The 144179-nt window shown below is 47.0% G+C and overlaps 2 protein-coding genes across 2 annotated transcripts; both read left to right on the forward strand.

Annotated features, from left to right (window-relative positions):
* The first annotated feature begins 60231 nt into the window (after positions 1-60231).
* Positions 60232-83547, forward strand: LOC148508521 (uncharacterized). Its single transcript, XM_088444421.1, has 4 exons — positions 60232-60520; positions 72339-72440; positions 78216-78296; positions 81641-83547. The coding sequence occupies exons 1-4, from the start codon at positions 60329-60331 to the stop codon at positions 81836-81838; spliced, it is 573 nt and encodes a 190-aa protein (XP_088300547.1). The 5' UTR covers positions 60232-60328; the 3' UTR covers positions 81839-83547.
* A 5870-nt stretch (positions 83548-89417) lies between these two features.
* On the forward strand, positions 89418-117259 carry SPP2 (secreted phosphoprotein 2). The gene is made up of 4 exons (XM_088444414.1): positions 89418-89600; positions 110373-110477; positions 114058-114153; positions 117140-117259. The coding sequence occupies exons 1-4, from the start codon at positions 89418-89420 to the stop codon at positions 117257-117259; spliced, it is 504 nt and encodes a 167-aa protein (XP_088300540.1).
* The last annotated feature ends 26920 nt before the right edge of the window (positions 117260-144179 follow it).

The following is a 144179-nucleotide window of genomic DNA, read 5'->3' on the forward strand; positions in this document are numbered from 1 at the left end:
CCGCCCCGCCCGCAAAAACTTCTCATCTTGCCGGCCCCACCCCCGTCTGCTGACCACACACCCCCCAGTAATGCCGATCTGGCTGCTCCCTCCAGGAAGGGGCAGCCAGATAGTCGGCATGTATGGTTTAAGCTGTTCTCTGTTAGGTGGGTGACGTCTGTGGGTTCTAGAGGGCAGAGGCGCAACCCAGCTGTTTGTCTCATCTTTGACTAATTCATTCTCCATTACGGTATTTCCAAGAATAGTTTGTTCTTGATGGATATTTCCACCTGGTCATCCCTCTTAGGAAGACCGTGTACCCCAAATGATCTAGAGAGTTGTCACAGACGTGGTTGTCGCTAAGGGAGAATATGACAGGACAGTGCGGCACTTTCTTTATGAGGAAGTGATTGTGACATGATTGGAGAAGAGAAGGGCGTTCATTTTCTAAAAGTATGGGTAAGTGTGCTGCTCCCGCTGGTTTATGTACATCTCTTAGACTGCGTACACAACTATAGATATATCTGTCCAATACTCTCTGGTAGGAAGGAAAATCTGCTCCGTTTTCCAGTGCTTGGGAGCAAATTTCTATTTTTATTTGCTTCCATACATTACCAGATTTTTTTTCCCACCAGACAGGTATATTTACAGGTGTGTACGGGGTGTGGTCAAAATGCCGACAGCTGGGAAGCCACCTAACTAAATCACGGCGTCTAAATACCGACACGGGACCAAAGATAGGCGTCATAATTCCGACCCCAGAATCTGGACAGACAGCTTCTCCAATGAAGGTAAGACGGGCAGTGTTAGCACTTAGCCACAGGGGGGGTTAAGTTAGGGAACCCCTGGGGGGACTTAGGGCTAGGCACCACCCCGGGAGGGTTAGGTTTAGGGTGCAGGGAGGGGGGGTTAGGTTTCGGCATCACCGGGGAGAGGTTAGGGTTAGACACCACCAGGGGAGGTTACGGTTAGGGGGGGAGAGGGGAGAGTTTGGGTACTTGCCAGAACCAATCGGGATCTTGACGGTTCCCTAATCCCGATGGTCACAATGCCGGCCCCGGAATCCCGATGGTCACAATGCCGGCTCCAGAATCCCGATGGTCACAATGCCGGCTCCAGAATCCAATGGCCACAATGCCAGCTCCGGCATCCCAATGGTCACAATGCTGGTTCCGGAATCCCGATGGTCACAATGCCGGCTCTGGAATTCCAAAGGACTTCTCACTATATAAGGGGAGGATGAGGTTTTTCAATGAGAAGGACACTGCTGGCAGGTCCTCTGGTCTCTTGGCAGATAGAGCTGGCAGACCTGTGGGAGTTAAGGGCTCCACCTACCTTCTAGCCTACGCACCAGAGAACCAGACCTATCAATCCCGGGACAAGTGCAGCTACTTGCGGGGGAGCCGTCCACCGCAAACATCCGAGGGTGCTCGGACGGATGGCCTGCCAGCGCCTGGTCATTGTGCCCCTCACACAGAAAAACAGTGAGTGATCGGCATATTGCCACAATACATAATTATCGGAGCTACGACCCTCTCCCCACGGCTAAGGGAGTTAATAAAATCTCTGCCCGATACTGGACTTTCCATTCACATTAATATCTGGCCGTCATTTCATATCCTATTATAAGGAGGAATCTGGATCCTGGGTGTACCCAGCATATGATTATAGGGATACCCCTGTTTTAGACATCCTTTATACTCTCAGTGGAACACTGACATTATCAAATTCCTTTAACGGAGTACTACTACAAAGACTGTCACCAGACACTCGCTGCATTAACGGGATTAGAGTGTTTGTGAATTTACAATAGAAATGTGCAATACTCCGATGCCTGCTTAGAACAATTAGATACATTTTATCATATACTGTATGTGTCACTGGTTATATTTAAGATGTAGTTTTGATATAAATCTTTTAAGTTATTTGGTATTTATTAAACCTATTTGTGTGGAACCATCGGTACTTGTGATGACAATTGCGCAGATCTTTTTCTTTTTTCTTTAGACCTGTGGGAGGAATACACATAAATCTTGTGAACTGTGGGTCCGATTCAGACCCGCTCGCTAGATGCCTATGCAAATTCGGCTAACTAACAGCAAAGCAGGCGATCGCACGGCAAGGCATAAGCACGCCCACTATGTCTTGGCGTGCGATTACTTTGTGTATGCAGTTGCCCACCAGCCAGTCTTAAGACGCTCACTTATAAACGTCATCTTCAGGAAGTGTATGCACCTTCGGAAGCGAATTCAGCGCTTGTGGTTGACCATACCCTACCACAAGCACTGCGAGCACTTCAGTGTAAAATCCAGCCAGGTGACGTGTACTATGACGCTGCATCTTATTTACGCATGCCTCTGAAATGGCGCTGAGACGCTCAGGCACACCTGCGTTCACACCTCCACTCCCCCGTTTTCAAAGACCAACTCCTGTCACCACCCACAGACGACTTCTCACTCACTCAGCCGGGCAGTCTATGCACATCGAGCGAATGCTTCCCGATTGCTCGGACTGGTTCGCGCACTGCAATGCGTACGCATGTGCAGAATGCAACGATCGGCTGCCTGAATGCAAACGCTTCCTAGCGAGCGTGTCTGAATCGGGCCGTCTGTCTGACATTTGGGGCTTAGGTAGCATAAGAGTCGCACTTAATAGGGAAAAGGCAAACTTAGGATGGTTCATGGTCTTAGGTTCTATAAGTACAAAGGGCCTGATTCAGAGCCGGACGCAAGTGGCTGCTCGTTCGCTCCGAGCGATGTTTGCCCAACTGCACATGCGTACGGATTGTAATACGCATGCGCGAACCACTCAGTGCGGCCAAAAATCGTGTGCTCGCAAAATAGCGAATGCCTGCTATTTTGAGTGACAGAATGAGGCGTATGTGGGTGGTAACAGGGGAAGGTGCTTGAAAACGGGGAGTGGAGATCCGATCGCAGGCGTGCTTAAAGGTCAAAACGGGCGTTTTATGGGTGTGCATAATTAAAACTTCAGCGTCATTGACTACGTCACGGGTTTTTTTTTTGCCAGAACTGCTCGCAAAATTGTGGAAGCAAAAACCAACCACAAGAATAGCGAGCAGTTCATACGCTGGTCGATGTACTCGATTAATCTAATAAATAGCGGACATGATGTAGGATGCGAGCGGCCAGGGGGCGTAGTTTCCCAAAAAACGACCGCAAGTTTTGTACGCTCGTTCAGACCTAGAGGCGTGAACAGACCACAAACAGCGAACGGTTCATTTGAATAGCCACCCCTATTTTCTTGACGAGCGAGCGCAAATAGCGTCCGGCTCTGAATCAGGCCCAAAGTACATACAGAGAGTGAGGGAAACGGCCCTTTGTGCTGCTGTTTGTAGTTGGGACGATGGGTGACCGACTGTTCCTGCAGATAGTAAGGTAGCTTGTGTACTATAAGGTTAATGCCTCTGGCCGTGTCAGGGAAAGCAGGTCCCAGCAAGTCTCTTTGGCTACGTGAAGCTCCATTAATAAGTCACTTACCGCTTTAGCAGTGGACAGAATAGCAGAGTGGCATGCAAGCAGCTTTGTAATTCCACCCTTGCAATTATGGTAATGTAGCAGGAGGTTTTGTACCTCCTGCACAGGGCCGGAATAAGGCTTGTGAGGGTTTTGGGACAACTAAGTTGTGGGGACCCCCACCAAGCCACATAAAACAAGAAAAAATATCTGGCACCCAAAAAAAATTAATCTAAAAGAACCCCGTTGCCCTCCGTAACTGGTGTAAAAAAATACACCGCACATACCATTCCAACCATCAGTGGCACTCAGGGATTTTAAAGAAGCGACAACACAGCCATAATTATGGTCGACGTTTCAACGCAAGCGCATTTTCCTCAGGACAAACTCTCCCGAAGCATCAGTGAGATATGTGCAGTCTGCTTGGCTTGTGTGATTATACTTGAAATAAATAAAGAGAGGGCTCTGTATTTCAAACTGTGTTCCTAAAACGCAAAACGCAAACATGCGATAACGTAGATGCGGTCTCAGCCTTACACACTATGGCTACGTCCCTTGGACTGTGTCTGAGAGTGGTTTCTGTCTGTGAGAGAGCTTTCTGTGTTCAAAGCTGACTGTGCGTTTGAAGCGCAAAATAGCGTTGCATCGCAAACTTGTGACAATGGTGATGCTGTTCCAACCTTGCACACTATAGTGATTTCTCATGTCCAGTAAGTATGGTAGTAGTGGGATCTGTATGAGAGAGAGCTCTCTGTATTACACGGTTGGCGCTATGGTGGCTGTCAGCCATCTGCGATGGATTAGAAATGGAGGGGGTACAATGGGATCTGTGGCGCCAAGCCATACGTCATGTAGCACTATGCCATGGCGTATGGAAGATCATCACGGAGCATGCGCATTTGGCTGTATTACTGCAGTCGGTATGCTGTTGAATTTCCATCTAAGGCAGGTGCATGCCCAGTAGGAGGGTTAGTGTCGTCTTGCGCCATGCGCCATACGTTATGCATTGTGCAATGTACGACGTGCGTCACTGGCTATTGAAAATGGCTGCTAATAGGGTGAGAAGATTTTCGTCCGGCAAGCTCTTTGTCTTGGTGAAGTGGCGGGACGCAGCCTTCACCATAAACCAAGACAAAGAGCTCGCCTATCGAAGCGCGAGCACAGAAATATACAGGCGCTGTGGCCTGCATCACAAGGTGAGGTCACTGCAGCGCAGGTGGTCGGACCTGCTGAGGAGGGACAGGCCTCGCCTAGAGCGCATCAGGAGGTGTATAAGGCGCAGTAAGTACAGTATTGCTGTATAATCACATGAATTACAGTATACTGTACAATAACAAATACAGTACAATGCACGACTCTGACATACTCTACATTACTGTACACTGCACTGCAGGGTGTTGGATAGTACAGTATCTGACGGTGACTGACAGTTGTTACCACACACTGACATGACTGGCAGACATTTGATTGACAGGCTGATTAAATCTACAGTACTGTACATGGACTAAAGGGTGACACACTATTGGTCGACATGGCTTGTTTGATTAATAAACCTACAGTAACAAAAGGCAAGTTGATTGATCCACCATTCTAATGCCTGTCTACCAAATCTATGTTACCCTACAGTACTGTACTCACTATTTATCTGTGCTGGCCCTGCCCCCTTTAAGTCTGACATTATTACTGTACGTCACGGACAGATTCAGGGGTCTCCAATCAGCTCCCAACTGTCATCTCACAGGCTGTGTTTGAAAAATGAAATTTGGGAGCTGATTGGCTGGTACCTTATCACTTCTCACATCTCACATCGAAGGCTTCGTTGAAGCTGGAAAAGCACTGCCGGGTCTCCATTGCCGGCAATGGGGCCCACATCGCTCTCGCCATCTTTTGTGCCATCTTGTACAGCTCATGGGGTGGCGACAGTGCCACCCACAGAGCCTCTGTGTGACGTTGCACCACTTGGTCATACAGTACCATACTGTTTTATGTTGGGCCCAATGCCAGCTTCACAGACTACAGTAGTTTTTGTACTACAGTATACTGTATTGGTTTGTATTTTAATCAATAGCTAATTCCCTAAGGCCATCTACAGTACTGTACCGTAATCCCTCTCCAATTTGGAATAGAAGTCTGAACTCTTGTTTTCAAATGCTCCTTAATGATGACATGTATTTTTCCCCACAGGGCGAGAAGCCCCCCCTGCCCCGACAGCGCCACCACCACTGCCGCCGCCATCACCACCACCACCAGCAGCCGGGCCCAGTTGGCTGAATTGTAGGAGTAAGTACAGTACACACTACTCTGCACTGTTCTCTCTCTCTCTCATTTGTGTGTTTGTTTTTGGTGTTATGGAGACTCTGGTCAAGATTTGTACAGTTTATTTGTTTCAAAATGGTTTTGAGGGAAACTGACAGTACAGTGTTCTTTTTCCACAGTCCTACCTCCACGACCACCAGCACCACCACCTTCTGCAGCCTCCTCAAATGACAGTGGTAATGATTACAACAGTTACAGTATGGAGGACACAATAGTGTCATGCTACTGCCTTTTTTATTTTTTGTATAATATTTCTTTTCTTATACTGTACACACAGACAGACTCGTCATTGATGAGGAGGCGCAATCTTACGGTCTAAGGGCCTGATTCAGACCCACTCGCGAGCGGCTGTCCGCTCGCAAGTGGGTCGATGTTCTGCACTGAGCATGCGCACGACGGTGGGAGCTCCATCGTGCGCATGCGCCAGACGCAATGAGCGAAGGACTTTCCTTCGCTCGTTGTGTCTGATCAAAGGGGGCGTGCTGTCGATGTTGATTGACAGCACGCCCCCTTTGGTGGGTGTGCCGGGGGCATGCCTCCCTGATGGGGGCGTTCCTAAGGGAACGCCTACCGTCAGAAGCCGGCCCACTGACATCACTAGTGATGTCAGTGTGAGTGATTTTGGCTCTGATAGAGCAAAAATCACTCCAGGCCTTGCGGTTGAAAACCTCAACCGCAGGCTCCGGCTCGCAGTTTCGATGGTCGCGATGGTCAAGACCATCGCGGCCATCAAACTGCACGCTCGTATAGGCTGTGGGTGGTGACCCACAGCTATACGAGCATCCAGGAGGACGCTCCATAGTTATGGAGGACGGCCCTCATTCAGAGCGTGCGCTCTGCTCAGAGCGTACAGCTCTGAATGAGGGCCTAAGTCCCATGCCCTGTAAGTACAGTACACCACATTGTTTTCTACAGCACTGTATATCTCTCCTTTTCTTCCCTTGTCAGTCTCTCTCGACCTACGGTATCTCTTTCTCTCTCTCTCTTTATCTCACCCTCTCTTTCTCAGTGTCTCTCTTTTCTGTACTTGTGTAATAGTAACATTATTTTTTTTTCAACAGTCTCACCAACGGAAGCCTACATCCCTGGCTCCAGTGGCCTCACCTGGCCGCGTAAGTACACTACACCACATTTTTTTCTACAGTACTGTATCTCTCTCTCTTTCTCTCTCTCTCTCTCTCTTTCTCTCTCTCTCTTTCTCTCTCCCTCTGTTTTTCTCTCTCTCTCTTTCTCTCTCTTTCTCTCTCTCTTTCTCTCTCTTTATCTCTCTCTCTCTTTATTTTTCCTCTCTCTCTTTTTCGCTCTCTTTCTGTTTTTCTCCCTTTCTTTCTCTCTCTCTCTCTCCCTCTGTTTTTCTCTTTCTCTCTTTCTCTCTCAAAACATCTCCAACGTCTTCTCCTTACACAATAATTGTTTCTGTCCTTGTGTATTTTAGTTGAAGACATTGAAGGGCCTCAGCCCTCCCCAGGGCAAGAGGAGGACCCAGACTCCCCTCCCCAGCCAAGTAAGTACTGTATACAGTTTTATACTGTAGGACATTTTGTATTAATACTGTAATACAGTACAGTATATACTGTAGTAATGTTATAGTTGAGTATGTTTACCCTCTACTTTCCCACTGAGTACTGTACAATACTGTATTATTATTTTCTTTACGCAGAAAACCTCCATATAGTGATAGTGGAGCTGGAGAGCAGCGAATCCAGTAAACCTTAAACTATTTTTTTCTCTCTCTCTCTTTCTTTCTTTTTTTCTCTCTCTCTCTTTTCTGTAACATACTGTCATTTTTTTCAACAGCATCACCAACCAGTGGCCTCCCCATGCCACGTAAGTACAGTACTGTATCTCTCTGCTTTATTTCCCTAGTCTCTCTCTCTTTCTCTTTTTCTCTTTCTCTTTGTTTCTCTCTCTCTCTCCCCCTCTATCTTTCTCTCTCTCCGTCCCTCTCCCCCCCTCTCTCTCTCTTTTTCTCTCTCTTTTTCTCTCTCTTTCTCTCTCTCTCTCTCTCTCTCCCCCTTTCTTTCTCTCCCTTTCTCTCTCTTTCTCTATCCCCCTCTATCTTTCTTTCTCTCCCTCCCTCTCCCCTATCTCTCTTTCTCTCCCTCCCTCTCCCCCCTCTCCCCCCTCTCTCTCTCTCTTTTTCTCTCTCTCCCTCTGTCTTTCTCTCTCTCCCTCTCCCCCTCTCTCTCTTTCTTTTTCTCCCTCTGTCTGTGTTTGTTTTTGTTGTTATGGAGGCTCTATTCAAGATTTATACAGTTTATTTGTTTCCAAATGGTTTTGATGGAAACTGTTCTTTTTCCACAGTCCTACCACCACCACCACCACCACCATCATCCAGTCCACCACCTAGCCCCAGTGGTGTCTCCATGCTGCGGAAGTACAGTACACCACATTATTTTCTACAGCACTGTATCTCTCTCCTTTTTTTCCCTTGTCAGTCTCTCTCTCTCTTTCTCTCTCCCTCTGTCTTTCTCTCCCTCCCTCTCCCCCTCTCTCTCTCTCTCTTTCTCTCTCCCTCTCTCCCCCTCCCTCTCCCCCTCTCTCTCTCTTTCTTTCTCTCCCTCCCTCTCCCCCCTCTCTCTTTCTCTTTTTCTCTCTCTCCCTCTGTCTTTCTCTCTCTCCCTCTCCTCCTCTCTCTCTCTTTCTTTTTCTCCCTCTGTCTGTGTTTGTTTTTGTTGTTATGGAGGCTCTGTTCAAGATTTATACAGTTTATTTGTTTCCAAATTGTTTTGATGAAAACTGTTCTTTTTCCACAGTCCTACCACCACCACCATCATCCAGTACACCACCACCCAGTCCACCACCTGGCCCCAGTGGCGTCTCCATGCCGCATAAGTACAGTACACCACATTGTTTTCTACAGCACTGTACCGTATCTCTATCCTTTTTTTCACTTGTCAGTCTCTCTCTTTTTCTCTCTCTTACTTGTATAACAGTAAGTAACATAATTTTTTTTCAATAGCATCACCAACTGAAGGGCCCCAGCCCTTTCAAACCTTTAAAAGGCGGCTTGCCGCCCTGAGTAAGTACCATGCACTACTGTACTGTACATTGTGTTCTACTGTATTGCTCTCCTTTTTACAGTGTCTCTCTCTTCCTCCTCTACTCCAAAGACCCATCTCCAACCTTTTCTCCTTACACACTAATTCTTTCTGTACTTGTGTAACAGGAATATTGTTTTTTTTTTTCCCCCACAGTGCGGGAACATGGAAGGCCCCGGTCACGGCTCACCACCACCCAGGAGCCTGATCCCGGGCCAAGCAGGCCTCACAGGCTGTGTAAGTACTGTACCCTCCACAACTGTACATTGTTTTCTACTGTACTGTACCGTATATCTCTCTTCTTTTTTTTCATTTTCACAGTGTCTCTTTCTCTTCTGTACTACAAAGACGCATCTCCAACCTCTTCTCCTTACACACTTTGTGTTTTTATTTTTTAGAAAGGACATCACTGTAAAGGTGCCCATCCACTTAAAGATATGAAAACCACTGCACGATTACGACATTGTAATCATGCAGTCGTTTGTCAGTATGTGATGAGCCTACTGTGAACAAGCAGTTGTTCAGTGCAGGGTCATCAATAATCTGCAAACATGCTTTGCAAATACAGTAATAGTCATTAAATTGTGGGAGGTTACTGTACTGTATCTACTCCCCACCTAAAGTATCCCTCTGTCTGCCAGCCTGAAGCTTCAGTCAGTGTAATGTAGCAATGTTTAGACTGTACAGTACTTTTCCTGCATTGTACTGTATTTTAGTGTACAGTATTGTAGCCATTGTTTTGTTTGTTTATGTACTGTACAGTATTTTGTTAGGAGCTAGCCAAACCATGTACAGTAGCACTATACCATATAAAGGTAAATACAGCACTGTTAATGTGAATATATATTTTTTTCCCAATACAGTCTTCCATCAGGGAGACTCTGAAGGGAGCCAGGGACCATGCCTGACTCGAGGTACAGTAGAGTACAGTATTTACAGTAGTGTCAAGATTGCACAATATAGTAGATTAGTTTTGTAATGTAATACTGTACCCTTTTTTTTCTCCCCACAGAACAAATACTATTTTTTATGGGTCTGTATAGGCAGATGGGCCACTTTCTGTTGGATTTATTTTTTCATTTCTTGGTGACATTATTTTTGTTTATTTATTATTTTTATTAAAATTATTTTTACAGTACAACGTTTTCTGCCTTTTCTTGGTTCTGTGAATAAAATACAGTATACTGTATTTTAATTTGATACTGTAGCATCAATACGGTAAGAAAATAAAGTAGTAAGTCACCCATACAGTACTTTTATTAATTGCACAACACTCTTAAGGGGTGATTTCATAAAGCTTGGAGAGAGATAAAATTGGAGAAACAGTCAATACAGTAGCACCAAACAATTAGCTACTACAGTAACTCATTTTTAAAACACAGCTTGTAAAATGACAGTTAGGATCTGATTGGTTGGTGCTATTTATCTACAATTTTATCTCTGTCTAAGCTTTATTAAATAACCCCCTTAAGCTTTACCTAAATAAATACACGACAACAGTAAAAATAGGAAAAGAGGCCACAGGCAAATTTATTAATAAAGATTTATACTGTGCAGTAAATTATACATTACTGCAGGATTTCCCAACCACAGTCCTCAAGGCACACTAACAGTCCATGTTTTAAGAAAAGCCATACTTGAGCCCAGGTGACTTAATTAGTTCCTCACTGACTTTGATTGAATCATCTGTGCTTAAGCATGGATATCACTAATAAGAGGACTGTTGGTGTGCCTTGAGGACCGCGGTTGGGAATCAGTGCAGTATTGTACTTACTATAATACAGACAACTGGGCATGCGCAGTGCTATGAGACTCAATACGCCACAGTATAGCGCGCAGCTAGCAATGCGGTATACAGTATGGCGTACCGTATGGAGCAACAAACTACAGTACTGTAGCTGGGCACATCTACAGTACATACAGTATAATATATTGAGTTTTGTAAGGGTTGGATAACAATACTGAACTACAGTACTATAGTGAACATTTAAAAAAAAAAAAATTATCAAGGTCTCGAACAGGAGGGAAGTGTAAGCAAGACGGATCACCTAACCCCTTGCTCACAAGTCTCTCCTAGTAAGAATTGCATCTGTCCTCTACAGTACTTTATGTGACATCTACAGTACCCTACGATGAAGTACTCAGGCGTCTGTAACGTAGAGGTAAGAAATCGAACTTCTACATTGCAGACATCTGTACCACCCGGTTCCGGGTTCGAAACCTGGAAGGTTAAACTTTTTTAAAAAATTTTTTTTATTATTATTAGACAGTCAAGGTTACACTTTTTATTTTTAATATTATTATTACACAGGCAGTGTGTAATACAGAGATCCCACTTTCACTGTGTGTGAATCATGACCCGCTACTGTATGATCTTCCATACTGTACGCCATGGCATAGCGCTACAAGAGTATGGCTATGGCACAGCACCACTGGCAATGCATTGCAACCCCACCACTGGCCATGCACCAGAGATCCTATTTGTACCGTAACCCCTCAGAACTGGCTATAAGTCACCACAGCGCCAACTGTGAAGACATTGACGCAATTTTGCGGTTTAAACGCAGAGTCAGTTTGTAATGCAGAGACCTCACTCTCAAACAGAGTCAACTAACAGTTACTGAACTCATTAAATCACTAAAGTTTCCAAGTCTGGGATAGCATCGACATTGACGCAAGTTTGCGCTCTAGAGCACAGTCTGTTTGTAATACAGAGACTTCCCTCCCAAACAAAGCCCAATACTGTAGCACTTTCTGAAGTAAATGAAATGAGTATTGTGTATACTGTAAGTCTTGGACAGTGCAGAATGGCACAAGTGTGAAAATTCAACAGTACTGTTAGCAATACAGACAACTGGGCATGCGCCATGGCATAGCGCTACTTGGTTTATGGCTTGGCTCCACTGGGCATGCGGCATACATTCCATTGTCATTGTAACCCCTCCACTGAGTATGCACTGACATTGACACAATTTTGCGGTTTAAACACAGAGTCAGTTTGTAATACAGAGCTCACTCTCTTTAACAGAGACCACTACCAGTTGATGGTCATAAAAAATCACTATAATGTCCAAGTCTGGGTCAGCGCTGGCATTGATGCAAGTTTGCGTTCTAAGGTACAGTACTGTATGTACAGTAATAAAAATCCAAATTTTGCTGTTTGACTCCCGAAGCACTGGGCATGCGCTCCACATGTACTGTATTGAATACTGAATATTTTAAGTGAAGATTTTAAAAATAATAAAAAAAAACATATTTTCAAGGTCTCAAACCCACGGAACAAGAAGAGGGGAGAAGCAGTGAGACTAGGCATTAGACCGCTAGGCCACATGCTTCACCCATTACTAGAGTTCTGTAGTTTGTAAAGTAATGAAACCACTACAATGTCTAAGTCTGGGACAGTGCCGACAGTATTTACATTTGCGCAAGTACTGTATGATTTCAACCGCACAGTCAGTGGGTAATACAGAGCTTAATGATATCAAACTTTATTAGACATTCTTCTACTGCTTTATTATACCGTACATTCCTGATTCCATGTGGAAAACGCTGTAATACTGTATAGTGTACCGAATCACCGCTTCTGTCAACCAATCATCGGGCGGTGATACAGAACATACCGTACGGTGCATTGGAAATCACACACATGCGCTATGTAGTTTAGGAAAAGTGACACCAGGTGGGCAAAATGTTGTATTACACGTAATGAAATCAGACGCATGTGTTATGTAGTTTATGAAAAGTGACATCTGGTGGGCAAAAAGTTGTATTACACGTAATGACTTTTTTCATTACTAAACTTTCTTTGTGGCGTGACTCATGGCGTAGTGTGTGGCACGCCATGCGTGGCATGAGAGATAACGCTGTGATGCCACATGATAGCTGGGCACATCTGTAAGTAAAAAATACATTTATCCGCAAAAAAATGACAGACAGAAACATACACAGATCACACTGATGTCTCTGCCAAACTCACAGCTCAGGGGGGGTCTACTTGAAACTTCTATTTAGGTCTGAGTTTGATACAATTACACCAGTGATTCTAATCACGATTCTTGGAAAATTTCCGAGTTGTATGAAATACAAGGTTAAAGAACTTTTGAGTTTGGCCGATGGTGCATTTAATCGTGTTTGCAATCTCACCCGAGTTGTTCAGTGTAAATAGAGAAATCTCTCCCGAGTTTGTCTTTAGTAAATTTGTGAGTTGAAAAAAATGGCAAAACACACCCGAGATTGCTATCTCCACCAAACACAATTCTTACTAAATGTACCCCTTTGAGAGCAGAGCAGATGCACATATCACTGAGGAGAAGAGATGTATACTGGATCCCATGTCAGTTGAGTGTATCATGCTTGGATACTGCCTTGAAAGTAAAGAAGAGACAGTAGGTGGCAGTATCACTATAGGGCAGGATGAGAAATGCATAGCAGTAACATACAGTGGGGAATTACAGACATAAGATAAGGAACAGGTGAGATGGAGTCTATGATGCAGCACTAAGAAGAGACAGTAGGTGGCAGTATCACAGTAGGGCAGGATGAGCAATGCATAGCAGTAATATACAGTGGGGAATTACAGACATAAGATAAGGAACAGGTGATGTGAAGTTTATGATGCAGTACTAAGAAGAGACAGTAGGTGGCAGTATCACTATAGGGCAGGATGAGCAATGCATAGCAGTAACATAAAGTGGGGAATTACAGACAGAAGATAAGGAACAGGTGATGTGGAGTTTATGATGCAGTAGTAAGAAGAGACAGTAGAGAAAAGATAAAGAACAGTTGATGTGGCAGTAAAGAGAGACAGTAGGTGGCAGTATCACTGTAGAGCAGGATGAGCAATGCATAGCAGTAACATACAATGGGGAATTACGGAGAAAAGTTAAAGAACAGTTGATGTGGCAGTAGGAAGAGACAGTAGGTGGCAGTAAGGAGAGACAGTAGGTGGCAGTATCACTATAGGGCAGGATGAGCAATGCATAGCAGTAACATACATTGGGGAAATACAGAGACAAGATAAAGAACAGGTTAGATGAGGTCTATGATGTGACAGTAAGGAGAGACAGTAGGTGGCAGTATCACTATAGTCCATGAGGTGGCAGTAAGGAGAGACAGTAGGTGACAGTATCACTATAGTCTATGAAGTGTCAGTAAGGAGAGACAGGGGGTGGCAGTATCACTAAAGTCTATGAAGTGGCAGTAAGGAGAGACAGTAGGTGGCAGTATCACTATAGTCTATGAAGTGACAGTAAAGAGAGACAGTAGGTGGCAGTATCACTATAGTCTATGAAGTGGCAGTAAGGAGAGACAGTAGGTGGCAGTATCACTATAGTCTATGAAGTGGCAGTAAGAAGAGATAGTAGGTGGCAGTATCACTATAGTCTATGAAGTGGCAGTAAGGAGAGACAGTAGGTGACAGTATCACTATAGTCTATGAAGTGGCAGTAGGAAGAGATAGTAGGTGGCAGTATCACTATAGTCTATGAAGTGGCAGTAAGGAGAGACAGTAGGTGGCAGTATCACTATAGTCTATGAAGTGGCAGTAAAGAGAGACAGTAGGTGGCAGTATCACTATAGTCTATGAAGTGGCAGTAAGGAGAGATAGTAGGTGGCAGTATCACTATAGTCTATGAAGTGGCAGTAAGGAGAGACAGTAGGTGGCAGTATCACTATAGTCTATGAAGTGGCAGTAAGGAGAGACAGTAGGTGGCAGTATCACTATAGTCTATGAAGTGGCAGTAAGGAGAGACAGTAGGTGGCAGTATCACTATAGTCTATGAAGTGGCAGTAAGGAGAGACAGTAGGTGGCAGTATCACTATAGTGTATGAAGTGGCAGTAAGGAGAGACAGCAGATGGCAGTATCACTATAGTCTATGAAGTGGCAGTAAGGAAAGGCAGTAGGTGACAGTATCACTATAGGACAGGATGAGCAATGCATAGCAGTAACATGCAGTGTGGAAATACAGAGAAAAGATAAAGAACAGGTTAGATGAGGTCTATGATACGGCAGTAAGGAGAGACAGTAGATGGCAGTATCACTATAGTCTATGAAGTGGCAGTAAGGAGAGACAGTAGGTGGCAGTATCACTATAGTCTGTGAAGTGGCAGTAAGGAGAGACAGTAGGTGGCAGTATCACTATAGTCTATGAAGTGGCATGAAAAATAGACAGTAGGTGTCAGTATCACAATAGTCTATGAAGTGGCAGTAAGGAGAGACAGTAGGTGGCAATATCACTATAGTCTATGAAGTGGCAGTAAGGAGAGACAGTAGATGGCAGTATCACTATAGTCCATGAGGTGGCAGTAAGGAGAGACAGTAGGTGGCAGTATCACTATAGGACAGGATGAGCAATGCATAGCAGTAACATGCAGTGTGGAAATACAGAGAAAAGCTAAAGAGCAGGTTAGATGATGTCTATGATACGGCAGTAAGGAGAGACAGTAGATGGCAGTATCATTATAGTCTATGAGGTGGCAGTAAGGAGAGACAGTAGGTGGCAGTATCACTATAGTCTGTGAAGTGGCAGTAAGGAGAGACAGGAGGTGGCAGTATCACTATAGTCAATGAAGTGGCAGTAAGGAGAGACAGTAGGTGGCAGTATCACTATAGTCTATGAAGTGGCAGTAAGGAGAGACAGTAGGTGGCAGTATCACTATAGTCTGTGAAGTGGCAGTAAGGAGAGACAGTAGGTGGCAGTATCACTATAGTCTATGAAGTGGCATGAAAAATAGACAGTAGGTGTCAGTATCACTATAGTCTATGAAGTGGCAGTAAGGAGAGACAGTAGGTGGCAATATCACTATAGTCTATGAAGTGGCAGTAAGGAGAGACAGTAGGTGGCAGTATCACTATAGTCCATGAGGTGGCAGTAAGGAGAGACAGTAGGTGGCAGTATCACTATAGGACAGGATGAGCAATGCATAGCAGTAACATGCAGTGTGGAAATACAGAGAAAAGATAAAGAGCAGGTTAGATGATGTCTATGATACGGCAGTAAGGAGAGACAGTAGATGGCAGTATCATTATAGTCTATGAGGTGGCAGTAAGGAGAGACAGTAGGTGGCAGTATCACTATAGTCTGTGAAGTGGCAGTAAGGAGAGACAGGAGGTGGCAGTATCACTATAGTCAATGAAGTGGCAGTAAGGAGAGACAGTAGGTGGCAGTATCACTATAGTCTATGAAGTGGCAGTAAGGAGAGACAGTAGGTGGCAGTATCACTATAGTCTATGAAGTGGCAGTAAGGAGAGACAGTAGGTGGCAGTATCACTATAGTCTGTGAAGTGGCAGTAAGGAGAGACAGTAGGTGGCAGTATCACTATAGTCTATGAAGTGGCAGTAAGGTGAGACAGTAGGTGGCAGTATCACTATAGTCTATGAAGTGGCAGTAAGGAGAGACAGTAGGTGGCAGTATCACTGTAGTCAATGAAGTGGCAGTAAGGAGAGATAGTAGGTGGCAGTATCACTGTAGTCTATGAAGTGGCAATAAGGAAAGACAGTAGGTGGCAGTTTCAGCACAGAGCAGGCAAAATACAACGTAATATGAAGAGAGAGAAATGATAGTTGTAGCTTAATATATAGCAAATGGCAGATTGTGTAAATGGCAAAATAATGTATACAACCCCAGTGGGCAGCATAGAGGTGAGTCCAGCAATATGATAGTTTGTAGAAGTAGCGTCCAAATGAGACAGAGGGAGCCGATACGGGGTATAAGGGGTTAGTAGGGGGTTAAAACATGTTAAAAGTAAAATAAAATAAAAAGCCTTCTTCTGCCCCATGGGAGAAGCCGTCAGTCTATTGTGCTGTTTGTTTCCATTTTCTGTGTTCTCCAAATCTAGCGTGCGCTGTTCTGGTGGTCCCGTCCACATACTGTACTTTACCTGGACAATATATAAACGCTGTATGTGGAATCACAAGTGATACATTGTTTGATCCTATGTACACTATTGTTTCTAAATTACAGTATGTTATACTTGATATGCTGTATTTTTATATGTTCACATATGATACAAATATATTTGTTACATCTATAACATTTGTTACATCTATAACAGCCATTCGGTTTTCGTTTGTCTTCTATTTTAAAATATAAAAATATTTACTAACAATTATGTTGATGGCTACTGAATGTAACATAAATAGAATAAAAGAATCTTCTCTAATCGTGTTGTTATTTTGATTTTTACCTTTGTTTAGATCAGATGTCTCCCTATTAGTTATTCTAGAATTGGTAATCAATTCTTCTCTGGTTAATTTCTTAGCATATTTAGCTTGGTGTAATATATAATCTGGTAACCTCTTTCTGTGAAACCATCATCCTATTTACTTGAGAGTGAAAATCCTCATCAGTCACGCAATTGTGTCTAAGGGCCGAATTCAATTACAGGCGTAAAGCCCGGTTTGGCAAAATGTTTTTGCCGATTTGGTCTTTTCGTCTTCTTTCAAAGTTTCGCCCTATTCAATTCCCGGAGTTTTCACCTAAGTGGAAAATAACCAGGTGAAAAGTTTTCTCCATGTATAGGCAGGAGTATTGGAAGTGCAAAATCTTTATTTTGGGGTGCAAACAGGGCCGGATTGTCCCTGGGCCCCCACACCTGAAGGGCCCCCACACCCAGCCATCAGGGTTAAAGTGAACTGGAGGAGACGGAACCAGTTCCATCTCCTCCGGCCAACCTAACCCCGGCACTCCTGGGAGCACTACTACTGGGGGCACTGCATAAAGGTTATCACTACTGTGGGCTCTGCATACGGGGCACTACCACTGTGGGCACTGACCCTACTGGGGTCCCCATTGTGCATACCCCCAGTTCGTCAATAGGGGCCCCACAGACCTTACTCCGGCCCTGGGTGCAAATGTGGGTATTCGGTCTAGAACCCTTTGGTCACCCCTCCCCCCCCCCTAATGACATGTCCTTTTTGGGCAAAAATGTAAAATGAGTTTGGGGGGCTATATGTATGGAACAGGTGTTTCGGGGATTGCACGAAGCGGCAGCAGGTGTATTTTTGAGATTTTTTAAATCTTCACTTTAGCGACTTCAAAATATGCTAGTGCCCATTTTCATGTGCCCCAAATTTAACCTCTGTACTTATTCTTCACAAAACAAATTGTTTTCTATCATTTTCAGCACTTATGTATATTAGCATATAACAGCCAATTCTGACACTTTAAGAACACAAAATACTTTTATTAGGGCTATTAGTATTCTTGTATAATGATTTCTAGTGTTACTGCAGCTTTTTCTGGGGTACAGACTGATTTCCCCAAAATCTTAGGTACTTGTCGCTATTAGCTGATTTTGCGAGATTCCATTTTCGTGTCTTTTGGAATTGAATTCGGAGATAAGCGGGAGTGCGCAGGGAAATAGTATCGCCTGAAACCAGGCAAAGGCGGCGAAAGCATCGCCGTTTGACTTTTCACCGCTAATTGAATACAGGCCTATGGCGCAAAATTCGTTTTTTTAGGACATTTTTTATCCATGGTTTATAATGTCCACTATTGAAATGAAAATAGTTTGCATTCCCCTCTGGTTTCACAAAATTAGAGGAAATAATTTTATTATCTATGACGGAGAAGGCTGTATCCAAGAAATGAATAGACTCTGTGCTAGAAGTGGTGGGTGAACTGTAAATTAAATGATTTGGTGTTAAGAAAAAATACCAAATATACTGTAGGTGCTAAATAATGTCCCATTTTCCACGTAATGAGTAAATCATCTATATACCAGCCACCGAGGACCAGGTAATCTCTATATAGACTGACTGCTCCAGACGTACTCTTCTTTAAAGCAGCCCATATAGAGATTTGCGAAGCTAAGCACAAACCTGGTCCCCATGGCCGTCCCAAGTGCCTGTAAATAATAAGTGGAATAAAAGAGAAAATAATTGTGAATGACAAATGTGTAGAATACAGCGCCCGCGCCTGCCTCGTTAGCCAGCATTGCGTCTGCAGCTGTATTCTAATGCCGTTACACGCCTTTCGCTGGTGTACAAATGTCCATCTGAATGTGCAAGGACTGAGACGCCCACTTTGAGCATCTTTATACGCTCACAGTCTCCTTGTTGTGTCTTTAGATGCCGCCATCGTCCGCACCATGGAATATTACACTTGCCGCATGCTCGGTGCAGATTTCCTATCAGAGTACGGCCTCTAATGTGACAGATTATACATCTGAGTTCACAACCACTTTAACGACACGCGTGCAACACTCCCATAACACGCCCACAAAATGGGACATTCCCGTGCGTCCGCTTAGCCACCTCCCTGTCACCTGCCAGGAATGCCCAATACATTTCCAAGTAATTTCTGCATCTCCATACTGCGACTTCGTGCGCAGGGGGTCTGGGTGCAAGCGTACTGCGGCTTAGAGTTATGCGCTGTGGAAACTATCACTCAACTATATCTGTCACCCACATTACGTACAACTCAGAGTCAGGCATTTGTGTGTAACAGGGAAGAATAAGGGTAATAAAATAGCATAAAGTGAAGGTGGATCGCACGTGTTGCGCCTCGTTCTAAACTGTAACTTGTTTCTCAACTACAGGAAGTTTCTTTATGGAAGTAGTAAATCACTTTGTAATGTTTAGGCTGAGTGTTTCATGTGTACTGACAGGGGCGTATTTATAATGGGTGCAGGGTGTGTGGTGCACATGGGCCCCTGGGTCCAAGGGGCCCACACCCTGCACCCATAGTTAGTTATACTTACCTTCTTCTTCATATTCCAGTGTGGCGCTGCAGAGCAGCAAAAAATCACAGGGAAAATGGCAGCAAACATTTTCCCGGTGACCCGTGTATGCACAGAAAATGTCCCCGGGAAAAAGGTGCAGGCGCCATTTTCCTGGAGTCCCACTTATGCGCAGTAGATTCTGGCATGAAGCCAGAATCTACTGCGCTGATAGAGAGGAGGGGGCCCAAACGGAGGCTGCACAGGGGCACCTTTCTCTCTTAAAACGCCCCTGTGTACTTATCTGTTCCCGTTATCATTGGCCTGTCCCCCAAATCCTTGTGTTGTTCCTAACGCACACTCCCCTCCCCTGGGACGCCTGCGCTGTCTCCGCTGTTACTTTATGAAGTTTGTTGGTTTCTCACTAAGATCTTCTGTTTGGCACATTTACCAGGGAGACCCATGTGACTGAGACATCCCTAAGCTGGGTTCTTTGTTCAGTAATAACACCTGGTCTCGGTCAGGTAGCTGAGATCACAACCTTCTCCTGTCTGTGCCAGTGGCGTTGAGGTGCCAGCTCAGAGCAGTAGCAGTGCAGTCTTTTCCCATCTGCCAACCTGCCAAACTGGTCTCACCGGGGTCAGCAGTGACTGTAAGATGCAGCGTTACTTCGGGGCGCTTGTGACTCTGACATTGGGCGCAGTTGCCAATTCAGCAGCATTACCACAAGCCCTGATTGATGCCAACCCCTCCCAGCTTATATCTGAGGCCATTGGGGTCTACAACCGAGAATCGGATTCTGCGTTTGTTTCTAAGCTCTTTAAGGATGAATATGAGTACAAGCTGGTAAGTACAGCGACACGGATATCTGTACAATGGTAAGGGGAGGGGGCATACAGCGCATGTAGCAGTTTAGTGCCCCCATGGTAGATCTATTTATTTATTAATGGTTATTTATATCATGCACACATATCCCCCAGAGCTTTCCCAGAGAATATTTCACTATCTTTAATTTCTGAGGAGAGGCGACCAAGACGCTGATTATATTTCGTTGTATTGCAACACATTCTCCTAACGCTTTACTCCTTGCCTGCTGTTTTGCACATAGCACAGAACGACAGTAATTGGAAGCACACCCTAAATATACATTGCTCCAGTGTGGAGACAGTTCATCCAAAGATCAGCTGCCCCCACAATCCCTGTCACTGCTACTTCCGTGGCAGTGAGACTTAGCACTGCCCTGTCTGATTCGGCACTGCTAGGGCACATGAGTAAGTTGGGGTTCACGCATGCACATGATGCTCCTAATGGCCAGCAGAGGGAGCCAAACAGGAGCGGATGGATCTGAAAGGATCCCTTTCCGCAATCGAGTGGGGGTCCGGAAACAAATACATGCATCATTACATGGGGCACCTGGTGTGTATAATGTACATACATGGACAGTTACATGGGGCACCTGGTGTGTATAATGTACATACATGGATAGTTACATGGGGCACCTGGTGTGTATAATGTACATACATGGATAGTTACATGGGGCACCTGGTGTGGATAAAGTACAAACATGGATAGTTACATGGGGCACCTGGTGTGGATAATGTACACACATGGAGAGTTACATGGGGCACCTGGTGTGGATAATGTACATACATGGATAGTTACATGGGGCACCTGGTGTGTATAATGTACATACATGGATAGTTACATGGGGCACCTGGTGTGGATAATGTACAAACATGGATAGTTACATGGGGCACCTGGTGTGGATAATGTACATACATAGTCACATGGGGCACCTGGTGTGGATAATGTACAAATATGGATAATTACATGGGGCACCTGGTGTGGATAATGTACATACATGGATAGTTACATGGGGCACCTGGTGTGGATAATGTACAAACATGGATAGTTACATGGGGCACCGGGTGTGGATAATGTACATACATGGATAGTTACATGGGGCACCTGGTGTGGATAATGTACATATGTTCATGGATAGTTACATAGGGGCACCTGGTGTGGATAATGTACACACATGGTTAGTTACATGGGGCACCTGGTGTGGATAATGTACATACATAGATAGTTACATGGGGCACCTAGTGTGGATAATGTACATACATGGTTAGTTACATGGGGCACCTGGTGTGGACAATGTACATACATGGTTAGTTACATAGTGCACCTGGTGTTTATAATGTACATACATGCATCATTACATGGGGCACCTGGTGTGGATAATGTACATACATGGATAGTTACATGGGGAACCTGGTGTGGATAATGTACAAACATGGTTAGTTACATGGGGCACCTGGTGTGGATTAGGGGTGTGCACCGGCCACTTTTCGTGTTTTGTGTTTTGGTTTTGGATCTGGATCTTTCTTCGTGTTTTGGATCTGGATTGGTTTTGCCAAAACCACCCTTCCGTGTTTTGGGTTCTGGGTTTTGTGTTTTGGATCTGTATTTTTTTTTTAAAAAGCATAAAAACAGCTAAAATCACAGAATTTGTAGGTTTTTCTGCTCCTATGCTATTATTAACCTCAATAACCTTAATTTCCACTCATTTCCAGTCTATTCTGAACACCTCACATCTCACAATAGTGTTTTTATGTCCAAAAGGTTGCACCGAGGTAGCTGGATGACTATGCTAAGCGACACGAGTGGACGGCACAAACACGTGACCCATCTAGGCGTGAAACTGCAGTGGCAGACAGGATGGCAGTTTGAAAAACTAGGCCCCAAACTGTACATAATGCAAAGAAAAAAAAGAGGTGCAAGATGGAATTGTCCTTGGGCCCTCCCACCCACACTTATGTTGTATAAACAGGACATGCACACTTTAACAAACCAATCATTTCAGCGCCAGGGTCTGCCACACAACTGTGGCTGAAATGATTGGTTCGTTTGGGCCCCCACAAAACAAGCTGGCAATTAATCTGTCCCTGCACAAACTGGCTCTACGGAGGCAAGATGTCATCCTCATCCTCCTCATCCACCGATTCCTCACCCTCTTCAGTGTGTACATCCTCATCCTCACAGAGTATTAATTCGTCCCCGCTGGAATCCACAACCACAGGTCCCTCTGTACGTTCTGGAGGCTGGTCTCCCTGGAAGAGTTGATAATTCATTTTATGAACATCATCTTCTCCACATTTTGTGGAAGCAACCTCCTACGCCATTCGCTGACAAGGTCCCCGGCTGCACTAAACACTCTTTCGGAGTACACACTGGAGGGGGGGCAACTCAGGTAAAATAGAGCCAGTTTGTACAGGGACCTCCAAATTGCTTCTTTTTCCTGCCAGTACAGGTACGGACTGTCTGACATGCCTACTTGGATGCTGTCACCGATGTAATCCTTTAACAGACAGACGCACGCTTGTCGCTGCTGCTTTGAGGATGCAAGTGCGGCTACAGCCCACACAATTCACAAAGACAGAAAAAAAAGAACAATATTTTTATTGTTTGTGTAGCACACTTTGAGAGTGTCACCACCCTTTAACAGACAGACGCACGCTTGTCGCTACTGCTTTGAGGACAGTATCATATGCAGTGACAGTAGACTTGTCAGAAATTGTTGGCACGTCCTTCAGTCCGGACCAGATGTCCAAACCAGCCCTTGACTTATGACACAGGCGCACGCTTGGCGCTGCTACTATGTTGATGCACGTGCAGCTACATCGCACACAAGTCACAAACACATTAAAAAAATAGTTTTTTATTTTTTGGAGCACTTTGAGAGTTACACCACCCTTTAACAGACAGACACACGCTTGTCGCTGCTGCTTTGAGGATGCAAGTGCGGCTACAGCCCACACAATTCACAAAGAGAGAAAAAAATGAACAATATTTTTATTGTTTGTGTAGCACACTTTGAGGGTGTCACCACCCTTTAACAGACAGACGCATGCTTGTCGCTGCTGCTTTAAGGATGCAGGTGCGGCTACAGCCCACACATTTCACAAAGACAGAAAAAAAAAGAACAATATTTTTATTGTTTGTGTAGCACACTTTGAGGGTGTCACCACCCTTTAACAGACAGACGCACGCTTGTCGCTGCTGCTTTAAGGATGCAGGTGCAGCTACAGCCCACACATTTCACAAAGACCGAAAAAAAAAGAACAATATTTTTATTGTTTGTGTAGCACACTTTGAGGGTGTCACCACCCTTTAACAGACATACGCATGCTTGTCGCTGCTGCTTTGAGGATGCAAGTGCGGCTACAGCCCACACAATTCACAAAGACAGAAAAAAAAAGAACAATATTTTTATTGTTTGTGTAGCACACTTTGAGGGTGTTACCACCCTTTAACAGACAGACGCACGCTTGTCGCTGCTGCTTTAAGGATGCAGGTGCGGCTACAGCCCACACATTTCACAAAGACAGAAAAAAGAAGAATATTTTTATTGTTTGTGTAGCACACTTTGAGGGTGTCACCACCCTTTAACAGACAGACGCACGCTTGTCGCTGCTGCTTTGAGGATGCAGGTGCGGCTACAGCCCACACAATTCACAAAGACAGAAAAAAAAAGAACAATATTTTTATTGTTTGTGTAGCACACTTTGAGGGTGTCACCACCCTTTAACAGATAGACGCACGCTTGTCGCTGCTGCTTTAAGGATGCAGGTGCGGCTACAGCCCACACATTTCACAAAGACAGAAAAAAAAAGAACAATATTTTTATTGTTTGTGTAGCACACTTTGAGGGTGTCACCACCCTTTAACAGACAGACGCACGCTTGGCGCTGCTGCTTTAAGGATGCAGGTGCGGCTACAGCCCACACATTTCACAAAGACCGAAAAAAAAAGAACAATATTTTTATTGTTTGTGTAGCACACTTTGAGGGTGTCACCACCCTTTAACAGACAGACGCACACTTGTCGCTGCTGCTTTGAGGATGCAGGTGGAATCTAGACGGGATTTGGAACCGGGGACACACTACCTCCATCAATTGTCTAAATCCCACTGCACTAATGGCAGATACCGGACGCACGTCTAACACCAACATAGCAGTCAAGGCCACAGTTATATGTTTTGCTTCAGGATGACTGCTGTCGTACTTCATCCTCATCGCTAGGGACTGTTGGAGGGTCAATTGTTTAGTAAAAGTAGTGATGTTCCTACTTTCTCTCTGGGATGATGAACAACTCCCAGCAGCAGCAACAGCACTAGGAGGAAGTGGTTCTTGATCTTTCCCTATTTTATTTTTATTGGAGAAAGTTTGGTCCTCCATTTATGTTATATTGATATATACGTGCGGCTAAAGCGCACACAAACTAGGGGTGAGCGGGTTCGGATTTCTGAAATCCGAACCCCACCAAGCCCCCCCGATCCGAGTCGGATCCGAGTCAGGCTCGACTTTTCCCGCCTGACTCGGATCTGCAATCGAGGCAAAATGTCATCATCCCGCCTTCCGAGTCTCGCGGGTTTTGGATCCTATATAAGGTACCCGCGTCGGCGCCATTTTCTCACTTGGCTGTGGACAGTGAAGAGGGAGGGTGGGAGTTAGGGCTGTGTAGTGTAGTGTAGTGTAGTGTAGTGTAGTGTAGTGTAGTGATGCTGTTGTCCACTACTTCAAAGTCAATAGGGGCTGGCTGTGTTGTGCTGTGCTGCTGCTGTTGTTAATAGGGGCTGTGTCCACTACTTCAAAGTCCATAGGGGCTGGCTGGACTGTGTTGTGCAGTCAGTTCTCCATAGGGGCTGTGTCCACTCCAAAGTCCTGTGCAGTGTCCCAGTCCTAAAGGGGTGCTGTAGTGTTGTCCAGGGGGTGCTCTGTCCATCAGGGGTGCTCCCCCCAAGTGCTAAAAAAATAATATATTTTCTGTGTTTGTGAATTGTGTGCGCAGTAGCCGCACGTGCATCAACAAAGTAGTGCCAAGCGTGCGCCTGTGTCATAAGTAAAGGGCCGGCTGGCTTGACCGTTAAAGGGTGCTGTAACCCCCAAAGTACACTCCAGTCCAAACCCAAAAAAAAATTAACTTCTGTGTTTGTGAATTGTGTGCGCAGTAGCCGCACGTGCATCAACAAAGTAGTGCCAAGCGTGCGCCTGTGTCATAAGTAAAGGGCCGGCTGGCTTGACCGTTAAAGGGTGCTGTAACCCCTGAAAGTACACTCCAGTCCAAACCAAAAAAAAAATTATTTTCTGTGTTTGTGAATTGTGTGCGCAGTAGCCGCACGTGCATCAACAAAGTAGTGCCAAGCGTGCGCCTGTGTCATAAGTAAAGGGCCGGCTGGCTTGACCGTTAAAGGGTGCTGTAACCCCCAAAGTACACTCCAGTCCAAACCAAAAAAAAAATTATTTTCTGTGTTTGTGAATTGTGTGCGCAGTAGCCGCACGTGCATCAACAAAGTAGTGCCAAGCGTGCGCCTGTGTCATAAGTAAAGGGCCGGCTGGCTTGACCGTTAAGGGTGCTGTAACCCCCGAAAGTACACTCCAGTCCAAACCAAAAAAAAAATTATTTTCTGTGTTTGTGAATTGTGTGCGCAGTAGCCGCACGTGCATCAACAAAGTAGTGCCAAGCGTGCACCTGTGTCATAAGTAAAGGGCCGGCTGGCTTGACCGTTAAAGGGTGCTGTAACCCCTGAAAGTACACTCCAGTCCAAACCAAAAAAAAAATTATTTTCTGTGTTTGTGAATTGTGTGCGCAGTAGCCGCACGTGCATCAACAAAGTAGTGCCAAGCGTGCGCCTGTGTCATAAGTAAAGGGCCGGCTGGCTTGACCGTTAAAGGGTGCTGTAACCCCCAAAGTACACTCCAGTCCAAACCAAAAAAAAAATTATTTTCTGTGTTTGTGAATTGTGTGCGCAGTAGCCGCACGTGCATCAACAAAGTAGTGCCAAGCGTGCGCCTGTGTCATAAGTAAAGGGCCGGCTGGCTTGACCGTTAAGGGTGCTGTAACCCCCGAAAGTACACTCCAGTCCAAACCAAAAAAAAAATTATTTTCTGTGTTTGTGAATTGTGTGCGCAGTAGCCGCACGTGCATCAACAAAGTAGTGCCAAGCGTGCACCTGTGTCATAAGTAAAGGGCCGGCTGGCTTGACCGTTAAAGGGTGCTGTAACCCCCGAAAGTACACTCCAGTCCAAACCAAAAAAAAAATTATTTTCTGTGTTTGTGAATTGTGTGCGCAGTAGCCGCACGTGCATCAACAAAGTAGTGCCAAGCGTGCGCCTGTGTCATAAGTAAAGGGCCGGCTGGCTTGACCGTTAAGGGTGCTGTAACCCCCGAAAGTACACTCCAGTCCAAACCAAAAAAAAAATTATTTTCTGTGTTTGTGAATTGTGTGCGCAGTAGCTGCACGTGCATCAACAAAGTAGTGCCAAGCGTGCGCCTGTGTCATAAGTAAAGGGCCGGCTGGCTTGACCATTAAGGGTGCTGTAACCCCCGAAAGTACACTCCAGTCCAAACCAAAAAAAAAATTATTTTCTGTGTTTGTGAATTGTGTGCGCAGTAGCCGCACGTGCATCAACAAAGTAGTGCCAAGCGTGCGCCTGTGTCATAAGTAAAGGGCCGGCTGGCTTGACCGTTAAGGGTGCTGTAACCCCCGAAAGTACACTCCAGTCCAAACCAAAAAAAAAATTATTTTCTGTGTTTAGCCGCACGTATATATCAAATCGATATAACATAAATGGAGGACCAAACTTTCTCCGATAAAAATAAAATAGAGAAAGATCAAGAACCACTTCCTCCTAGTGCTGAAGCTGCTGCCACTAGTCATGACATAGACGATAACATGCCATCAACGTCGTCTGCCAAGGCCGATGCCCAATGTCATAGTAGAGGGCACATACAATCCCAAATGGCAAAGTTCAGGAAAATGACCTTGAAAAAGACATTTAAATCAGCTGAAGAGAAACGTAAACTTGCCAATATGCCATTTACGACACGGAGTGGCAAGGAACGGCTAAGGTCGATCCCTAGTATGTTCATGACTAGTGGTTCAGCTTCACATGACGATGGAAGCCCTCCTCCCACTAAAAAAATCAAAAGAGTTAAGCTGGCAAAAGCACAGCGAAGAAATCCCCAAGGAGAGTCCACTTGCTGATATGCAAATTGAAGATGTCACTGTTGAAGTACAACAGGATGAGGATACTGGTGTAGCTGGCGCTGAGGAGGAAGTTGGCGAGGAGGATTCTGATGGTGATGTGGTTTGTTTAAATCAGGCTCCGGGGGAGACAGTTGTTGTCCGTGGGATGAGAAAGCCCATCACGGTCATGCCTGGGCAGAAGACCAAACATTCCACCTCTTTGGTCTGGCAATATTTCTATCCAAATCCGGACAACAACTGTTTTGCCATATGTACCATATGTAAAGGTGAAATAAGTAGGGGTAGGGACGTCAACCACCTAGGAACATCCTCCCTTATACGGCACCTGCAGCGCGTTCATAAAAAGTTACTGTCAAGTTCAGAAACTTTGGCTAAGACCGTAAGCAGTCCAGGGACACCTAAATCCCATTGTCCTGTTGTATCCAAGCGCCTGCAAACCACACCGTCAACTCCCTCCTCGTCAATTTCCTCCTTAGTCAGGATCGGAAGTAGTCCTGCAGGCCATGTCACTGGCATGACTGACTCTCCTATCCGGGATTCCTCCGGAGGATCCTGCACTGCTACGCCTACTGCTGCCGCTGCTGCTGTTGCTGCTGCTGGGAGTCGTTCATCATCCCAGAGAGGAAGTAGGAACACCACTACTTTTACTAAACAATTCACCCTCCAACAGTCCTTAGCGAGGAGGATGAAGTACGACAGCAGTTGCCCCCCCTCCAGTGTGTACTCCGAAAGAGTGTTTAGTGCAGCCGGGAACCTTGTCAGCGAAAGGCGTAGGAGGTTGCTTCCACAGAATGTGGAGAAGATGATGTTCATCAAAATGAATTATCAGCTCTTCCAGGGAGACCAGCCTCCAGAAGGTACAGAGGGACCTGTGGTGGTGGATTCAAGTGGGGACGAGTTAATACTTTGTGAGGATGAGGATGTACACACTGAAGAGGGTGAGGAATCGGTGGATGAGGAGGATGAGGATGACATCTTGCCTCCATAGAGCCAGTTTGTGCAGGGACACATTAATTGCCAGCTTGTTTTGTGGGGGCCCAAACGAACCAATCATTTCAGCCACAGTTGTGTGGCAGACCCTGGCGCTGAAATTATTGATTTGTTAAAGTGTGCATGTCCTGTTTATACAACATAAGGGTGGGTGGGAGGGCCCAAGGACAATTCCATCTTGCACTTCTTTTTTTTCTTTGTATTATGTACAGTTTGGGGCCTAGTTTTTCTAACTGCCATCCTGTCTGCCACTGCAGTGTCACTCCTAGATGGGTCACGTGTTTGTGCCGCCCACTCGTGTCGCTTAGCATAGTCATCCAGCTACCTCGGTGCAACCTTTTGGACATAAAAACACTATTGTGAGGTGTGAGGTGTTCAGAATAGACTGGAAATGAGTGGAAATTAAGGTTATTGAGATTAATAATAGCATAGGAGCAGAAAAACCTACAAATTCTGTGATTTTAGCTGTTTTTATGCTTTTTTTCAAAAAAATACAGATCCAAAACACAAAACCCAGAACCCAAAACACGGAAGGCTGGTTTTGGCAAAACCAATCCAGATCCAAAACACGAAGAAAGATCCAGATCCAAAACCAAAACACAAAATACGAAAAGTGGCCGGTGCACACCCCTAACACAAACACAGAAAATATTTTTTTATTTTTGCTGGAGAGTAGTGCACTTTGTGGGTTACACTACCCTTTAAGAAATGACCCAGAAGGCTCTTTACTTATGGGACACAGGCGCACGCTTCGCGCTGCTCCTTTGTTGATGCACGTGCAGCCACAGTGCACACAAGTCACAAACACAGAAAATATATATTTTTTTGGTTTGGACTGGAGTGTACTTTTGGGTTACAGCACCCTTTAACGGTCAAGCCAGCCGGCCCTTTACTTATGACACAGGCGCACGCTTGGCACTACCTTGTTGATGCACGTGCGGCTACTGCGCACACAATTCACAAACACAGAAAATAATTTTTTTTTTGGTTTGGACTGGAGTGTACTTTGGGGGTTACAGCACCCTTTAACGGTCAAGCCAGCCGGCCCTTTACTTATGACACAGGCGCACGCTTGGCACTACTTTGTTGATGCACGTGCGGCTACTGCGCACACAATTCACAAACACAGAAAATAATTTTTTTTTTGGTTTGGACTGGAGTGTACTTTAGGGGTTACAGCACCCTTTAACAGTCAAGCCAGCCGGCCCTTTACTTATGACACAGGCGCACGCTTGGCACTACTTTGTTGATGCACGTGCGGCTACTGCGCACACAATTCACAAACACAGAAAATCATTTTTTTTTTTGTTTGGACTGGAGTGTACTTTGGGGGTTACAGCACCCTTTAATGGTCAAGCCAGCCGGCCCTTTACTTATGACACAGGCGCAAGCTTGGCACTACTTTGTTGATGCACGTACGGCTACTGCACACACAATTCACAAACACAGAAAATATATATTTTTTTGGTTTGGACTGGAGTGTACTTTGGGGGTTACAGCACCTTTTAACGGTCAAGCCAGCCGGCCCTTTACTTAAGACACAGGCGCACGCTTGGCACTACTTTGTTGATGCACGTGCGGCTACTGCGCACACAATTCACAAACACAGAAAATATTTTTTTTTTTGGTTTGGACTGGAGTGTACTTTGGGGGTTACAGCACCCTTTAACGGTCAAGCCAGCCGGCCCTTTACTTATGACACAGGCGCACGCTTGGCACTACTTTGTTGATGCACGTGCGGCTACTGCGCACACAATTCACAAACACAGAAAATAATTTTTTTTTTGGTTTGGACTGGAGTGTACTTTGGGGGTTACAGCACCCTTTAACGGTCAAGCCAGCCGGCCCTTTACTTATGACACAGGCGCACGCTTGGCACTACTTTGTTGATGCACGTGCGGCTACTGCGCACACAATTCACAAACACAGAAAATAATTTTTTTTTTGGTTTGGACTGGAGTGTACTTTGGGGGTTACAGCACCCTTTAACGGTCAAGCCAGCCGGCCCTTTACTTATGACACAGGCGCACGCTTGGCACTACTTTGTTGATGCACGTGCGGCTACTGCGCACACAATTCACAAACACAGAAAATAATTATTTTTTTGGTTTGGACTGGAGTGTACTTTGGGGGTTACAGCACCCTTTAACGGTCAAGCCAGCCGGCCCTTTACTTATGACACAGGCGCACGCTTGGCACTACTTTGTTGATGCACGTGCGGCTACTGCGCACACAATTCACAAACACAGAAAATATATTATTTTTTTAGCACTTGGAGGGAGCACCCCTGATGGACAGAGCACCCCCTGGACAACACTACAGCACCCCTTTAGGACTGGGACACTGCACACGACTTTGGAGTGGACACAGCCCCTATGGAGAACTGACTGCACAACACAGTCCAGCCAGCCCCTATGGACTTTGAAGTAGTGGACACAGCCCCTATTAACAACAGCAGCACAGCACAACACAGCCAGCCCCTATGGACTTTGAAGTAGTGGACAACAGCAGCACTACACTACACTACACTACACAGCCCAGCCAGCCCTAACTCCCACCCTCCCTCTTCACTGTCCACAGCCGAGTGAGAAAATGGCGCCGACGCGGGTACCTTATATAGGATCCAAAACCAGCGAGACTCGGAAGGCGGGATGATGAGGTTTTGCCTCGATTTCAGATCCGAGTCAGGCGGGAAAAGTCGAGCCTGACTCGGATCGGACTCGGAACGGGGGGGCTCGGGGGGGTTCGGATTTCAGAAATCCGAACCCGCTCACCCCTAGTGTGGATAATGTACAAACATGGTTAGTTACATGGGGCACCTGGTGTGGATAATTTACAAACATGGATAGTTACATGGGGCACCTGGTGTGTATAATGTACATACATGGATAGTTACATGGGGCACCTGGTGTGGATAATGTACATACATAGTTACATGGTGCACCTGGTGTGGATAATGTACATACATAGTTACATGGGGCACCTGGTGTGTATAATGTACATACATGGATAGTCACATGGGCCACCTGGTGTGGATAATGTACATACATGGATAGTTACATGGGGCACCTGGTGTGGATAATGTACAAACATGGATAGTTACATGGGGCACCTGGTGTGGATAATGTACATACATGGATAGTTACATGGGGCACCTGGTGTGGATAATGTACATACATGGATAGCTACATGGGGCACCTGGTGTGGATAATGTACAAACATGGATAGTTACATGGGGCACCTGGTGTGGATAATGTACATACATGGATAATTACATGGGGCACCTGGTGTGGATGATGTACATACATGGATAGTTACATGGGGCACCTGGTGTGGATGATGTACATACATGGAGAGTTACATGGGGCACCTAGTGTGGATAATGTACATACATGGATAGTTACATGGGGCACCTGGTGCGGATGATGTACATACATGAATAGTTACATGGGTCACCTGGTGTGGATAATTATGTGTCTGTGACAGGCCAATACAGAACCAGGAAGCGGAGACATGGACACATCTAACCATCTAGAAGAAGATCCTGGTCAGCGAGATGATGAATCACTATCTCAGGAACCCTCTGTGATCGTTACACAGAGTTATATGGAGACATTTGTGGAGCCGGAAGATGACGATGAGAAAAGGATTATTGCTGAGTTCCTCCGACTGGAGACGGGAACGCAAAAAAGCGACGACACCGCAAAAAAGAAGTTTCCTCCAGGGCAGCTCCGGGGAAGATTCCTCTGTCTTGAGTGTATGTTTGATTTATTACCTGGAAAATAAACTGAAAAGCCGATTCCACAATCATTACATATACTGTATACATATTATATATATATAAATAATATTCTTTGCATTAGTTTCCTGTTGGCAAAACTAATATTTCTCCTAGTAGAGTGATAGCTGGTTACGGTAAAGGAGAGGGCTGCCAGGTCTGTCACATCGATGTTAGCCCTAGTGGGCCAGTCCTGTTACATCTCTAGCCATTACTTCTACCTTTTAACCATGGCAATGCTGAGATTGCCACCACCTTAGGTGTCCTCTCCTCTGTATGGTCAGTGTATAAGAGCCCCCACCCTGCACATACAGACCCAGCTCATCACCTGTATCTGAGTCAGTGACTGAGGGGACACAGCGGGGATGGAGGGAGGGGGGGGGGGACCTTCCATTGGACAAAGAACCAACATTTGGAGGAAGATAATTACAGGGGTGAAATCTCCAGCACCCCCCCACCACGCCCCCCGCAGTCTTTACTGTTACTCTGTGATGATGTCAATGTCGGAAGGGGTCTGCGTACACGCTGCGTGTAGTCTGTGTACTCTAACCCGATCGAACTGGCTGGTTCGCGCCAAGTGCGTGCGTTCTCTCCTGTGCGTTCCTTGCTGAATCAGGCCCTCAGTTAGTAACAGGTTGAACCTGGAAGAATGATATAAAAGTTATGTAAATCTTTTCTGAAAAAAATCTTAATAAAAATATGAAACGGTTAATAAAAATGTGACAATTTAAATACTCTCAAGACTGAAGTTCTCCCACTGAATATCTCTCATGTACCTCCTGCTGTCTCTTAAGTCTCGATATAATTACAATGGGCGGTCCCTTATTCTTCGATACTTAGGTATTTTCGGTTATGGATTGATAGATCTACAGGAAAGAGGAAGACAATGTCTAGATAGACACCAGATGTTAGACAGGCAAGAGTTTGACAGTGACAAAAGGTTGACATGGACAATAGGTCAACACACTAAAGGTAGACATGTACGAAGGCCGACAGGAAGAAATGGTCGACAAGGTCGAAATGTCAACATTCATATGATCGACATGGAAATGGTCGACACTTTTTTTTTTTCTAACCCTAACCTTCACCCTAACCTTAACCTGCCCCTTGGTGCCTAACCCTAACCCTCCCTCCTGGTGCCTAACCATAACCATCGGGGTAGGTGCCTGACCCTAACCATCCCTTCTAGTGCCTCACCCTAACCCTCCGGTAAGTGCCTAACCCTAACTCTAAAAAAATAAAAATCAATTGTTGAACATTTTCATGTCGACCATTTGCATGTCAACATTTTGACCCTGTCGACCATTTGTACCTGTTGACCTTCTTACATGTCTACCTTTAGTGTGTCGACCTATTGTCCCTGTCAACCTATTGTCCCTGTCGACCTATTGGCTGTCTAACATTTGGTGTCTATCTAGACATTGTCTACCTTTGTACTGCCCCCGGCTGAGCAGCAGCTATCTCCTCTGCCTGTGGGGCAGAGTGCCCCCTTCCCCCCTGGATCTGCCCCCGGCTGAAGAACGCATGGCGCACCCCTATGCAGCACACCTGCATCTCTGTAACACCGACCATACTGGTTTCTTTGCATATATTTTGGTAGGGAGCATGGCCACACCTCCATGATTAGGCCACGCTCCTACAGTACCCATGAAGTAATGCACAGGGATGAGGTGGAGAGCTCCATGCCACTCATCAGAATCAGTTTTATTGGCCATTACAAGGAATTCATTCCGGTTAACCACTCTTTCCATGAACTTGCATAAACACAATAACCCTGGCAAGCCACATCATAATAGACAATCAGCAGATAACCACAACTGCTAGCTACTTCCTAAAATGTAAAAAAAAAAAAAGTTACAACACTCTACTACATACTTCCCACTCTCCCAACCACTTCTCAGTTATTTAGCAGAATAACGGCCTGTGGGAACTATTCAGGTGTCTAGAAGTTTTACACGCTGTGATCTATCATAGGCAGCACAGACGGTGAAATGGTTAGCATTACTGCCTCACAGCACTGAGGTCGTTGGTTCGATACCCACTACGGCCCTAACTGTGTGGAGTTTGTATATTCTCCCTGTGCTTGCGTGGGTTTCCCCCGGGTACTCCGGTTTCCTCCCACACTCATAACAAAATTACCCCTAGTGTGTATGTGCATGTGATAGGGAATATAGATTGTAAGCTCCACTGGGGCAGGGACGGATGTGAATGGCCGAATAGTCTCTGTAAAGCGCTGTGGAATATGTGTGCGCTATATAAATAACTGGTAATAAATCTATAATGCCTACCAGAAGGAAGCAATTTAAATAGATCATAACCTGGATGTGTTCGATCTACAACATTACTTTCCCGTTTGCTACCTATGGACAAATATATTTACCCAAGAGGAGGGATGTCAGCGCCAATTATTCTGTCCGCGGCCCTTACCGCCCTTTGTAGTCTATGTCTATCCTGTTTCGTTATCGATCGATCCATACCACACAATGATTGATGTACAGAGAACAGACTGAATTGTTGCAATATAAAAAACACTCAACAACTCCTGTGGCGTATTATATATTCTAAGCTGCCGCAAGAAGTACAACCTCTGCTGGACCTTCTTCACAATGACATCTATGTTGGACCCCCACTTCAAGTCCCGAGAAATCACAGAACTCAAAAACCTGAAGGTATCCAGCACAGACACCATACTATCATCAATAGTAATGGGTGACACCCCCGGTGGATGTCTCCTAAAGTCCACTATTATCTCAACCATTTTTATTGGATTTAACTCCAAATTATTCCGACTGCACCACAGGGCCAACTGTTCCTTCTATAAGCGGACTCCTCACCATCCTTGATAAGGCCAATGATCGTAATAGTGTTCGCAAATTTCACAGACGGATGACTAGAGGTGCAGTCGTTTACATATTGTGTGTTCCCCACTCTGTGTCTCACCTATTACTCTGTGGCTAGCTGGGTTACTGACTAATGATAACCTAATCCCAGCTGACAAACTCTTCTTCCTAATAATTGTTTACAACAGTGGTCAATCTCATTTATATGGTCTTGATTTACCCAGTCTCAGTCTGGCACAATAACTTACACCTACATCTCTCACATGGGTCAGGACTATCCAAACACTGAGCTATTTCTTTCTCAAAGTCAGCAGCCATGGCACTCAGTTTGTCTTCTTGCTGATCCCACTCTCAGATGTACCATAAGCTCTCTTACAAACCAACTCTGATCTCAGCTACTCATGGAACTCTCACATCTCACGTTCTGATCCAGCTCTTGGCTCCCAGGCTCCTCCATCCTCCTCCCACTAATCTCACATCTCCAATTTCACTCCTGTTCTTGGCTCCAAGACTTCTCTGTCCTCCATCCACTTATCTCACATCTCATGTTCCACTCCTGCTCTCGGCTCCCAGACTCTTCCATCCTCCTCCTTCCACTTATCTCACATTTCACTCCTGCTCTCAGTTCCCAGGCTTCTCTGACATTTTCCTTCCATGTATCTCACATCTCCCATTTTGCTCCTCCTCTTGGCTCACAGACTCCTCTGTCCTCCATCTACTTATCTCCCATCTCATGTTCCCTTCCTGCTCTTGGCTCAAAGACTCCACCATCCTCCTTCTCCCATTTATCTCACATCTCACTTTTTGCTCCTGCTCTTGGCTCCCATACTCCTACATCCTCCTCCTCCCACTTATCTCACATTCCACTCTAGCTCACACCACCTGGACTTCTCCGTCCTCCTCCTTCCACTTATCTCACTTCTCCCATTTTGCTCCTGCTCTCAGCTGCCAGAATCATCTGTCCTCCTTCTCTACACTTATCTTTTATCTCATGTTTCACTCCTGCTCTCGGCTCCTAGACCTCTCTGTCCTCCTTACACTTTTCTCACACCTGACATTTTGCTCCTGCTTTCAGACTCCTCTGTCTTCCCACCACTTATCTCACATCTCACGTTATGCTCCTGCTCTCAGGTCACAGACCCCTCTATTCTCCTCCTTCCACTTATCTCACCTCTCACATTCTCCTCCTGCTCTCGGCTCCTATACTACTTTGTCCTCCTCCCAATTATCTCACACCTCATGTTCTGTCCTGCTCCCAGAAACACAACATCATTGTTGATTTATTTTAAATCGATTAAAATCGACCATTAGTAAATATTGGGCCTGATTCAGACCCGCTCGCAAGCGCTATGCGATGTTAGGCCACTGCGCATGCGCACGCCGGAGCCGGCTCCGATGTGCGCATGCGCGAGACCCGGCTAGTGACGGGCGCTCCATCGCTCTGGGTCTCGCACCAAAAGGCGGCGGCTGTCGATTTTGATCGACAGCTCGCACCATTTTGGATGCGTGGTGTGGGGGTGGCTTCACAAACAGAGGCGTTCCCATGCGAACGCCTGCCATTTGTGGGTGGCCCCAATGACATCACCAGTGATGTCAGTGGGAGAGCTTCCGGCTCTATTAGAGCCTGAAGCTCTCTGGGGCTTGCGGCCACGAGACCACAAGGGTCTCATTGCAAGCCAGATGGTCGCAATGGTCTTGACCATCGCGACCATCATCCTGGCCACTCGCAATAGATGTGGGTGGCCGGCTCTGTATCAGGGCCATAGATCTCAGCCTTCCTTCCACTCAAAGGATGTCACAAATGTCACCATGGGGTGTTACAAATGATTACATATATTATTTAGTCATTAACATTTCATTAATGTATTATGGGGTCTGTGTATTTATAATTTACATTACTTCTCGCCACATATCACAGCAATAAGGAATTACTTTTCAGGGCTTTTTATGAAATGTATTTTTCCAGGATAGTGGCTTGAGGTGTGGAGGACAAAAAAATACATTCTATCTTTGCTCCTCTCTGCAACAACTACTCTCATCAATTTCTACAGTCACTCCTGAGATTGCTGTATCACATTTTAACCAAGCTCTAGAAATTGCCCTCAATGGTGTGGCTCCAGCTACCTATCACACTCCATGTAGACTTAGAAGTCAACTATGGCATTCTAAAGTAACAAGACAACTACAAAAACTAATGTAAATTAGAACGTCAATGGCGTGTATCTCGTACTCCAAGTGACTTCCTAACATATATAACTACCTACCACTCTTGGTCCGGGTACACACTAGAATGATTTGTCATATTGGAACAACAAATCTTGAAGATCATTTAGTGTGTACCCACAATTGCATGCTCCCGCCAGTTGCATACAAGATCTTCTGGTTGGCCATGCTGCACAGCCAATCAGACAATATCATATGCAGGGCTGTGCAGTTTAATGAAGGATGGAACGAGGTATCCTTCCGTTGTTCATCAAAGCGTATATTGTTTACAGGCAATCTTGGATGGTCCGGGGTGAAGGGAATTTATCTCGACCATCAGCAAGATTGCCCATCATTTAGTTGTGTACCCAGCCTTATCGTAAAGTTCTGGACACTGCCAAACAAACATATTTCTAATCTCTCATCTCTGCTCAAGCCTCTAATCGCAAGTGATTTTTCAATACATTTAAATCAGTTTTTGCCCTTCCCACAATCAAACCAGTGGTTACGATCAATGCAAAAGATCCTTCTTTATCCTTCAAGGAGTAGATTGATAAAATCCAAAATGAAATGGTTTCCTCTTCCTCAGCCAGTGATCTGCTCCATTCCTTCCCTGAACCCACTGGCACCTTCTCTCTATTTGATCCCAAAAAGGAAGATGAAGTATCTCAATCCTTCAAATACTCTACTACCTCTCCTCTTCATCCTGTACCCTCACAAAGCAGTAGATCTCTGTTTCCTGTGCTCATCTCAACCTTAACTGCAATCTGTTCTCTCTCTCCCCCCCCCCCCCCCCCTCCCCTCACCTGGTATCTTTCCATCATTACTCCATCATGCAGTGTTTACTCCTATTCTGAAAAAAAATAAAAAAATTCTGACCATAACACTCTTTCAAATTACCATCCCATCTCCCATGCCCCTCCAAGCTACTTGAGAGACTTGCTTACACTTGTTCCCCGTTCCTTCAGAGGATCGGTGAAATTATACATGAAATTAAACGTGTTAAATTTCACCAATTTGAAAATCACGATCATATTTTGTTCGTGATGGGCAAATCGGTGAAATCCAACATGGTGGATTTCATAGATCCTTCTACCCATCATTTGTGGATCGCAGTATTGTGACAATCCGTCGCAAGTTTATGGAGGCCACAACCCTAACCCTAAAATCATGTGTAGATAATCTGACTGTAACATGTTGATTGTGGACATTCTGAGCCCATTCACACCTTGAATGTTGACATGCAGACCATGTGTCAACTTTCAGAATGTTGACATAAGGACTCCATACTATCTGTTCTGTATGCTTTCACGCCTGTATATTATTACCTGTAGCTGTTATATTTAGGTAAAGACGAAATTTTGTTTCAATTACAACAAGAAGCTGTTGCCATGAGTGAAGACTAATATGTTCATATTTCTCCAATGTTGATATATTGTCGGTGCCAGGAATACTCATCTCTCTCTGTTTTCTTGTATCGCCGCCATCAGGAAGTCACACACCGATGCTAATGATAATGTTTCCTATTGACTTAAGACAATTAGGCATCAATATACACAGACAAAGTGTCCTACACAAGGGTTATTATAAAGTAATTACATTTCAGGAAACACTGACAAGACGTTATAGGGAGGACATAGATATAACGGCAGTAAGCTGCTCACAGTGTGTTGCCAGATACTTATCTTATCCATCAAGTGCCCATCAGGATCTGGGCACCTTTATGTTTTCTATAGAAGGAGTTTGTCTTTAACATTGTTCCTAAAATAAGCTAAATTATATGTAAGCATTACTCCCATGAGTCCCTTCATCATCACATAAAGCTGCTCCGCTTCTCACAGGGACTGTAGGAGGCAGCACGGAGTGACCCTGCATCCATGTTACAAGTCGCAGTCACGACTTGTCTCCCACTAGCAGTTTACCTTCTCCTGACGCTGTTGTTCTGGGTCCCTCAGTTGCTAGGCGATCTGCCCGCCACAGGAGGTCACGTGTTATCCACAGCACAGCGTGATTGGTTCTTTCTCCTATTTGTGCACACTGGCCTTTTGCCGCCTCACCAACTATAGCATTCCTTTTGGGTCTCTCGACTCTGCTGCATGGTCAGCATTCTGTGCCTTCTCGCTATACTGTGTCCTGGTTCTCCAGCTGTATTGCCTAGCCACTGGTTATCGGCTTTATGGCTGCACCAGCAGCTTCCGTGCTGCCAACGGCTCCCATGCTTTTCCATCGGCTTCCCAGGTGCTCTCAAGCCGCACCATCAGCTCTAAAAGCCGCATCTTCAGTACACCAACTTGTGTACCGGCTCTCAAGCTGCACCATTGGGTCTCAAAGCCACATCGCCAGTACACAAACTTGTGTACCAGCTCCTAAGCCACACCATTGGCTCTCAAAGCTGCATCTCTAGCACACCAACTTGTGTACTGGCTCTCAAGCCACACCATCAGCTCTCAAAGCTGCATCTCTAGCACACCAACTTGTGTACCGGCTCTCAAGCCACACCTTCAGCTCTCAAAGCCGCAACTCCAGTACACCAACTTGTGTACCGGCTCTCAAGCCAACTCATCAGCTCTTTAGCCACACCATTGGCTCTCAAGCCACATCTCTAGTACACCAACTTGTGTACCGGCTCCTAAGCCACACCATCGGCTCTCAAAGCTGCATCTCTAGCACACCAACTTGTGTACCGGCTCTCAAGCCACACCATCGGCTCTCAAAGCCGCATCTCCAGTATACCAACTTGTGTACCAGCTCTCAAGCCGACTCATTGGCTTTAGCTGCACCATTGGCTCTCAAAGCTGCATCTCTAGTATACCAACTTGTGTACCGGCTCCTAAGCCATGCCATCGGCTCTCAAAGCTGCATCTCTAGCACACCAACTTGTGTACCGGCTCTCAAGCCACACCATCAGCTCTCAAAGCCGCATCTCCTGTATACCAACTTGTGTACCAGCTCTCAAGCCGACTCATCGGCTTTAGCCGCACCATTGGCTCTCAAAGCCGCATCTCTAGTATACCAACTTGTGTACCGGCTCCTAAGCCACGCCATCGGCTCTCAAAGCTGCATCTCTAGCACACCAACTTGTGTACCGGCTCTCAAGCCACACCATCGGCTCTCAAAGCCACATCTCTAGTACACCAACTTGTGTACCGGCTCTGAAGCCAAACCATCGGCTCTTTAGCCACACCATTGGCTCTCAAAGTGCTCCAGCAGCTCACCAACTTCTGCTACCAGCTCTAAGCCACACCATCGGCCCTCAAAGCCATATCTCCAGTACACCAACTTGTGTATGGGCTCTCAAGCCGCACCATCAGCTCCTTAGCTGCGCCATCAGCTTTCAAGCTGCACCATCATCTCTCAAGCCACACCATCCGCTCCTAAGCCGCACCGTCAGCTCTCAAGCTACACCATCGGTTCCTTTGCCATGCCATTGACTTTTTGCTTCCTGTTCTTCACATCTCCACTGGATCCCATTTGTTATTCATGCAAACTGCTACTTCCCCGAGTATTAAGACCAGGCGGTCATCTAAGTATTGGTGAACGTGTTTGGTTCTAAGGGAGCAATGGGTGGCTTTTAGTGGCGGAAGACCTTGCTATGCTGGGTTCTAGGGGGTTTGCATGGAGCAGTCCTTGGGACTCATAACAGTCCATGGACAAGATTACTGCCGGAAAGCAGCAGTTATTTCCCTATTCCTACCTGTATAACTTGTATTCGTTTAACAGATCACATACATTTACTAACAGATGTATATTTTGGTTATGTCAATTAAAAGTGGCACAGCACCTTGTCTTTGTGTGTTTAGTGGGTGATTTTATTATTTACAGAAGCGTCTTATCTGCAGAAAATGAACTGCACCACAGTGAGAGTACCATCATTCAGTCATTCAGTCACACATAGAAACTTCAGTCTTCTGCATTCGAGTCCGGGGACTTGATGCAATTCGTGTTGTACTGCATCATCAGGGCCCCCCCCACCACCACCATCCTTAACAATGCAGGGAATAGCGGCTTTGTATAGTGGGGGCATGGTCACAATGACATGATAGCAAGAACACCTCACCCCATCAGGCGGCACCATTCCATAGGGTAGAGCCTCAATGCCAGCCAGACTGTCCTATACACTATGGAGAATAGTGTCTGGGAAATCTTATTAATAAATGTGAGTGACATATTCCACATAAAATGGAATTACATAGTAACACAAATACCAAACACAAATGTAAATTAAACACTAACTTCTGTTGTTTTCCCCTTTAACAGTCCTGTCCTGCAGTAGAAACACTGCACACACTATAGGATATATCCACAATGTTAATGAGTTATCAGCAGAAGGCGTCACAACACAATCAGCCAATGAGAAGCAGCCAAATGGTGCTGCACCTGCAGGTGACATGCCCCCCGGTGGGTGTATACGCATCTGCCTCCAAGGCTAAGCAAGTCACAGTAACGTAAACACAACATATGATTATATAAACCACGACGACAGATGTGAAAGCTCATTTTGCACTGATGGATGTAATATTCCTTTATTGCCATGACTTATTTATAACATAAATGTGGATCAGAGAAGCAGTGATCTAGAGAAGATAGGCATATGTGTAATTAGTCAGAGGCATGCCCAGGTGGGATAATTGGCAGTACAGTACAACTTCGATATTTAGTGGCCTATTTAGAAAAAAAAAAGTTGCAGAGCCTACCCCAAAAACTAACATCCCTTATCACCGCTACTCACTATTGTCATGGCGATCTATCATTATATTCATGTCGGTCAGCGTTGGATGAGGAGTTCTCCTGCGCTACCTCCATCCTCAGTGCAAACAGGTAAATGAGACAGCGGTCTATAGGACCTGCCAGAAGCCTGACCTCCAACATTCACTACTACGCACGAGCGCCTTGTTAGTGCGTCTTTCCTCCCTGGTGATCCTAGTGTATGGACATACTTCTGAGACTCACAGAAATATACCACCCAGTGTCGTTCCACTGCACATCGTCGCTACCGCTACTCTGTTAATAGGCTACAGTCTGAAACTAATAGCTTCTGATCCCCATACACTGGCACTACCAACAGGTCATGGGAAATCACTAGCAACCCTGGTGATAATGCAAGCTCCGAAGAAGTAGATAGAGCTATTGGGTACAATTGGTCTAGCTGTGGAATCACAGGTTTATTCCATCATCCACGGTAAAGAGACTGCACATGATATGTGGGTAACTCTGCAAATGGCTTATGAAGATAAAGGGCTAATGAGAAGCATTATCTTGAGGTGCACATTGTACGCAACAAAGTTTAGTGTATGCAAGAAAATGATCAGGTATATAGACAGAAAGTTATCCCACTCTTAGCAATTGATTTAAGTGGGCAACATAATAGATGATGAGTGTGATGATCCCCCTGCCCACACAGGCATCGCACGGCATAGTCACAATGGCAACTGCAAGAGACCCTCTGCAATATGCGGTACTTCTGCTAGAAAATGTGCCGACAATACTTTGGTTCTTAGGGCCTGATTCAGAGCCGGACGCAAGTGGCTGCTCGTTCGCTCCGAGCGATGTTTGCCCAACTGCACATGCGTACGGATCGTAATACGCATGCGCGAACCAGTCAGTGCGGCCGAAAATCGTGTGCTCGCAAAATAGCGAATGCCTGATATTTTGAGTGACAGAATGAGGCGTATGTGGGTGGTAACAGGGGAAGGTGCTTGAAAACGGGAAGTGGAGATCCGTTCGCTGGCGTGCTTAAAGGTCAAAACGGGCGTTTTATGGGTGTGCATAATTAATACAGCAGCGTCATTGACCACGTCACTGGGTTATTTTATAGTCAGAACTGCTCGCATGATTGTGGTAGCAAAAACCAACCACAAGAATAACGAGCAGTTCATACCTTGGTCGATGTACTCGATTAATCTAATAAATAGCGGACATGACGTAGGATGCGAGCGGCCAGGGGGCGTAGTTTCCCAAAAAATGACCGCAAGTTTAGTTCGCTCGTTCAGACCTAGAGGCGTGAACAGACCGCAAACAGCGAACGGTTCATTTGAATAGCCACCCCTATTTTCAGGACGAGCGAGCGCAAATAGCGACCGGCTCTGAATCAGGCCCTTAAATTGCACCCGGTGACCAGAGAACCCCTCCTATCTGTTAATCACTCCTAGCCCCTATCTTAGAAATACCTGGCCGGCCATAAACTGTGAACTGCAGAGACATTTAAGCACAAGCCCAGCAAGGATACCAAGCAGTTCAGGACACATTTACATCCTGGGATTCAAAATCCACCCACTCCCTTCACTGGACTGAGGGATAAAAAGGGGCTGCACCAGAGACTCTGGGTTCTTTGTTCTAAGGAAACAAGAGTGTGAGCTGGTTCAGGAGAGGAGACTTCAGGTTCCGCCATGCTCCTAAGGCAGAGCTACCATCCAGTCTGCGAGCAACGGACCACTCACTGAAGAAAACCTAGTAAAAGATACACAGCCAGGTCATATACTCCACCAGGGGCTGTCCCAGATATGCTTTACATGTATAGCTAGTTCTTTTGTATGCTTGCCATTGCATGCTCCATGTGTGATCCCTGAACCCATAAAGGAAATGGGGCACCATGCGAGAGCTATAACCACTGGCTTTCTCAAGGTAGTGAGGGCCAATAGGGGAAAATAATGCACACATAAACCTGGCATCTTCACAGTACAAAATCCTGGTAGTAGCATTAGAGTCTAGCACTACAAAGCTAACCATAGAGACTGTACATGCTAATTATTGCACTATCCAGAACACATATCTACAGAAATAAATGCTGATAACCCTGTCTTACTGTGTAAAAGTTTGAAGCACAAGAAGCCTAAGTAAAATAAGTTTAGATGTTCCTGATGTCACAGGTTGGGACATAAGGCCTCATAATGCAGATCAAATGTATCAAGGGACACCTCATCACCTAAACGTGAGTACGGGAAATGAGCCAGCCTTGAATGTAGCAGATATCCATCATAAGGACTGATGGTACATGGATTTAGGAGCCACAAGACATGTGAAAGGTGAAAGGCAAGGAAATTGTCACAGACATTGAAGACATATTATTTGTACCTGACCTATGAACTAATTCAATTGCCATTAGTGTACTTGAGAGAAGCGGATACAGATTTCAATATGCAAAGTGTCGGGCCATGGTGTACAACAAAGAGGAACTGCAATTGCTGCAGCAACCCGGTACCAACAGCTAGATGCAATACCCTAGACACAGTGGATTACCGTGCAATGGTAGCTGCTGAATCTAACTAGTCAATTGAGCTGTGGCACAGGAAACTAGGACACCCAGGCTATGAAAATATACAGAAGCATCAAAGTGGCATTGAAACTGGGATGTCAATGGACAATCCTGTAAGACCAGCATGTAAAAGCTGCATGAAGGGCAAGCAAGCATGTTGCTTATACACCAGAGCAGAATGACGTAAGTAAAAGAACGAAAAGGAACTAGTAAAATATAGATTAGTCTATATGTGTATTTGGAAGCAGAGCTTATGCTCATGTACCTAATGAGAGAAGATGCAAACTTGATCCTAAATCCATCAAGTGCATCATACTATGATACTGTAAGCAGAGCAAAGGCTATCGTCTATGGGACCCTAACAAAATAGCTCATACTGTGAAGGGACTTTGATTTTTGTGTGACAACTTCAGCTAAAGATAACCAGAGCAATTTACAACCACAGAGACTTGTGATGCTACACATGCCTGCAGCTGAATGGGTGTCAAAAAATGAGACATTGAATGTTGATAACCATTCGAGAAACAGGAGATCCATGAGGAGCAACAAGGGTAAACCTCCAAGAAAGTATAGTGGTGAGCTTGCTGGACTTGTTTGCTGTGTACTTCAGACTCTTTATGATCCAAAACCAAATTGCATTTGGCAAGAATGGAAATCTGCCATAAGTCCTGAAGTTAAAGACAAGTGTCTGAGAAGTCTAAAAGCATAAAAGGTTGTGTGTCCAACTGTAAAAGGAGAAGATAGAGAAGTACTTGCAGTTGCCTTACCGAGGGAATTCAATTAACTACAGTAATTTACTGCAGGCTAATTGATAACCCAGGGCGATTCAAATAGCCCCAAAGGCAGCATGCAATCTGCACTTAACAGGGACTATTTTCGGGTACCACGACCCTGTTAACACACTAAGGACCTCATTCAGAGGCGCTCTCAAAATGCGAGCGCTCGCTCTGAATGAGGGCGGCCGCATCTATTTTTTGGTCCGGCCTCCTGGCCGCTCGCTAGGCTGTGGGTGACCACCCACAGCTTTAGCGAGTGGCCAGGTTGATGGTCGCGATGGTCAAGACCATCGCGACCATCGGGGCTTGCAACTAGACCCTTGTGGTAGGGTCCCGTTTGCCACAAGCCCCAGTGAGCTTTCGGCTCTATTAGAGCCGGAAGCTCACCACTGACATCATGAGTGAACACCTCTGTTTGGCAAGCCACACCCCCACCCCGCCTACAAAACGGTGCGAGCTGTCGATCACCATCGATAGCCGCCCCTTTTCTAGTAAGCCCCGGAGCGAGAGAATTTCTCTCTCCGGGGCTTGCTCACGCGCAGTGCGGCCGCTGAGCGTATGCAAGGCCTCTACATCGCATCGGCGCTTGTGAGCGGGTCTGAATGAGACCTTGAGGGCCTGATTCAGAGCCGGACGCTCTGCAGAGCGCTTGCTCTGAATCAGGGCCGGTCTTTTTTTTTATTTAGAATGGCCTCCTGGCCACTCGCATAGCTGTGGGTGACCACCCACAGCTATAGCGAGCGGCCAGGAAGATGGTCACGATGGTCCGGACCATCACGACTATCGTGCTTGCGACGAGACCCTTGTGGTAGGGTCTCATTGCCGCAAGCCCCAGAGAGCTTTTGGCTCAAACAGAGCCGAAAGCTCTCCCACTGACATCACTTGTGATGTCAGTGGGGCCGCCCCCAGACGGTAGGCATTCTCATGGGAACGCCTCCGTCTGGGCAGCCACTCCCCCGGCCCGCCCACCAAAGGGGGCGTGCAGTCACTCAACATCGACAGCACGCCCCCCCTGGTACTAGACCCAGAGCGACGGATTGCCCGTTACTATCCGGGTCTCACGCATGCGCACGACGGAGCCGGCTCCGTTGTGTGCATGCACACTGCCCCACCATTGACCCGGTTGCGAGCTCACAGCGCTTGCGACCGGGTCAGAGTCAGGCCCTAAGTCCGTGACTTATCACAGATTCTATATGTTAACTCCCATTAACACGTTAATTTAACTACACAACACACAACACATTTAACACCTTATACACTGCCTCTGCATATGTTGGAAACTTTACTTTCGCATTCTGTCCCAGCAGCGTTACCTCGCAGATGCGACCTTAGGTCTTGTGTGTGCACTGTGAGAGTCGGATGGACGGGAGGGATCTGAATGAATCCCCCTTCTCACTGCAAAAGTTTTTTCTATGAGAAAGTGCCTGGTAACGCCATGTGAGGATGTATCAGTGGCAGCTTAGAGACGTTCCTCATTTTCCATGGGTCACTAATGAGCCTCTGTACTGTATTATAGGATAAACCATTCCGCTTTCTTGTTACTAGATGAGGTAAACGTATATTTCCTGCATTATTTCTCAGAAATCTATATATGTCACACTAATGACAGAGAAAAGTTGGTCATTATTATGCTGCCTGTGATATAAATAGCCCCATGAAACACTGAATGACAGATAAACAGGCTGATGGTGACGCATTGCGGCATAGTGAACGCACGGGCTGTCAGAAACATATGTTGTTATTCACAGAAGACATTTCACAATTCTATCTGCCAGGTCTTTCACAATGTGGAAATTCTACAATTGTTTATACTGACATGCATTGACGGACTAACCTGACCTGGCTGTATGGGGGTATCACATATACATTATACCACAGGCCACGCACCTGTCATCACATATACATTATACCACAGGCCACGCACCTGTCATCACATATACATTATACGACAGGCCACGCACCTGTCATCACATATACATTATACCACAGGCCACGCACCTGTCATCACATATACATTATACCACAGGCCACGCACCTGTCATCATATATACATTATACCACAGGCCACGCACCTGTCATCACATATACATTATACCACAGGCCACGCACCTGTCATCACATATACATTATACCACAGGCCACGCACCTGTCATCACATATACATTATACCACAGGCCACGCACCTGTCATCACATATACATTATACCACAGGCCACGCACCTGTCATCACATATACATTATGCCACAGGCCACGCACCTGTCATCACATATACATTATACAACAGGCCACGCACCTGTCATCACATATACATTATACCACAGGCCACGCACCTGTCATCACATATACATTATACCACAGGCCACGCACCTGTCATTAATAACATAACAACTGACAGAAGCCAATAAGATCTTGACAGTGATAAAGGGATCTAGTTACTAAGCAGTGTTAGGAGACAGAGTGAAAGGTGATAAGGTGCCAGCCAATCAGCTCCCAACTGCCATTTTTCAAACACAGCCTGTGAGATGACAGTTAGGAGCTGATTGGCTGGTACCTTATCACTTATCACTCTGTCGCCTAACACTGCTTAGTAAATAGACCCCCAAGTCTGGGCCTGATTCAGCACGGATCGCAACTGCTAAAGCGTATGCAGATGGCCGATTGTTGCGTACTGGCATCACAGGGGGCGTGTGCAAAGGCATCACTGCGATCACGCAGACACCGGAGAGCCATTGCAGCAGGGTTGCCTACCCTCCCGATTTGGGCGGGAGCCTCCCGATAATCGGGTGCAGCTCCCGCCCCCCCCGGAAAGGCAGGCAAGCCTCCCGGCAGCCGGCGATCCCCCCGACATCCCCCGCAACTTACTCTTAACCCCCGCTTTGAGGGCTGCCAGTGACGCGATTCACGTCATTTTGACCCCGCCCCCTGACTCACAATGTCTGTATTATCGGCATTGTGTGGCGGGGGCGGGGCCAAAATGACGCGATCGCGTTACCCCACCCCGTGACGCCTACAAACGTCAGGCACCCGTCCGGACACGCCCCCTTTTTCAGCCACGCCCCCCGCTGCCCTGCCGATCTGGCTGCTCCCTCCCGGAAGGAGCAGCCAGAAAGTCGGCAACTATGCATTGCAGAGCAGTGAATGTTTGGAGTGGTGATGGGAGGGGTGGTTGGCATAACACAGCCATACCTCACCATTTGAACGCTGTTGCATAAGCGTGCATAAATTAGCCACTGCTCACTGCGTACAGGAAGGTTAGCAATTTCTGAGTAAGGTCTGACCTGCGGTAATTGTGCGTGAGGCTCCGATGGCACTCGATATTACCGATGGTTATGGAGGTTTGCAAGGTAAGATGGATGTAAGATGGCGGTAGTGGCCGTCTCTATACTGCTATGCTACTGCTTTGCGATTGCATTCATTAGTATATTTTCGCAGCAGACCTGCGTGTGTAATCGCAGTTGCTATCGCAATAGCGATCTGTAATTAATCAGGCCCCCTATTAACTGACTGTGACCAGTGATATACTGATATTGATCATGGCTAATAATAAATGATGCTGCGCATGCGCTGTTACATTCGTTAACCCAGCGCATGCGCAGCACTACCTACAGCTGCGGTCATTTTGTGTGTCCCCCTCCCCAGCAGCACTCAGTTGTTTAGAAAAAAAAATAAAAAATTTTTTCTTAACTTTATTGTGTTCTGCTGGGAGAACACATGACGGCATAGCAGACGGAGCCAGAGGAGAGTCCAGAGCGCCGGAGGAAGACGCCGGGGGACCTTCCCAGCTGGAAACAGGTAAGTGTTACCTACTATACGCCACCTCACAGTGGCGGATAGTAACACCATCAAATTCCGAAAATACATAATTTTCAGAATTTGATGAATAATATGAGATATGGTAAGAACTTACCTTTTTTATCTCTATTTCTACGAAGTCCATAGGGTTCCACAGGATACCTTGGGGTATAGGTGATGACGTCAGGCATCGGGCACCATAGAGTTAAGTTTTCAGCCTTCCAGGATGCACTAGGGTCCCCCTCCTATACCCCGCCCCCAAGCCAAGGCATCTCAGTTACGTACCAAGCCATAGGCCGGAGGAGGCGAAGGAAGAGAGAGAAGAAAGATCTGGACACACACAAGAATCACATTCTCACCAGAGGGAGACGGAAAAACCGGTGACCAGAGTAAAGCCCATCTGCAGCACAGGTGCGACAGGGCGGGAGTCCTGCGGAACCCTATGGACTTTGTAGAAATAGAGATAACAAAGGTAAGTTCTAACCATGGGCCTGATTCAGACCCACTCGCGAGCGGCTGTCCGCTCGCAAGTGGGTCGATGGTCTGCACTGAGCATGCGCACGACGGAGGGAGCTCCGTCGTGCGCATGCGCCAGACACGACGAGCGAAGGACTTTCCTTCGCTCGTTGTGTCCGATCAAAGGGGGCGTGCTGTCAATGTTGATTGACAGCACGCCCCCTTTGGTGAGCGTGCCGGGGGCGTGCCTCCCTGACGGGGGCGTTCCCACGGGAACGCCTCCCGTCAGAAGCCGGCCCACTGACATCACTAGTGATGTCAGTGGGAGTGATTTTGGCTCTGATAGAGCCAAAATCACTCCGGAGCTTGCGGTTGAAAACCTCAACCGCAGGCTCCGGCTCGCAAATTCGATGGTCGCGATGGTCACGACCATCGCGGCCATCAAAATGCACGCTCGTATAGCCTGTGGGTGGTGACCCACAGCCTGTGGGTGGTGACCCATGAAAATGGAGCCCGGCCCTCATGCAGAGCGTGCGCTCTGCTCAGAGCGTACGGCTCTGAATGAGGGCCCATATCTCATATTTTCTACATCAGGGTCCATAGGGTATCCACAGGATACCTTGGGGTTGTCCCAAAGTAGTATCCTTCAAGGGTGGGGATGCTCCTGTGCTGAAAGGAGAATCCACCGCCCGAAAGAAGCATCCTGAGAGGGAAAGGTGTCAAACGCATAATACCTCACAAAGGTATGGACAGAGGACCATGTGGCAGCCTTGAAGATCTGGACTGCAGAGGCACCACGTCAAGCTGCACAGACCCACAGACCTAGTGGAATGAGCCCTCACAGAGGATGGAACCGTAAGGCCTTCATGAAGATAAGCTTCTGAAATTGCCATACGAATCCAACCTGCCAAAGTTTGCTTTGAAGCAGGCCAACCCTTTTTACGGAAGCCATAGAGGACAAACAAGGCGTCCGACTTCCTAAACGAAGAAGTGCGGTCAACATAAATCTTTAAGGCCCGCACAACTTCCAAAGTGGCCTCACCCACTGAAAGATCAGGTGAGTTAAAAGCCGGCACAACGATTTCCTCGTTGATATGGAAACGTGAAAAAACTTTGGGAAGAAAATCAGGACGAGTACGCAGAACTGCCCTGTTCCCATGAAAAATCAGGAAAGGGGGTCTACAGGAGAGAGCCCCTAAGTCAGAAACACGTCTGGCCGAAGCGATGGCCAGAAGGAAAATTGTTTTAGCTGTCAGCCAGTTAAGGTCCACTGAGCCTAGTGGTTCAAACGGCGGTCCCTGGAGAGCCCTCAGGACCACAGCTAAATCCCAAGGCGCCACCGGTGGAACAAAGGGCGGCTGAATTCGAAGAACACCTTGCATAAAGGTGCGCACATCAGGGATTGTAGCAATCCTACGATGGAACCAGACGGACAGGGCAGACACCTGCACCTTCAGAGAAGTAAGGCGTAGCCCATGGTCTAGTCCCGCCTGTAGGAAAGCTAACACTCTAGACAGACGGAACTCCCGAGGGGCATAACCTCTCAGTCTACACCACTGGAAGAACGTATGCCACACACGATGGTATATCCTTGCAGAAGATGGTTTCCGAGCTCTTAGCATAGTTCGTACTACAGAGCTGGAAAACCCCCTGGACCTTAACATGGCCGTCTCAACAGCCACGCCGTCAAAGACAGCCGAGTCAGGTCCGGGTAAAGACAAGGATCCTGTGACAGTAGGTCTGGTCGCAGCGGCAACCACAGAGGACTGTCCACGGACAGACCCTGAAGGTCTGAGAACCAGTGCCGCCTGGGCCACGCAGGAGCTATCAACAGGAGCATCCCTCCTTCCTGTTTGAATTTCCGGATTACCCGTGGAAGAAGGGAAAACGGAGGAAAGAGATAAGCAAACCGGAACGTCCACTGGATGGACAGAGCATCCACCAGACACGCCTTTTCATCTCTTGTTTGAGACCCGTACACTGGCAACTTGTTGTTGTGCCGTGACGCCATGAGGTCGATCTCTGGAAGACCCCACCTGTCCACCAGAAGTTGAAAGACTTCTGGGTGCAGAGACCACTCCCCCGGATGAACGTCCTGGCGACTGAGAAAGTCCGCCTCCCAGTTGAGGACTCCCAGGATGAATACGGCCGATATGGCCGGGAGATTGCGCTCTGCCCAGACCAGGATGCAGGACACCTCTACGAGTGCCGTCCAACCTCGGGTTCCTCCCTGTCGATTTATGTAGGCCATGGTGGTGGCGTTGTCCGACTGGACCTGCACGGGGTGACCTTGGAGAACCCGATGTGCCTGCTGGAGAGCATTGAAAACCGCGCAGAGTTCCAAGAAATTTATTGGAAGCTCCTTCTCCGCTTGAGTCCATCTGCCCTGGAACAAGTGTGGACCCGTGACCGCTCCCCAGCCCCGAAGGCTGGCGTCCGTTGTCAACAGGCCCCAGATCGCCACCGAAAATGGACGACCCTTGTTGAGATGGGTCGTCTGCAACCACCAGGCTAGGGACAGGCGAACCTCCGGAGTGAGCACCATCGTCTGGGACTTTAGACTCTGAGGCAGTCCATTCCATTTGGACAGGATCAATTGCTGCAGAGGTCTGGAGTGAAACTGGGCATATTCCACCATGTTGAATACTGACACCATGGAGCCCAGTAACCTCATCGCCGAGTGCAGGGATACACGGCGACTCTGCAGACAACTGCGCACCCTCAACTGTAAGGCAGAGATCTTTTCCCCGTCACAAAGATCCTCTGCTGTCTGGAGTCCAATAAGGCTCCGAGGTGCGGAATCCTCTGAGACGGGATCAGGGTGGACTTTTGCCAGTTTATTAACCAGCCGTGCCTTTGCAGTACCGCAATCGTCAGATCCAAGAGGCGTAGAAGGAGCTCTGGAGATCCTGCTACCAACAGAAGGTCGTCCAGGTACGTCAACATGCGGACTCCCTGCAGCCGCAGGAAAGCCGCCATGACTGCCATAACCTTGGTGAACACTTGTGGTGCTGTCGCCAGGCCAAAAGGTAACGCCCGGAACTGGAAGTGATCGTTGCGGATTGCAAACCTGAGGAACTGTTGATGGCGTAAAAGAATAGGGACATGCAGGTAAGCGTCCTGTATGTCTAACGACACCATGTAATCCCTAGGTTCCAGCGCCAGAATGATGGACGTAGGGTCTCCATCTGAAACCTCGGCACCCGCAAGGACTTGTTGAGGGCTTTGAGGTTGAGAATCGGACAGTACGACCCATTGGGTTTCTGCACCAAAAATAGATTGGAATAGAAACCCTGGCCCCTCTGGGAGAATGGAACAGGCACTATAACTCCAGCTTGGAGCATAGTGTGCAAAACTTTCTGCAGTTCCATGGCTTTGTTCCGGTCTAAGGGAAGACCCGTGGTGAAGAATCGGGATGGGGGCCTGTGCCGAAAGGAGAGGGCATACCCGTGAGAAACCACCTCATGAATTAAATTGTCTGTCGTGGTTACTGACCAACACTGGGCGAACTGCAGCAGGCGGCCTCCCACTTTGGGATCCCCCAGAGGGAGGCCCGGACCGTCAGGCCGCAGGTTTGTCATCAGACTTAGGGGCCGGACGTCTGGTACTCCAGGCCTGTTTCCTGGGTTTGGCCGATTTCTTGGGGCCAGCCTGTCAGGGAAAAGACTGTGCCTTAGGCCTATCCTGGGCCCTGTAAGGCCGAAAGGACGACGTACCCGAACTGGAAGGGACCGCAGCAGACGGGAGACATGCAGACTTGGCTACCGCCAGCGTGGCCACAATTTTGTCCAGATCCGGACCAAATAAGATGTCTCCATTAAAGGGTAAAGCTTCCAAACCCTTTTTGGAATCAGCGTCCGCCTTCCAAGATCGCAACCATAAGGTGCGACGAGCAGCAACAGCTGCCGAAGAAATCCGAGATGTGAGGGTACTGATATTCAAGGCCACTTCATTGATGTAAGTGGCCGAATCCCGGAGATCGCCTACCAACTCGGCCTGTTCAGCTGAACAGTCGGAATCCAAAGACGCCTCCAAACTATCAGCCCCGCGCTCCATAGCTCTGGCTACCCTTCATATGGCCATAGCCGGTCTGGATGCCCCCCCCCGCACGAGGGAATAAATGGACTTTAGGCAGATCTCCACCTTACGGTCCGTAGCATCCTTCAAGGAGGACATGGAGGGCATGGGCAATGTGGCACTTCGGACTAGCCGTGTCACATGAGAATCCACCTGTGGAGGGGATTCCCACTTAGAAAAATAATTGTCCGCAAACGGGGTAAACCACCGCTAGACGTCTTTGAGGCTGATACCGTTTGCCAGGGTGTTTCAACGCCTCCTCTAAATGGTCTACTAACTGACCCGAAAGAGGAAACACTGTGGCGTCAACCTTAATATCCTTAAAAAGGCATATTTGGACTTGGACACTGAAGGATCATCATCCTCAATAACTAAAGCTGTGCGGACTGCCCGAATAAGGTCAGGAATATCAACCTTGGACTTAGCGTCCGACTCTTTAGTACGGAGAGGTTCTCGGTCAGAAAGATCCAGAATCTCCCCATCATCGGTCGTCACGTCGTCATCCTCATAAGGAGCGGACAGAGATGCCACAGGCCGCTTATGTGGGGGGCACAGCGCTCGCAAGAGGGTCGATGGCCCCTCACTGCGCATGCTCGAGACCCGGCCAGCGACGGGTGCTCCGTCACTACAGGTCTCGCACCAAAGTGGGGCAGCTGTCGATGGTGATTGACAGCTTGCCCCGTTTTGGAGGTGGGCAGGGGGGTGGCCATTTGTGGGCGGCCCTACTGACATCACTCGTGATGTCAGTAGGTGGACTTCCTGCTCTATTAGAGCAGGAAGTCCACTGGGGCTTGTGGCCACGAGACCCTACTACAAGGGCCTCGTCGCAAGCCCGATGGTCACGATGGTCTTGACCATTGCGACCATCACCTGGCCGCTTGCATAAGCTGTGGGTGGTCACCCACAGCTATGTGAGCGGCCAGGAGGCCGTCTTTAAAAAAAAATGGGACGCCCTGATTCAGAGCGAGCGCTCTCAAAGAGCGTCCAGCTCTGAATCAGGCCCTCTGTCTCCTAACACTGCTTAGTAAATAGACCCCTCAGTCTCAGTCAACCTCAGCCTCAGTCTCAGCCTCAGTCTCAGTCTCAGCTTCAGTTTCAGTCTAAGAGGTCTATTTAATAAACAGTGTTAGGAGACAGAGTGAAAAGTGATAAGAAAGTGATAAGGTGCCAGCCAATCAGCTACCAACTGTCATTTTTCAAACACAGCCTGTGAGATGACAGTTGGGAACTGATTGGCTGGTACCTTATCACTTTTCACTCTGTCTCCTAACACTGCTTAGTAAATAGACCCCTCAGTCAGCCTAAGCCTCAGTTACCCTCAGACTCACTCACCTTCAGCCTAAAGCTGGGTACACACTGAGACAATGTCGGCACGATATGTCATTTCCAGCTGAATCGGAACGACATTAAGGCCTCATCGCTCAGTGTGTGTACGGCAAATATGCGCGCTTCGCGGTCGCATGCGGTATAGTCTGGTCGGCCGTGCTGCATGTCCAACCAGATGGTATTGCAGGTAATGAAGGATGGAACGAGGGATCATTCTGTTGTTCATTACATCATGCTAATGTGTACCCGAGGTACGATATGTCAGCACGTCGGGCTGACATATCTTTCTGGTACACATCGCTCAGTGTGTACCCGGCTTAAGTCAACCACAGCCTCAGACATAGGGGTCTATTTACTAAGCTCTGTTAGGAGATAAAGTGAACAGAGACAATGTACCAGCGAATCAGCTCCTAACTGCCATTTTTCAAACACAGCCTGTAACATGGCAGTTAGAGCTGATTGGCTGGTACATTATCACCGTTCACTTTGTCTCCTAAAAAATCTTAGTAAATAGACCCCTTAGTCAGCCCAGTCTCAAACTCAGCCTCAGTCACCCTCAGCCTCAGTAACCATAAGCCTCAGTCTCAGCTTTAGCCAGGCTCAGTCACCCTCAGCCTCAGTCACCCTCAGCCTCAGTCACCCTCAGCCTCAGCCACCCTCAGCCTCAGCCACCCTCAGCCTCAGTCTCAGTAACCATAAGCCTCAGTCTCAGCTTTAGCCAGCCTCGGTCACTCTCAACCTCAGTCACCCTCAGTCTCAGTCACCCTCAGCCTCAGTCACCCTCAGCCTCAGCCTCAGTAACCATAAGCCTCAGTCTCAGCTTTAGCCAGCCTCAGTCACCCTCAGCCTCAGTCTCAGTCAGCCTCAGTCACGCTCAGCCTCAGTCTCAGCCAGCCTCAGTCACCATCAGCCCAGTCTCGAACTCAACCTGTCAGTCGCAGTCACCCTAAGCCTCAGTCACCCTCAGCCTCAGTAACCATAAGCCTCAGTCTCAACTTTATCCAGGCTCAGCCACCCTCAGTCTCAGTCACCCTCAGCCTCAGTCACCCTCAGCCTGAGTCACCCTCAGCCTGAGTCACCCTCAGCCTGTCACCCTCAGCCTCAGTCTCAGTAACCATAAGCCTCAGTCTCAGCTTTAGCCAGCCTCAGTCACCCTCAGCCTCAGTCACCCTCAGCCTCAGTAACCCTAAGCCTCAGTCTCAACTTTAGCCAGGCTCAGTCACCCTCAGTCTCAGTCACCCTCAGTCACCCTCAGCCTCAGTCACCCTCAGCCTGAGTCACCCTCAGCCTCAGTCTCAGTAACCATAAGCCTCAGTCTCAGCTTTAGCCAGCCTCAGTCACCCTCAGCCTCAGTCACCCTCAGCCTCAGTAACCATAAGCCTCAGTCTCAACTTTAGCCAGGCTCAGTCACCCTCAGTCTCAGTCACCCTCAGCCTCAGTCACCCTCAGCCTGAGTCACCCTCAGCCTCAGTCTCAGTAACCATAAGCCTCAGCCTCAGTCTCATCCAGCCTCAGTCACCCTCAGCCTCAGTCACCCTCAGCCAGCCTCAGTCACAGTCAGCCTCACTCTCAGTAACCATAAGCCTCAGTCTCAGCTTTAGCCAGACTCAGTCACCCTCAGTCTCAGCCAGCCTCAGTAAGCCTCAGTCACCCTCAGCCTTACTCTCAGTAACCATAAGCCCCAGTCTCAGCTTTAGCCAGCCTCAGTCACCCTCAGCCTCAGTCTCAGCCATTCTCAGTCACCCTCAGCCTTAGTCTCAGCCAGCCTCAGTCACACTCAGCCTTGCTCAGCCTCCCACTTCTGCAGTTAGTAATATAGTTTAGGAATGCAGCTTCTGCGTGTTCTGCACTATGGCACTGGGGCATAAGGGGTAATAGCATAGACCCACCCAGAGAATGAGGGGCACTCTGTGAGGACATTGGGCTGATACATTAGAAATGTATACAGTGGGTGAGCTGCTTATGCCAGGACAATATAATTACAGACAGTCTCAGGGCTGGTGAGGCAAATACTCTGATCAGGAAGCTACAGTGTAAGTGTCACCCCTACTGACGCTGTAATAAGCCCTACAAGGTGTCTCTCTGTCCTGTTATACAGTAGTCAGTGAGATGTATATACTGAGGAATATAAATAACATAAATCAGGCTTTGGTAGTAGCCCTAATGTTACATAACACATCAAGTCCATAAAGACAGCAGTAACCGTCTCCACGGCAACGTCTGTGAATACCTATTAGAGATTACATGTACATATATAATCCCTCTATTATATATAGGGCACCGTACATTGTTGTGGCTGTAATATTAATTATTTCTCTTTGGTAAATGAAGACTATGATGCTTTACTGAGTTTATTCTGTGTTTTCCCCATTTGTTTTAAATACACTGAAACCCAAGAGCTAAATGTAAGAAAAATAATAAATAATAATAATAATAATACTAATAACTGGACACTGGTAAATGTATTAGAATAAACGTGTTACTGGCTTATTTTGTGTCTGTCAGTTTCTCTCCTGAATGTCAGTGTGGGGCACGGACTTACCTAATACAATGCACACAGAATATAATACATGAGACTACAAAGGTTATGATCACCAGACAGTCGCCATGTACAGTAAGACCTCTAGAGTTGTGCCGGTGAAGTCTTCTGCCAATAACAGCCGCCCCCATTGTTCCCTTAGAGCTTCGCATGCACGCCAGTACTTAGGATGCCGCCTGGGCTTAAACTCGGGACAGTAGAGGCTTACACAGCTATTCTGGTGATCGCTGGGTGTTTTGTGGCTGAAGGTACTTCAGGCTGACTCAGGTCACGATGATATTCGCATTGCAGGAAAGGTTGCAGTGACATGACCTGGAAAACTAGTGTGCGGCCTGGATCGCCGATGTGCGGCATTGAGAGCTGAGGTGCGGCATTGAGAGCTGAGGTGCGGCCTAGAGGGCTGAGGTGCGATTTTGGTGAACGAGGTGTGGCCTTGAGGGCCGAGGTGGGATCTTGCTGGATGAGGTGCAGCCTTGAGGGCCGAGATGCGGCCTTCCTGGCAGTGGTGGGATCTTGCTGGATGAGGTGCGGCCTTGAGGGCCGAGATTCGGCCTTCCTGGCAGTGGGGCCGAGGTGGGACCCTGATGGCAGAGGTAAGCAGGACGCCGGTGGATGTCGCTGGTAAGGTGGAGTGAGCGACTGACTGATGACGACAGGCTTAGGATTAAAGTCGTTGCTAGAAGATAATGCCGCAGGACAGCAAGGAGTGGCTACGCTCTGCCCCCGATAATTTACATCATGAATAGGCCCAATATTGTGTTAAGTTTGTGCATTTACATAGGTGGATGTGGTCTCATTTTAAGTGGAAGTTGGTCTTTGCTAGTCCTTATTTTATGGTTTATTTTATGTAATAGATATTTTCTTTTACTATAATATGTGTTTTTAGAATACTTTGTCCCTATGATGTGTATTCATTTCAGTTTTCTTTTTATATACAAATATCTGCCTTGCACAGGTGTATATATGTCCATGCTGTTTATCTCTGCAAGTGCAAAGCCTCAGAGAATACTATTCTGCTAATTACCAACATTGAGCTACAGTATAGTACCTCTGCCATTCATTATATATGCTGTGTTGGATTCTGCATTGCTGTTACACCTGCCACTCTTGCTATTGTAGATAATTGTTGCTGTCTGCTAATTCACCTGTTTGCTATCCAGACAATTTGCCCTGCAATTAACCCTGTTAATGCTGGTTCTGCAATCACCCTGACCCTTTAATGTATCTGTATCTACTCCAGCCAATATCCTGCGATCACCCTTATATTGTATAAGCCCCTACTGCCTGAGCTTAAGACCTGGCAACCACCTAAGTACCGGTGAGTGTATTCAACTCTATGGGAAAAACGGATTGTTGTTATAGGCAGAAGATCTCAATAGGAGGCTCTAGGGGTACATATGCACGGGTGTTTCATAACAGGTATACATGACTGGAGTCCATTATACAGTTTTTGTGTTAAGCTAAATCTCTCCTGAACTTTAATTATTTATCCCTGTAAGGTGCTAAATTAGTAACACTGATGTCCTGTTATATCTCCTCTTATAAGGGGATGTAGTTATGATCCCAGCTGTCAGGATGCCAGTTCTCAGAATCCCAGCGCCAGCATCCCAATCGCTGACATCCAGATGATAAGTATTGGGGTTAGCCACTAGGGTTAGGCTGCGGGGGGAGGGTTAGGGGTAGGCTGCAGGGGGAGAGTTAGGTTTAGGCTGCAGGGAGGGAGAGATAGGGTTAGGCTGTGGGGGGGAGGATTAGGTTTAGGCTGCAGGGGGAGGGTTAGGTTTGGGCTGCAGGGAGATAGGGTTAGGCTGGGGGAGATTTGGTTTAGGCTGCGGGGGGAGGGTTCGGGATAGGCTGCAGGGAGGGAGAGATAGGCTTCGGGATAGGGGTAGGGTTAGTACACTTATGTGGTTGTGTCGGGATTTAAACCCAGACGGGATGCCTGCTTATTGAATCTGAGTTCTGGGATATTGAGTGCCAGCATCCTATACCCAATCCTGATAAGTTCCTTACCACCATTCCCCATGTGTCTGGCTGGCATGGGGAACACAGGGCTCATTACATTCTAGTCTAGCTCTGTCAGTGTAGCTGATCCGGCTTTAGCAGCAGGACCAGCTCCAATCAAGGATCAAATTATGTTTGTGAGTGCGGGGAGAGAGGTGTGATACAATGTATATGGTATTGTGCAATGTGTAACCTCACTAGTCAGATTTGCTGGGCTCATTGTTGTATAAAATTGGGTAATACAGATATTGGTGACAAATTGCAGTTGTCCTTTATCCCCCAGCCCCAAAAGGCCGTCCGTGCCAGTAATACCAGCTAACGCCCCAGGCAGGATCTGCTTCTCACCGTATAACATAATATTGTACGTGTTCTGTCACTTTCATACAGAATATATCACCCTAAATAAGAATGGCGCGTTATTCCCGGTTATTATTTGCCCATTCTGATTTGCATGCACTTAGTTATTCACTTTGCATGTGTGAAGACTCTGTAAATAATACATCACTGGATGTGACAAATTTCCTCTTTTCTGGATATTTCCTTGTTAACCATTTCCTGCAGACACTAGAAATAACCCCGCAGACCTGGCGAGATTATAATCAGACGCCTCTGCAGGTGTTGTGTAATATAAAGGGCAGGAGACCCACAGAACAACTCAGTCCATAGAGAGAGAGGACGAGTACTGGCTGGGATTATAGGAACACAGATATTTATAAGGGGATTATATTGTATATCCCATAGCAGCGATCCGACCTCAGCAGGTCACAGGGCAATGGAGATTTACTTCCAGATATATCTGATATTTGAAGTTGTAACACTTTTGCATTCTGCATCTATATCCCACCCACCACAGAGTCCCCGAGACCCTCAGATACTGGAGAATGCTACAAACATTATCAATGACGGACTGAGCAGCTCAAGTTTCCTCTTCAAAGTATTCCAGAGCGACATGAAAGACAAACAGGTTTGTACAAACTAAAGTAGCACGTCTGGTGTATGTGTAACGTCTGGTGTATGTGTAACGTCTGGTGTATGTGTAACGTGTGTGGTGTATGTGTAACGTCTGGTGTATGTGTAACGTCTGGTGTATGTGTAACGTGTGTGGTGTATGTGTAACGTCTGGTGTATGTGTAACGTCTGGTGTATGTGTAACGTGTGTGGTGTATGTGTAACGTGTGTGGTGTATGTGTAACGTCTGGTGTATGTGTAACGTCTGGTGTATGTGTAACATGTGGTGTATGTGTAACGTCTGGTGTATGTGTAACGTCTGGTGTATGTGTACCGTCTGGTGTATGTGTAACGTGTGTGGTGTATGTGTAACATGTGGTGTATGTGTAACATGTGGTGTATGTGTAACGTCTGGTGTATGTGTAACGTCTGGTGTATGTAAGAGCAGATACAGTGTAACGTGTGGGGTTAAGTATGTGAGAGCAGATAGAGTGTAACGCAGGGGTAGCCAACCCAGGTCCTCAAGAACTACCAACAGTGTATGTATTCCAGGTCTCCTCACAGAATCACACATGAAATAATTAGCTCCACCTGTGGATCTTTTCAAATGTGTCTGAGTAATAACTACACCTGTGCACCTGCTGGGTGACCTGGAAAACATGAACTGTTGGTAGCTCTCGAGGACTGAGGTTGGCTACCCCTGGTGTAATGTGTGCGGTGTGTGAGAGCAGATAGAGTGTAACGTGTGGGGTATGTGAGAGCAGATACAGTGTAACGTGTGGACTATGTGAGAGCAGATACAGTGTAACGTGTGGGGTGTATGTGTAACGCCTGGTGTATGTGTAACGTGTGAGGTATGTGTAACGTGTGGGGTGTGTGAGAGCAGATACAGTGTAACATGTGGGGTATGTGAGAGCAGATACAGTGTAACATGTGGGGTATGTGAGAGCAGATACAGTGTAACGTGTGGACTATGTGAGAGCAGATACAGTGTAACGTGTGGGGTGTGAGAGCAGATACAATGTAACGTGTGGGGTGTGAGAGCAGATACAATGTAACGTGTGGGGTGTGATAGCAGATACAGTGTAACGTGTGGGGTATGTGAGAGCAGATACAGTGTAACGTGTGGGGTGTATGAGAGCAGATACAGTGTAACGTGTGGGGTGTGAGAGCAGATACAATGTAACGTGTGGGGTGTGAGAGCAGATACAATGTAACGTGTGGGGTGTGAGAGCAGATACAGTGTAACGTGTGGGGTATGTGAGAGCAGATACAGTGTAACGTGTGGGGTGTATGAGAGCAGATACAGTGTAACGTGTGGGGTATGTGAGAGCAGATACAGTGTAACGTGTGGGGTATGTGAGAGCAGATACAGTGTAACGTGTGGACTATGTGAGAGCAGATACAGTGTAACGTGTGGGGTGTATGTGTAACGCCTGGTGTATGTGTAACGTGTGAGGTATGTGTAACGTGTGGGGTGTGTGAGAGCAGATACAGTGTAACATGTGGGGTATGTGAGAGCAGATACAGTGTAACGTGTGGGGTATGTGAGAGCAGATACAGTGTAACGTGTGGGGTATGTGAGAGCAGATACAGTGTAACGTGTGGACTATGTGAGAGCAGATACAGTGTAACGTGTGGGGTGTGAGAGCAGATACAATGTAACGTGTGGGGTGTGAGAGCAGATACAGTGTAACGTGTGGGGTATGTGAGAGCATATACAGTGTAACGTGTGGGGTGTGTGAGAGCAGATACAGTGTAACGTGTGGGGTATGTGAGCGCAGATACAGTGTAACGTGTGGGGTATGTGAGAGCAGATACAGTGTAACGTGTGGGGTATGTGAGAGCAGATACAGTGTAACGTGTGGGATATGTGAGAGCAGATACAGTGTAACGTGTGGGGTATGTGAGAGCAGATACAGTGTAACGTGTGGGGTATGTGAGAGCAGATACAGTGTAACGTCAGGGTATGTGAGAGCAGATACAGTGTAACGTGTGGGGTGTATGTGAGAGCAGATACAGTGTAACGTCTGGGTATGTGAGAGCAGATACAGTGTAACGTGTGGGGTATGTGAGGGCAGATACAGTGTAACGTTTGGGTATGTGAGAGCAGATACAGTGTAACGTGTGGTGTATGTGAGAGCAGATACAGTGTAACGTGTGGGGTGTGTGAGAGCAGATACAGTGTAACGTGTGGGGTGTGTGAGAGCAGATACAGTGTAACGTGTGGGGTTAAGTATGTGAGAGCAGATAGAGTGTAACGCAGGGGTAGCCAACCCAGGTCCTCAAGAACTACCAACAGTGTATGTATTCCAGGTCTCCTCACAGAATCACACATGAAATAATTAGCTCCACCTGTGGATCTTTTCAAATGTGTCTGAGTAATAACTACACCTGTGCACCTGCTGGGTGACCTGGAAAACATGAACTGTTGGTAGCTCTCGAGGACTGAGGTTGGCTACCCCTGGTGTAATGTGTGCGGTGTGTGAGAGCAGATAGAGTGTAACGTGTGGGGTATGTGAGAGCAGATACAGTGTAACGTGTGGACTATGTGAGAGCAGATACAGTGTAACGTGTGGGGTGTATGTGTAACGCCTGGTGTATGTGTAACGTGTGAGGTATGTGTAACGTGTGGGGTGTGTGAGAGCAGATACAGTGTAACATGTGGGGTATGTGAGAGCAGATACAGTGTAACATGTGGGGTATGTGAGAGCAGATACAGTGTAACGTGTGGACTATGTGAGAGCAGATACAGTGTAACGTGTGGGGTGTGAGAGCAGATACAATGTAACGTGTGGGGTGTGAGAGCAGATACAATGTAACGTGTGGGGTGTGATAGCAGATACAGTGTAACGTGTGGGGTATGTGAGAGCAGATACAGTGTAACGTGTGGGGTGTATGAGAGCAGATACAGTGTAACGTGTGGGGTGTGAGAGCAGATACAATGTAACGTGTGGGGTGTGAGAGCAGATACAATGTAACGTGTGGGGTGTGAGAGCAGATACAGTGTAACGTGTGGGGTATGTGAGAGCAGATACAGTGTAACGTGTGGGGTGTATGAGAGCAGATACAGTGTAACGTGTGGGGTATGTGAGAGCAGATACAGTGTAACGTGTGGGGTATGTGAGAGCAGATACAGTGTAACGTGTGGACTATGTGAGAGCAGATACAGTGTAACGTGTGGGGTGTATGTGTAACGCCTGGTGTATGTGTAACGTGTGAGGTATGTGTAACGTGTGGGGTGTGTGAGAGCAGATACAGTGTAACATGTGGGGTATGTGAGAGCAGATACAGTGTAACGTGTGGGGTATGTGAGAGCAGATACAGTGTAACGTGTGGGGTATGTGAGAGCAGATACAGTGTAACGTGTGGACTATGTGAGAGCAGATACAGTGTAACGTGTGGGGTGTGAGAGCAGATACAATGTAACGTGTGGGGTGTGAGAGCAGATACAGTGTAACGTGTGGGGTATGTGAGAGCATATACAGTGTAACGTGTGGGGTGTGTGAGAGCAGATACAGTGTAACGTGTGGGGTATGTGAGCGCAGATACAGTGTAACGTGTGGGGTATGTGAGAGCAGATACAGTGTAACGTGTGGGGTATGTGAGAGCAGATACAGTGTAACGTGTGGGATATGTGAGAGCAGATACAGTGTAACGTGTGGGGTATGTGAGAGCAGATACAGTGTAACGTGTGGGGTATGTGAGAGCAGATACAGTGTAACGTCAGGGTATGTGAGAGCAGATACAGTGTAACGTGTGGGGTGTATGTGAGAGCAGATACAGTGTAACGTCTGGGTATGTGAGAGCAGATACAGTGTAACGTGTGGGGTATGTGAGGGCAGATACAGTGTAACGTTTGGGTATGTGAGAGCAGATACAGTGTAACGTGTGGTGTATGTGAGAGCAGATACAGTGTAACGTGTGGGGTGTGTGAGAGCAGATACAGTGTAACGTGTGGGGTGTGTGAGAGCAGATACAGTGTAACGTGTGGGGTTAAGTATGTGAGAGCAGATAGAGTGTAACGCAGGGGTAGCCAACCCAGGTCCTCAAGAACTACCAACAGTGTATGTATTCCAGGTCTCCTCACAGAATCACACATGAAATAATTAGCTCCACCTGTGGATCTTTTCAAATGTGTCTGAGTAATAACTACACCTGTGCACCTGCTGGGTGACCTGGAAAACATGAACTGTTGGTAGCTCTCGAGGACTGAGGTTGGCTACCCCTGGTGTAATGTGTGCGGTGTGTGAGAGCAGATAGAGTGTAACGTGTGGGGTATGTGAGAGCAGATACAGTGTAACGTGTGGACTATGTGAGAGCAGATACAGTGTAACGTGTGGGGTGTATGTGTAACGCCTGGTGTATGTGTAACGTGTGAGGTATGTGTAACGTGTGGGGTGTGTGAGAGCAGATACAGTGTAACATGTGGGGTATGTGAGAGCAGATACAGTGTAACATGTGGGGTATGTGAGAGCAGATACAGTGTAACGTGTGGACTATGTGAGAGCAGATACAGTGTAACGTGTGGGGTGTGAGAGCAGATACAATGTAACGTGTGGGGTGTGAGAGCAGATACAATGTAACGTGTGGGGTGTGAGAGCAGATACAGTGTAACGTGTGGGGTATGTGAGAGCAGATACAGTGTAACGTGTGGGGTGTATGAGAGCAGATACAGTGTAACGTGTGGGGTATGTGAGAGCAGATACAGTGTAACGTGTGGACTATGTGAGAGCAGATACAGTGTAACGTGTGGGGTGTATGTGTAACGCCTGGTGTATGTGTAACGTGTGAGGTATGTGTAACGTGTGGGGTGTGTGAGAGCAGATACAGTGTAACATGTGGGGTATGTGAGAGCAGATACAGTGTAACGTGTGGGGTATGTGAGAGCAGATACAGTGTAACGTGTGGGGTATGTGAGAGCAGATACAGTGTAACGTGTGGACTATGTGAGAGCAGATACAGTGTAACGTGTGGGGTGTGAGAGCAGATACAATGTAACATGTGGGGTGTGAGAGCAGATACAGTGTAACGTGTGGGGTATGTGAGAGCAGATACAGTGTAACGTGTGGGGTGTGTGAGAGCAGATACAGTGTAACGTGTGGGGTATGTGAGCGCAGATACAGTGTAACGTGTGGGGTATGTGAGAGCAGATACAGTGTAACGTGTGGGGTATGTGAGAGCAGATACAGTGTAACGTGTGGGATATGTGAGAGCAGATACAGTGTAACGTGTGGGGTATGTGAGAGCAGATACAGTGTAACGTGTGGGGTATGTGAGAGCAGATACAGTGTAACGTCAGGGTATGTGAGAGCAGATACAGTGTAACGTGTGGGGTGTATGTGAGAGCAGATACAGTGTAACGTCTGGGTATGTGAGAGCAGATACAGTGTAACGTGTGGGGTATGTGAGGGCAGATACAGTGTAACGTTTGGGTATGTGAGAGCAGATACAGTGTAACGTGTGGTGTATGTGAGAGCAGATACAGTGTAACGTGTGGGGTGTGTGAGAGCAGATACAGTGTAACGTGTGGGGTGTGTGAGAGCAGATACAGTGTAACGTGTGGGGTATGTGAGAGCAGATACAGTGTAACGTGTGGGGTGTGTGAGAGCAGATACAGTGTAACGTCTGGGGTGTGTGAGAGCAGATACAGTGTAACGTGTGGGGTCTGTGAGAGCAGATACAGTGTAACGTGTGGGGTATGTGAGAGCAGATACAGTGTAACGTTTGGGGTATGTGACAGCAGATACATTGTAACGTGTGGGGTAAGTGAGAGCAGATACAGTGTAACGTGTGGGGTATGTGACAGCAGATACATTGTAACGTGTGGGGTGTGTGAGAGCAGATACAGTGTAACGTGTGGGGTATGTGAGAGCAGATACAGTGTAACGTGTGGGGTATGTGAGAGCAGATACAGTGTAACGTGTGGGGTGTGTGAGAGCAGATACAGTGTAACGTGTGGGGTGTGTGAGAGCAGATACAGTGTAACGTGTGGGGTATGTGAGAGCAGATACAGTGTAACGTTTGGGGTATGTGACAGCAGATACATTGTAACGTGTGTGGAGCATGAGATAATATACAGAGTAACATGTGGGGTACGTGAGATAATATACAGTGTAATGTGTGGGGTATGTGAGATAAGATACAGTGTAACGTGTGGGGTACGTGAGATAAGATACAGTGTAACGTGTGGGGTACTTGAGATAAGATACAGTGTAATGTGTGGGGTACATGTGATAAGATACAGTGTAATGTGTGGGGTACGTGAGATAAGATACAGTGTAACGTGTGGGGTACATGAGATAAGATACAGTATAACGTGTGGGGTACATGAGATAAGATACAGTGTAACGTGTGGGGTACATGAGATAATATACAGTGTAATGTGTGGGGTACATGTGATAAGATACAGTGTAACGTGTGGGGTACATGAGATAAGATAGTGTAATGTGTGGGGTACATGTAATAAGATACAGTGTAATGTGTGGGGTACATGTGATAAGATACAGTGTAACATGTGGGGTATATGAGATAAGATACAGTGTAACGTGTGGGGTACATGTGATAAGATACAGTGTAACGTGTGGGGTACATGTGATAAGATACAGTGTAACATGTGGGGTACATGTGATAAGATACAGTGTAATGTGTGGGGTACATGTAATAAGATACAGTGTAATGTGTGGGGTACATGTAATAAGATACAGTGTAACGTGTGGGGTACATGTGATAAGATACAGTGTAACGTGTGGGGTACGTGAGATAAGATACAGTGTAAAGTGTGGGTATTGCCTATCAGTTTAGAAATCCTGTGTCCTCCGTACCCACCAGCATATAGAATCTGTAGAAATCAGGGTGACGTATGTGCTGTAGGGTTCTCAGGATTTTTTGATTATGCGCAGTAGCAAATAATTACTCAATGGCGCAAACATCTGCCCTGTGTTTACCTCCGTATTAGGTGCTCTGCCTGAGCATTAGTGGTGTGGAGTAACCCGGGTCTCAGTAGTGGAGCAGCTGCACCATGTTTGGTGTAATAATAATTACCTCAGTGACGCTTTCAAAGCAGATGGGAATGGTGGACAGACGGCAGCGTAAGCCAGGGACTGAACAAGCATGGGACCAGACATATTCCGTCACGTAACAACAAATGTCTATGTATAATATATAGGGATACGGTCCTGCTTTAGGCACAATAAGAGGACCTGTCACCTACACAGAGAGCAGTCATCCAATTTGTGTGCAGAGCTAATATCCATGAGCGTGCAGCCTATCTGACCATAAGGATCCCATACCTCAAGCAGCGCCTCAGTGATGTCACTAGTTCCTGGCTGCACCCTGGTTCCCCCATAATAAGGGCACCTGCACTGTGTGTACATGACAGGTGCACAGGACACGTCTGGGGCTACTTTATTTGGGATGCAGATGAGCTTGTGTGGGGGCCTCACAGGCTGGATTGAGGAAATGGATTAAATTGTCCCAATTTTCTTTTTTAGTATTATATATAAGATATGGAGAATAAATGCTACTGATTTCTGCAGATGTATTAGCAGTGACTACAGATATTAAGTTCCCAATATAGAGATGCGTGATGTCTCCGTGAGCTACATGATGAAATTACGCGTTTTCCTCCTTTGCTGCCTGCGCGATACCGTGTTACGTCTTTGTCAATGCGTCTCATGATCAGGGGGAAAGGCGCTGATGGGAGACTCGGCGCAGAATGTTCTCTGATCTTATCTAAGGCTCCCTAGATTGTCAGCTCTGCTTAGCGTTTGTAGTTATTCAGCTATTTTATTATTGGTCACAGGAGGCCTGATCAGAGGTGGGCGCAAAGTCCGTCATGACCGCGATTGTGTACACAGCAATTCCGCTAAAATATGCAAATGCCGCAACCGCCAGGATTTGTACGCAGACGGCAGCACACTCAATCCTCCGGGCCACTATGGCTGCTCGGAATATCCGTGACATGCCTGTGTTTGGCTCGTCCCCACCGCCCCCATCCACCATTACCACCCACAAGCACTCACTGACTGCAAATAACTCTGCTTCCAAATCCTTGCTGTCACTGCCATAGGTAATCCACCGGGACGCACGTGCAGTGCAAAAATAATCGCTCTACACCGCAAACATCGCCATTGCGTTCCCCATCGGAATCACACCCAGAGACATTTATCATCACCTGTTCATAGAACAATAAATCTGTTTAATTGATTTACCAAGTGATCAGAATAATCTCAATTCTCAACACAACGAGACCACTAAGGGACACGCCCCCTGCGCAGCTGTCTGCCTATAGTCAGTAAAATACAATGGGGTAGATGTATTATAGTGGCACGTTAAGTGCCGCTATAATGCTTCCTGCTTCGCCTCTTTACCGAGGTGAAGCAGAAAGCACTACCGGTGAGATTTGTGAACATCTCACCGGCCGGAGAGGGGGAGCGTTAACTCCCCCCTCCGGCGCTACCCGCTACAGACCACATCGCTTCAGCCTAGTGCTGATGCGTTGTGTGTCAGGCCCAGCTGGCTCCAATGAGCATGCGCGGGATCTCGCAAATATCGCGAGATCCCCGCGTGCAGTCATGGAGCCGGCAGCCGCCACAGCAGGGACAGCGCTGTCCCTGCTGTGGGGATAGGCTAGCGCCAGGCTGTAGCTGTCGATAACGACAGCTACAGCCGGCCGAACGGTCAGATGATATGACCGTTCGTACATAGCCCAGGCTGTCGGCGCTGCTATCTTGTAGATAGCAGCGCCGATAATGACAGGGGCGCATTTACCGCCCAGACCCCCGATCATACATCGGGGAGAAACGGTATCAGCGCACTTAACGTGCGCTGATACCATTTCTGGGCTTCATACATCTACCCCCATTATATAAAGTGGTCAGTCACCATATTCAGCTCAGTTTCCAGACCTACTATTCATACAATATTATAAATGAATCACAATCTGGAATATGTGATAACGTCTCATTTTTCCGGTTTACGCCACAATTGTTATTTTCACGGTTTAATTCTCTGAGCAATCACAGAGCAATCACGTGCGCCTCCCACCTGGTATTGGGGAGGGAATTCCCAGGTCATACAGTGGTTACCTTTTATGGGTATGCTGGATGCAGAGACATCTGCTAAACAAAGAAATCAGCATTCCTGGGGTGCACAGGACTGTAACTGCTGCGGGTGTGACTGAGACTCCGAAACTATAATGTTTATACATTCAGAGGTGAATGAGAGGTGATGACAGAGGCACTTACCACATACCCAGTGCCGGATAAACAACATGGCAGTGATGGGTGGTTACCCAGGGTCCCCCACACAGGAATGGGCCCACACATTTGGGCTACATCACCAGCATGAAGGGAGGGCGGCACTGTGTGGCATACTGTGAACTGGAACTTCTGTGTGGCAAAATGTGAACTGGGGGCACTACAGTGTGTGTAACACATCTGTGGTGTTGGGAGTATTTACACATTACACCGTTTAATTACATGACCAGGTGTGCCAGTGCGTTTGAGCTCCGTTGCAGGGGCGTGCATAAATTATCCACTGTGATGCCATACGCAGCCTGAGGGCACACAGCCTGAGGACACGCAGCCTGAGGGCATGCAGCCAGAGGGCACGCAGCCTGAGGACACGCAGCCTGAGGGCATGCAGCCAGAGGACACACAGCCTGAGGACACGCAGCCTGAGGGCACACAGACAGAGGACACACAGCCTGCGGGCACACAGCCTGAGGACACGCAGCCTGAGGGCACGCAGCCTGAGGGCACGCAGCCTGAGGACACACAGCCTGAGGACACACAGCCAGAGGACACAGCCAGAGGACACAGCCTGAGGGCACACAGCCTGAGGACACGCAGCCTGAGGGCATGCAGCCAGAGGACACACAGCCAGAGGACACAGCCTGAGGACACGCAGCCTGAGGACATGCAGCCTGAGGGCACGTAGCCTGAGGACATGCAGCCTGAGGGCATGCAGCCAGAGGACACAGCCTGAGGACATGCAGCCTGAGGACACACAGCCTGAGGACATGCAGCCTGAGGACACACAGCCAGAGGACACAGCCTGAGGGCACACAGCCAGAGGACACACAGCCTGAGGACACAGCCTGAGGACACACAGCCAGAGGACACAGCCTGAGGACACGCAGCCTGAGGACACACAGCCTGAGGACACGCAGCCAGAGTACACGCAGCCTAAGGACACGCAGCCTGAGGACACACAGCCTGAGTGCACACAGCCTGAGGACACACAGCCTGAGGACATGCAGCCTGAGGACATGCAGCCTGAGGACACAGCCTGAGCGCACGCAGCCTGAGGACACGCAGCCTGAGGACACGCAGCCTGAGGGCACACAGCCAGAGGACACAGCCTGAGGGCACACAGCCTGAGGACACGCAGCCTGAGGACACGCAGCCTGAGGACACAGCCTGAGCGCATGCAGCCTGAGGACACGCAGCCTGAGGGCACACAGCCTGAGGACACGCAGCCTGAGGGCACACAGCCAGAGGACACAGCCTGAGGGCACACAGCCTGAGGATACGCAGCCTGAGGACACGCAGCCTGAGGACACGCAGCCTGAGGACACACAGCCTGAGGACACGCAGCCTGAGGACACACAGCCAGAGGACACAGCCAGAGGACACAGCCAGAGGACGCAGCCTGAGGGCACACAGCCTGAGGACACGCAGCCTGAGGGCACGCAGCCAGAGGACGCACAGCCAGAGGACACAGCCTGAGGACACGCAGCCTGAGGACATGCAGCCTGAGGGCACGCAGCCTGAGGACATGCAGCCTGAGGGCACGCAGCCAGAGGACACAGCCTGAGGACACGCAGCCTGAGGGCATGCAGCCTGAGGACACGCAGCCTGAGGACACGCAGCCTGAGGACATGCAGCCAGAGGACACAGCCTGAGGGCACACAGCCAGAGGACACACAGCCTGAGGACACACCCTGAGGACACACAGCCAGAGGACACAGCCTGAGGACACGCAGCCTGAGGACACGCAGCCTGAGGACATGCAGCCAGAGTACATGCAGCCTGAGGACACGCAGCCTGAGGACACACAGCCTGAGTGCACACAGCCTGAGGACACACAGCCTGAGGACACGCAGCCTGAGGACATGCAGCCTGAGGACACAGCCTGAGCGCACGCAGCCTGAGGACACGCAGCCAGAGGACACGCAGCCAGAGGGCACGCAGCCAGAGGACATGCAGCCTGAGGACACACAGACTGAGGACACACAGACTGAGGACACACAGCCTGAGGACACTCAGCCTGAGGACACTCAGCCTGAGGACACTCAGCCTGAGGACACGCAGCCAGAGGACATGCAGCCTGAGGACATGCAGCCTGAGGGCACACAGCCTGAGGACACGCAGCCTGAAGACACACAGCCAGAGGACACACAGCGTGCGTGGTTGTTAGCAATTCCTGAGTAAGGTCACGGCTTGTGCAAGTGTGCGTGAGGCTGCGATGGTACTCGATTGTACCGGTGGTTTTGCAGACTTGCTAAACTTTACGGATGTGTGTAAGGTAAAGTGGGCATCCTTGTGTAGTGCTGCTACGGCATAGCGATCGCTATAGATTAGCATACTATCGCAGTTGAACTCGAATTCGCAATAGCGATCCTTACTGAATCAGGCCCTGCGTACAGACTACAGTTGCTACTGCAATGCGCACGTTCTCTCTATCACATATTATTGGCCCTGCTTAAAAAGAAAGGCTAAAATGAACATTTGCATTGCACCGTATAACACTTCTGCTCAGTGTACCAGGGGTTCCATGTGTTCATATCGTCATATTGTAACCGGATTCTGCCTTTTCTCCATCTCTAGACTGACTCCTATGATGGCGACATGATAACATTTATGATGAAAGAGACGCTTTGCCTGAAGCCTGAAGAAAACTTTGATAAATGTCCCTTCAGAGAAGGCGGTGTAAGTAGGCTGGGTTCCACCTTATACGTTTCATTAAAACTTTGCCTAGATTGCAGCAATAATAGATTATACCTAATGTCACATAATGTTCCTCTTCCCCTCAGTACTCCACATTACTGACCACTGGAGCTACCTGTCCCCCAAACCTGCACACTAATATATTGCACCCAGGCCCAGCAGTAGGAGAACAGTCTCTGCCACCACCAGGCTCCTCCCCCAGCACCAGTACTTGGAGCTGCCTGCCCCTGGGTGGAATAGCTGCTGCAGCGCCTCTTTGCTGGTTACTCTAGCCAGGGGCGCTGAGAGGGAGGCGGGTACTACTTACCTGGGCAGGGTGGAGGAGCCCTGGCCAGCTTCTGCCACTGGCCTCTGTATAGCAGAGCAGCCGCAGCGGCACCCAGGGCAGTGAGAGAGGCACAGCTGAGCAATTATTTGCCACTGTGCACGTGCACCTCTGAGTGCGCGTAGAGACCGCTGTCGCGAATGGAATTGCTCCCATTGGAGCGGGCGGCAGAAAGCCATGGGAGTAACTGGGAGGTGGCTCTGAGGTGGCCTGAAGTGAATGCAAAAAGTGGCCGTCTCATGGGAGTGGTGTGGCCATGTCACGGGCGTGGCAGTGCAAGTTAAACAGGGGTATACTGCAAAGGCGCTTAAAACATCATGAAAGCTGTCAGTGAACGTGGCCGAGTTCTCAAACACAGATCCACAACCACAGATGCCATGCTTAGAGGATTTTTATAGAGACACTGCGTCAGCCATAGGGAGTCTTAGGTGACGATGGAGCAAGCGATGCTGCACCATTGGGGGGGAGCATTTACAACCGGCGGTGGAGTATTGAGTTGCACTGTCCACAAGCATTGACAGTGGACAGTCCGTCATACGCTAATACGTAGGAGAAAGGCTGAAATTACCATTTACATATTAACAACACCGATGCGATTTCGCAAACATTCGCAGCCGCGCACGCATTAGCGTCCACACCTGACTCCAGCCCAGGATCTGTGAGACTAGAGCTGTTTTTGCTCATAAATAATTAAACTCTCTATCGTCAGATGATGGATGTAACCATAAGTTCTTTAAAACCAGATTTCTCAAAATAAAGACACAGACCAAGTTACTGCCGTTCAAAAATAATAGGTCAGCTTTATTTATTTACAATAATGGCGGCAGAGGAAAGAACGGCCAATCACCGGCGCCAACTTGACTTAGGGAAAAGATGTCCCCACTTACCAGGGCAGATATCCCAATTAATGGTAAGTGAGATATAAAATACTTGCAAGGGCCACTCTCCCTTTATAGCAAGTGAGACGGAATACAACCCCCATACCGATGCACCATTTTGGCCCACCCGGATGAGAGGCGCCGCTGACCCCAGTAGGGTGAAATCAGCCTAACCCGTCCGCTGAAGGGGTGTGCACCGCCCTTACTGCAGCAATATGGACGCTTTACAGACTGACGGTCTTTCCCGCAATGAAATAAAGCCAACACAATACGGAAGGGAGGGCGGGAGATCAGGATCAAAGAGGCAGAATATCCTACAGACATTACCCCTACGCCCAGTAACCACTCCCCCTAACAACAAACAACCTATCCCTGTGACTTGCCAACTGCCAATCCTAAATTACCCCTCCTTTCACTTTATTAACCCCATCCATCCCTGTCTAGAGGTTTATATACCCTCTGTGCTATGCAAACCTCGGTTATCTATAGAACAAGATCTGAGCCACTGTATAAATGTATCGTATTCTGGGCCTAATTCAGACCCGCTCGCAAGCGGGTCGATGTTAGCCCAGTGCGCATGTGCACGACGGAGGCGGCTCCGTCGTGCGCATGCGCGAGACCCGGATAGCGACGGGCAAGCCGTCGCTATGGGTCTCGCTAGAAAGGGGGCGTGCTGTCGATGGTGAGTGAGAGCACACCCCCTTTGGTGGGCTTGGCTGGCCAGACGGAGGCGTTCCCATGGGAACGCCTACCGTCTGGGGCGGCCCCACTGACATCACTAGTAATGTCAGTGGGAGTGCTTTTGGCTCTGATAGAGCCAAAAGCACTCCGGGGCTTGCGGCAACAAGACCCCACCACAAGGGTCTCGTCGCAAGCCCGATGGTCGCGATGATCTTGACCATCGCGACCATCTTCCTGGCCGCTCGCTATAGCTGTGGGTGGTCACAATTCAGAAAGACGGCCCTGATTCAGAGCGAGCGATCTGTCTGAGGGTCCGGCTCTGAATCAGGGCCTCTGTCAGTATAATGAGGTGCGCTCTCTCTCTCTCTCTCTCAAATTTACTAAAGTGAGAGTTTTTAGAAGTGAGTTTTAAAACTGATGTTGCCCATAGCAACCAATCAGATTTTACTTAACATTTAACTAGCACCTTCTAGAAGATAATAGCTAGAATCTGATTGGTTGCTATGGGCAACATCACCTTTAAAACTCACTTCTAAAATCTCAGACTTTAGTAAATTTACACCTTGCAGTTTGTTTTTCACTCGTCTCTCACACCATGGTGCAGAGGTTCCCAGGCTTTTTTGAACCACGGCGCCCTAGAGTATCAGTATTGTTGTTTACAGCAACTCTAAGCCAAAAGTTTCTTATCGAGAAATTCAGAAAAAAATTATGAAGTAAATTGTGCTTATCCGTCATCCATAGGCTCAGTTATGTGATTGTGGACAGGTTTGTGCTTCTGTCTGTCCCCATATTTACATTACATTGACCATAAATAATTTGATTTGGTGCTGGACCACCAACCTGAGGCACCCCTGCAAGTGTCCCGAGGCACCCCAGGGTGCCACGGCGCACAGTCTGGGAACCACTGCCATAGTCTAAATGAATTATTATCGGCACCTTTTACGTATTGATAAACACATGATAAATTTCTGTTCTTAAAGAGCTTTTATACAAAGATCAGCCCTTAAACGGAGTAAATCTGCGCCATTTCTGCCTGTTGTACAGTTATAGTGCATCTTGAAAGTATTCACAACGCTTCATTTTTTCCACATTTTGTTATGTTACAGCCTGAGGAGCCTATTCATTAAACATAAAAATTCTCTGGAGATAATTAGCTTTAGAACTCTCATGGAGTTCTAGCTAATTATAGGTGGAATTCATCATTCCTCCTCTCCATAAGTATCTATTCCATTTTTGCGATGACAGCTTTTCGGGAATTAGATACTTTTCCCTGCCTACACTACCTTATCGCATCTGGAAACAGTGCTGTGCATGCGCTGTTACATCTGTAAAACCAGCGCATGCGCAGCACTGCCTACAGATGCGTTAAGTTTCGTACCCCCCCCACCCCCCTCCCCCCTCCGCTCACCTCCCCCCCTCCGTTCACCTTACCCCCCCCCCCGACTTACCTGTCCGCGCAGCAGCCTCTGGCTCCGTCCTGCTGGTCTGTCATGTGGTTTCCCAGCAGACCACATGACAGATTAGAATTAAAAAAAACTTTTTTTTCTTTGTCTAAACTTATTTGTGCTCTGCTGGGGAGCACACATGTCCGACCAGCCTCCGGAGCCTGAGGACGGAGCAGAGCGCTGGAGGGACTCGTCAAATTCCGAAAATTGATAATTTTCGGAATTTGATGAATACCACAATTTCCACATCCCCATACTAATGTATAGGGAGTGTGGAAATTAACGCAGGGGAACTTAGCAAGGAGATATCTATGATATCTCCTGTGCTAAATGGCTACATGAATACCAAAATAACGTTATTTAAGGAAAATGTCGTTATTTTAGTGTTGATGAATAGGCCCCTTATTCCAAAATGGAATAAATTAATTTTTGTCCTCAAAATTCTACACACAATACCCCATAGTGACAACGTGTAAAAAGTTTTTTTTGTAGATTTTTGCAAATTTAATGAAAAAAAAAAACTAAGTAATCACATGTACATAAGTATTCACAGCCTTTGCCATGAAGCTCAAAATGAAGCTCAGGTGCATCCTGTTTCCACTGATCATCCTTGAGATGTTTCTACAGCTAAATTGGCATCCACCTGTGGTAAATTCAGTTGATTGGACATGAATTAGAAAGGCATACACCTGTCTATATAAGGTCCCATACTTGACAGTACATGTCAGAGCACAAACCAAGTATGTCCAAGCATCAAGGATTTGTCTGTAAACAAATCTGGGGAAGGTTACAGAAAAATATCTGCTCTTTTTGAAGGTCCCAATGAGCACAGTGGCCTCTATCATCCATAAATGGAAGAAGTTCGGAACCACCAGGACTCTCCCTAGAGTTGACCGGCCGCCTAAACTGAGCGATCGGGGGGGAAGGGACCTAGTCTGAGGGGGTAACCAAGAACCCGATGGTCACTCTTTCAGAGCTACAGCATTCCTCTGTGGAGAGACGAGAACCTTCCAGAAGGACAACCATCTCTGCAGCAATCCACCAATCAGGCCTGTATATTAGAGTGGCCAGACGGAAGGGGAAGCAGTCGGGAAGCTGGCGGACCCAATGCCGACCGCCGGCTTCCCGACTGCTTAATCCCTGCAAGGGTTAAATGACAGGCGTAGAAATCCCGCCGCCTGTCATTTTACCTACGCCGGGAGACTGACGCCTGGCATCCTGTTAGGTTAGGTTAGGTTTAGGGCTCCCGGGGGGAACTTAAAGTTAGGCACACCCCGGGAGGTTAGAGTTAGGCTAGGGGGAGGGAGGGTTAGGTAAAGGCACCCCGGGGGGAGGTAAGGGTCTGGCACCCCCGCCGGGGTACTTAGGTTTTCGGCGGCGGGGAAGGGGGGTTAGGTTTAGGCACTTAGGGGATTAGGGTTAGGCAGAGGGGGGGAGGTTAGGATTAGGCACTCTAAAGGAGGGTTAGGGGCAGGGGGGGAATTAGGTTAGTTAGTACTTATCTTAGGGACAATTGGGATTTCCTCCTGTGTCGGGCAGTTGCTGTCAGGATTTGAACCGCCGGCCACTCTTTAGTAAAAAGCACATGGCAGCCCACCTGGAGTTTGCCAAAATGCACCTGAAGGACTCTCAGACCATGATAGACAAAGATTGAATTCTTTGGCGTGAATGCCAGGCGTTATGTTTGGAGGAAACCAGGCACCGCTCATCACCAGGCCAATACCATCCCTACAGTAAAGCATGGTGGTGGCAGCATCATGCTGTGGGGATGTTTTTCAGTGGAAGGAACTGGGAGACTAATCAGGATAGAGGGAAAGATGAATGCAGCAATGTACAGAGACATCCTGGATGAAAACCTGCTCCAGAGCGCTCTTGACCTCAGACTGGGGCGACGGTTCATCTTTCAGCAGGACAACGACCCTAAGCACACAGCCAACATATGAAAGGAGTGGCTTCAGGACAATTCTGTGAATGTCCTTGAGTGGCCCAGCCAGAGCCCAGACTTGAATCCAATTGAACATCTCTGGAGAGATCTGAAAATGGCTGTGCACCGAGGCTTCCCATCCAACCTGATAGAGCTTGAGAGGTGCTGCAAAGAGGAAAGGGCGAAACTGCCCAAAGATAGGTGTGCCAAGCTTGTGGCATCATATTCAAAAAGATTTAAGGCTGTAATTGCTGCCAAAGGAGAATCAACAAAGTATTAAGCAAAGGCTGTGACTACTTATGTACATGTAACTTCTTAGTTTTTTTTTTTTTAAATTAAATTTGCAAAAATCTCAAAAGACTTTTTACATGTTGTCATTATGGGGTATTGTGTGTAGAATAATGAGGACAAAAATGGATTTATTGCATTTTGGAATAAGGCTGTAACATAACAAGATGCACTGTATGTGTTACTTGTTCGCATTAACGTGTCCTGTCTCCCTAGGCTGTGAAGAGGTGTATAGCCATGTTTTCTGGGCCTGAAGAGACAAGTCTTACAGTCATCTGCAACACAGAGGACTCTGCGGTATGTTATGTCACTGACCCATCCTCCCACTGCTGTTACACGGTATATATGTCACACAGAGGACTCTGCGGTATGTTATGTCACTGACCAATCCTCCCACTGCTGTTACACGGTATATATGTCACGCAGAGGACTCTGCGGTATGTTATGTCACTGACCCATCCTCCCACTGCTGTTACACGGTATATATGTCACACAGAGGACTCTGCTGTATGTTATATCACTGACCCATCCTCCCACTGGTGTTACACGGTATATATGTCACACAGAGGACTCCGCGGTATGTTATGTCACTGACCCATCCTCCCACTGCTGTTACACGGTATATATGTCACACAGAGGACTCTGCGGTATGTTATGTCACTGACCCATCCTCCCACTGGTGTTACACGGTATATATGTCACACAGAGGACTCCGCGGTATGTTATGTCACTGACCCATCCTCCCACTGCTGTTACACGGTATATATGTCACACAGAGGACTCTGCGGTATGTTATGTCACTGACCCATCCTCCCACTGCTGTTACACGGTATATATGTCACGCAGAGGACTCTGCGGTATGTTATGTCACTGACCCATCCTCCCGCTGCTGTTACACGGTATATATGTCACACAGAGGACTCTGCTGTATGTTATGTCACTGACCCATCCTCCCGCTGCAGTTACACGGTATATATGTCACACAGAGGACTATGCTGTATGTTATGTCACTGACCCAGCCTCCCACTGCTGTTACACGTTATATATGTCACACAGAGGACTCTGCTGTATGTTATATCACTGACCCATCCTCCCACTGCTGTTACACGGTATATATGTCACACAGAGGACTCCGCGGTATGTTATGTCACTGACCCATCCTCCCACTGCTGTTACACGGTATATATGTCACACAGAGGACTCTGCTGTATGTTATATCACTGACCCATCCTCCCACTGCTGTTACACGGTATATATGTCACACAGAGGACTCTGCGGTATGTTATATCACTGACCCATCCTCCTGCTGCTGTTACACGGTATATATGTCACACAGAGGACTCTGCGGTATGTTATGTCACTGACCCATCCTCCCACTGCTGTTACGCGGTATATATGTCACACAGAGGACTCCGCGGTATGTTATGTCACTGACCCATCCTCCCACTGCTGTTACGCGGTATATATGTCACACAGAGGACTCCGCGGTATGTTATGTCACTGACCCATCCTCCCGCTGCTGTTACACGGTATATATGTCACACAGAGGACTCTGCTGTATGTTATGTCACTGACCCATCCTCCCACTGCTGTTACACGGTATATATGTCACACAGGGGACTCTGCGGTATGTTATGTCACTGACGCCTCCTCTTGCTGCTGTTACACAGTGTGACATACCGTATATACTGTGTATCAGTGGCGGAACTAGCGGAGGTGCAGCCGGTGGCTTGCACCGGGGCCCGCTGTGGTGCAGGGGTCCATAGCCACCGCTCCACCCGCCGCTAGTGTCCCCGGGCCCCACAAGTGTAGTGCAGACCGCAGTGAGAGCGGTCAACACTACACAGTTACAATGTATAGGGTGACTACTACTGGGGTCACTGCATAGGGGGGACTACTACTGGGGTCACTGCATAGGGGGGACTTCTACTGGGGTCACTGCATAGGGGGGACTACTACTGGGGTCATTGCATGGGGGGGACTTCTACTGGGGTCACTGCATGGGGGGGACTTCTACTGGGGTCACTGCATAGGGGGGACTTCTACTGGGGTCACTGCATAGGGGGGACTTCTACTGGGGTCACTGCATAGGGTGGACTACTACTGGTGTCACTGCATAGGGTGGACTACTACTGGGGTCACTGCATAGGGGGGACTACTACTTGAGGCATGGCATAGTGGGGACTGCTACTGTGGCACAGATAGAGTGGACTACTACTAGGGGCAATACATAGGGAGGACTACTACTGGGGGCACTGCGTAGGAGGACCACTTCTGGGAGCACTGCATGGGGGGCTACTACTGGGGGCACTGTATAGTGGGGACTACTACTCGGGGCACTGCATAGGGGGACCACTACTGGGGGCACTGTATATGGGGAACACTACTGGGAGCACTGCATACGGGGGCCCAAAGCATATTCTTGCACCTGGGCCCACCACTCTCTAGTTCCACCACTGCTGTGTATACTGCTGTACCACCACTGTTCACCCTTTGTATACCACTGTTCCTAATAAACCCATCATGCTGGTTAATGACATCTCTGTGGACTGACCATCCATCTCATATTCCTCTCACACCTATTGCAAACCACACAGGTTCCACCAATAGGTTATATTAATAACTATAATATACAAATTGGCTCCTACTACACTCAAATAGGCGAAGTCTGTATATTCCCCTTACACTAGTGTGTATCATTGTGTCTGACACTGACCAACAAAAAGACGTTTATGCCCCCTCCTCCATTTACATGGAAACAAGCTGCTTATTATCAACGATATAAAATGAACATAAAAACCCTATACACAGCAATGTTTGTGGTCATCACAAACTCATTAGCGGTGTATTCTGTGCATTGTCCTCCATGTTCCGTACCCTAAACATAATAATCAAAATACCATAACAATAATAAATAACGACACAGACAACAGTGCTGGCATTTTAAAATAATGTCAAATTTTATTGATCAATTTATACTGAAATTTTTAGCGGCATTAAAGATCGGACATGACAAACACAATCAACCACACAATCAAACATTGGTGTTCAACTCTCACAATAATAGAATCCCACCCGGTCAGGCGGTGTAGCCACTTCCCGGTCAGGCGGTGTAGCCACTTCCCGGTCAGGCGGTGTAGCCACTTCCCGGTCAGGCGGTGTAGCCACTTCCCGGTCAGGCGGTGTAGCCACTTCCCGGTCAGGACAATTAGCCTACTATCTATCCCATCATGAGAATGAGAGCGCACCCACTAACCTAAACTAAACCTTAACCAGCCACAAACCGTGCTTTACCGTCACGCACACGACGCAATCAATGAAATATATAACCGGAACAAAGAGGCAATCAAACTGCCTGTCAGCAACTAAATTCCAAAACCACCTCCCCCCTAATCAATCCTATAGGATAGCAACATCCATATCCAAAGTATGAAATCTTACAGGAGAAACGACATCAGCACTTTAAGGGGGGCAATGCACCCAAAACACCTTGTGGTTTATTCTCTTTCGTGTGTAATGGCAAACCTTCGGTCTCATAACTGCAGTATACGGAGATGTCTTGTATAGTAGCAAAACAACAAACAATGCAAAAAATAATCAAAATACTTCCCGGATGCAAACTTCTTACGTTCTCTATACAGGACGGACACCCCCAGGGCGGCCAGGCAGAGGAGACCCCAGGACAGAAAATGGTCACGAGACGTCGCAGTGTCCCGATATACAACAGAGATAAAAAGGCCATCAGCAAGAAGAGCTCATTGGACACCCAATCCGCAGCCTCGTGTTTAACATGTATATTCGACTGGCTTAAGCCTAACACAAGAGGTGGACGGAGATAATCTATTTATACTGCACAGTCAGGGGATTAAATATTCAGCTATTAGATATATATATGAAATCAAAAGCTGAACTATTCCATGTGCACAACTCACCCGGAGATCTGCACACACTAAATCCAAGGAGGGTTTCATAGGCTCAAATATGTACATTGCATCTCGTATGTTAATATAATAGATTATTTTTGTATATATTTTTGGAAGGGGGGGCGGCTGTTTTATGAATTGGTGATATTTAGCCCAGAAGAGGCTCCATAAAGGTCATTGAAGAATGAATTAATCACTTTCCATCAGGGGTGGATTGGGATGGAAATCCAACCCAGGAAATGTCTGGAACCAGTCCTAATTTCGAATGGGGTGGGGTCTACGGAGGGGGCGCGATACTGACTCCCCTTAGGGCCTGTTTCTGAGGGCGGGATGCAGGAAGGGGAAAAATGCGGTCAAACCTCCAAAATGCGGGTTTGACGCATTGCTTGGAATGGGCATGATATCTTGGCAGTCGGGATGCCTGCTGTAAATATACCGACAGCGGCATTCCGATACTCAGAATACTTACCCTCCCCCCTTCTCCCCATAACTCTCTGTTTGTACATCCTAATACTAACCCTCCCCGTTAGTCCCTAAACCTAACCCTCCCCCCTTGGTGCGTAAATGTAACCTCCCCAGTGGTGCCTAACCCACCCCCGGGGTTACCTACCTCTAACCTCCCACACCCCTAGTCTAACCCTAACCCCCCCACACACCGTGATGTCTAAACCTAACCCTCCCCCCCTCGGCTAAGTCCTAACAAGCCCCGCTATTCTTGCGGTCGGCATCCTGGCTGTCGGGATTCCGGCATCGGGATGTAACCTCCTGTTGGTATTCCGGTGCCGGTCTTATAGCCGGGTAGTGGCATTATGGTGCCGGGATGTCTTCAGCCAGGATGCCACACGTCGGCATTATAACTTCATCCCCATTTCTCATATGCTCCAAGCCACTCAGGAAGATGGCGTTACCCATAGAAGCTGATGGTCTTCTACCTGGTTAGTGCTGATAGAGGCATCCAATCGGATCCCTCTGAGCACCACCCCACGGCGCGTGCCTCCTTCTGCGCATGCCAAAATGTGTTGCGTTGGGGAAGGATGTAGATCCCTGACTAAGCTGGAGGGGCAGTCACAATATTACATCAGCAACTGATGATGTAAGCTGACAAGAGCTTGAGCCAAAGATGTGTCTGCATCAGGAAATAGAAATTACAGAGAGCTTTACCCCCTGACCAGACTGGTCCATGCTGCTCTCAGATGGTCTGGGATACCGATGGAATGTAGACCGCAGAGGCCCTACGAGGGAGAAGCTGTAGGCTCAGTAACCTGATGCTGATGTAATCCATGCACCTATGTGGGAGCAGCAGGTACTCAAGTCTGTATGTAAGACACATTGCCCCACCCCCTAGGAAGATTTATGTTATGGAGCTATGCCACTGGTGATGCCCCCAGCAGCTGGCGGTCAGCTCCAGTCATTGGTCCCAGAAATTTGTTTCCTAACAAAACACATTGGATGGTCCTGTTTTGCACACCGGCGAAGATTCTATACCAAGGTTCCAGTTGTCTATTGGACATTCAAGTTAGGGACCTGGGTGAATCACTCTGGCTTATTTATATGTTTTGTGTTATCTTTTTTATTGTACGGGTTTTAAATCTATTCATTTCCATTATAAAATTATTTTAATACTACACTGAGTCTTTTTGGTATGTCTGTTGCCGAGCTATATTCCAGATTGGGCTAAATGCTGTAATGGTGAATTGGAATCCTGAGAGATGGCTTCATTCGAAATTTTATATATATATATATATATATATATATATATATGTATGACTATGTACACAGTACACACTAGCTGAAGTACCCGGCGTTGCCCGGGTTTAAATTTTCAAGTTATTAAGTTTTATTATCTCATCCATATCCATCCAGTGGAAGGCCCAGAACAGGCTCCCCTGGTCAAAGTTCTACCCAGTGTACACCAATGGAAGGTCAAACTGGGACCTCAACCTGCTAGTATGTCTTTTGGGACCCAATGCTACCACTCTGTGAAGTTTTAGGCCAAATTACTGTATGGGATGTCGTCCAAATCCATCCAATGGAAGGCCCAGAACAGGCTCCCTGGGTCAAAAATCTGCCCAGGACCCTGCATCAAAGTTCTGCCCAGTGTATACCAACAGGAGGTCCGACCCTAACCCCCCTAAAACCTGGGCAAGATCCAACTGGACCACCTCGCGTTCATCCCAATCGGTGCAGGGGTGTCCGAATGCATAACCGGACAGACAAACACACAAATAAACAAACAGACCAATGAATTTTATGTATAAGATATATGGTGTAGATAGATATGGATGTACAGTAGTTATATAATAGCGACAGTCCGGATGCTGGTGCTTAGAAGTCTCCCTGTAACTGTCCCCTCAGTCATGTGACCTGCTGCGGACTCATCATATACTGCCTGCACCAGTAAATATATGCATACTTACCTACTCTCCCGATTTGGTTGGGAGCATCCCAAAAATCGGGTGCCGCTCAAAACCACCCGGAAAATAAGGTAAGCCTCCCGGCCATCCCGCTGGCACCCCAGATCCCCCGCGAATCCCCCTGCGAATCCCCCCGCTGCGGGTGGGAGTGATGACGCGATTTGCGCTGAATCGCATCATCCTGACCCTGCCCTCTGCTTTACAGTGCCGAAAACCTCAACATTGTGAAGCGGGGGCAGGTTCAGGATGACGCAATTTTGCGGCCACGCCCCCATTGCAGGGTAGAATCCCGGCCATGCCCCCTCTATACGCTTCACTCCTTCCTACTGGTCTGACCTGGCTGCCCCCTTCCAGAATGTCGGCAAGCCTGCATATATGTGTATGGATAACTGTACCCATATTCTGGTGGAGCGTCACTTACCAGTCAGTTACAATAATAATATGGTTCTGTATTACCCATTCTGTGTCATATAAACAAAACCCACTGTATTTACATGTTATATGTTTTATATAGGACCCAACATGAGTGAATACACCCAGGTCTGGGGTACCACAAATACACATATATACACACTAACACATATACAGTATACACACACTAACACATATATACTGTACACACTAACATACATACACATATATACACACTAACACATATACAGTATACACACACTAACACATATATACACACTAACATACATACACATGTATACACACTAACACATATACAGTATACACACACTAACACATATATACACACTAACATACACATATATACACACACTAACACATATACATTATACACATACACTAACACATATATTATATACAAACACTAACACATACATATACACACTGCACACACTAACACATATACATTATACACATACACTAACACATATATTATATACACATTATATACATACACATATATACACACTAACACATATATACACACTAACATACATACACATATATACACACTACACACACTAATACATTACCAGTATACACACACTTACACATATATACACACTAACATACACATTTATACACACTACACACACTAACACATATACAGTATACACACACTAACACATATATACACACTACACACACTAACACATATACAGTACATACACACTAACACATATATACACACTACACACACTAACACATATACAGTACACAGACACTAACACATATATACACACTACACACACTAACACATATACAGTACACAGACACTAACACATATATACAAACTAACATACACATATATACACACTTAACACATATATACACACACTAACACATATACATTATACACATACACTAACACATATATACACACTACACACACTAACACATATACAGTACACACACACTAACACATATATACACACTAACATACACATATATACACACTTAACACATACATATACACACTAACACATATACATTATACACATACACTAACACATATATACACATTAATATACATACACATATATACACACTAACAAATATATACACTAACACATATATACACACTACACACACTAACACATATACAGTATGCACACACTAACACATATATACACACTAACATACATACACATATATACACACTACACACACTAACACATATACAGTATACACACACTAACACATATATACACACTAACATACACATATATACACACTACACACACTAACACATATATACACACTACACACACTAACACATATACAGTATACACACACTAACACATATATACACACTAACATACACATATATACACACTACACACACTAACACATATATACACACTACACACACTAACACATATACAGTATACACACACTAACACATATATACACACTAACATACATACACATATATATACACTAACACATACATACACATATATATACACTAACACATATATACACATATATATATATATATATATACACTAACACATACATACACATATATATATATACACTAAACACATTAACACATATACAGTATACACAGTACACTAACACACATATACACATATATACACATTAATACATATATACACACTACACACACTAACACATATACAGTATACACACACTAACACATATATACACACTAACATACATACACATATATATATACACTAACACATATATACACATATATATACACTAAACACATTAACACATATACAGTATACACAGTACACTAACACACATATACACATATATACACATTAATACATATATACACATATATACACACTAACACATATATACACACTAACACATATCCTCATATCGTGCCAAATGGCGCACCACAGACTTTACAAGGAAGCTGCGCCATTTGTCCTGCCACACAGTGTTGTGCTGAATTTGCATCTTGATGATAGAATCAGTAACGCGATATAAGTAAAATACGCGGACACCATGGGTACTGGTGCTGGCATTGTGAGCAGCTGCCGTGTGTGACTGAGGGGCGATACGGATGAGCTGCGCCATGCCTCGTGGCGCTTAATCTGTGACGTTATACTAATTCCTTTGTGACACAAATACTAGTCCCAAGCACCCAGGACACTATGGGGGGGATGTACTGTACTAAAGTGCAAAATGGGGTGAAGCCCCTGAAAATGCAGTACGGGGAGTTTTACCGCATTTTCCATATATCCAAAATTCTGCTTCGTCCCGGTGGGTAACGCTATCTGCAGACGGTGTTACCCAATAGATGCCATGGGCTTCTTGTCGGGATGCCTCCCCTGAGAAGGATCCAATCTCCCCCCGCAGCCCGTGTTTTCCCGCGCATGCACAGAAAGAAACCAGGGGGTCTTCTGGGAGTTAAACCCGGGTGCATCGCAAAGGACAGTTCTTATTGGGAGAGCTGTCATTTGCAATATTCTAAGTACATACTGCCATAAGGACAGCGTAAGGCAGGAGCAATCTGACTGAGCCATGTTAAACCCTGTGGTTGTGGGAGCAGTATACCTGTAAAGAGTTTTGTGGTTAAGTGTCAGTCATTAGTGTTAGCCTATAGGGTTCCTTGGGGGTGTGGTCTTGCTGGTATATTAGGTCTGTTAGCCAAAGACTCCTCCTCTTTGTTTCTGGAAATCCCGCCCTCCCTCCCTGTTTGTGGTGTGTTTGTTTGCTGGATGTGTTGTGGTGGAAAGAACGGCAATGTGCTTCTAGCTATACAAATTAGATGGGTGCGCTCTCCTGGTTCAATGATAGGCCAAACCCGTCCCTTCCGGGAATGACACAGCCCATCCGGGTGTGCTTTTTGGGGAGAGTTGAACACCAGCGGTGATGTGATTGGTCGGCGTGTGTCTGTGGGAGTGTCCGTTCTTTGTTGTCCGCCAACGTACTAACTGTAAGCTCACAATTAATTTCAATTGGCAACATCTAATATCTAATTAGATAACCCAAATTTAATATGATTAATTGATTAATTATTTATAACCTGATGTCAAATAAATTTGACCTTTAATTTTAAATCCAACTCCTGTTGTCCGTGTGTTTATTCTTAATTAAGTTTTAGTTAATACAGTTTATGGACTGTATTATGTACCGCTTTGGGGATGCCATGCTTAGTACATCCTGCCAGGCCTGGCACTACCCCTAGGCTGCTTTAGGCTGCTGCTTAGAGCGCTGGCCACTGGAGGGCGCCGCTGGTTTCATTAAGTGTAGTGCAGACCGCACATAAGTGCGCTTCGCACTACACAGTAACAAACACACAGCCACTGGCGCCGGCAGCAGTGTGTTTGTTTTAGCAGCCGATGAGAGTCAGACAGACTCTCATTGGCTGCTGCGCCCACTGCCGGAGCCAGGCTGGAGCTCACTCATGAGCTCCATCTTCAGGCTCCTGCAGTGGGTGATGGGAGAGACGTCATGACATCTCTCCCATAATGCAGGGCAGAGCGGGCCGGCCCGGGAGGATGGAGGAGCAGATGGCGGCGGGAGCAGGAGCGGGGATTCAGGCAAGTGTTTTTTGTTTTTTTCGTGTGTGTCTTTGTCTGGCACTGCTGAGGGGGGGGACTACCACTGGGGGCACTATATAAGGGAACTACTGGGGGCACTGCATTGGAGGGACCACTACTGGGGGAATTGCATAGGGGGGGATTACTACTGGGGGCACGGCATCAGTGGGACCACTACTGGGGGCACTGCATAGGTGGGATTACTACTGGGGGCACTATTTAAAAGGCACTGCATAGGGGGGACTACTACTGGGGGCACTGCATAGGGGGGATTACTACTGGGGGCACTGCATAGGGGGGACTACTACTGGGGCATTATATAAGGGAAACTACTGGGGGCACTGCATAGGGGGATTATTACTGGGGGCACTATTTAAAGGGCACTGCATAGGGGGGACTACTACTGGGGGCACTGCATAGGGGGGATTACTACTGGGGGCACTATATAAGGGGAACTACTGGGGGCACTGCATAATGGGGATTACTACTGGAGGCACTATATAAGGGGAACTACTGTGGGCACTGCATAGGGGGATTACTACTGGAGGCACTGCATAAGGGGGACCACTACTGGGGGCACTGCATAGTGGGGATTACAAATGGGGTCACTGCATAGGGGGGACCACTACAGGGGGCACTGTATAAGGGCTTGTGTAGCTATCAGAGGGTGAGGTGGGGCGCAAGGCTGAAGCTATGCCTTGGGTGCCAAGAAACCTTGCAGCATCCCTGCATCCCGCCCTATAAGTGACTTTGGATGAGCTACTATACGTAGTGACACAGATGCATATATAATATATCGGTCACATCTGTATGTTACTGTATGTGCCAGCAGTAGTGAACAAATGCATGAGAATGTGCCGGGAATGTCCTTCACCTCCCGCACTAGTGTTTACTCACCTGAGCATTTAGGATGGTAATTCCTTGTCCCGATGCCAAGCAGTCACCTGAGACCTGAGGAGGGGTCAGCAGCGTCTCCTGCCCATCATTATTCTGCCTGGGAGAGCGCTGGAAGAGAAGCGTTTTCTCAGCTCCTGCCCTGGGGGTAACGTACATTTCTGTCTGAGGGTAGAAGAGGAAAACATGGCTCTCACATTGACGGCAGTCGTCCTTTCTGGGCACATTTTCATGATTATTGCGGCTCCAATAATCTCGTCCTATGATCAAGAAATTTCAGCAGTGATTCATCGCTATAATGAAATGTCTGGCAAAGAAAATCTGTTTAAGCTCTTCAAGGTGGGAAATGAGAACCGGACAATCCTAACGGTAAGTGCCCGATTTTCTGTAGCACATTCTCTGATGCGTCATTGTTATATAATGACTGTCAGACTAAATGGGGCATATTTACTAAAGTGCAGGTTATTAGAAGTGCCCATAGCAACCAATCAGATTCTACCTATCATTTATCTAGCACCTTCTAGAAGATAATAGATAGAATCTGATTGGTTGCTATGGGCAACATCTCCACTTCTAAACACCTGCACGTTAGTAATTATACCCCAACATCTTACAAATATACAGATGAAAAAGAACTTCTCATTTACTAAGAGTCAGAAAAAGGAAAAGCGCCTGTCCTGGTGTCACAGGGTTCCATGGACTTTTACTGACATTTTTAAAAGCTCCATTAAAAAGTCTCTTTTATCAATAATTGTTCATATTAAAAGAGTTGACAAAGACGAATTAACTTATTTTTTTAAATCCTAATGTGCAAAAAATAGGAGAAATCTCCAGATATACAAATCCAAACTCCTCACAAAGCACCTTTAAGAAAAAAAAGCCAAAACATATAAATGTATATATATATATATATAAATATATACATATATATATATATATATATACATACATATACACACATACACACATACTGTTTATGGAATTAGTATGATTTCCCGCCGGCCTCGGTTCTAATCCCGACTGCGGCAGCCCGACAGAGGAGGGAATCCCAATCGCCTAAACCTAACCCCCCCTTCCCCACAGCCTAAACCTAAGTTTCCTGGGGGGTGCTTCACCTTAACCTACCCCCGGGGGAGCCTAACCCCTAGCCTAACCCTCCCGGGGGGCTGCCTAATCCTGTCCCCCCTGGGAACCCAAAACCTAACCCCCCCCCCCCGTGTGGCTGTCCGCTCCCAGCACCCGGCTTACCTTCGATCGGTACACCGGGTGTCGAGCTCCTGGCGTAGGTCTAATGACAGGCGTCAGGATTTCGACACCTGTCATTAGTACCTTGCCGGGATTAAGCAGTCGGGTAGCCAGCGGTCGGCATTGCGACCGCCGTCTACCCGACTGCTTCCCATATATATATATAATATATATATGTATATTAGAGATGTGCGCTGACCCCTTTGTTTTGGTTTTGGATATGGAATAATTTTCGTGTTTTGGTTTTGGATCTGGATTTAAAAAAAAAAAAGATAAAACATTTTTAAAACAGCTAAAATCATGTCATTTTGCAATCCAAAATCCAAAATTCAGATTTAAAATCCAAATTCCGAACTGCAGGAAGATCGGAATCGGAGATCTGGAAAATGAGCCAAGCAGCGGCATTGAGGATCGATTGGAGTGGAGAGAGGTGGGAGTCAGTCAGGACATGACCAGTGAGTGTATGAGGGTCTTGGTAGCATCCAGATTGAGAAAGGGTCTGATCTTGGAAATATTTTTGAGATGTTAATGGCAGGACTGCTGAATGTGTGGTGTGAAGGAGAGGGAGGAGTCCAGGATAGCTCCAAGACAGCGCAGTTGGGGGCTAGAGGAGATAGTTGTCCCAATAACAGACCCTGAAATTGTGGGAAGATAATCAGTTCAGTCTTAGACATGTTAAGTGTAAGAAAGCGCTGGGACATTCAGGAAGAGACAGCAGAGAGACAGTTGGAGATACAGGTGGAGAGATATTGGGCGAGGTCAGGGGAGGAAAGGTAGATCTGAGTATCATCAGCATAGAGATGATATTGGAGGACAAAAGAACTGATGAATTCACCTAAAGAGGACGTACAGAGGGAGAATAGGAGACGTCCTATAACAGAACCTTGGGGATCACCTACTGTTAGTGTTAGTGGTTGGGGGAAGGAGTCATGAGAGGAGACAGAGAAGGATTGGTCAGAGAGGTAGGAGGACAGCCAGGAGAAGGCAGTGCCACATAGACCAAGGGAGTGAAGGATTTCCAGGCGCAGGGGGCGGTCCACGGTGTCAAAAGCAACAAAATGATGGAAGAGAATGAACAGAGAGTGGTGGTCCATGGATTTGGCAGCAAGGAGGACACTGCTGACTTTTGTTAGGGCCGTTTCAGTTTGGTTGGTTTATGCAGCAATTGATGTCCCACCCCCACTGTAACTCCACCCACATGATCCATAGCTCCACCCACCTCTGCCACACACACACCCCTCTTAAAAGACTATATTGAAGGTCAGATATTGACGTTTCTGTGATTTTATCAACAGTATTTACTTCAGTGACTTTATTGAAGGAAATTTTCTGGAGTACAAACTAAGCCCCTCTTTTTTAACAGTCAGGCGCAGTTGCGTTTTTGGCTAGAAAAGTTGGCTTTAGCAGAATATGCAGCCACTGAATGTCTAACACTGAATTCTAACTGCTCTCAGAATTGAAACAAAGTAACGGACACATTGTTTCAAATTAATGCATCAATTTATTATGTCCATATATATTATCATTGCTGTGTTTTGGGTCTTTTTTATTAGTAGAAATTCATCATTAAAATAATACATGTTTTATGGCATATTTTTCATTATTTCACTTAATCGGAATTGTGATCACTCTCTGAATTGAAACAAAATAAGAGATTATTTTTTGATATTTGTTTCTATACCTGTTACTATTGCTGTGTTTTTGGTTTTTTATTAGTAGAAATTTATCATTAAAATAATATGTTTTATTGTGTATTTTTCATTATTTTATTTTTTATGGCTCAAATCTAACTACAATTTGATACATTCTTAGGGCAATTATTTTTCCGTTTTTGTCTGTGCTGTGAAAAAGAAATTTGCGATGGTCGCAATGTTCCCGATGATCCAATGTTTGAAGAGAAAAAAATTATTTTTATACAAATTTTTTTTTTTTAATGAAATCATTTTAGATAAGTTGAAATAAATGTTCTTCACCTAATTCACTCATATAAAAAAGACCAACAATTTCTGAGCATTTTTTAAAGAAATTGAGGGCCTGATTCAGAGCCGGACGCTCTGACAGAGCGCTCACTCTGAATCAGGGCCAGCCCTCTTGTTTTTTAGAGCAGCCTGCCGGCCGCTCGCATAGCTGTGGGTCACCACACACAGCTATCGCAAGCGGCCAGGAAGATGGTCGCAATGGTCAAGACCATTGCTACCATCGGGCTTGCGACGAGACCCTTGTGGTAGGGTCTCATTGCCGCAAGCCCTAGAGTGCTTTCGGCTCAAACAGAGCTGAAAGCACTGCCACTGACATCACTTGTGATGTCAGTGGGGCCTGCCCCAGACGGTAGGGAACGCCTCCATCTGGGCAGCCACGCCCCTGGACCACCCACCAAAGGGGGCGTGCTGTCACTCAACATCAACAGCAACGCCCCCTTTGCTACGAGACCTGGAGCGACAGTTTGTTCGTCGCTATCCGGGTCTCGAGCATGCTCACGACGGAGCCGGCTCCGTCGTGCGCATGCGCACTGGGCACCATCAACCCGCGAGCGGGTCTGAATCAGGCCCTGAGTTACCAGCGAAGCCAATACAGTTCTTCAAGGTTGAAGGTTAGCAAGGTTTTAGGCAGAAGTCGGCCAATTGGTGTGCCTAGAAGAGGTTTAAGCAAGAGAAACCTTGATTCTGTTAAGAAGAAAACAAGAAAAAGACGTCCTTTGTCTGATTCAGAAGGGTCTAAGGAAAGGTCTGCTTCCGAAAACAGAAGAGCAGAGGATGAAGGTCCTGGTTTCCAGCTGTTTGATGTGAGGAAACTTTGTGACATTCTTAAATACAACCAAAAAAAGAGGAAGGCCTCTAGAGAATGTCAAGCTAGATGTTAGAAGTAAAGTTTTGGAATGGCAAAAGTAGCTTAAAAGGCTTTATTTGAAATGTGTTAAAATGGAGAAAATTGTTGCGAAAGTTGAAAGTATTGTTGCACAACTGCTGGGCAATTTACAGAAGTATATACAGTTCAGAACAGAAGCATAGGTCAGAAAAAAAAGAAGAGACACAGAAACCTGGATGATGAGACCACCAGATGACAGAGAAGTCTGGATAATATTCGTGGATGTGGTGAAGCGCCCTGATGTGAAAAGTGAAGAGGGGCTTCACCATAAAAATGCCTCATCCCAAATCGCTCAACCCAGGGGTTGTGAGCTAGGGAGGGGGATGTGTGGCAGCATCAGCATAGAGGGCAATAGTGAGCCATGGATTCTGTGTGGGGCTGGAGGCATCCACCCGCATAGTGAAGAAAAAGGTGTGACCACAGCTAAGGGCTCCCTTGTGTACAGAGCCCAGGTGGGGCTAATGAGGCAGACCAGTCAGGTTGCTAGAGGAGATAGTCCAAGTGGGATTGTGGCAGCAATAGAACCCACTGTGCCTAAAGGCTAATGGGGGCCAGGATGTCAGTGTCCAGACCTGCAGGTGACAGGGAGGACCACAATTCTCTGACTGTGTGTATGTGAAGTTGTGGCAGCCAAGTCAGGCCAGTAGGCCTTAAAGCAGCAGGCATGAGGCCAGTGTCCATACTTGCGTGGGGAACGGGGGACCAAAAAAGACTTTTCGAGAGTATAGCTGTGAGAGACAGAACTATAAGAGACTGTATTATAGAAACAGGAAAAAGATCGAATGTCACAGTCCTGTAGCACTGGAGTATGTCCAAATAACCTTTCAAATAATCAGTACTTATTTTGTGAATGAGACGTAACTGACACACTTACTGTTTGTATACAATGTAACAAACGTAATTTAGTGAAAAAATGTAGCAAAAGATATCTTTCCACATAAGATTGAGATTTTTTTTCATCTCCACAGCAGTAAATCAATCAATCACATAGAGTGGAATAGTTGAAAAATAATGACAACTGGCTCTCATACGAAAAATAGTCCAATTTTCCCATACACTGTTCAAATGTCTTTTATTTTAAAAAAATATATATATATATGTGCATCTCATAAAAACGAAAAATTCTTCCATTTGCAGATGGCGAGACATTAGATATATAAGCAGGAATGTGCTTACCGGACTTGCAGGGTGAACATATCAGAGTGTGTGTGTCATAGATGGACAGTAAAAAAACTGTGGTTATAGTGCGGATGTAAGCCAGAGAGGATACCTATATTTCCCGAGTAGATGTTAAACGGGATGGTAATACCCTCTAGGTAACAGATGTAGTTTTCCTCATGGCTCTCACCCGTGTGGTCTCCGCTCATACAGGGGTATTCAATATGGGAGCGAAAACTCAGTTTTTGCGTTAATATCGCACCTATGACGTCATTATCGCAGGTTTTAGTTTTACACCGTATTCAATTTCAAAGACTTTTCGCAGGTTCGAAAAGTCTTTGATAAAAAACGGGGATAACTTTTCACCATTGAATAGGTGTCGAAAAAAAGTCCAGAATTAGGGTTTAGGGGTGCAGGCTTAAAAAAAATAGCCTGCACCCCTGGGAATGACATTTAAGAAAGAACTGTGTCAAAAAAAGTTTTAAAGAAAAATAGGGACACCCCAAAAAATTAATTTAAAAATTGGGGTGAAAAAAAAAATGGGAAAAAATTGTTTAACAATAGGGACATAGGTTCAGGGCTATTCTGCATGTACGCGGCAGGTGTTTTCTAGAATAGCCTATTAGCGGGAGGTGTTTTCTAGAATAGCCTATTAGCGGGAGGTGTTTTCTAGAATAGTCTATTAGCGGGAGGTGTTTTCTAGACTAGCCTATTAGCTGGAGGTGTTTTCTAGAATAGATTTATAGCGGCAGGTGTTTTCTAGAATAGCCTATTAGCAGGAGGTGTTTTCTAGAATAGATTTATAGCGGCAGGTGCACAATTGCAGAATTTTAAAAAACTTACTTTAGGGACATCAAAATATGCTAGTACCCATTTTCATGTACCCCAAATTTGATGGGACCACTTAAAAAAACGAAAAAAATAACCTAAGTGCTCTTCTGCATCACTTCTTCAATGTTGGGAAAAAAACACCTGCTGCGGCTATTTAAATCCCCGACTTTCATTTAAAGGCTAAAACGGGGGTACCCATAGTGATCCCCCATGTTTTTACAACTTTAGGGGGGTCCTACAATTTTTTTAAGGAAAATTTCGTAACCTTACGCAAATCCCACTTCGCAGGCTACCGTTTTCGTTAGTGTCATATTGAATACGGGGATAAGCGGGCGCGCGCCCGATACTTTATCCCAGGTAAAAGCTCCGATATGAAACGTAAACTTCGACAGCGAAGGTTACGTTTCATATTGAATTCCCCTCAAAGTCCTATGCTGGGACCTTACTGCCACGGCTCTCACCCATAGCTGATGACCATAAATATCCTCCCGTACAGCGTTCTTACGACTATTCCCAGGTGTAACACCACGTGTTGCGGCTCTCACCCGCAAACCCTGCTTGCCGGCTCTGACCTTCCTTCGTATCACTATTCGCTCCAAATGTTTCAAAGAAACCAAAAAAGTATTAGAATTCACAGTTCCACAGTTTAGATCAGCTGTTTGCCGATGCGTTTCCACCCTCCATGGGTCTTTGTCAAGGTGCCTATATATATATAAATCCAATAAAGAGATCGGCACTCAGAGTAATTAACAAGATGCATATAATAATGTATTAAATATGGTCTACAGTCGTTTCTGGGCCGAAGTCCCGTCTAGCCGTCCATCAAGACACGCTGGAGACACGCGCCAGCTGGTGGTAAGGTACATATGGGGGGTTTATGGTTTATGTTGTTATTTCATGTATTTGTTTCTGTCTGTATTGTGGTCCTGAAGACGGGGCTTCGGCCCAGAAATGGCTATAGACCATATTTAATACATTATTATATGCATCTTGTTGATTACTCTGAGTGCCGATCTCTTTATTGGATTTATGTGGATGGATTGGATTGTGCACCGGAGGCAGCTGTGTTGCTGTTGGGAGTGCCGGCAGATTGTGGACTATAGATATATATAGATATATAGATATATATATATATATATATATATATATATAATGTACTTGCTAGCCCTTGTTCCCCTTCCAATCTTCTATGCTAAATGTGTTCTGCCATATCATATAAGTCCCAGGCATGTTGTGTATGGATACACTGTGCAATATTGTCTGTTATTGTTATAGGGTAATATTGTCAATGTTAGAGGATATGATCCACATCCCATCTTAGCCCAGTTAGTATTACAGTCAGGTGTCAGCATGAGTATAATTATCCATGTGCAGCAGTACAGTTTTGCAGCTGCCATTGTGTAATAATGCCTAACGTTTATTTGTCCTTTGCACATGGATTAGTAAATGATCAGGCTGACTAAACATTGTATTGTATAGATGGGAGTTAGCTATTGTTATCTGATTACTATTGCAACACGGGTTTTAAATGACAGCACTGAGAGACTGTAATATTACTAACTGTGAGAATTTAAGATCCAGACATTGTTTCCCTGTGTGTACCAACTCAATGTAATCATATAGCCAGGCCATTGTGTATTGTAGTCTGGGATATCTGAGATGCTCCGAGGTAGAGGGAAGCTAAACACATCACTGTTGCCTAAGGCTATTCTGGGGACTAAAGAAGGGGCTACCAGCTAGTATGGGGTCACTGGTCTTGGCTAAGAGGTGATACTCTGCTAAGAGTTCACTATGTGACCCAGCGCATTGGAATTATTTGGAGTTTGAACCGTGTCACTTCTCCTGGAACTTGTCTCTGCTTAAGGACTTCATCTATACCCCTGCTAAAACTTACGTGGGCTCCTCAGCAGTCTGTGCCTAGCCAAGGGACTTTAGTGGACTCATTTCTTCATTTGTTGGATGCGATTATTGGGAAGTGGGCCGTGCTATGTTTAACCCTTTCCTACAGAATAAAGCATTTTTCTGCTTTCATCTATTACAGGGTCTGAGCAATCTGCCATTCCCGTATCTGCACATGTGGTGGTAAGCAGTGGTGTCACTCGGTTATAGGCACAGAATTGGAAATTCATAGCAAAATAGAGGCAGCAAACATACAAAAAACCAGCAAGTGAGTCATGCAGGAACTTTGTCAGGCAAGAAAAATAGAGATCAATGCAGTGTATATAAGGGGTCCCTAGTTGAAAAATGGTCTCAATGGGACTTAGAACACTATGGCAAGGAGGAGATAGAGAAGTAAGTGGTTGAGAACCCATCAGAGGGGACCAGTGATGAAACCAGGGTGATGGCCACCCCAGTAGTTACACGATCATCTGTAGATTTTGCTTGATATACTGGGACCAGGAGCTGCTGCACATGAGAGGGCAGTGGTATTGGTGGCAGCGGTGGGATGACCGGTCATGTTAACAGCATCAGCATCAGTATCAGAAGGAAGACAGACACTGCAACTGGGTCAGAATATATGGCACATACATAGTTTGGTGGACTGAGCTCAGGAGATATATCATGCACTGAGCCTAGAGCAAGGTAGAGACTACCATGAGATTTGGAAAGTATTGTTGGCCTGATTCAGAGTTGTATGTACAACTCCATTGTATTACTAATTTCTGCATGTGTTGGTCTATGTTTGTGATGGTGGTCGCAGTGACCCCTAAGCTGCAGCATGATTGACATGCTGCAACCATTTGGGGGCAGGTAGGGGTCAATGACGTGCTGCATTCTTGAAGATGGGTGCGTTGGCCCCTTTGTCAAGGCGTGGTGAGGCCTGTGCCTCTGCAGCATCATTACACAAGACATCTTGAGTAACCTGAGGGTAACTGAGATGACCTACGTTTACCACGCAGATGATCCGATGCTACCTCCTCGGACACAACAGCATATAATAGAGGCCAGCAGGAGGCGTATTTTTACATAAGTTGCCTCCTGCGGCTTTAGCATATTATCGCATAGCCGCTGGGTATAAAGATGTAACAGCTGTGTATAATATGTCTATCTCTGCATCAGGTTCTGTGGTTAGAAGGGAGAAGCCACAACTGTAATGTGCAATAAAACCATATTTATATTGGAGCAGCTGATGAATAAAATGACTCCAGAAAACATCCCCGATGGAAAGTAACTAGCAGTAGAGAATTGGACACTGTCAGAAGGGCCCCACTCGATCCAGCTATACCACCAATTACATTGTGCCCCATGCCTTCATGTAAAGTACTACAGATGTGCACCCTAGTGCACCCGAACCATGCAGTCCAGCACTACAAATAGATGGTGCTAAACTTGCTGCCAACTGGGACACATACAATGAGAATGCCCACAGGGAAGAGGGACCATTCCCGGGTGCAAGACTAGCTGTGCCGTAAGTGGTGGTGTGCCAAGAAACAACGGTTGAGGATGGGGAGGGATATTACTATCCTGATGTGCCAGAGGTGGAGGGAGTAGTGTCCCATGGCACAGGTACATTTGGATTGGGGCCAGGGTTTGGTAGAGGATCAACAGGAGCTGTGAAACAAGGTACAAGCTTGAAACTGAAGCACAGTGACTGTTCCCTCTCATGACCTTTCTCTATGATGAAGGTCTACCCGGATACATAAGGATATTAGGTTGTCCAGGGATGTTGGTAGCTCTCTGGACATCAGCATATCTTTAATTTGCTTTGAAAGCCCTTGTATAAATGCAACTACCAGGGCCTCACTATTCCACCCTAGCTTGAAGGCAAGGGTTCTGAACTGCACTGCATACTGGCCTGTGGACTGGCTGCCTTGTCTCAATTGGAGGACACTGGAGGCAACAGAAGACACCCATCCCGGTTCATCGAACACCTTTCTGAAGGCTTCCAGAAATCTTATGCTGCCATTGACCAGCGGGTCGCTTCTCTCCCACAATGGAGAAGCCCATGCTAGGGCCTGACCAGACACCAAGGAGATGATGTAATTCCCAACAGCTCTTGCAATCCCCATCAAACCTTGAGGGATTCGGAATTCGTAGAGGTGTGGAAGCTCCGGTAACTGAAACATAAACCGCAGGAGATGGCCTGACTGTACTGGAGGTGACTGATTGGTCCCGACTTGCTGCATCAGTGTCTGTAGGCTCCGCATGATCTCGGCTTTTGCATCTCGACTCTGGCAAGGAGATTTTTCAGCAATTCCCGTGTCGAGAGATTACCATGTTGGGGCCAAAGTATTCTGTCACAAGCTCTCGGATAGATAGTGGATGCTTGCCTGTATTTTGGGATTGACTAAGACCCAGTACAGAGGCGCTTAGTCTAACATGCTGGCGGTGTTCATCCCCGCAAGGAGGTTTGGACTTGGCTGCGTCCGTCACGCAGGTCTCGGTCCTCTGACTTGCTTCCCTAGTACAGGTGCTAGTGTACACTGGAGCGTAGTAGGATATGTCATAAGCATACTCATAGTCCACAACCAGGGTCAGAACCAGATGGATTTAGCGGTCCAAGCAGTGCCAGCTCTTGGGGTATCCACGGGGTGTCGAACAGGGGCGCATCCCTCCCAACATCCCGATTGCAGCAGGATAGCACTGTCCCGCTGCTCCACCCATGGGACGAAGTGTCCCGCGGATGGTCAAATCGGGAGGTTGGGCCGGACCCCAGAGCAGCTAATTGGATGCTGCGCGCAGTCCCAGGAGAGGGCTGGGGGAAGCTCAGCTAGTGATGGAGTGCTGGACTCTCCCCAAGCCTTACATTACACAGGAGGCGTGCCATGTGGACACGCCGCCAAATAACGTCACTTAGGGGGCATGGCCTAATCTTATGGTAATACTACCCCTAACCCCCTAACACTAACCCTAACCTTATGGTAACCCTAACCCTGACCCCTTAACACTAATCCTAACCTTACGGTAACCCTAGCCCTAATCCCCTAACACTAACCCTACCCCTAACCCTTTTAACACTAACCGTACCCCCCTAACACTAACCCTACCCCTAACACTAACAATAACCCTAACCCCCTAACCCTACCCCTAACCCCCTAACATTAACCGTGATCTTATGGTAACCCTACCCCTAATCCCCTAACACTAAACCTAACCTTGTGGTAACCCTACCCCTAACCCCTTAACAGTAACCCTACCCCTAACCCCTTTAACACTAACTCTACCCCTAACACAAACAATAACCCTAACCCCCTAACACTAACCCTAATCTTATTGTAACCCTACCCCTAACCCCTTTAACACTAACCCTACCCCTAACCCCTTTAACACTAACCCTACCCTCCTAACACTAACCTTTCCCCTATCACTAACAATAACCCTAACCCCCTAACACTAACCCTAACCTTATGGTAACCCTACCCCTTAACACTAACTCTAACCTCATGGTAACCCCACCCCTAACCGCTTTAACACTATCCCTACCGCTAACCCCCTAATACTAACCCTAACCTGTTAACACTGACCCTAATCTTAAATTAACACTACCCCTAACCCGCTAACCCTAAACCTACCCCTAATTCCTAAACCCTAACCATACCCCCTAACACTAAACATACCCATAACACTAACCCTAATCTTATGGTAACACTACTCCTAACCCCCTGACACTAACCCTAATCTTATGATAACACTACCCCTAACCCCTTAACACCAACTCTAACCTTATGGTAACCCTACCCCTAACCCCTTAATACTAACCCTAACCTCATGGTAACACTAACCCTACCCCTAACACTAACCCTAACCTTTTGGTAACCCTACCCCTAACCCCTTAACACTAACCCTAACCTCATGGTAACACTAACCCTACCCCTAACACTAACCCTAACCTTATGGAAACCCTACCCCTAACCCCTTAACCCTAACCCTAACCTCATGGTAACCCTACCCCTAACCCCCTAACACTACCCCTACCCCTAACACTAACCTTATGGTAACCCTACCCCTAACCCCTTAACACTAACCATAACTTTATGGAAACCCCTTCCCCTAATTCCTAAACACTAACCCTAACATTATGGTAACCCTACTCCTAACCCCCTAACACTAACCCATTAACACTAATCCTAATCTTATGGTAACCTTACCCCTAACACTAACCCTAATCTTGTTGTAACACTACCCATAACACTAACCCTAACCTTATGGTAACCCTACCCCTAACACTAACCCAACCCCTAACCCCCTAACCCTACCCCTAACCCCTAAACACTAACCTTATGGTAACCCTACCCCTAACCCCCTAATACTAACCCTACCCCTAACCCTTTTAAAACTAACCTTACCCCCCTAACACTACCCCTATCCCTAACTCTAACCCCCTAACACTAACCATAACCTCATGGTAACCCTAACCCCCTAACACCCTACCCCTAACCCCCTAACACTAACCTATGGTAACCCTACCCCTAACCCCTTAACACTAACCCTAACCTTATGGTAACCCTACTCCTAACCCCCTAACACTAACCCTACCCCTAACCTTTTTAACATTAACTCTACCCCCCTAACACTAACCTCCTAACACTAACCCTAACCTTATGGTATCCCTATCCCTAACCCCTTAACACTAACCCTAACCTCATGGTAACCCTACCCCTAACCCCCTAACACTAACCCTACCACTAACCCTTTTAACACTAACCCTACCCCCCTATCACTAACCCTACCCCTAAACACTAACCCCCTAACACTAATACTAACCTTATGGTAACCCTACCCTTAACCCCCTAACACTAACCCTACCCCTAACTCTAACCCCCTAACACTAACCCTAACCTTATGGTAACCCTACCCCTAACCCCCTAACACTAACCCTAACCTCACGATAACCCTACCCCTAACCCTATAACACTAAACCTAACCTTATGATAACCTTACCCCTAACCCCCTAACACTAACCTCACGATAACCCTACCCCTAACCCCCTAACACTAACCCTAACCTCACGATAACCCTACCCCTAACCCCCTAACACTAACCCTAACCTCACAATAACCCTACCCCTAACCCCCTAACACTAACCCTAACCTTATGGTAACCCTACCCCTAACCCCCTAACACTAACCCTAACCTTATGATAACCCTACCCCTAACCCCCTAACACTAACCCTAACCTCACGATAACCCTACCCCTAACCCCCTAACACTAACCCTAACCTCACGATAACCCTACCCCTAACCCCCTAACACTAACCCTAACATTATGGTAACCCTACCCCTAACCCCCTAACACTAACCCTAACCTTATGATAACTCTACCCCTAACCCCCTAACACTAACCCTAACCTCACAATAACCCTACCCCTAACCCCCTGACACTAACCCTAACCTTATGGTAACCCTACCCCTAACCCCCTAACACTAACCCTAACCTCACGATAACCCTACCCCTAACCCCCTGACACTAACCCTAACCTTATGGTAACCCTACCCCTAACCCCCTGACACTAACCCTAACCTTATGATAACCTTACCCCTAACCCCCTAACACTAACCCTAACCTTATGATAACCCTACCCCTAACCCCCTAACACTAACCCTAACCTTATGATAACCTTACCCCTAACACCCTAACACTAACCCTAACCTTATGGTAACCCTACCCCTAACCCCCTAACACAAACCCTAACCTTATGATAACCCTACCCCTAACCCCCTAACACTAACCTTATGGTAACCCTACCCCTAACTCCTTAACACTAACACTAACCGTATGGTAACCCTACCCCTAACCCCCTGACACTAACCCTACCCCTAAACAATAACCCTAACTCTATGGTAGCCCTACCCCTAACCTTATGGTAACCCTTCCACTAATCCCAATAACTGCTGACATTCTGGTGCTGACATTATGAAGGGCGTCCTAATGACTGACTGCATACTGCATACCTCCATCTCACATACTTAAACACAAAACAATTATTTTAATGAAACAACTTACAAATGGTGTGTACTGTATATATTGTACTGTGTACTGTGTATATTGTACTGTATATTGTACTGTGTACTGTATATATTGTACTGTGTACTATATTGTACTGTGTACTGTATATATTGTACTGTGTACTGTGTATATTGTACTGTATATTGTACTGTGTACTGTATATATTGTACTGTATGTATTGTACGGTGTACTGTATATATTGTAATATGTACTACTGTGTATATTGTACAGTGTACTGTATATATTGTAATGTGTACTGTGTATATTGTACAGTGTACAGTGTACTGTATATATTGTAATGTGTACTGTGTATATTCTACTGTGTACTGTATATATTGTACTGTATATTGTACTGTGTACTGTATATATTGTACTGTGTACTATATTGTACTGTGTATTGTATATATTGTACTGTGTACTGTGTATATTGTACTGTATATTGTACTGTGTACTGTATATATTGTACTGTATGTATTGTACGGTGTACTGTATATATTGTAATATGTACTACTGTGTATATTGTACAGTGTACTGTATATATTGTAATGTGTACTGTGTATATTGTACAGTGTACAGTGTACTGTATATATTGTAATGTGTACTGTGTATATTGTACTGTGTACGGTATATATTGTACTGTGTGCTGTGTATGTTGTACTGTGTACTGTGGCCCAGATTTAGAGGCGGACGCTCTGACAGAGCGCTCGCTCTGAATCAGGACGCCTTTTTATTTTTATGGAGCGGCCTCCTTTCCGCTCGCATTGCTGTGGGTTGCCTCCGTCTGGGCAGCCAACCCCCCGTCCCGCCCACCAAAGGGGGCGTGCTGTCATTCCTTTGTGCGAGACCCGGAGCGACGGATTGCCCGTCGCTATCCGGGTCTCGCGCATGCGCACGACGGAGCCGGCTCTGTCATGCGCATGCGCACTGGCCCACCAGAATCAGGCTCTGTGTACATTGTACTGTGTACTGTATATATTGTACTGTGTATATTGTACTGGTAATGTATATATTGTACTGTATATATTGTACTGTATGCTGTGTATATTGTACTGTGTATATTGTACTATGTACTGTATATATTGTACTGTGTATTATGTATATTGCACTGTGTACTGTATATACTCTACTGTGTATTTTGTACTTTGTACTATATATTTTGTATAGTGTATATTGTGCTGTGTACTGTATATATTGTACTATGTATATTGTACTCTGTACTGTATATATTATACTGTGTACTGTGTATATTGTACTGTGTATATTGTACTATGTACTGTATATATTGTACTGTGTATATTGTACTATGTACTGTATATATTGTACTGTGTATTGTGTATATTGCACTGTGCACTGTATATACTCTGTGTATATTGTACTTTGTACTATATATTTTGTATAGTGTATATTGTGCTGTGTACTGTATATATTGTACTATGTATATTGTACTGTGTACTGTATATATTATACTGTGTATATTGTACTGTGTACTGTGTATATTGTACTGTGTATATTGCACTGTGTACTGTATATATTATACTGTGTATATTGTACTGTGTATATTGTACTATGTACTGTATATATTATACTGTGTATATTGTACTGTGTATATTGTACTATGTACTGTATATATTATACTGTGTATATTGTACTGTGTACTGTGTATATTGTACTGTGTATATTAGTTAAGGAAAGAAGAAAAAGGAACTCTGTTTGGTGAGCACTCTAAGTTTTAGTAAATCCTATATAAAGTAAAACATAACTTTTAATGTAGATAATTAATATAATTAGACTCACTATTGTATAGAACACTCAACATTTATATCACAAAAAATGTCAAAAAATGGTTATAAATCTAATACACTTTAAATCCTAGAAATCCTGTGTATTATTATTAAACATATATAAAATATGTAAATATACACAATATTAATAAATATCAAACACCCTCCTATATATCAAAAAAGAGCGAAATATACAGACAATAAAAGACAATTAGAATCAAGCTTAAATAGCATAATCATACAGGCATCAGGTAATCCCCTAATATATAGCATGAAAGTATCTTTAATTTAGGTTTAGAAAAGTCCGGGCATAGAAACTGCCAAACCTCATTCTACTTCTCCTCACTTGGACCACGGTCTATCTATGAGGAGTGAGAGATTACTGGAAAGGCTGGTTGCCCTTGGAAACAACAGTGTAATCACAGTGTTAAATTGCAATAAATCAGCTCGTTTACATCCAGACAATTACATCAGGTGTGACATTTAATAAATATCTTGGTTGTCACAAAAAGATAAATAGTTGTATGAGAATGTTGAGTGAATAATTTAAATAGGATACAGCGTATTTCAATGTTAATTGTATCAGAGTATAACCACAAGTGACCTCTACATTAAATCCTATTTGTATCTCATTGTGAGTGGCAGATAACTACATGTGATATATCATTTAGTAATGGAGCCAACGTGTCAGAAGACAAAGTAACTGTATATATATATAACTATATCTTGGTTGTCACAAAGAGATAAATAGTTGTAAAAAAATGTTGAGTATATAATTTAAATAAAATACAGCGTATTTCAATGTTAATTATATCAGAGTATAACCACAAGTGACCTCTACATTAAATCCTCTTTGTATCTCAGTAAGAGCAGCAAATAACTGCTAACACGTGTACTACCTATTAATGCAATGATCCCCTATTTTAACAGGATACAATTTAATGATTCACAACAAAAAAAATATAATCAGATGGAATCCGCATAGATAGCTACATCTGGTATAATAGAGAATGCTGAAAATAAACCTGTCAAATAGGAGAAGTAACTACATATAACTAAACAGATCGATGGTACTGTAGTATAAATGATAGTTAAACGAACGTGTTTGCATTGATACGAGATACATCAAGTGTAAAAAAGTTTTACTTATCAATGAATGACCGCAGGTAACCTCTATCATGAAGAGGACGATCTAACTGGGTCATGTGCATGTGAAAAATAAGGATCACTTGAAGCAATAGTGCAGAAGGTGTCCGGGGATACAGAACCTGATGGAGGGGTGTGTCGGGTGATAGATCATCAGACACCCGATGCTGCCTTGCTGCTCCGACGCGCGTTTCGCCGTACCAGCTTGTTCACGGAGGAAATGGTGTGATGACAGTACCTAACAGGCCTGAGTATAAAAGGAATAGATTCTATTGCTTCAAGTGATCCTTATTTTTCACATGCACATGACCCAGTTAGATCGTCCTCTTCATGATAGAGGTTACCTGCGGTCATTCATTGATAAGTAAAACTTTTTTAAACTTGATGTATCTCGGATCAATGCAAACACGTTCGTTTAACTATCATTTATACTACAGTACCATCGATCTGTTTAGTTATATGTAGTTACTTCTCCTGTTTGACAGGTTTATTTTCAGCATTCTCTATTATACCAGATGTAGCTATCTATGCGGATTTCATCTGATTATATAGGGACTAATTTATGTACGCTAGAATATCTATATATTTTGCTGGTATTACAAGGATATATATTATTCGCGTTAATCCAGCTTTTTTGCTGTGAATCATTAAATTGTATCCTGTTATTCTAGGGGATCATTGCATTAATAGTTAGTACACGTGTTAGCAGTTATTTGCTGCTCTTACTGAGATACAAATAGGATTTAATGTAGAGGTCACTTGTGGTTATACTCTGATATAATTAACATTGAAATACGCTGTATTTTATTTAAATTATATACTCAACATTTTTTTCCAACTATTTATCTCTTTGTGACAACCAAGATATAGTTATATATATATACAGTTACTTTGTCTTCTGACACGTTGGCTCCATTACTAAATGATATATCACATGTAGTTATCTGCCGCTCACAATGAGATACAAATAGGATTTAATGTAGAGGTCACTTGTGGTTATACTCTGATACAATTAACATTGAAATACGCTGTATCCTATTTAAATTATTCACTCAACATTCTTATACAACTATTTATCTTTTTGTGACAACCAAGATATTTATTAAATGTCACACCTGATGTAATTGTCTGGATGTAAACGAGCTGATTTATTGCAATTTATACAGTGACAATTTGGGTGTGTCCTAGATGTTATTGTATTATATTGCAGTATTAGTGACATACTTATGTGAATTTGTTGTCTGTCTTCATCATTTACAATGTTAGAGCTGCATTTTCACTGAGATAGAATTTCATTCAGGATAGACATAGCGTTGAGTATTATTGATCTTTATTATTATCATATTTTATTATAATTTACATTTACTGTCACTTCTCTATCCCTCTATTAACTGACGGCTACCTCAAGTTAGTAGTTCTCTCATTAGGGGTCCAATTCTACACAGTAAGACCCCTAACAGCAGACATGAATGCTTGAGTAACACTGCGGTTACACTGTTGTTTCCAAGGGCAACCAGCCTTTCCAGTAATCTCTCACTCCTCATAGATAGACCGTGGTCCAAGTGAGGAGAAGTAGAATGAGGTTTGGCAGTTTCTATGCCCGGACTTTTCTAAACCTAAATTAAAGATACTTTCATGCTATATATTAGGGGATTACCTGATGCCTGTATGATTATGCTATTTAAGCTTGATTCTAATTGTCTTTTATTGTCTGTATATTTCGCTCTTTTTTGATATATAGGAGGGTGTTTGATATTTATTAATATTGTGTATATTTACATATTTTGTATATGTTTAATAATAATACACAGGATTTCTAGGATTTAAAGTGTATTAGATTTATAACCATTTTTTGACATTTTTTGTGATATAAATGTTGAGTGTTCTATACAATAGTGAGTCTAATTATATTAATTATCTACATTAAAAGTTATTTTTTACTTTATATAGGATTTACCAAAACTTAGAGTGCTCAACAAACAGAGTTCCTTTTTCTTCTTTCCTTAACTTATGTACCTAACTCTAGTGAGCACCACCACTACCTGATATTTCATATATATTTATATTGACATAAATTATTCTGGGAATAGTGGCATAAATATTCATATCTCCATTTAAACTGCCTGTGCGATGTTTTTTCCAATTTTCCCTTTCCCTTTGTTTGGTACTGTGTATATTGTACTGTGTATATTGTACAGTGTACTGTGTATATTGTACTGTGTGCTGTGTATACTGTACTGTGTACTGTGTATATTGTACTGTGTATATTGTACTGTGTACTGTGTATATTGTACTGTGTGCTGTGTATACTGTACTGTGTACTGTGTATATTGTACTGTGTGCTGTGTATACTGTACTGTGTACTGTGTATATTGTACTGTGTACTGTGTATATTGTACTGTGTGCTGTGTATACTGTACTGTGTACTGTGTATATTGTACTGTGTACTGTGTATACTGTACTGTGTACTGTGTATATTGTACTGTGTACTGTGTATACTGTACTGTGTGCTGTGTATATTGTACTGTGTACTGTGTATATTGTACTGTGTGCTGTGTATACTGTACTGTGTACTGTGTATATTGTACTGTGTACTGTGTATATTGTACTGTGTGCTGTGTATACTGTACTGTGTACTGTGTATATTGTACTGTGTACTGTGTATACTGTACTGTGTGCTGTGTATATTGTACTGTGTACTGTGTATATTGTCCCGGCCATACATCTTTTTTTGTTTTTTGCCCAATTTCAATGATACAGATATTAGAGAGATTTTGCGCTTTACTTATAAAGAAATGTAAAATCCACGCACAATGCCTTTATATGGTATGTATGGTAGGCGAAAACTGACTAGGCTTGAGAATAAGGTTTTTTGCTGATTGGTTAGCATGACAGCCTTGTTGCTGGGCAGTTTAGTTTAATTAGGGTGTCACCTGGTTTGAAATTGGCCAATGCTTTGTTCAGGGGAGTGTTTAGCTAGTGGAGTATATTAAGGGTGTTCTGGCTAAAGACAGCCTCTTTTCCATTTTGGAATCCTCCATCCCGCCCAAAACCTTGGCCTTTGTGTACTAACCCCCCGTTTTTTTCCACTTAGGGGAGGCGCAGCATTGGCGGGAGAACACTGCATCTCAGTGGCTTTATTGTGGCACAAGAAAGCGTTGGGAGGGTTTGCCCTCTATTTACATGGCGAGTTTGTCCTCTCTGCACGGGGGGACCCGAGCGTTTAACGTGCGGTTCGCTCGGACTGTGGGCCTGATTCAGAGCCGGACGCAATTAGCGCTCGCTCGTCCAGAAAATAGGGGTGGCTATTCAAATGAACCGTTCGCTCTTTGCGGTCTGTTCACGCCTCTAGGTCTGAACGAGCGAACAAAACTTGCGGTCGTTTTTTTGGATAAATACACCCCCTGGCCGCTTGCATCCTACGTCATGTCCGCTATTTATTAGATTAATCAAGTACATCGACCAGGGTATGAACTGCTCGCTATTCTTGTGGTTGGTTTTTGTTACCACAATCTTGCGAGCAGTTCTGGCTATAAAATAACCCAGTGACGTGGTCAATGACGCTGCTGTATTAATTATGCACACCCATAAAACGCCCGTTTTGACCTTTAAGCACGCCTGCGTTCTGATCTCCACTCCCCGTTTTCAAGCACCTTCCCCTGTTACCACCCACATACGCCTCTTTCTGTCACTCAAATTATCAGGCATTCGCTATTTTGCGAGCACATGAATTTCAACCGCACTGACTGGTTCGCGCATGCGTGTAACGATCCGTACGCATGCGCAGTTCGGCAAACATCGCTCGGAGCGAACGAGCGGCCGCTTACGAGCGGGTCTGAATCAGGCCCTGTGCCAGTGAGGGAAGCGAGACCTTCCCATCAGCAGTGTGTCTATAGGGGGGACGTTTAAGTCGTTCCCCAAGTGCTTCAGAGATAGAGAGCTAGAACTGTGTTGCAGCGTCTCCTGGTCACCTCACTTAGGTTAATCTTTCAATTATAAATAAATAGCTGTGACCTTTTAGCCAAGCTGTTACGTGTCCGTGTCTCTATTTATTAGTGTAACGTAAGATACGTATATAAGGTGTTTTGATGTAAATAGCAATAAACCAATGGATCTCTTATTACTCTTATCCAGTGTCTGCTGTATGTTTATCCCTGTACAATGCAGGATGAATCTGCTGCACGTATAAGCCTGAGATTCTCAATGAAAGAAACCACCTGTAAGAAATCAGATCTGACCCATCCTGCCAATTGCGCGTTTATGCCGGGCGGGGTAAGTATAATCCCTGATCATTATCCTGATGTTTGTTTGGTGACCGACTAACAGTATAATGAGAGAACTGCTTAGAACCCTGTGTAATCTTAGTCACTTATACAGTGCAGAACACACTCAGGGCCTGATTCAGAGCCGCTCGTAAGCGGCCACTGGTTCGCTCTGAGCGATGCTCGCACAACTGCGCATGCATATGGGTCGTAATGCGCATGCGCAAACCAGTCATTGCGGTCGGAAATCGTGCACTCACAAAACAGCGAGGGGCTGCTAATTTGATTGACAGAATGTACCGTTTGTGGGTGGTAACAGGGGAAGGTGCTTGAAAACGGGGGAGTGGAGATCCGAACGCAGGCGTGCCTAATGGTCAAAAGGGCATTTAATGGGTGTGCATAATTAGTAAAGGAGCGTCATCGACCACGTCACTTGGTTGTCTTTTAGCCTGAACTGCTCGCAGTGATAGCGGTAAGAAAATCCTACCACAAGCACTGCGAGCAGTTCATACGCCTTTCGATGTTCCCGATCAATCTAATAAATACCGGAGATGATGTGTGATGCGAATGGCAAAGGAGCGTCTTTACAAAATAGCGAGCGCATTTTTCGTTCGCTCGCTCAGACATAAAGGCGTCAACAAACCACAAAGAGCGAGCGCTCAATTTAAATAGCCGGCCCCTTTTTTGGAACGACCATCCGCAAATAGCGTCCGGCTCTGAATCAGGCCCTCAGTGTCTAGGCCTTATACAGTGATTATATGATGTGCCTGTGTACATATAATTATAATAATTATTATTTATATAGCGCTCTTTCAAAGCGCTTAACGGGTAGAAATAACATGATACAGAGGTTTACATTTTCAAAAAAGTATAGAAATTAAGAATATAATATAACATAAAGAACATTTTTAGTCATCAGTTTCAGGATTATTTTTCCTACCCACGCGGGATCCAGGTGAGGCAGCCATTGTAGGCGCACTGCGTAGGATCACACTGGGCAGAAGAGGCAATGCCTGGAATCGATGGCACATAATGGGAGAGATTACTAGGTATAATCATCAGACCCATGCATTTTTCACTCCACACAGAGCACCAGGCAAGGCAGCCATACTGGGCGCCGGTTGGTTACCGTGTGTGAATAAGCAATACTTACCGACTTTATGCCTGCCCCCTCCGAGAGAGGACAGCCAGGTACTGCAGGGGGAGTGGCAGCGGCAATAGTGAGTGGTCCAAGGGCGTGGTGGCGTGATTACTTCATCGTGGCCCCGCCACCCACTATATAATGCTGAGATTACCAGCATTTTAAAGCAGGGGGCGGGGCTATGATGATGCAATTCAGCGCAAATCATGTCATCACCCCCCCCCCCCTAAGATCGTCCGCTTTCACTCAGTAAGTGGGCGGCTGCAGGGGGACTGAGAGGGTGGGATTTTCCACTGGGAGCACCACCTGATTTTTGGGAGTCTCCCGGCCATTCCGGGAGATTAGGCAAGTACGGAATAAGCAGTACATGGGGATAAGACGTATATTACTCTGGGCAATTCCACCACTTTTCATTTCCAGAAGCTTTACTAAAGCTCCCCCCAAGGGGGCAATTCAATTAACCGCGGGGTTACCCTGCAGCTAGTTACTGCGCCCAGCTGGGAAATGCTATTCAATTAAATCAATGGGCTTCCGCACACGTTAAACCCCTGCGGGTGCCTTTTATTGCTGACATTATACTCACAACTCCTAAAGCTGAGAGGAAACCGCCACCTCTACATGTAACATTTGGGGTAAACCCGCTACTTGAATCTCCTGGCACAGGTAATGAGCTGCTGGGTAAACCCTGCAGCTAAATGGATCCCCCCCCTTTTAGTGTCTGAGGCCTGAGCCTGTGGCACGCCAATAGAACGGACCGTAGCCTCCTCCCAGTCACAGCCCAGCACATTTACAAAATTGTGCCTCTCAATGGCAACTGTGCCTCTATGCGCACACACTGTGTAGTAGGGATGGCCATCGAGCATCAATGGTTAACCACCGATGGCTGATGGTCGCGCCATCAATGGCAGATATCCAATGATTCACTGTAAAGAAAATATTTTAAAAAGACAGTAACCAGTGCTTAAAGTGAAGTGGTGGAACCCACCCCATCCCACCCGGCTCTTATTTAATAAAGGGACTGCATGCGCTGTAGATGCGTGTCACAAAAAGGGGGCGTGGTCTCAAAATAGGGTGTGGTCTCGAAAAGAAAGGGGTGTGGTCACACAATAGTATCCTCAATTCAAATTACGCCAGACAGTAGCACAATCTTATTCACATTACACCGCACATAGTGCCCCGATTCACATTACACCACATAGTAATGTCCCTTATTCCTGTAATGGCACACAGTAGTGCCCCTTTTACACAATGCCCACAGTAGTGCCCCTTATACACAATGCCTAAAGTAGTAGTGCCCCTAATACACATAATGCCCACAGTAGTAGTGCCCCTAATACACATAATGCCCACAGCAGTAGTGCCTCTTATACACAATGCCCACATTAGTGCCCCTTATACACAATGCCCACAGTAGTGCCCCTTATACACAATGCCCACATTAGTGCCCCTTATACACAATGCCCACAGTAGTGCCCCTTATACACAATGCCCACATTAGTGCCCCTTATACACAATGCCCACAGTAGTGCCCCTTATACACAATGCCTAAAGTAGTAGTGCCCCTAATACACATAATGCCCACAGTAGTAGTGCCCCTTATACAATGCCCACAGCAGTAGTGCCTCTTATGCAATGCCCCCTGTAGTGGAAGTGCGCCTTATGCAGTGCCCCTATGCAATGTCCCCATTAGTAATGCCCCTAGTAGTAATGCCCCTAGTGGTAATGCCCCCAGTGGTAATGTTCCCTGTAGTAATGCCCCCCAGTGGTAGTGCCCCCAGTGGTAATGTCCCCATTAGCAGTGCCCCTATAGTTGTGCTCCCATTAGTAATGCCCCTAGTAGTAATGCCCCTAGTGGTAATGCCCCCTGTAGTAATGCCCCTAGTGGTAATGCCCCCAGTGGTAATGTCCCCAGTGGTAATGCCCCCTGTAGTAATGCCCCCCAGTGGTAGTGCCCCCAGTGGTAATGTCCCCATTAGCAGTGCCCCTATTAGTAGTGCCCTTTACACTCAAAAAAAACCCCACAATACTTACCTTAAGTCCTGCTCCTGCATCTGCTGCCGTCTGACTGGCAAATCATCAGGACTATGGGAGAGACGTCATGACGAGGGAACTGGTTCCGTCTCCAGATAGAACTGACGGAATGCTGTTCCGCCCCGTTCTTGCCCACTTTAACCCTTGATTTAACCATTTATTGCACACTCACACTAAATACTTAACATCTCCCTGGTTGGTCCCCTCCTCCAGGTTGAAATCTAAGGTCTAAATGAAACAAAATGATGCTCTCGAGCCCTTGGACACGATATTCTGTATACAGTATAGCGAACCCATTGACAGGTCCCACGTGGTTTCCTGCACTATAGCTGTGATTGGCTAAGAGTCAGACCACCCTCAGCCAATCAGCGGGCGCTGTCATGGAAACATTAATAAGTTTGTGTTTTGCGTTCCACAGGTGGTGATGAACTGCGAGCTTGTTATTGACCAGGACAGAAATACCGAACACGTAACACAGCTCTGTAAGACGGCGTTTCCTACAAGGTATAATAAGGTAAGGAAGGGGTAAGACATGCGGAGACCCAGGTCAGGGCAGGGAGATTACATGGTTTACTTTCAGGCTGCGCGGTCTGTGCATTTGTGATGGAGATTGTAAATACTCCGACATCTACGCAACATTGGCCGCACCATTCACATTTGCGATAGCCTAGGGTCTATTATTGCTCCTCTCCTCAAATCCAACTACACATGGCCTCTGAAGCATTGGATTTGCGAATTGGGAACGCAGTAGCGATCTCAGACACGCATGTTACACTCCCTAACATGCCTATGAGACAGCCCCTTTTTTACGATCACTTTAGGTCACCTCCCAGCCTGCAGCCACCAATCACACACGTTGGTTCCTGCATGCGCAGTAAGGGGTTTTCTAGATGCATCACACATGCGTAGCAGCAAAACATCACTCGACTGCGTAAATATTGGTGCTGCGTATTTCTCTGGATTAGGCCTTCAACGGGGTGGTGTTATTAAAAGCAAAACATGCCGGGTTTAGCCTGTAATAACGGTGACCCTTTAATCCCTAATGCTGCCCATCCACTAGCAGACATGAGAACGACTGCACGATTATGACATTGTAATCGTGCAGTCGTTTGTCAGTCTGTGATGAGCCTGCACTGAGCGAGCAGTCATTCAGTGCAGGCTCATCAATCACCTCCTAACATGCTCTACCTGATGTTATCGTCAGGTTGTCCAGCAGGTTTGCACGATGATAGATGTCCAAACGACCAGGGGGAGAGCGCATCGCTGGCCGTTTCAGACATTTTCCTGAACGATTTGTCAACGATTTTCAAACGATTTATCGTTACCGTTCAATCGCTCCATTAAATCGTCTAGTGGATGGGCACCTTAAAGCAAAATAATCACCTACACACTAGACCAGGGGTCAGGGAACTTTTTTACCTTTTACCCCAAAATATATTTAGATATGCCGATGTTACCCCCTTGATTTGAAAGGAAGGAAATCATACAGTAGTGCCCCCATATAATGCCCCTGTAGTAGTGCCCCCATATAATGCCCCTGTAGTAGTGCCCCATATAATGCCCCTGTAGTAGTGCCCCCATAGTTATGCCCCTGTAGTAGTGCCCCCATATAATGCCCCTGTAGTAGTGCCCCCATAGTTATGCCCCTGAAGTAGTGCCCCCATAGTTATGCCCCTGTAATAGTGCCCCCATATAATGCCCCTGTAGTAGTGCCCCCATAGTTATGCCCCTGTAGTAGTACCCCCATATAATGCCCCTGTAGTAGTGCCCCCATATAATGCCACAGGAGTAGTGCCCCCATATAATGCCCCTGTAGTAGAGCCCCCATAGTTATGCCCCTGTAGTAGTGCCCCCTTATAATGCCCCTGTAGTAGTGCCCCCATATAGTGCCCCTGTAGTAGTGCCCCATATAATGCCCCTGTAGTAGTGCCCCCATAGTTATGCCCCTGTAGTAGTGCCCCCATAGTTATGCCCCTGAAGTAGTGCCCCCATAGTTATGCCCCTGTAGTAGTGCCCCCATATAATGCCCCTGTAGTAGTGCCCCCATAGTTATGCCCCTGTAGTAGTGCCCCCATATAATGCCCCTGTAGTAGTGCCCCCATATAATGCCACACAAGTAGTGCCCTCATATAATGCCCCTGTAGTAGTGCCCCCATATAATGCCACACGAGTAGTGCCCCCATATAATGCCCCTGTAGTAGAGCCCCCATAGTTATGCCCCTGTAGTAGTGCCCCCTTATAATGCCCCTGTAGTAGTGCCCCCATATAGTGCCCCTGTAGTAGTGCCCCCATAGTTATGTCATCGTGCACATGCGCGAGACCCGGCTAGCGACAGGTGCTCCATCGCTCCAGGTCTCGCACCAAAGGGGGCAAGCTGTTGATGGTGGGTGACAGGTCGCTCCATTTGGTGGGCGGGCCGAGGGGGTGGCCGGCCAAACGAAGGCGTTCCCAACGGAACGCTTGCCGTTTGGGGGCGGCCCCACTGACATCACCAGTGATGTCACTGGGAGAGCTTCTGGTTCTGTTAGAGCCGAAAGCTCTCTTGGGCTTGCGGCCACGAGACCCTACCACAAGGGTCTCGTCGCAAGCCCGATGGTCGGTGGTCGCGATGGTCAACCTGGCCGCTCCAAAAAAAAAAGCGCACTGATTCAGAGCGAGCGCTCTTTCAGAGCGTCCGTCTCTGAATCAGGTCCACAATGTGTAACCGACGCTGGAAATTCTATCCGCATTACAGATGATAAATAAGCCGTATATAAATACAATGAGGGACTCGCCTCGTAATGCAGCACATCCATCAGGGCCCTGGGGATGTAGTCAGCTGACTGGCGGCCGTGACGCTGATATCCAGACAAGGGAGGTAAGATAGGCGTCGAAATGCCGATGCCTATCTTAATTCCAATGCCGAAACACAGACGGACTGATGCCCGAACGAGGTAAGTCCGGGCTGCATGTCTTCTTAGCTGCGGGGGGGGGTAAGGGTTAGGGCAGTTAACGGGGTTAGCGTTAGGTTTTGGGGGGGAGTTTAGGGTTAGGCACCACTGGGGGGCCTACTGGGAGGCGATGACAGGTTTCTCGCTGAATCGCGTCATCATGACCCCGCCCCCTGCTCCACAATGCCGGCATTGTGTAGCGGAGGCGGGGCCAAAATGATGCGAGTATGTGCGAGTATGTGGCTCCACCCCTAGCCCCTCCCCTAAGTGGCATGTGATGTCCCGGGCACGCTCCCTTTTGCCGGCCCCGCCCGATGCTTAGCCGACCTGGCTGCTCCCTCCTGGAAGGGGCAGACAGGATATCAGCAAGTATGACTTATGTATAATGTTATACTGTCTTACGCTGCATATTAAGATTTTTTTTCAGTGGCTACTTGCAATAAAGCTGGGTACACAATACGATATGTCTCTGATATATCCGATGAGTTATATATTGCTGAGTGCAGCTGCAGGTGTCTACCCCACCTAGGGATCTCCTGATTGTATTTATTTATATTCCTTGTTCCCCAGCGACCATTCAGAAGGGATTTATCAGAGAAGAACCAAGGAAATAACGATTCGTCTCTGGACATCAAGAAGTCTCACAAACAGGAATGCCTGGAGTGCATCTTAACCCTCTTCCCAAAGTAACCCGTTACCGGCGGTGGCACCTGGCTCTGTGTACCAACGACACACATTGACTGACCACTATGTATCACTAATTACAGGAGTGCAGATGCTTTGCTATGTGATTATATATTTAGCATTTAATAACTTTTTTGTTGTTCGTGTTAGTTCTTTGTATGATTGCAATAAACATGTAATTCTACTTTATACGGAACATGTTTGAAGCTATAGAAATATTTTTTTCACAATACAGCGCAATTGTTATATGTGCGCTGTCAGTGTCCTGCATGGTCTCACGCAAGTTTACTTTCCAGTGTCTTCATTGGGAATAAGGCCCCGATTCAGAGCCGGACGCTCTGAAAGAGCGCTGGCTCTGAATCAGGGCATCTTTTTTTTTATGGAGTGGCCTCCTGGCCCCTCGCATAGCTGTGGGTTGCCAACCACAGCTATAGCGAGCAGCCATGATGATGGTCGCGATGGTCAAGACCATCGCGACCATCGTTCTTGCGACGAGACCCTTGTAGTAGGGTCTCGTGGCCGCAAGCCCGAGAGAGATTTTGGCTTTAACAGAGCCTCTGTTTGGGCAGCCACCCCCCCGGCCCACCCACCAAAGGGGGCAAGCTGTCACTCAACATCGACAACTCACCCCCTGTGGTGCGAGACCCGGAGCGACGGATTGCCCATCGCTAGCCGGGTCTCGCGCATGCGCACGACGGAGCCGGCTCTGTCATGCACATGCGCTGTGGGCCACCATCAACCCGGTTGCGAGTGCTCAGGTCTGAATCAGGCCCTAAGCTCAAGACACTGAAATCCAGAGTCAAGGATATGCAGTGCAGGAGAGACACAGGTAGGTGAGCAGTGTGGGGAGACACATGAAGGGGGGCAGTGTGGGGAAGACACAGGAAGGGGGGCAGTGTGGGGAGACACAGGAAGGGGGGCAGTGTGGGGAAGACAGAAAGGGAGCAGTGTGGGGAGACACAGGAAGGTGGGCAGTGTGGGGAGACACAGGAAGGGGGGCAGTGTGGGGAGACACAGGAAGGGGGGTAGTGTGGGGAGACACAGGAAGGGGGGTGGTGTGGGGAGACACAGGAAGGGAGCAGTGCAGGGGAGACACATGAAGGGAGCAGTGTGAGGGAGACACATGAAGGGAGCAGTGCGAGGGAGACACAGGAAGGGGGCAGTGTGAGGAGACACTGGAAGGGAGCAGTGTGAGGAGACACTGGAAGGGAGCAGTGTGTGGAGACACAGGAAGGGGGCAATGCAGGAGAGACACAGGAAGGGAGCAGTGCAGGAAAACACAAGAAGGGAGCAGTGTAGGAGAGACCCAAAAAGGGAGCAGTGTGAGGGAGACACAGGAAGGGGGCAGTGTGAGGAGACACTGGAAGGGAGCAGTGTGAGGAGACACAGGAAGGGAGCAGTGTGGGGAGACACAGGAAGGGAGCAGTGTGGGGAGACACAGGAAGGGAGCAGTGCAGGAAAACACAAGAAGGGAGCAGTGTAGGAGAGACCCAAAAAGGGAGCAGTGTGGGGAGACACAGGAAGGGGCAATGCAGGAGAGACACAGGAAGGGAGCAGTGTGGGGAGACACAGGAACGGAGCAGTGCAGGAAAACACAAGAAGGGAGCAGTGCAGGAGAGACACAAATAGGGAGCAGTGTGGGGAGACACAGGAAGGGAGCAGTGTGGGGAGACACAGGAAGGGGCAAAGCAGGAGAGACACAGGAAGGGAGCAGTGTGGAGAGACAGAGTAACAGAGCAGTGCAGGAAAACACAAGAAGGGAGCTGTGCAGGAGAGACACAAAAAGGGAGCAGTGTGGGGAGACACAGGAAGGGGCAATGCAGGAGAGACACAGGAAGGGAGCAGTGTGGGGAGATACCGGAAGGGAGCAGTGCAGGAGAGACACAGGAAGGAAGCAGTGCAGGAAAATACAAGAAGGGAGCAGTGCAGGAGAGACACAAAAATGGAGCAGTGTGGGGAGACACAGGAAGGGAGCAGTGCAGGAAAACACAAGAAGGGAGCAGTGCAGAAGACACAGGAAGGGAGCAGTGCAGGAGACACAGGAAGGGAGCAGTGTGGGAAGACACAGGAAGGGAGCAGTGTAGGAGAGACACAGGAAGGGAGCAGTGTGGGGAGACACAGGAACGGAGCAGTGCAGGAAAACACAAGAAGGGAGCAGTGCAGGAGAGACACAAATAGGGAGCAGTGTGGGGAGACACAGGAAGGGGCAATGCAGGAGAGACACAGGAAGGGAGCAGTGTGGGGAGACACAGGAACGGAGCAGTGCAGGAAAACACAAGAAGGGAGCAGTGCAGGAGAGACACAAATAGGGAGCAGTGTGGGGAGACACAGGAAGGGAGCAGTGTGGGGAGACACAGGAAGGGGCAAAGCAGGAGAGACACAGGAAGGGAGCAGTGTGGAGAGACAGAGTAACGGAGCAGTGCAGGAAAACACAAGAAGGGAGCTGTGCAGGAGAGACACAAAAAGGGAGCAGTGTGGGGAGACACAGGAATTGGCAATGCAGGAGAGACACAGGAAGGGAGCAGTGTGGGGAGATACCGGAAGGGAGCAGTGCAGGAGAGACACAGGAAGGGAGTAGTGCAGGAAAATACAAGAAGGGAGCAGTGCAGGAGAGACACAAAAAGGGAGCAGTGTGGGGAGACACAGGAAGGGAGCAGTGCAGGAAAACACAAAAAGGGAGCAGTGCAGGAGAGACACAGGAAGGGGGCAGGATGGGGGAGACACAGGAAGGGGGCAGTATGGGGGAGCCACTTTAAGAGTCAGTGCAGGGGAGACAAAGGAAGAGGAAATTGCAGGGGAGACACGGAAAGAAGCAGGGTGCTGCATGCTGCACCGGGCATACAAAGTGGCAGTTATCAGTAGGATATTCAGGAGCTCAGGATTATGCAGCTGCTAAATCTGTTATATATATAATTGAGAAAGTGAGTGTGTCCATCTGTTTGTCCTTCGTGCGTGGCCAGAGTTTTGGACCTAGCTCCACCAAACATGGCATGGTGGTGCAGTTTGACCAGGATTAAGTTTTTGCCTAGGTTTGAACTTTGCCAGGCTCACACACAGTCACACAATGACTAAAATTGAGGACACTTAAATTAAACAAGTTCCATGTCCGGCTCCAGTGGAAATTGACAGTCTACCAAAAACCTGTGAGAAAGCTACAAAAGTAAAATTTTGCCCTCATTAACATTTTACCCTCAATCTGAGCGAACTCGATGACTCACGCAAGTTCATATTAATTCCAGAGCCTCTGTGTATGCATGCAAGGGCATAACTAGAACTTTGTGGGCCACATAGCAAAATCTTAAAAGCCCCCCCCCCCCCCCCGAGAGATAAAAAACATATACATTTGCCCCCGCACAGAGCGCTTTTATGTCATGCCACACAGACTCCATTCAGATTATGCCACACAGACCCTATTCAAGTTATGCCATTCAGTAGTACACCTTATACACATTATGCCACGCAGTAGTAGTGACCCTTATACATTATGCCACACAGTAATGCCCCTTACACTACACAGTAATGCTTCTTACACATTATACCACACAGTAATGACCTTTACAGATGATGCCCTATAGTAGTAGTGCCACATATAACACATTATTCCAAATAATAATAGTGCCCCTTACACATTATACCCCCCAGCAACTCGCCTCCCCATGTCCCTCCGGAAGCCTTTTGCCTCCCCCTGTGTGCCATCATCAGCCAGCAGGTGTGGATTTGGTGCTGGCTTGCCAGCTAATTACAGCTGGCGCACCGGCAGGCAGCTGCAGACATGAACAGACAGCACGGCGCAATTGGAATCGGTCACCGTACGCGAGCCAAACTGAGCTCACAGACCGGCAGCCAATCAGGAGCTGCCACTGCTGATTGACTGCCAGTCCGCGAGCTCTGATTGCCTCGCAACTGGCGGCGCCGTCTCTCCATGGCTGCTTGCTGGTGCACCAACAGTAATCAGCTGGCAAGCTGGCACCAAATCAACACCGCTGCCATCCGGGCCGCCCTTGGCCAACCTACCTTGTGTGCATGATTGAGTGCAGGGAGTGCGGCATGTCACAGAGGCAGCTCGGGCACCATAGCAGTCACACCCCTTGCACCCACAGTAGTTACGCCACTGTTGGCATGCATGTTAGCAAACAGTGGGGTCCTGTTCAGGATCAATGGAATGGGGTTATAGGTGAGGACAATGCTGCAGGTGTACTTCAGGGTCCATTCTTCAACCCAGGAAATGCTGGGTATCCCAACTAGTATATTATATATCCCAGCTGTATATAAATGTACAAAGCATACTTACTGACATTCTGGCAGCCCCATCTGGGAGGGGGCTGCCAGGTCGGTGCAGCAAGGAGGAGGTGGCGGCTTAAGTGGGCGGAGCAGGGGCGTATCGGTGTGATCGCATCATCATGGCTCCACCTCCTGCTTTATAATGTCGATATTATGGCATTGTAAAGCAGGTGGCAGGGCTACAATGACGCAATTCAGTGCAAATTGCGTCATCGCCTTACCGAACCGCCCACTTTAACGTGCGGGCGCAGGGGCCCGACGGCCATTCCAGGGGACCTGCCTACACTTGCGGGGTTTTCAATTTTTGGGAGGTTCCTGCCAGTCCCGGGAGAGTAGACAAGTATGGTACAAAGAGCCTGATTCAGAGGTACGCAGTATTACAGCCACATTTGTGTCTATTGCCTCAGTGTTACTGATGTGTGTGCCTGCTGCTGTGCAGGTGTGGTGGAGCACTTACCTCTCACACCCCGTGGCTTTCACCTTTAGGCCGCCTTGGTTTCTCCTACCAATGTTCCTGGGTCTCTCCGGTTCGACATAGCCGGGGACGGTCTAACCTGTAAGATAGGTCGGACACGCTGAGCCTATGGACCGGACCTTGGTGCCACAAGACTGACTGACAAACAGATGTTACGGGGACTAGAAGATGGCCATCATTGGCACTTGTGGCCTCAGACTGGTTTACACCCACGTGCCAGGCACATGGGTGCAACCCGAACGAAAACGCCCAAAAAAGGGGAAGGGGAAGAGGGAATGACAAACGACAATGATACAACACACAAACACAGAATGCGCTCACCGGGCATACCCCTTGTCCCCTTGCTGGGCGAGTAGTCCTGGTCTCTGCTCCTATAAGAGAGCACAGCCGCCTAGCGCCGCGCAAGGACAATACCTGCGGCCTAGCGCCGTACAGTGGTGGTACAGTGGGTACACAATAGCCTAACAAGGATACAGTGGTCTCGGCCTAGCGCCGCACGGTGGTGGTACAGTGGGTATACAATAGCCTAACAAGGATACAGTGGTCTCGGCCTAGTGCCGCACGGTGATGGTACAGTGGATATATACAGTAACCCAACAAGGATACAGTAGCCTAACAAGGAGAGCAAAAAGGGGCCTCACTGAGTGGCCTCGGTGATGGTACAGTGGATATACAGTAACCTAACACAGGTACAATGGTCTTGGCCTAGCGCTGTACGGTGATGGTACAGTGGATACACGGTAACCTAACAAGGATACAGTAGTCTTGGCCTAGTGCTGCACGGTGATGGTACAGTGGATACACGATAACCTAACAAGGATACAGTAGTCTTGGCCTAGTGCTGCACGGTGATGGTACAGTGGATATATATACGGTAACCCAACAAGGATACAGTAGCCTAACAAGGAAAGCAAAAAGGGGCCTCACTGAGGGCTTACCGGATCCGCTGACCTGCGTCCTAGATCCCTTCCAGCGACGATCCTGCAGCTCTGCTTATTCCCGCACGTCTCTCATCCCGGGCCGCACGCCGGGGTTTAAATATCCCGCCGCGCGTCATCCTGGGGTTGATGATGCGGCGGGTCCTCATTGGCCCACCGGGTTGCTTGGTGATGGCGCGCCACACCACGTGGGCGCGCCCGGCGATGCGGGGTCCGGTCTTCGTCAGCGTCCTTGTGGGAGGCGGGGCGCTCTGCCCTGGACCTCCCACACATACATCATATATCTATAACCTGTGTGCATACATCATATATCTATAGCCTGCGTGCATACATCATATATCTATAGCCTGCGTGCATACATCATATATCTATAGCCTGCGTGCATACATCATATGTCTATAGTCTGAGTGCAGCTTTGCAATTGCGATCCTTGCTGGATCAGGCCTACTGACGCATGTACAGGCTGAAAACATTGTCTGCTTGCATGCTACATTGACATTGCAGGCCCAGATTCATTATACCAGCACTTAGGGGGTTCAATTGGGCGCAAGGTTTAGCAAGGTAAAAAATCTTGTGCCCAATTTTGGATTACCATGAGTATGTACGGTACTGATACCTATGGTATTCAATAAAAAAAAAGTGGTCGTGGGATTTTTAGAGCTGAAAAAACTGCGGTGCATAAAAAAAATGAAATAAAAAAAATTATACTCACCTGTCCGGGGGTCTCAGGTGGTCTTTGCGGCTCCCGGGGGCCTCCCCTACATCCCGTCACAATCCAATTTCTTAATTAGTCCCCTGGGGGGGTGCCATTGGGGTCTTAAAGCAAGTCCCTCTGATTTTTACTAAAATGAATGATTTTAGTAAAAAACAGACTTGCTCAGGAGGTGCGAGGAACAAGGCGCTGGGATTTCTATAGAAATCACTGCGTCCCACTTTCAGTCACCTGATTGAATAGCAAAATCATGCGGCTGTGGGAAAACTCCAGCGCTGCAGGGTTTTTTACATTTCCCGCCCGCAATTGGATTCCTCCCTTAAATACTATAGGTACAGCTGTACCCAAAGACATCATTGCCGAACTCAGCTGTGCAGGATGTAGGAGTTTGTCTCCCTCTAGTGTATGGCCTTATGTAGGACTAAGGTGCAAAAGTGCAGAACATCACTGCAAATTAGGGAGCTCATTCAGACCCGCTCGCTAGCAAGCGGTCACTCGTTGCAGATGATGTTCGCTAATGTGCGCATGCGTGTAGTTCGCAATGCGTGTGCGCAAACTAGTATGAGCGAACCGATTTTGCTCGCTCGCCCTGCAAAGACAGCCCAGTGGAATGAGTGACAGGAGTGGCCATTTGTGGGTGGTAACAGGGGCAGGGCAGTAGTAACAGGGTAGTGCAGTTCTGGCACAGGCTTGCCAGAGTGGTTTCACGCCGTTTCTGGGGCGTGTATAATTAACAGACAGTGGGGTCTATGTACTAAGCAGTGATAAGTGACAGAGTGAAAAGTGATACGAAAGTGATAAGGTACCAGCCAATCAGCTCCCAACTGTCATCTCACAGGCTGTGTTTGAAAAATTACAGTTGGGAGATGATTGGCTGGCACTTGTCACAGACTTATCACTTTTCACTCTGTCACTTATCACTGCTTAGTACATAGGCCCTCATTCAGAGCCACTCGCAAGCGGGCGCACGTACGTTAGGCGTACGTACAAAAGTATTTAAATTCAAGGGCTCGCTCGTATTTTCGAACGCATCTAAAAATCCACCCCAAACTCAGACGACCCCTCCTCTAACTAACGAGCGTGCGAAATAGCGAGCGTACATCCCCGAAATGGCTTGAAGGGAACGCACGCACAAGTATAAACCGGAAGTGGCCATGTCAGATGTCGATTACCTGCTCCTTTATTCTGCCTACCTCCATCAATCGTATCATGCCAATCAATGTATCAATTAGCTTAATTTTTTTTTTTTTTCAACACAATGCAAGAAACTTTACTCTTGTCCGTGTTTGTGTTTACCCGCAGAATACGTACGGCTTAAACATTCGCTTTTATTGCTCAAAAAACATGTTAGCCACAATGAAACAATTGTTCTATTGCTGTGGATCCCCGCATATTTCCCTGGGTTCATTTCTTTATTTAAATTTGCTTACGCATGTCACTGCATCAAGCCTATCATAACTCTCCAGAGATTTCTGGCCCTGTCGAACACATGACTCATACACTAACCAATAAAATTGCTCCTGTTAATTTCCAAGATACATTAGCCAATCAGAAAATTTTGGCACACTTTATCAAAAATGAATTTAAAAAAAAACACCATTGCCATCATGAGAGCCTCCGCATTCTCCAGGCGCGAGCTGCTGGTGCTAACGGAGGTGATGGATCGGCGTATCACCAGCCAGCCTCCACCCATCACCAACCGGCAGAAGCGTTCCGCGTATGCGAAGGCACGGGCCCGCCTGCGCTCCTTCGGCTCACGCCGCAACATCGGCCAGCTGGAGCGCAGGTGGTCTGACCTGCAACGGCGAACGCCCCGCTTGTTGGCATGCTTTCGCATGCAGATAGTGGAAAGTAAGTGTTATGTATTGTGGTTTTCATGTTTGTCTTTGTGGGGCAAACTGCGTGTGCATGTTTTCATGTTTGTCCTATTTTTTCATTCTCATCATATCTGCGTGTGCATGTTTTTATGTCTGTCCTATTTATTCATTCTCCTCATTTCTGCATGGCCATGTTTTCCCTCTATTTCTGATATATTCATTCTACTCATATTTGCATGTTTTTTGTTGGTGGTGGGTGATTTTAAAATGTTATTTGGCCAGGATTTGGCCAGAAACTAACCACAATTTGTTTGACATCTTTTAGGGGGACAGGCAAGACTACGCCGTCACCGTCCGGCCAGACGGCGGTCCCACCCACTCTCACCCACCCCCAGCCAACACTCCACCCCAAATAATTCCCCTATTCCCCCCTCCTCCCAAGCCTTCCAAGACCCTCTCCCGGAACTGTCGGGCCTCCTTCCCCTCCGTCCCCCTCTCCTCCAACCACCCCTCTTCCAATTACCCCCTCCCCGGAGTCCGTGATAACCCCGCCCCGTTCTTTGGGGAATGAAGGCTCCTCCGAGGATGAAGATGGAGGGACTTCGGGATCTGTCGTTTTGGCTACCGGTATGTTTTTCTTTCGCGTATTTTTAACCACAAACTGTTTGTATGTAATCATGTGTCGTTCCTTTATTCGTGATTTTTGGGTTGTTTTTTGGTGATTTAGCAGTTTGCCTTTACCTCTTCCTGCTGATTTCAACATACACATATCACACCTGTGGGTATTTCTACATAGGCCTTGTAATTTTTGCAGCACCCCTTTTTTTTTAAATTTTGGTTTTGGAGTGATTTCATTGTGTTTTTGTTTTTTTAATGTAGATTCCCTATTGTTTGATTAATCCACACACTTTTCTCACCCACAGAGGAACAGAGGCGTCGGCAAGAGGTCGAAGATTGTGTGGCACACATGCGCCAAAATGTAATTGGGGTGCTTGTGCCCCTTGACCGGCTGTCTGGCATCCTTCGGCAGTAGTTTTTTTTTGTTTTTATCTTTTTCCAAATAAATTGTTTATTTCTAATATACGTTCTGCCTCATTCGTTTTTTCAAAACCAAAGATAGTTAACCCTGACATAAGTAGACTGTTCCTGCAAGGTTTTGCATTTTTTTTAAATTAGATTGGGTTTTGTATTTGTATGTAAAACACCCTCAAGAAACACATAACAGTAACAATGTTATTTCCCTTTTTGTGTGTAGTGTCAATTAGATATTTCTACATTTTACAGGTTCCTAGTTGGTGGGCAAGCTGCTTAGGCGAATCTTACAAAGCCAAATGATTGGACAGGCTTCCTTTTGGTGTGGGTTGGGAACCTGAAAACATATTTCATTTTTGCTCAACTGGCGTCAGTACTGGATTACCCCTTAGTCAAATGTAAGGTGTGTTAACCTGGTTAAACTTGCTGGTAACGTCCAAAAAAAGGAAGAACATTTAACTCTACAAACATTTATTCACAACATAACTGAGAAATCAAAGTGGTCACTCACAAAAAAAACACACAGTGATAATCTCAAATACAACACATACCAATAAAAAAAAAAATAAAGAACTGGTTGAGGAAGGACCATGCCAAAATGATTCCACAAACATGGCGTTGCGATATGGGTTCCAGAATATATTCCCAAAATTACCAGATCCAGGTTTGGTAAGGGCAGCATGAAGTAGTGAGCGTTGTAGTGCCAAAGATTATGTGAACAAACCGAAGAAGGTGAAAAAAAGAAAACAAAATTAGATGTTCGCAAACAAACACAAACACATTAGGTTTAAACACTGTTTTGATAAAACTTACCTAAAAAATCTGGCCACCACATCATCGCGTATGGCCCCCCCACATACTGACCTCCGACCAACCTCGGGGGGCCCATCCTCAGGTAAGGCATCCTCTGGCTGCATTGGGACACCACTCCTTATGGCGATGTTGTGAAATATCACACACAGGACCACAATTTTCGACACCATATCCGGAAAATACATGAGCTCGCCACCAGAGCGGTGGAGGCATCTGAATCGGCCTTTTAAAAGGCCGATAAAGCGCTCCACCACTTGCCTGGTGGCTGTAAGTGCGGAATTAAACGCACTTTGTGGGCCTGGTGTGGGAGCCAAATAAGGAGTGAGCAGCCAGGACATGCAAGGATATCCACTGTCTCCTATGGAAAAGAATTGACAACATCAGGAACACTGTGTATCAAGCTTAACATTGTTATGTACTAAAGCTCTCCACTTACCCAGAAGCCACGCATCACCAGCTTGTAGGTTGGTTAATTTGTGCCATATCCCTGATTGCCGGATGACGAAGGAGTCATGTGCACTTCCGGGTAATTTAGCATTCAGGGACAGGATCTGGAGGGAGGCATCACATACCACCATTACATTCAGGGAGTGATAGTGTTTCCTGTTTCGAAATATGGCCTCCAGCCGTGCTGGAGGCTGAAGTGGTATGTGAGTACCATCCACAACCCCTATGATGTGTGGGAAGGCAGCTATTTGGTAAAAATTGGCCTTGGCCACACTAAGGGCACCCATATCCAAAGGCATTTGAATAAAATGATGGAGGTGCTTGAAAAGTGCCTCCATCACTGCCCTCAGGATCCGGGAAAAGGAGGATTGGGAGATGCCCGCCACTATTCCCATCGTTGTTTGAAACGATCCTGAGGCACAGAAATGTAACACCGCCATAAATTGCGTAAGTGGTGGTATTGCTGTTGGACTGTCAATTTGCCGCTCAAGATCACTTTCTATTAATGAGAGAGTGTCTATGATGATTTTGGGAGGTAGACGGTAGCATCTTAAAACCTCATCATCGGGCATTCCAAAAAGGGTGACACGTGTTTGAAATATCTGGGGCCTTGCATGCCTACGATGCCTACACCTGGGACGAGATTGAGGTCGGTCGGCTTCCGGGAGCATGGCCAGAACAATCCGCCCAAGATCAACCTGAAATTCAAAGATTTCAAAGTAAGGCTTTTGACCCACCCCAAAACTATATTAAAACAACTTAGCTTGATGATACCATCCATTGCTGCTTACATGCCGGGGTCATGATACGTCCAAACTGAAAATAAACACCAAAATTACTTGACACATTTCACTCTGTGCATTTTTGTTTAAAAATTTTGTGCTAGACCAAAGTTAAAATATGCCAAACACCCATTTAGCAAAACAGCAAAGCGACATTTAACACAGTACATCAAAATGGGTCGAAATGTTGGCACAAAAAGCGAAAGAGAAACCACCAAAAAGTTAGACTGATTATTAAGCTGTTAAAAATGCGCAAATTAGTTCGCTAATACAAGTCACAAGAGTAACTACTAAAAATGCGCTAATTAGTTCGCTAATACAAGTCACAAGAGTAACTACTAAAAATGCGCTAATTAGTTCGCTAATACAAGTCACAAGAGTAACTACTAAAAATGCGCTAATTAGTTCGCTAATACAAGTCACAAGAGTAACTACTAAAAATGCGCTAATTAGTTCGCTAATACAAGTCACAAGAGTAACTACTAAAAATGCGCTAATTAGTTTGCAAATACAAGATAAAAAATTGACTTACCAAGAGCAAATATATAAGAGTCAAAATCAAAAGGTCTTTTGGGTCGAAAATAAACAAAATCTAAAATAGAAGAAATTATGGATCCAAAAATTACAAAAAATAAGAAACACAATGAAACAACAATTGAACAAAAGTTAGACTTCACAAAACTTACCAAATCAAGAAACGAGGTCCCAAAACTATAAACCAACAAAGATAATGGAAAAAAAAAATGCAAATCTAACCAACAAACGAATCTCCAACCGCCAACTCCTTTCTACGCAATCAATAAACTCCAGCCAAGATAACCTCCAACAATCCAAAAACGCCACCTCGACTTGAGACACACCAAGCCATAAATAGTGTTTCGTTTCCCGCACAAATTAAGGAGGGATCATAGGGCCGCACAATCAATGATGCGGCCGCAAAATAAGGACGCATGTATAAATACGTCACGAAAACACATTCAAATTCTGGTGTATTTCTTGTTTGGACCTCAGACATGGCGACAGACCAGGGAAAAAATGCACAAGAGTCAGGCGGTAAGTCTTTCATGCATTTTGTATCAATGATTAATTTGAAACATAAGATTAGGCAAGTTGTGATTTTGTGAATTCTGTAAATTTACACAAATAGGTGAGGAGGATGACATGGAAGAGGCTGCTGGGCCCAGTATTCCGGCCAAAGCGGCCAAAAAAAAAAGGCAGCCACATTTCACAAGAAAGGAGATGGAGGTTTTGATCCAGAAGTGTGTGGACATCCTGCCACAGGCAGACAGGAATATGAGTCTAAGCCAGAAGTGGAGAATGTGGGAAGAGGTAGCCGTTGCTGTCAATAGGGTGGGTGATTATGTCCGTCTAGCCCGGGATGTCAAACGGCGGTAAGTAAACCCTTGCCCCCCCTAAAAACAAACCCCATTTTAAACCAAAGGATAATGGCTTCCATTTTTTCCCACAGACTTCAAATATCGCCTAAAGCAAAAACTCGCGGACAGGGCTAGGCATGCAAGGAGGACAGGTGGGGGTCCCACCCCTGTGTCATTGGAGTTGACGGATTTAGAAGAGCTGGCACAGGGGTGTGTGCAGCCTGTGGAGGTGTTTGGCATGTCCAACATGGATACGGACATGCCATACTTTGCGGCTCCTCATGTTGTCCCAGGTAAATCTTTGGATGTCATCAACTCTGAAATGTTATTGTGCCAATATGTAGATTGTAATGTGAGGCTTTTCTCTTTTTTCCTAACAGAGACACAGGCGGATGAGTCTGCTCCAGAGGGGAGCCTTGGCCGCTGAATTTCTGCTGGCTCTGCAGGGGAGGAACCAGTACATCCGGCTGAGGACCCTGCAGAAGCCAGTCCAGGACAATCCCCCTCGCAGGCAGTGGCCCTCCTCACAGAACTCAATTTCAAATCGGATTCCCATACGGAGATTCTGCAGAGGATGGACGCCAGTCTGCTACGGGTGGCTGAGGCCCTGGAGCAAAATGCTGCGGCCAACGTGACCATTGGTCAGGCCCTGGCGGAAAATACCAGGGCCAACATCCGTATCGCCAATGCCCTGGAGCAGCTCGTTCGCCAGCACATGGTGGAGCCGACCTCCCTTCCTGCCGGAACATCAGGATCCTCCACCTCTGGCACAACATCAGCCAATCCTCCAAATGTGCCTAGCCCTGTGCCTAGTCCAGAGGCCACAACATCTGCCTCTGGACAGGCCAGCCCGATGACATCCTGGACCCGGTCTGGCGCCCTCCCTCCCCCATCCAAACGGGTGAAAAAACGGTGACAGCAATGGTGACTTTTCCCACAATCCTTCTGTGCTTGGCTCATATACCTTTCGGGTCAAAACTTCCCTCTCCTTTCTTGTGAAATGTTTTTATTTTTTTGTTGTATGTTTATGTCAACAGTTATGTTGGGCCAATTTGTTTGATTTGGGAACATATCTTTGGGCAAAAAAGATGTCCCCAAATTTTTAAAAATAAGTTTTTTTGTTTGAGCAATAAATTGGAAATTACAAAATGACATTGTATTGTGACATTATTGTACAAATGGGTTACATTTAATCCTGGACCAAAAGGCAAAAACTCGGCCAAAACAAAAAAAAAAAGGGCTCTTTAAGGAACGTTTAAAAAATCATATAATTCGGCAAATTCAAGAGGCACAAATAAAATGGTGCGAAACTGAAAACATGATGACATTATTGTTACAATAGGCCCTAACCACCAAATTGCTGCCCAAATAAACCCCCCCAAATGTACGCAAATTGATTGTGTCATCCTGACATTAGCAGCTCTGAGTTCCACCTGCGTACGCTTTTGTGCTATCCCCAAAAACTGATTTCAAAACACATACCAAGCCGGGTCTCAATCCAACACTAATTGCTTTTCTGCCCTCCCGCGATTAATCGCAACAACATCGTGGAGTCCCGGGACGGAGGAGAAGGCCATCGCCAATGTGGTCGAGTAATCCAGACCCTAAGCTGTGCGAGCATTTGGAAGGGAAAGAGGATCATCCAGTGACGTAGGAGTCGGTCCGTACACATTTTACGCTTGCATCTGCTAATGTATGTACGCCCCAAAAACGCCTCGCCACGCCTGCGTTTTTCCATCTCCACCCTCGTCAACACCCTAAAACGCCCTGTTCTGTCAATCACATTTGACATGTCACTTCCTGTACGCTATTTTAAGAACGAGTCCAAAAAAACTCGCAATCTGCAGTACGCACATGCGCAGTGTTACACCGACGCATGCGCGGTTATTCAACATCGGAACGCAACAAGCGTACTGCTGTTAACGAGCGGCTCTGAATGAGGGCCATAGTTCCCAGTCTCATAGTACATATCACCTGCTTGAATAATACACTGAACTGATCGCAGTGCTTGCGGTAGGGCACAGTCAACTGTAAGCGCTGTGGCCAGATCCGATGTAACCCAATGTATCGATGGTTGAATATACTTCCTGGAGATGATGTACGCAAGTGGATGGCTAAAGACAGGTGGGTGGGCGTCTATAAACACAAAGTGATCGCTTGCCAAGACATAGTGGGCGTGCTTATGCCTTGCCAAGAGAGCGGCTGCCTTGACGTCATTTTGTAAAATTTCCATCTGCTGAGAGTGAGCGGCCGCATCTAGCGAGCGGGTCTGAATGAGCTCCTATGTTCTTATTTTTTACGTAAAAAACTGATTTGTGCAGATTGTCCATCGGAACTTATGAAATGTGCAAAGAATTTGTGTGATAAAACAGCTGCAACTGTGGGGGCAACATTGTCACGTTCTGACAGGAAGAGCTGGTGGATCTGGGGCATTGATCAGTGAATGCTGGGACCAGATATATCAATATTTATGCCCCCCTAATTAGTTATTGTTTGTTTACATATAATACTGCTCATAGCAGCCCCATATTTCTTACACAAGTCCTGAGAGTTGGGGAACATTGGAGATGAGTTTATTATATGCTATCGTACATTTCAGGACAGAGCTGCAAATCCCGGGCTCCATAGCAAAACTCAGGTAGAGGCCCTTCGATGGGCCGCAGACCCCCGGGTCCCTCTCTTCTATTACCGAAAGGGGGCGTATTCCAAGCATGCGTATCTGACACGTGTTTCCACACTGGGCGACCTTGGAGAGTGTTGTAGGTGCCTGGGGCAGACTCAGAAGGAAGGGGGTGGGGGGGACTGCCATTTCTAGGACCCCCTCACCTCAGGGCCATACTTGCCAACTTACATTTCTTGTCCACGAGATGCCTGGAGAGGAGATGCAGCTGGCCACTTTGGGGGGCGGGGCCACGCTCCTATTTAATCAGACCCAGCCCCATCAGGCAAAAAAATGGGAGTTGCTCAAATCAGCTTAATTGCATTACACAGGTGCTTGTAAAGGGCGGGGTTTACACTGAACACAGAAAAAAAGAGATTTGCCCCCCAGCACACTGCAGCAAAAACAATACTTAAATCCTACATGATAATAGAGATTTAGAGGTATTAGTTACATCCATTTGCAAATATATGAATAAGCGCCAGGCCAATCCTCAAGGCTCCTCTATACTGGCGTTACTAACATTAAGGGGTGATGCCCTGGGTATGGCCCTTGGCTGGAATTTTTGGGGGTACCTTGCTTCTCAGACGTGAACCCCTTAATGTTAGGGACGCCAGTATAGAGGAGCCTTGATGATTGGCCTGGCACTTATTCATACATTTGCAAATGTATGTAACTAATACCTCTAAATCTCTATTATCATGTAGGATTTAAGTATTGTTTTTGCTGCAGTGTGCTGGGGGGCGTCTCTTTTTTTCCCGCTCCATCGTGGTAAACTGCCGCAAATTGTGGGATCGTGAGGAGGGGCGTAGATAAATTATGCATTTTTATATCATTTAGCCCCTTGCCCCTCCATACGGAGCCGCGATTCCTGGAAATTATCCCCCCATCCTGTCCACTTCACTAGAAAGTAATGCATGAGATACGGAAACTCTTCCGGGGGTGCAGAGGGCCACCAAAAAATTTGGGAGCCTTATGCAACTTCCAGGAAAGTATGTAAATAAAGGCTTGCTGACTTTCTGGCTGCCCACTCCGGGAGGGGACAGCCAGGTCGGCGCTGCAGGGGGGAGTGGTGGTGGCAATGGTGGGCATTGTGAGGACGTGGTGTTATTGACATGATCACGTCATTGAAGCCCCGCCCCCACTATACAATGCAGATGTTTCCATCGTTGTAAAGCAGGGGATGGGCTACAATGATGTCATCCAGCGCAAAGCATGTCATCGGACCCCTCCAGTCCGCACACTTTCACCAGGTAAGTAGGGGGGATCATGGGAGTTCATAGGGAAGTGGGGCGGGGGGGCAGCGGGGTTCCCTCTCTTCTGAGGGGCCAGGAGCACCTCCGAATTTTCAGGATCCTCCCAGTCATTGCGGGAGAGTCGGCAAGTTTGGGTAAGTATGCCTCAGGGCCCGTAGTGGTAGCACCCACTGTAGTTCTAATATTTTTGTATTAGTCATTGGTATTAAAATACAACAGGGGGAGGAAATGTTCAGAACTCCAGCTGCTGTAGAACTACAGATCCCAGAAGAGCCGGATTAAAAACAGGGCGCCCGGGGCCCCCACACACAGCCATAATGAGACATTATGGTGCCCTGGGTGAGAGACAGTATTGACTCGCCGTTCCCGATAATTTTTTGGTGGTGTGCCTGGATGACCTCGTCTCGCCAGGCGATCACACATTATTTTTTATCCCACTGGATCTTGGAATATTACTGCCAGTAACCGCCTGTTACTGACTCCACCCACTGTGCAGTGGGCATGTAACTTGCTTCCACCATCAAAATCCTACACCTACACTTGGAACTGCTTACTTCCACCCAGGCTCCTACACTGGCACCTGGTACCGCCTACGTCTGAGTATGTGTGGGCACGATGCTGCTGCAACACTTCCTGGATAGTGTCAGCTAACTTCCTCTGGTCCTGTCACAAGCCACCGCTGCGTCTTGTTGGGCAACAGTACTCCGGGCAGTGCTCTCTCAGGCCCGTTGCTAGGAGACGTGGACGCCGCGCTGCTACTTCGTGAGGTCCTCCTACCTGGCTGCTTCGTCATCTCCGCCTTGACTGGATTGGTTCCTTCTCCTTTTTCTTTCCCACTTGTTGGTTGCTCAGATGCTGGTGATAGCGTCTTACACGTGTTTCCGGTTCAGTATGTTATACCCAAAACTTATCGTAAGAGTGAGATCCCTGGGTTCTTTCTCCATTTACATAGAAGTAAAGCGGTAAGCAGACTGAGCTTATACCGAGTGATTTATTACTATAAAGAAATCATTTAATGTCAATTTGCACTTTTAAAATGACAATTACAATTTCAACTACCATCACATTGCACAAGAACAAAGCAACAAACAATTATTATTATTCAGGAACACAGCCTCCTTTCCAACGATAAATATTCCTCTCCTCCTGCTAATTCCAAAAGGTTAATGCATGCAATACTTTTAAACAACAGTTTATCTTAAACGCCTATAACCAATATCATCAGCGTATTTATCAAACAGTAGTGACAAAGAGTAATAGTCTTTAATTAGATATCCTGTATAGTAACTTTCACCTAAGATTTTCTGGCCAGAAAACCTATTAGTTCATGAATAAAAATTGCGCTCAGCTCCTGTTAGTGTACACTGCATTGCCCAGGTTAATAGTTGATCCCACTGACTTAAACTGTCCTTAGTAGTGTTTATCCACTGAGTTTTACTTCCTAAACTGGGCTGTAGGTGCCCATCCACTAGCAGACATTAAAACAACTGCACGATTACGACATTGTAATTGTGCAGCCAATTGTCAGTCTGTGATGAGCCTGCACTGAACGGACAGTTGTTCAGTGCAGGCTCATCCATCATCTGCAAACATGCTCTACCTGAGGTTATCGTCAGGGTGACCAGCATGTTTGCAAGATGATAGATGTCTAAACGATCAGTGGGCACGCGCATCGCTGGTCATTTTAGATTTAACAGTCGTTATCGTTCAAACATTCAACTTAATCGTCTAGTGGATGGTGATGGGCACTTTTACTCCTATTGCAATCATTTCCACTGAAAGTCCTGGCAGTCTCAGCTACTACTGTATGTTACTATTACAGCAGAGTGGTGAAAGCAATTGAGGGCGCTTCCTAAAGCTACTTTTGTTGCAATTTTGTTACTACTGACCAAGCTCACTTGAACAACTTGTCTGCAGTCGCTATTGCTACAAATGTAACCACAGCTAAGGAGTTCGCTGGAGCCTGACGAGATATTCTGATTTTACTCCTCTACTACGATTATGTCCTGCAGTTTCTAACTCAACTCTCCTCTCAAGCAATTTATTATAGTAAGTCCGAGACACAGTGAGTTTGTATGCTGTTAATATTTTGTTAGGTGGCTGTCGCTTTGCAAGCGGGAACAGCTCCCCTGTACTATTGAAGGAAGAGATCACTAATGTGCGGCGGTTCTGGTGGGGCTGCTGAGTCCAGCTAATTGTTGATAGCTGTTGGTGGGCAACTGCAGTGGGGTTGTGTGTGGCGAAGTCTCTTACCACCCGGAACACTCTCTATCCTCCTTGTCTCCTCTCTCCCTGCAGAGCCAGTCACTGCCACAAGCCATACTGGATTAGCCTCGCCTCTGCCTTAAGCTGGCCACACATCTAAAGATTATCTGTCCAACCAGCCAACTTGTTGATTGGTTGGAATGAAAATGTGGTAAGGGATGAAAGCAAATGCTCCCAAACGCCAGAAAATGGACAAAAACTGGTGTTTGAACAAATTGTTTAGATCAAACATTTAACAAACTTGTCTGACGACCATTTTCATCTGTTTTCCTGGCATTTAGGAGCAAATTGCTGATCATCAGTTACTCCCATCCGTTACCAGATTTTCATTCCAACCAATTAACAAGTTGGCTGGTTGGATGTAAGTTGCTCTAGTGTGTGGCCAGCTTTAGTGTTGGGCTCCAAGACTCCGCCTCAGCCGCGTCTACGATGGAGCTTCCTCTTCCTGCTGCCTGTCTCCGCGATGTCTCCGGACTGAAAGTGGAGTCTCTACTCGTCTCCTGGATTGTCCGCTATCAGCTTTCGACCGCTTCAGGTACCAGCAGTGCAATGGGGACTTACTTTGCCATCGTTACCTCAGGGACAAGCTGCGCAATAGTCACGCATACAGGGTCCTCAGGCTCCATCCCTCGTGGTCACTCACGCTGGCTTCTCATGCTCCCCAGTGAATAACAAGGGTATTTCTCCCCTATTTAGAGCTCCATGGAAAAGTATTGCTCTAATGCCCCCGAGTATCACAGGGCCATTCTGTTTAGACTGACCATAATTTCCCTTTTATGGGAGCAGTTCATACAGACATTTATCCACAAATTACCCTATATAACAACACTTTTTTACCAAATAACAGTACATTTGCCTCTATAGATATATTGGGGACAATCATGACTATATTTACTGGCCCAGCTTCTTGTAGAGGCGGGTTTTGTGGGGGGTCACCTAACCCTGGGGTACCACATGTAGATTTGGAATCTCTCCTTGTGTTGTTCCAGCATCTCCTGTTTAGTCTGTTTGTTGGTCTAGGTTGCACTGCAGCGTCTGAGTGGACTTTGCCTACTACCTCGGCTATCTCCGCTGCACTGCATCTCCAGTCACCTCAGCTGCCATACTATACCCTGGCAGTATCTGCCACACTGCAGCGTCTTAGTGCTCTTAGCCATAGCACCTAGGTTATTTCCGCTGCATCACGGAATCCAATAATCTCAACTGCTGTTTAACATCCTGGCTGTATTAGCCGCACTGCTGCGTCTGAGTGAACTTGCCTTACAACATCCCTGCCAAGCATCTTCAGCCCTCAAGGCTGCAACTTTGCCACAAGGGCCACATCCTTGCTTAATATCAATCAGCCCTCAAGACTGCGACTTGGTCACTAGACCACAACCATCAAGTATCAATCAGCCCTCAAGGCTGTAACTGGACTACTGTACCTTTTCAGGTTGCCCCCATCGCTTCACATAATCCTCAGTACAATTGCTTTAAGTCAGATGTGAATCTTATCCTAGATTCATAACAGGTTCCTCACCATGGACCAGTCTCTGCACGGGAGCTGGCAGAGGCTTGAGCTTGGAGACACTGGGCTCAATCCAGAACAGTCGAAGACCAGAACAGCGGTATGCACTATTCTGTTGGTCACTGGATACAAGTAGTTGCATCATCTTAAAAGCATGATGTGTAATGCCTAGTCATGTTACTAAAGGGGCCTATCCATTTAACGACGTGAAAGTCTGAACATCCAGCGTTCAGACTTTCATGTCGCTGAGGTGCGGGCAACGCACTGAAAGATGTTCACTGAACGCCTTTAATGCAGAAGCCTGACCTCCCTATCTATTAACTTGCCGAACCTGACCACCGTCGTCAGGTTGATGGGGGGCATGTTCGATAGATAGTCGGGGTCGGCAAGGGACCCAGCGTGCATGTGCATCGATGGTCCTTGCCGGCTATCCACTTGCAGACTTTCTGCACGTTCTGAACCAAAACCTCCTGGTTTTGGTCGCATCGTGCAGAAAGTCGGCAGATGGATAGGCCCCTTAAAGGTGCAAAGGCCCATTCACAGCATACATATGTTATAGAAGCATTCTCCTCTCAGAGTCGGGATAGTTACACTTTTGGGCTCGCAGGCCACTTTTTATCCTGTTTTTATACACAGTACCGCAATCAAAATATCTCACAAAATATAAATAAATACATCTAACATTTCCAAGGCGCTGGTCAATGTCAAATCACTATGGGGCCTATTCATCATTACTAACAATTCGATGGAGGTAATTAGGTTCAGAGCTGGCATGGAGTTCTACCTAATTACCGGGGGATTTATCATTCCTCCTCCCCATAACTATCTATTCCGAAACGCTGTCCTTTTTGCAAGGACAGCTTTTCGGGAATAGATACTTTCCCCTTCCTATACCTACCTTACCGCAGCTGTACTCAGTGCTGCGCATGCGCCGTTCCCATTCACAAAAAGCAGTGCATGCACAGCACTACTTACTGCTGCGGTAACTCTGTGTCCTCCCTCCCTCCTCCACTCACCTACCTCTCCCAGTAGAACACAGTAAAGTTTAGAAAAAATATATATATATTTTTTTAAACTTAACTGTGTTCTGCCGGGAGAACACAGTGTCAAGCAGCCACCGGAGCCAAAGGAGCGACCAGAGAGTGCCGGAGGGAGCCGAGCAGGACCTGCCCAGCTGACAGCAGGTAATTTCTACATCCCCGTACTAATGTACTAATGTATGAGGAGTGTGGAAATGAACACAGACGGACTTAACCAGGAGATATCAGTGATGTATATATATTATGATATCAGTGATATATCCTGTGTTAAGTGTGTTCATGAATACTAAAAGAACGGTAATTAAGGAAAATGTCCTTAAAACCGATGTTTTAGTGTTGATGAATGTATGAAAATAGTTTGGATTTCCCATAACACAATCTGCTTTACACCATCGTGAGAGCTTCCATAGCACAGGAATACCCCCTGGAGCACATTTCACAGAAAGTGATTTACACAAAGATTTAGGGCCTGATTCAGAGCCGGACGCTATTTGCGCTCGCTCGTTCAGAAAATAGGGGTGGCTATTCAAATGAACCGTTCGCTCTTTGCGGTCTGTTCACGCCTCTAGGTCTGAATGAGCGAACAAAACTTGCAGTCGTTTTTTTTAAAAATACGCCCCCTGGCCGCTCGCATCCTACGTCATGTCCACTATTTATTAGATTCATCGAGTACATCGACCAGCGTATGAACTGCTCGCTATTCTTGTGGTTGGTTTTTGCTACCACAATTTTGCGAGCAGTTCTGGCTATAAAATAACCCAGTGACGTGGTCAATGACGCTGCTATATTAATTATGTACACCCTTAAAACGCCCGTTTTGACCTTTAAGCACGCCTGCGTTCTGATCTCCACTCCCCGTTTTCAAGCACCTTCCCCTGTTACCACCCACATACGCCTCCTCCTGTCACTCAAAATAGCAGACATTCGCTATATAGCGAACAAACGATTTTCGGCCGCACTGACTGGTTCGCGCATGCGTATTACGATCCGTACGCATGCGCAGTTGGGCAGACATCTCTCGGAGCGAACAAGCGGCCGCTTACGAGCGGTTCTGAATCAGGCCCTTGGTCCTTTCAATCATTTCACACTAGTCCTTTTCTAGGTCAGAATAATAATTACCATATCACTTACTCTGCGAGAACGTCCTGGGAACTATTGGTTTTAAAATGTCAATGCCTGATAAAACAGTAAGTGCACAGTCCATACACTAAAGCATGTGTTCCTACAATTCAATAACTGCGCATAGCATAATAAATATATATTACATACATTAATATACATTTACAGTACATGTAATATGATAGTCCATATGAAATTGGTATTGTAACACAAGGGATTAAGGGGTCTATTTACTAAAAAGTGTTAGGAGATAGAGTGAAAAGTGATAAGAAAGTGATTAGGTGCCAGCCAATCAGCTCCGAACTGTCATTTTTCAAACACAGCCTGTGAGATGACAGTTAGGAGCTGATTGGCTGTCACTTATCACTTTTCACTCTATCTCCTAACACTGCTTAGTAACTAGACCCCTAACTCTCTCAGTGCTGTAGTCGCCATCTTAATCATGTGGGGGAGCATTTGTCTCTCCTGCGACATTTCTGCCTGTCTCCCCTGCAACATCTCTGCCTGTCTCACCTGCGACACCTCTGCCTGTCTCTCCTGCGACACCTATGCCTGTCTCTCCTGCGACACCTCTGCCTGTCTCACCTGCGACACCTCTGCCTGTCTCTCCTGCGACACATCTGCCTGTCTCTCCTGCGACACATCTGCCTGTCTCCCCTGTGACACCTCTGCCTGTCTCCCCTGTGACACCTCTGCCTGTCTCTCCTGCGACACCTCTGCCTGTCTCCCCTGCGACACCTCTGCCTGTCTCCCCTGCGACACCTCTGCCTGTCTCCCCTGCCTGTCTCACCTGACACCTCTGCCTGTCTCTTCTGCGACACCTCTGCCTGTCTCCCCTGCGACACCTCTGCCTGTCTCCCCTGCGACACCTCTGCCTGTCTCCCCTGCCTGTCTCACCTGACACCTCTGCCTGTCTCTTCTGCGACACCTCTGCCTGTCTCCCCTGCGACACCTCTGCCTGTCTCCCCTGCGACACCTCTGCCTGTCTCCCCTGCGACACCTCTGCCTGTCTCCCCTGCGACACCTCTGCCTGTCTCTCATGCGACACCTCTGCCTGTCTCCCCTGCGACAACTCTGCCTGTCTCCCCTGCGACACCTCTGCCTGTCTCCCCTGGGACACCTCTGCCTGTCTCCACTGCGACACCTCTGCCTGTCTCCCCTGCGACACCTCTGCCTGTCTCCCCTGCGACACCTCTGCCTGTCTCCCCTGCGACACCTCTGCCTGTCTCCCCTGCGACACCTCTGCCTGTCTCCTCTGCGACACCTCTGCCTGTCTCCCCTGCCTGTCTCACCTGACACCTCTGCCTGTCTCCCCTGCGACACCTCTGCCTGTCTCCCCTGCGACACCTCTGCCTGTCTCCCCTGCGACACCTCTGCCTGTCTCCCCTGCGACACCTCTGCCTGTCTCCCCTGCGACACCTCTGCCTGTCTCCCCTGCGACACCTCTGCCTGTCTCCCCTGCGACACCTCTGCCTGTCTCCCCTGCGACACCTCTGCCTGTCTCCCCTGCGACACCTCTGCCTGTCTCCCCTGCGACACCTCTGCCTGTCTCCCCTGCGACACCTCTGCCTGTCTCACCTGCGACACCTCTGCCTGTCTCCCCTGCGACACCTCTGCCTGTCTCCCCTGCGACACCTCTGCCTGTCTCCCCTGCGACACCTCTGCCTGTCTCCCCTGCGACACCTCTGCCTGTCTCCCCTGTGACACCTCTGCCTGTCTCCCCTGTGACACCTCTGCCTGTCTCCCCTGTGACACCTCTGCCTGTCTCACCTGTGACACCTCTGCCTGTCTCACCTGTGACACCTCTGCCTGTCTCACCTGTGACACCTCTGCCTGTCTCCCCTGTGACACCTCTGCCTGTCTCCCCTGTGACACCTCTGCCTGTCTCCCCTGTGACACCTCTGCCTGTCTCCCCTGTGACACCTCTGCCTGTCTCACCTGTGACACCTCTGCCTGTCTCACCTGTGACACCTCTGCCTGTCTCCCCTGTGACACCTCTGCCTGTCTCCCCTGTGACACCTCTGCCTGTCCCCCTGCCTGTCTCGCCTGACACCTCTGCCTGTCTCCCCTGTGACACCTCTGCCTGTCTCCCCTGTGACACCTCTGCCTGTCTCACCTGGGACACCTCGGCCTGTCTCCCCTGCGACACCTCTGCCTGTCTCACCTGCGACACCCCTGCCTGTCTCACCTGCGACACCCCTGCCTGTCTCCCCTGCGACACCCCTGCCTGTCTCCCCTGCGACACCCCAGCCTGTCTCCCCTGCGACACCCCTGCCTGTCTCCCCTGCGACACCCCTGCCTGTCTCCCCTGCGACACCTCTGCCTGTCTCCCCTGCGACACCTCTGCCTGTCTCCCCTGCGACACCTCTGCCTGTCTCCCCTGCCTGTCTCACCTGACACCTCTGCCTGTCTCTTCTGCGACACCTCTGCCTGTCTCCCCTGCGACACCTCTGCCTGTCTCCCCTGCGACACCCCTGCCTGTCTCCCCTGCGACACCCCTGCCTGTCTCCCCCTGCGACACCCCTGCCTGTCTCCCCTGCGACACCCCTGCCTGTCTGCCCTGCGACACCTCTGCCTGTCTCCCCTGCGACACCTCTGCCTGTCTCCCCTGCGACACCTCTGCCTGTCTCCCCTGCCTGTCTCACCTGACACCTCTGCCTGTCTCTTCTGCGACACCTCTGCCTGTCTCCCCTGCGACACCCCTGCCTGTCTCCCCTGCGACACCCCTGCCTGTCTCCCCTGCGACACCCCTGCCTGTCTCCCCTGCGACACCCCTGCCTGTCTGCCCTGCGACACCTCTGCCTGTCTCCCCTGCGACACCTCTGCCTGTCTCCCCTGTGACACCTCTGCCTGTCTCCCCTGGGACACCTCTGCCTGTCTCCCCTGCGACACCTCTGCCTGTCTCCCCTGCGACACCTCTGCCTGTCTCCCCTGCGACACCTCTGCCTGTCTCCCCTGCGACACCTCTGCCTGTCTCCCCTGCGACACCTCTGCCTGTCTCCCCTGCGACACCTCTGCCTGTCTCACCTGCGACACCTCTGCCTGTCTCCCCTGCGACACCTCTGCCTGTCTCCCCTGCGACACCACTGCCTGTCTCCCCTGCGACACCTCTGCCTGTCTCCCCTGCGACACCTCTGCCTGTCTCCCCTGTGACACCTCTGCCTGTCTCCCCTGCGACACCTCTGCCTGTCTCACCTGCGACACCTCTGCCTGTCTCCCCTGCGACACCTCTGCCTGTCTCCCCTGTGACACCTCTGCCTGTCTCCCCTGTGACACCTTTGCCTGTCTCCCCTGCCTGTCTCCCCTGTGACACCTCTGCCTGTCTCCCCTGTGACACCTCTGCCTGTCTCACCTGTGACACCTTTGCCTGTCTCCCCTGTGACACCTCTGCCTGTCTCACCTGTGACACCTCTGCCTGTCTCCCCTGTGACACCTCTGCCTGTCTCCCCTGTGACACCTTTGCCTATCTCCCCTGCCTGTCTCCCCTGTGACACCTCTGCCTGTCTCCCCTGTGACACCTCTGCCTGTCTCACCTGTGACACCTCTGCCTGTCTCACCTGTGACACCTCTGCCTGTCTCCCCTGTGACACCTCTGCCTGTCTCCCCTGCGACACCTCTGCCTGTCTCCCCTGCGACACCTCTGCCTGTCTCCCCTGCGACACCTCTGCCTGTCTCCCCTGCGACACCTCTGCCTGTCTCCCCTGCGACACCTCTGCCTGTCTCCCCTGTGACACCTCTGCCTGTCTCCCCTGTGACACCTTTGCCTGTCTCCCCTGCGACACCCCTGCGACACCTCTGCCTGTCTCCCCTGCGACACCTCTGCCTGTCTCCCCTGCGACACCTCTGCCTGTCTCCCCTGCGACACCTCTGCCTGTCTCCCCTGTGACACCTTTGCCTGTCTCCCCTGCCTGTCTCCCCTGTGACACCTCTGCCTGTCTCCCCTGTGACACCTCTGCCTGTCTCCCCTGCGACACCTCTGCCTGTCTCCCCTGCGACACCTCTGCCTGTCTCCCCTTCGACACCTCTGACTGTCTCCCCTGTGACACCTCTGCCTGTCTCACCTGTGACACCTCTGCCTGTCTCACCTGTGACACCTCTGCCTGTCTCCCCTGCCTGTCTCCCCTGTGACACCTCTGCCTGTCTCCCCTGTGACACCTCTGCCTGTCTCCCCTGTGACACCTCTGCCTGTCTCCCCTGTGACACCTCTGCCTGTCTCCCCTGCGACACCTCTGCCTGTCTCCCCTGCGACACCTCTGCCTGTCTCCCCTGCGACACCTCTGCCTGTCTCCCCTGCGACACCTCTGCCTGTCTCACCTGCGACACCTCTGCCTGTCTCACCTGCGACACCTCTGCCTGTCTCACCTGCGACACCTCTGCCTGTCTCACCTGTGACACCTCTGCCTGTCT

The sequence above is a fragment of the Taudactylus pleione genome, unplaced genomic scaffold (assembly GCF_031769625.1).
Source record: "Taudactylus pleione unplaced genomic scaffold, aTauple2 ptg000362l, whole genome shotgun sequence".
Lineage (NCBI taxonomy): Eukaryota > Metazoa > Chordata > Amphibia > Anura > Myobatrachidae > Taudactylus > Taudactylus pleione.

What these genes read in the sequence shown, in the direction of transcription:
- SPP2 (XM_088444414.1), top strand. Translation starts at nt 89,418, where the DNA reads ATGGCTCTCACATTGACGGCAGTCGTCCTTTCTGGGCACATTTTCATG. An exon ending in AGAACCGGACAATCCTAACG is followed by an intron (nt 89,601 to 110,372) that starts GTAAGTGCCCGA and finishes TGTACAATGCAG; the next exon opens with GATGAATCTGCTGCACGTAT. An exon ending in GCGCGTTTATGCCGGGCGGG is followed by an intron (nt 110,478 to 114,057) that starts GTAAGTATAATC and finishes TGCGTTCCACAG; the next exon opens with GTGGTGATGAACTGCGAGCT.
- LOC148508521 (XM_088444421.1), top strand. Translation starts at nt 60,329, where the DNA reads ATGGAGATTTACTTCCAGATATATCTGATATTTGAAGTTGTAACACTT. An exon ending in GCGACATGAAAGACAAACAG is followed by an intron (nt 60,521 to 72,338) that starts GTTTGTACAAAC and finishes CTCCATCTCTAG; the next exon opens with ACTGACTCCTATGATGGCGA. An exon ending in GTCCCTTCAGAGAAGGCGGT is followed by an intron (nt 72,441 to 78,215) that starts GTAAGTAGGCTG and finishes CTGTCTCCCTAG; the next exon opens with GCTGTGAAGAGGTGTATAGC.